Source organism: Aythya ferina, assembly GCF_964211825.1.
Source record: "Aythya ferina genome assembly, chromosome: 3".
In the NCBI taxonomy this organism is placed as follows: domain Eukaryota; kingdom Metazoa; phylum Chordata; class Aves; order Anseriformes; family Anatidae; genus Aythya; species Aythya ferina.
The window spans coordinates 76,508,803-76,652,981 of NC_140298.1; the positions used below are offsets into that span (position 1 = coordinate 76,508,803).

General features: G+C 37.1%; 2 long non-coding RNA genes across 3 annotated transcripts; both read left to right on the forward strand.

The window, feature by feature from the left end:
* Window positions 1-12,510: 12,510 nt before the first annotated feature.
* On the forward strand, window positions 12,511-68,463 carry LOC311433349. 2 transcript variants are annotated; one of them, XR_014690696.1, is made up of 5 exons: window positions 12,511-13,143; window positions 49,445-49,538; window positions 66,402-66,539; window positions 66,735-66,917; window positions 68,390-68,463. It is a non-coding gene; the product is annotated as an uncharacterized lncRNA (long non-coding RNA). The 2 variants fall into 2 exon arrangements; XR_014690697.1 differs by lacking the exon at window positions 12,511-13,143 and adding an exon at window positions 34,114-35,117.
* A 982-nt stretch (window positions 68,464-69,445) lies between these two features.
* On the forward strand, window positions 69,446-86,557 carry LOC311433350. Its single transcript, XR_014690698.1, has 3 exons — window positions 69,446-69,513; window positions 78,952-79,038; window positions 86,538-86,557. It is a non-coding gene; the product is annotated as an uncharacterized lncRNA (long non-coding RNA).
* The last annotated feature ends 57,622 nt before the right edge of the window (window positions 86,558-144,179 follow it).

The window sequence follows — 144,179 nt, forward strand, 5'->3', positions numbered from 1 at the left end:
TTCTTTCTGAGACCATTTTCTTTTGGAGTCAGCTCTTCCTTCTTGGCTCCCAAACCTACTATTTTCTGAGTCTAAACAGTCTATTTGCAGAGGCACAATATGTGATCAGCCTTTTAATTGGTGGCTCTGCTTCATTTTTTCTTATTACTTGGAAGATTCAGGATGTCCAGCCTTCACCAAAATTTATAACCAGCCCACACCAGCTGCAATCAGCAAGTTCCAGTCTTCTGCCTGAGAGTCCAAAAGCTGAATTATCAACCACCTGCTAGCATTCAAAAGTTAAACTGTTTTTCCACCTACAAAAGTATATTTGGAAAGTCCATTCCCAACTCCTGTCTTCGATTGTCCTTACCCTGGTGGGGGCTCTAATCTCTGGGCTCTATCTGGATGATGGGAAATCTGGAAACATTGTAGAGCATCTGATGCTTGTTGGATACAAAATGAGAGCAAAAGCATGAAATCTTGAATCCCATTGCAAAATAGATTTTTGATATTTTTTTTTCATTAGTTTATTTAGAGATCTTTGAAAGAAGACCTGCTTCCTGGAACAAATCCTGAAAAATTAAAACGCTTGATATTTCAGGAAAATATAAAAAGTAGGCATCCAGTGGGCATCATCGGATGGAATTGCAGAGAGCAGTAAGTGCGGACTGATGATCACCCAAAGCAAGCTAAATAAATCTTAAGGATGCTGAATGGGTACTGTAACTTGTTATCTTCCGATTGAGGAAGACTGCCTGGATACATTATGGATATGAGAAGAAATTGCAAAATGGTTCTATGGGTTACCTGGCTGTCATCTTTTGACAGATTAACATTAGATCAGATTATTATTAATCAAATTATTATTCAACAAATTGTAGACAATACATGTAGATCCTTGGTACAGTGATTGTTTCTGTCTTTTCTAGATTCTGTCTGAATATTATTATTATTTCACATTAGCTTTAGAGAAATGTCCAGAAACTCTGACTGGGAAGTCATAAATTGGTAGTCTCTGTCTGAGACATAGAATCATAGAATCATAGAATATCCTGAATTGGAAGGGACCCTTAAGGATCATCAAGTCCAACTCTTGACACCGCACAGGTCTACCCAAAAGTTCAGACCATGTGCCTAAGTGCACAGTCCAATCTCTTCTTAAGACATCTTGCACTACAAAAGGAAAGAGAGGCAATGGTTGACTATGGTGCGAGAGAGGAGAACAAATATGAGAGAGAATGAAGATGAGCTCATGTACTGTTATCAGAGAGCTGTGGCTTTCTACTGGTTTCTGCTGCACAGATGTATTTCTGAAATAATTCTGCTGGAGTCTCCTAACTACAGTAGAGTGAAATTGATGTGGGGTCAAAATCAGAATTCTGTTGTTTCAGGTGTGATACATAGGTCAGTAATCCAGTCCTCTTAATGGTGCAGTGGGCAGGAATTTATAATGTGACAGAGAATTTTGCAAATTCTGAGACATTTCCAAATCTCAGTGATGTACTGCTTATCCTCCCAGGTCACTGATAATCTAAGACTTCCTGGGTTCCTAAGACTGATTAAAAGTCTTTTATATATATGTATATATATATATATATGTATATATAAAGTATATTTACATATGTGTATATATATATTTATGTATATAAATTATATATATTTTTATATGTGTATATATATGTATGTATATATTTATTTATATATATATATACATGTTAATGCATTTAAAGCTCTTTACTGATGGAAAAATAAGATTTTTTTTCACTTTTTTAATAAAATAAAACATTTTTATTCATATTTTCTGATAGGAAAACCACATAAATGTAGCCTTGCTATAGCGTTAGCTAGACTAAGTCCGAAAGTATGTTCCTCAACTAATGTGCTCACACACAGTATGGAACTGTTTTCACATCTCATTTCCTTAGCAGATGAGATGGAAAATTAATTTAGAAACAAAATCAAGTTAAAATATAGAATTGTTTCCCCTTTAATAATAATAAAAAAAAATAAGTAAAAAAAAAAAGAAAAAAGAAAGTGCCAGTAGAATAATGGTTTCATGGCCTAACTTATAACCCCAATCAACCTTCCTGACCCAGGTAGCATAAGAGAAGGCAAAAGGTAATTTAATGTTCATCTTAGACTGTATTACTAAATTCTTTTACAGTTGTAATTAGAATACAGCTAGTAACAGGTCTGTTTCTTATTTGTCATGAAGAAAGTGTTTGTGAGTAATATAATTACTCCGAGTAATTTATTTTTAATTCAATTTCTTTTGCACCAGGAAATATGATACAGAATAATACATCTTAATGAACAGGGACACCATGTTTTGAAAACCATTAAAAAACAGTTGGGAACAAAACTGGCTTTTAATACATGTAAATGTACCACTGGGCACAAACTAAGAATCTGCTAGAACACATTTTTGTCTTTTTGTTTTTTTTTTAAAAACATATTTTGGCCTGGATCACAGATTCCTAAACTGTAGCATATGTGCCACAGTTGGCTTGTATGCCACCTCCAAGTGATCAGCACAAAGACAAGAGCGGCCTCCACCAGCAACATTATCTGCTACTGCCACTGCTCATCTTCAAGGTCCTGTAGGGTTTTGTCTAGATCTTTTATGTCATGGATTCCTGTGACAGATGATAAAAGTCAAATCTTGGTTTTGGTAGCTTCCTTGGCCTGTTAAGGTGTATTAGCAGCTGCCTTAATGTAAAAGGCAGTTGAACCGTAGCATGGTGTAATTTTTTATGGGGTTTCTCGTCTCCAAGCGGTGATTGGTGAAATAGAATGTGACCTGTCTTCCCCTCTCAAACCAAGAGCCTCTGCTTTTCCCCTTCTAAAACCCTTTCTCCTCTTGGAAATTCAAAAGGTCTGCTTTCCTCTTCTAACTTCTGTGCATTTGAAAAGATCCCCACTTTCTCTCTGTGCAATGACACCAGCTCCTGAACTCTGAAAAATCAATTTCTTATGTAGGCACATGACACACTTTCCACTCCATGCTGAGATGTTAATTAAACTGGAGAACATGTAACTTTAAAATAAATTATTTATATGAAGGCCTTCAATTATCCATACAAGTTTGTCAACTGAGGAAGCTTTGGTAGATTTCATGAAAATACGCACGCACGCGCGCGCACACACACACACACACAAACTACTCTCCACCCCTCACAAAAAACAAAAACAAAAGCCAATGACAAGAAACAAACCACAGCCACACGCGCACACACACACACATACATACACATACCAAAACAAACCAACCAGCAAAAAAAAAAACAAACACAGAAATAATATAAATTGCTGATTAAATTTCGAAAATAAAAAATCAAACTTTTAAATAAAATCAAACACTGCTAACCTGAGCTTCAAGTATACAAAATACACCTTCTCATGACGGAACTTTTGTCATAGACAAAACATTTATCTTCCATATGGAAGCCTAAAGTAGGTCACTAATTTCCTAAAAGAGAAGAGTAAGAAACCAGACAAATAGTTGGATCTTTCCAGGACTGAACCTCTAATATTCTGGGTCCAGCCCATTACTTCTCCTGGAGCTGGTGTGACCAAATGCAGCTTGTACATAGCTGGTCTTAGAAACTGGAAGAGGCAGATCGTGCTCCCCTGGTTTCCCAAGAGCTTGTTCTAAAAATATGCCTAAATAAAATGGCAAATGCAAAGCTGAAAACAGCTGGAATTTGGAAGAGGAAGCTGTTAAAATCAATTCATCTGGATGCAGTCTGTGACTCATGAAATCCCTAGGTTGTTGATTGTTTCTTGGAAGCCAGCAGGATACACCAAGGGAAATATCACTGTGTGCCTTTCCTGCTCTTTAAATGCTTTCCTTAGGCATATTCAATTTGTCATTGCCACAGACAGGCAATTGGGCTGGCTGAATCCAATGACTACATCGCTTCTGGTTAAAAACAACAAACAGAGCAGGGACAGTTTATTGTTGCCAGCTGGCATGATACAACCTCTGTCCATACCATTAACTCTCTTACCCACTAAAAAAGTGTGGCCATTTTCAGACAGTTTGTTGATTCCTGGCCTCATACTAACTGCTAAATCATGCCCAGGCTTTGTCTGAGAGATTGCTTGCTAGATCACACAGGGACCTTGCTAATGGTTTAATTGTTAGTGTGATGGTGTGTTACTGATCGAGCAGGAGATCTCATGTTTTATATTTTCCTGCTTTAGAGGTTGCAAATGGCCACTGAATCAAAAGCAAAAACAATGGAAAAATGCTATTCTTCTTCTCTGTTGGCTTTCACTCTTACACTTCTATTTATTCTAATAGGTTCAGCAAGAAGAAAAGAACAGAGAAGACTTCTCATGCTTCTTAAAGAAAAAAAAGCTACTTTACACAACAGAGAAAATGTTCCCATCTCCTGTTTGAGACCACTCATGTGTCCCATGTCTCATTCACCCTGCTACCCCACCAAGACACTGGAAAATCCTGTGGTTGTTCAAAGCCCTATCCATTATGTTACCGTTTCCCTCTTAGGTGGCTGTTCTCTCTTAGGTTACTGTTTCCCTCTTGGTGGAAAAGGTGGCCCAGGGAAGTGGTGAAGTCACCACCCTGGAGGTATTTAAGAAGATGTGTGGATGTGGTACTTAGGGTTTAGTGATGGACTTCATAGTGGATTATGGTTGGACTTGATGATCTTAAGGGTCTTTAAGAATCTAAACGATTCTGTGATTCTATTATCCAGCTGCCCATATAATAATAATAATAATAATAATAATAATAATAATAATAATATTTTGGTCCTGGACTGACCTTAGAAATATCCCAAAAGCATTCTTAACAGAGCTTTAAATTGGAAATATCCCAAAGCTTTGGCAGCTCAGTCTAGGATGTTTACTGCAGGAATGGACTGTCTTGCCTGGACGTGTTTCTACTCTGAGAAGTCAGAATAAATGAAAATATGGCACAGCGTGAAGTGGGACAGTCAACAAACATCTCCATACCATGTCAATATATTATAATTCCCTTGCAGACAGTAGTTTATACATTGACACATATAAGACATGTTGGCCTGATCTCATTTGCATTTTTAGCTCCCAATATATTTTCCTTCTGCTCTTTTTCTATTACTTATATGGTCCTTTTTCTCTCCTTTTCCTTGCAGTACTTTTGGATAATACTTCTACTACATCCAGTTTTGCAATACAAGTTCATTAAAACCCAGAATAAACTGAGGACTAGCAATACCTGGTGGCTCAAAATTTAGTGGGAAAACATTGCCTGTTTTACTCTGTATTAAAAAAAAAAAAAAAAAAGTTATTATACAGAAGGATTAATGTGATCAGGTGTCTTGTAACCTTTCCAAGAGAGATGGCAATCTCCATACATTAGATGGGACTTGCCGAGAAATGCAATTTCTTTTTGCTAACTGATCTATTTCAGTAAAGATCAAGGAATGATTCAAAAGTCACTCACACCAGGTGCAGCCTTAAAAATAATTCATATCGGTATATAAAAACATCAGTATACTCAATCCTGTTGACCTTTAAAATGGCTATAGACATTCGTTTTGAATACTTGTAAAGGTGAACTCTAAATAAACATATAAATTGGTGCCAGACATATTCCATTATACACGGATTGTGATTCTTACATAAACCTTGGCTCATTAGTTTTTCATGTTTTTAACTCATTGATTGATTAATTATTTAGTCTTCTACTTTTGCAAATGCCTGATTATCTAATGAAAAATGATGTAGAGAATCTGGGCTGAATCATTCTTTAGAGGAGAAGAGGTGTTAATTTAATCTTCCTTTGCATGATCATGCAATTAAATCAGGCAAAGGTGAAGCACAACTAAATTGTCAATTGGAAGACATCTCTGCAGTTATATTATTGTTTAGTGAAACTTTGAGAATGGATGATTCTCAATGTGAAAATATGTTGATTTAAACTACAGAATACAGAATAAGAGTGTTTTTTTTTTTTGTTGGTGTTTTGTTTTTAGTTTAGGCTGAAATGTTTTTTTCTTTTTCATTTCATGTATAGGAGTCTGAAAAGCAGATGTATCTTGGTATCTATCATTTATGTGAATTTCCTTTTTCTGAATGCCATTGGTTTCACTCTTCTTTGGACTTGTATAACAAAACACTCTGTGTTTAACACCCTAATGTTTAACAGCAGTAAAGGGAAATTCAAAGCTTGTGTATTCACTTGCCTCTTCTCAGGTGAGAGAAAGTATGGGGCATTGTGTGTATGGGAAAGTAAATTTATTTCATATTTCTCTCTCCCCATAAATTAGATTGTATCCTTTTTTTTTTTTTTTTTTTTTTTTTTTTTTTTTTTTTTTTCCCTCACAGCTAGTGATGTAACTTGTTATATTACAAAATCACAGAATGGTTTAATTCTTTGGTAATATTCTGTACAACCATTAATTTTTGGAATTGCTGCGTAATGAAGAGTAATAGATTTACCTAAAAAAATTATCTTAACTATTTCATATGTATTTGAGAGTGCAATGAATTGCTCTTTGGAAGTGCACCATGTTCCACATAAAGGTGGTGTTTATGGTGGCATCTTTTTTGCTAACCACTATTACCTTTTGTTTGTTAAGTGGCACAGCCTACATATCATTGCTTCTCTCCATTGCATTGCTTTGTATCATATATTGTTTGTCAGTCTATCATGCCTTTCTTACAATTTTTAATTTGATATGAAACATGGGAAAAGAATAGTGTCTGAAAAGAATCAATTTTGGCAACAAGTACACTGTTATCAGGCATGTTTTCTAGTATCTGATTTATTAATGGGGATGTTAATTCCAGTTATTTTTTCAAAATTATTTGAAGTGAAAATTCTTTAATGTACAATTCTTTAAATGTACAATATTTGTATACATTTATTCTAGATAATATTTTTGATAACATTGGTTGTTCAGTAAAATTACCATGAAATCTAACATTTCACAGTGTTGAATTTCGTTTAGAATTTCAGCAAAGGATCAAGAAAGTTAAAAACAAGAAAAAGTATGTCAACTACATATGTGTGCCTTTTCACTTCTTTTTCTCCTAATAATAGTATTACTTTTTATTCTTATCTGTGCAATTAGCAAATAATTCTGATACTGTAGATAATAATGGAAGAAAAGTTAAAGAAAAGTCCGAAATTTTGGAAACAAAAGATATTAGCCTTAGGCTGTAACTGAATTGTAGAAACTGTACACATGTGATATAAATGGACTTATCTAGTCCATTATCTAGCTGGAAAAGCTATCTTGGGCTCCACACATATCATAAAGGTGAATTATTTAAGGGCACTGTACTCACTGGTATACTGAATGAAGCATTGGCCACAAGGAAAAGCCTTGTAGGATCACATATTGAAAACGTAGGTGAGTCGCCTTGGCAATAGCCTCAGAGATAGTAAGAGGTCCATTGCCACCAGAACTTTAAAGGTTTTTATTAAGACCTTTCTGAGTCATTTACCTCCTATGTTAAATACATGCAAACAGAGCACATGCTGGCAGAGAGCTCAGCACACCAGGTTACATCGTTCTTGGGTAATAACTCTCTGTGGAGATTTACTACCCCAAAACTGCAGATAAGGGTATGCAGCAGCATGGACTGAGCATGGAAAGTGTGACATAAAGTAGAATTAGAGGATCCCAACATCCTGACTGTCCTGGAATTGCATTCATAAGGTAAGAAGTAAGCATTGTTTGAATACTTTGATCCCTTTCTCTATGATGAAACAGAATTGAAGGACTGTGAAGATTCTCAACTTCTGAAAAGCATCAGAACTGACAAACGTCATGATGTATATGTATTAACAAAGACAATGGAACTGCAATCTTAATCCTAGAATTTTTCAGTACTTGATTTTGCAACCTTAACATTTTTAAATACCTTTTTGTGTATATACATATAAATTAAAAATGCTTATATATTCCAACAGAAGAAAAAGTTGAATGTGCATAGTAAATTCTGCTTGCTTGTTCACTTTTATTTTGGCCTTGTAGAATCTCGAGAGGCTTATTTTTTTTAATTATTTTTTTTTCAAATTGATGAAATTGTGGCATTTTAATCTAACATTTTTAACGGTAATACTTTGCACTTATTGAATTTCCAAATGTAATCTGTGTAATCTGTGTTGTATTTTCTTTTTTTTTTTTTTTTTTCCAGTGTTTCTGAAAAACTTCATTGATATATCCTGGAGAGGTTGCTTAAGTATTATGTTGTGTTTAGATACAGAATATTTTCTATAAATAAATCAGTATTACCTGGATCTTGTAACAAGAGTGTTTTCATCCTTGACATTTTCTACGAAATGATATGTATTTTTTGATTTGGGTTAACACCTACATTTGGGAAAAGTGTGAAAATAAGAGATAATTCTATCTGACAGATATTTGACATAGTCTGAGATAATCAAGTTCAATAAACTAGGTATCAGAAAAAAAAAAAAAAAAAAAAAAACACATGGCTGAGGAAGATTCTAAGAATAATGACAATGTTTTCTATTTGAAGAGGGAAACAGATTATCAGTTTAACCAGGTAAGGGGGATATAATATCTGTGAGTTTAGGAGAGGAAAATGTGAAGGAGTTAAACCTCAGAATATGTTCTGTGCCTATTCTAAGGAGAATGATATCATTTACTAAACTCTACATTGTAAAACTTGTGGGCTGTTAATCTTCTAGGATAGTTAGGATTTGCTGCATACTGAAGATAATGGTGATTCCAGTGTTAACTGTTTTCTGTATGGAAATATTCCAAGCAAAGGAATTGAACTCTTCACCTTCATTTGCTCTGGAAGACAATGCTTTGCTTTTCCTGAACTGTTTGAAAGTACATGTCATAATAAAAACTGCAATTACATTTTTCTAACACTAGAATGATACAGTGTTCCTGAAAGACATAGAAAGAAACTCTGAACCCCACTTTTGTTTGTTTGTTTGTTTGTTTGTTTGTTTTTGTTTTCCTTGATCATGTAACATCAAGCAAAGAAAAGATTGTTGAATGGATTTCTGGTGAATGAATAAAGTAAGTAGATAGTAGATTTTGGAATTGTATTTAAAACTGGCACAGTAAATCATAGCAAAGACTGAAATGATTTGAAATAAATGATTAAATATTTAAAATGGATTAATAATATTATTTTTAATTTCCAATGGCTAGAAACAGTACACATAACAAATGCTTCTGTAACATTAGTATTGGAGCACTGTATGTTGTCTACTGCATGGAAATTATCTGAGGACATTGTCTTAGATAACACCTATTTGTTTCTGATCCTTGGTTTCTCAAAATTAATTGAGCATTAAAGACTTAATCCCACATCTGTTGAAGTCAAATTGTAAGAAGAACATAGTTGGAAATAAAACCATCTTTTGATAACTCTTAAAAGGTTACCCAAATGTCTTTTGAAAATACTTAAAAAGGCAACAAGAAAATATGACAGCAGTATTTTGAAACAGTGTAATGTAAATTCCATGTTGTGCTGAAAGCTCCAGTAGCCTGATTTCTAAAGTGTTTGTTACAATCTAGATTTGATTTGCTAGATCAAATTACTAGATTCAGAAAAAAAGCACTGGATGGGGAAAAATGCAGAGAAAAGAATAACAGCAATAATAATAAATTCCCCTGGGGCTTTATGTTTAGAACAGAGAGTTTGTATATAAAATTACAAATGAAGCAATACTTGAAGGAGAAAAGTATTAAGAATATGCTGGGAGGAAATATTAAGTGAATTAACAAAAGGACCTTTTGACTGATTAACTATTAGCCAGTTAGAAGAAAAAACTTTCAAATCTGAAATGAAGGTAATGTGATTAATGAAAAAGAAAATGATCACACTTCTTATCAGCCTAAAGGCAATGTAAATGTAACAGTGTGCTTGGTGCTGTGATGATATTGTAAATTGTTTATCTTGGCTTGCAGTGAGAAACCATGCACGGAGAGATTTTATGCAAAAATTGTGCAATGAAATGGAAAAAGAAGAACAATAGCTGTAGGGTTAATACAATGTTACTTTTACTAATCAAGTTCCTTGTTCAATGTTTGAAGAACACAAATGTTTCAGCAACTCTCTCCTAGTGCCATGTGGCAGATGGCAAATCTAGAGGTGAAAATGAGAAAGAATATGTGCCAGTTGCCTCTTCTGATAGACATGTTTGGCCTCAATATTGTGGTATAAACTCTCCCAAAGCCTAAAACCATCCAACAATGAATTAAAGAAAAAAAAAATAATAATATGTTAAGCAAGAGAAATGGAATGGAAATGCCTGACTGAGAGTGACATTTGATTGTGTGTAGGCAGTCCTTTAGTTGAAAAGGTGTTGGTTTCTTCTGGCTTCAGGGACAGCAGTGTGGTGACTGCCATTTTAAGAAGCAAAGTGTTCCAAGTTTCTGAGCATGTGAATAAAGTATGTTCTTATTTCAGAAGTAATTTAATTTCAGCAAAGATTGAATTTATCAGTAAAGATGCAGGATACACAGAGCAGGTACCAAAAACTCTATTATAACAAAAAATTAACAGAGTGCCTGAGTTCTTGGTGTGATCGAGTTTGAATGTGTGGGCTCATGAGTGGGCTGGTGGGTGAAGTTTAGCTTTCTTATTCTTAATTAAATTATTGCATATTTTAAGGCTGAGTCAAATTTCTTCAATATATTTTCAGCTATTTCCTCTTTGCTGTATTTATGGTCTTGAAACTCACCTAAAACTGTCATAGAGTTAAGGACTTCTGCATTGTTCTGAAAACACAAATGACACCAATCAGTAAAGCTAAGAGAATAACTTCAGTAAACAAATTATTTCTTCAATAATATATATATATATTTTTTTTTTTTTCCTGTAATTTGCAGATCACTATCTATAGTCTTGATAAGATATCACATTTTTTAAAATGTATTGTTTTAAACCAAAGCTGTAACAAGCTTTCACTACAACAAATACTTTACATGTACAGAATGAAATGGCCTTTGGTCTCTCAGTTATTCTCTGTTGGCCCCATGTTTTATCCATAGTTTTGAATGTATGACTCGCATCATCAACATGTGGCAGGGACTGATAAATAGGAGCACTACTAGTTCAGTGCATTCATGAGATATTGAGACATGCAAACAGGTCTAGTTTCCACATTAGCAGTACTTGCTTCACCCGCTGCTTGACTGAGATTCTTGTGCCACGTTGGAAAACAGCCTCTAAGAAATGGTCCTATCGCTCACCATAACCAAACACTTCTGCATTCACCTGACAGACGAGGGGTCAGTCTTGTGCAATCTCCTTTTCCTTTATCTCTTTACAATAAACGAGTAGCTCATAAGACTTGTGAAAGAGATCTTTCTCTGGCAATGCCATTTTCAGAATGGCTGAATTTTCTCAAATGATTGTCACACTATGTTTTATGTTTGCCTAACAGAGGTAGTTGTAGTTCCTAACCTACGTGTATATATAATCCCCAGGTGACTCACATATGCACATGAGTTGGCATCTCTTGAGTACACCAGATTTACTGTAAATTTACAGGCCATCAGCACAGATCTGTTTGTCTAATTTGTGTCTAACTTATCTAGGAAATGGCAACCCTATTTCACCCTTTTTGCATCTGACTTGACTCTGTTGCATCCACACCACCAGCACGGCCTATGGAGATTTATGTCAGCTATAAAGTATACTGGGTATGTCACTAATGACCATGCTTGGACATCACTAATAAAAGTGATGACATTTCGTATTCCATCTAGGAAAAATTTCTGGTCAGGAAAAAAAGATGAGTCCAGAAAACATGTCTGGCAACCTCAGCTATATCTGGAGTTGTCAATTTCTGTGAGGAAAATTGGGACAGCATGTACTGTGCATGGTTTCCAGTATGGGTCAGTACTTAATGAGCACGAATAAAACTTACTGACGTTTTGTGTGTGAGTCCAAGGAAGCCTGAATTATTTATCATGTGCCAGTGTAATTAATTTCATAAACATGAGTTAAACAGTGGCACACTGAGAGGGACAATCCCCAGCCACCAGCCAATGTCATAGTGAATTAGTAGTATTGACTCACAAGCTCAGTAATGGGCATGGGGTTGGCTAGTTAGAGAAGATTCACTAATTACACATATATGGATCCTGTAGATCTGAGTTCAGCTCTCCAGGATGTAAAATGTGCAATGGCACATTTCTAGGGAATATTTTCCCATGGAACAGAAGTAGTTCCCATAATTTCCCATGGAACAGAAGATCTCAATGCGCATCTCTCTCAATCTGTCCAGTATCTGTGTCCCAAGCATATTCCAGAAATTGGATTTCTCATACCCTAACATGTTACCCACTCTGGAGAATCAGGGCCTGAAATTATATATGAATATATATATATTTTTTTTCCAATTTGTTTTAGAAGTCTTTTTCTGCATCTTCTTTGTTGGGTAGTCTAGAAAGATGTCCACCAGGGTATCCCTCCTCAGCACAGGGACCAGGGTGTGCACCTTCTGGAGGAGGATCTGCCAGCCCCTGCTGCAGGGAGAGCTCCCTCCTGGCACTTGCTGAATCCGAGGGCCTGAGCTGCTCCTCTCTCAGGAGCTCCATCTGGGCTGAGGTTTCTGAGGGGACAGAGACAGCTGCTCCTGTTAGTGCCATTTCCTGAGACACAAGTCTGTAGTGATGAGGCAGGTCTGAGATCCAGCCAGGAAGTCAAAATCAGCAATGAAAAGTCAGGGTCAGCAGAAAACAAAGCAAGCCACCACCGTAGCTAAAATGCAGCTGCAGCAAAGAACTGAGATAAAATACAGCTCCTAAGCAAAGGCACAGTGCCCCCAATCAGGGCTTTTCACAGCTTTTTCTACCAGGTTAGATGTTTTCACAGCAATCTGATCTGAGGCTATACAGCTGTGCCACATCAGACCTGACACTGCAATCAGGCAGCTGAAGCCTTTGTAGAGGCAGTGAATAAGAGGCTGCAGAGTTGGGTGGTGTGTGCTGGGTTAGTGATAGAGAAAATGAGTCTCTGTGTGATCTGCTTAATAAGCAACTTCTCACAGTGTTGTTTGGATTCTTGTAATGGTTTACTTACCCTGTGAATGTGAGGTCTACAACACGCTTCTTCCTCTTGCACTGTGCTCCAAACAGAATGTACTTTTAAACCTTGAATAGCTGAAATTGAAGGTCTAATGTTATGGTATTTAACCCAAAGCTTGTAAGTATTTTTTTTTTTTCTACTTTTTTTTTTTTTTTTTTTTTTCTGGAAAATGGTCCAATGTTGCTTATAGGCATGGGAACTTGATACTGTTATGGTTAACAGGAAAATAACATGTTGTTGCCTGTGGCATTTTATAAATATCCTTATCTGTAGGCTAATGGCTTAATGTTAGTTAACATCTATACAAAATCACCTTATTTTCATAGATTCAATGTGGAATATTTGTTCAGTTATTTTATTTATTTATTTATTTATTTTTAAAATAACACCCAGATTTTAACTGTTTTCCCCAAGTATAAAATAGCAGAACAGTTTATAATACTTCACAATAAATCAATAGGAAAGCACTCAGCTAAGTGTCTCTTTCAGACTTTCATCTTCTAGTCAATGGTAAAGATGAAATTGGAGAAAACATCTTTTAAACTATGATAAATTGTCAGAAGTGGAATGCACTGGCCAGGGTGCTATAATTAACAGGGTAAAACAATGCATATAATCCTGCCATTAAAATATGTGAATTATGTAAAGTAATGTGGTCTTTTGCAGATTCATAATCAAGAAGCAAATGTTGCTGACAGTGCAGCTTTGTTTCAATCACTTTTGTTCTTCATCCCTTTGTGGATGACAAGTTCTGGCTTCAGAAGCATAAAACCTGATTCCCAGTGCTCTGATTGTGAGAGGAAAAGATAACCATCCCAAGTCTGTAAAGCTAAGTCAGTGCATCAGGTTAAAGGAGGACTACTATACTGTCCGATTAAAACAATTAATTTATCTGATGTCACGGGAAGTAAACACCCTCCAGTTGGTGAGTACTTGCATTGTTATAACACAAAAGAAAAAGGCTGGAATTATTTTTCCTGACTCTTGAGTTTCTCTGTTGGTTGACATTCATGTAGGTTGAATTTTGCTGATATAATGTACTGATCAGATAGCCACCAGGCAGCAGTCTGGCATGAAATTCAAATAAAGATATTCAACGTCAGCATCCTGATGTTGACCCAAACAGGGGAAAGTGGTCATTAGGATTTGAAAGAAGGAGGGAGTGATAGGGCCTGATGATAGCTGTCTACTGGGGGTGCAAACCAGCCAAAGAGTAGATCTTTATGGAAATCAGGGGGACGGAGGGGAGAAAAGTGCAGAAGAGGGGAAAGACGGTTCTTGATGCAAGTTCAGTCCTAAGAATGAAGACATTCAGATTTGAGAAAAACCTCTGGCTTAAAACAGATGTCAGGACAAATGGTGCTAATTGCATCAAAACACAACTTATTTTTACAATTATCAATACTATATTTCAAAAATAGTCCTCTAACTTTGTTGGTATAGGGTGTGGTTCTGGTATAGGGTGTTGGTATGGTGTGGTTCTTTCCCCTAGAGAAGCCCACTCTAACAGAAAGGGAACTAAATGGCAGAGAGTAAACAGGCTGCAAAGGAAGGCTTCCTTGACATGGGCAGCCTCCCTGCAGTACCCAGCACAGCTGCATCTGTAAAGAGAATCTCACAAACATCTTTTCCTCTAAGGTTTTTCCACATGGTGACAAGAGCTAGAGCTATTCATTTAAGCATAATTCTGCCAAACTACTTCATAGTTAATGCTACAAAATGGAGAAAACAGAGCAAATCCTTTCAAAGAATATCTCAGATTTATTAAAAAACATGCAAGCCTTTATTTCCTCTCATCTCCTGCAAAGAACATGAGTGTTTCAATGATCATTCTTGAATAAATCCTAAAATATGTTCACTGCACATGCCATTTCATGTACTTAGCCAAGAGCAGTTAAACATTATAACTGATTCATCATCTGTTCCACAGTGAATTGCTTGTTATAGTAAACCATTATAGACGCTGCAACATATGTTTGAGAGTGAGATACACAGGGTAGAACAGGGACCTGATTCCCGTTTATCTCATGGTCTTTTTTTACTGCACTGCCAGTGAAAATCTTACAGCAGGTGTCGAAGAAAAGTATGCAACCTTTGTAACAGTCAAGTCATATAGATGATCTTTGTGTAAATGAGAACTTGGGTTGAGATCATCACCACTAGACTTAAAAGAACAAGTGCAGATAATGCCAGACAGTAGAGACATCATAAACACTGTGTACATGGCTCCAGTGATGTCACGTCAACTTTGGACTGTGAGCATAACTCACAGATGACAATTTTATGTGTTTCTCCACAGCTCTTGCCTCTCTGTGTGGCTGTCTGCCACCTAACACTGAATCTGATGCTCTGGCTTAGAAGTCCTGTGTTTTAATTGCCAGGTTAGTCAAAATATAGCCACCTCACAAACTTGTCACAACAGCAGACTGAATTATACTCCTGACTTTCTCTTTTCACCAAAGGATGACCTAATAAGACATCTAATGAATTATCAACCACCCAACAAGCTGTTATCCATGTATACTGTTTATAGCAATAAAGGGAATTTAGTTGACAAATCCATTTCCACTCCTAACATCTACTGTGTTCTTAGTTAGCATCTATTATGAAGGCTGGCTGTGCTTTTGGGAATAGGCTTGGTGAGGTTGATTGCTGTTTTATCCCTGGGTGACTTCAGATAAATCATATTGCTCCATCTGTGTCTCAGTAAAACAGCACAGTGGAAAGCTTACATTTCTTGCATGAGCCTGAATACCTGTGATCATCTGGGCCACAAGTAATAATATTTAAAGTCCCCTGAAGCAATAACTGAATGTTGCAGGAACAAACTGCTCTCAGCAGAATAACACTCAGCGTGCCTATAACATCCATTAAGTACGTGTTCCCAAGACAGATTTCCTCACTACTCCACATTATAAATCCTCCAATCTGCATGTATTGCTCATCTGAACCCAAGCTTGGAGTTCTCTGCAAACAGAGAACTTGCGCAAGACTGCCGCTAATTGCATATGTAAGCTTTCACTGAAGTGTCCTGGATAGGCTGAGGTGGGATGAGACAGTCTGTTACAACTCAGCTTTTCCAAGTTAAGCAGATTTTTTTGATTTGGGGCTACAACTGGCAAAGTAGACTGACAGCACTTATGTGCTTTTCTTGAGCTTTCACTTCTCCATTAAGTGCTGACAGAGAACAGGACATCCAATAATCTGGGTTTAGCTGCTGTAAACTTGCTGTTTTAGAGTGGAAAATGGAAGATAAAAAATGTAATGTCAATGCAATGCAGTCCTGGAGGTACAGTTGTGCACAGATTTGGGGGTTAGCTGTACTATGTGCCTCACTAGAGTCCAGGGATTCTGGGACCTGCTTTTAATATCAAATATTTGTGACTGCTTTTGTGTATATAATCTGTAGCTATTTGAAAGAAGTAGGCCTGAAAAAGAAGTTCCTAGGGTGTGGCCTAGCACTTTTGAAGTACCCATCAGCAAGACAGGTCAGGGACAACTGCCACATTTCCTCTCCTGATGTGCTCTAGAGTGGGAAAGTGATTTAGCTTGAAGAAGAAGGGAAAAAAAATACATGGGATTATTTCCAGCTGGATCAGTTCCTGGTCTGGTTCACAGGAAAGCCTATCAGCCAGCTGTGCCAGTACAACTGAGGAGGTAATGTGCAATGACAGGAATCACCAGCACTGCAGGCTTTATTTTATGAAATCAGTCTCAGTTTGAGTAAGGCTGGACTCTAAAAACTATTGCTCTGTTAAATGACCAGTGAATGGAATCACAATTTGGAGCTAGCAGAGTCTCAAAAGAAAAGGGGGGACTGGTAGGGAAGGATTTATTTGTTCAACGTGTAGCGCTTGTTTGATTAGCTCTTACTAGCTTGATGATCTGTGAAGTTTTGGCTAACCGGTGATCAATTTTACATTTGCAACTGGTTCCTGTCAACACCCAGTCATGTTTCCAGCTTCACTTAGAAGTAGTATAGTTTTACCAGCTATGTAGCATGTTTAGTTGGAAGTTCATTAAAAGCTATCATTTAACGTTGTAACGATACTGAGGGTTTATAATTGCATCCCATGTTGGCTTACAGTGTAGCTTTTGAGTTAGAATGGCAATTTGAACATTTTTAAATTGAATGATGACAACTCAGGTATTTAAAAGGTAAGAAAAAATCAAAATAGACAGGCAAAATAAAAGGCATATGTTTATTATGTAAGCTCCTACCTGCAGACCTCATTACTGCTGAACCAAAGCCTTTGCTTTTTTTTTTTTTTTTTTTTTTTTTTTTTTTTTTTTTCCTACCAGCCATCTTGTGAATGATACCTAAAAATTATGCAATTTAGCTAAGAACAAACAGACTATAACACTCATCCTCTGCCCTGCAGAGCTGTAGCACAAGGATTCCTGCTGCTGGATGATAGAGTGCTTTTTGTGGGAGTGAATGCTCAGCTTTGCTCTCAGCCATTGGCTGGTAAAGTTACAGCAAGTGGTTGTGCTTGCAGAAGCAGCTGCCAAAAATCAGCCTGCAGACACCACTACTCAAATGTGTGATGAACCTGTTCTGTCTGTCACTTGTGCTTTTGTGTCTGTACTCTCATCTAATGCTTTAATCCCACCTTGCTGCTCTTTTTCAGACAGCAAGTAAGCTGTCTTTTTCTTTCTCTTTCCTTCTTTCCTTGTTTCTCTCTTGCTTCCTTCCCAAATCACAGAGTTTCAGGAGAGTGTTTTTAGGTACTTCACTGTGTGAAACGTTAACAGTGGTTGGTAGTCTTTTCAAAGAGACTTTTAAAAGTGGAGTTACTTTTTAAAAAAAGAAGGGAAGCAAAAAGCTTTTCTTTTCAGTGATGGCTCCAAAGAGACTGAGCCAAGGGTTTAAAGGGACCTTAGAATAGACAGATTTCTAGGTCAGACTCCCAGGTACTTAGTACCATCTGTATGTATGTACAGCAGTGTAAAGACCTTATGAGCACTTGGACTGTATTTTACTTACATTGCAGGGCAATAGTTGAGTCAGAGAGCTGAAGCTTCAAGAGGAAATTTAAAGACTGTATGAGTACTCTTTTCTGCATTGGGTCACCTGCATGTTTCTGGACCTAGAAACCATTCAGGAACAGAGGAGGTCAATATCTGGTCTACTCAAGAAAGATTTTATGTGCAACCTCATTTTACACCTTAGAAATAAATTTTGCCATGGACTACCTGGAGAATGAGAATTGTCATATAAGCATTATCTCATGACTTCTAATTCAGACCTTTGATACAAGCTAGGGCAATGAGGTATGCATGATACAGGAGTGTGACATGATGACCTGTAGTTTATTGTGTTGCTAATGTCTCCTTTGTGTATACTAAATGGTGAAGCTTCCCTACAGCTTCCAAGCTAATCTCTCTCTTTTAATAAGTACCCTCTAAAAATGCCTACCCGAACATGAAACTTTTACTAAACAGAAGCCTGTGAGTGCAATAAGAGAAAATCAGTGGGCCTTTGCCATCATTGCATTCTTGTGGAACTATGTGATTTATTTATTTATTTTATTTTTTAAAACAGCAAATTTAAGTTCTGGAGTGAAAAATCAAGTCAAAATCTGATGAGAATGTAAAGTGGGAGGCAGAAAGAAAGGGAAAATAAAATGAGTATTGTGGAGAAATAATTGTAAGAACTTGTCTGTACATTTTGAATCCAAGGCCTGAATAGTTTACTTTAGGGCACTTTTTTTTTTTTTTTTTTTTTTTTTTTTTTTGAATTCACTAAAAGCTTGTATAAGTGTTTTTGTTGTGATTTTTGCAATATATCAGAGCACTTATGGTTTGGTTATTCAGCTCCATAACATCCATGCAACAACTATCTGTTCCTAAATTTTGTTCTCTTTCAATTATTGAGTAGTGAAACACTATGTTTGGGCTTCTGTAAACTACTAAAATTGGTAAAAGTATTTACCTTGTAGTCTTTCCTTTAGTTCTTCCTTCCAATGGTTTTGTAGCCTGCTTTAATTATTCTGTAGAACATAACATTTAGACCAAGTCTTATTTTTTTTCAGTCCAGCAGGCTTTTTCTCAAAGTCAAGTGGATCCAATCATAGAAGCATAGAGTGGTTTGGGTTGGGAGGGACCTTAAAGGTCATCTATTTCCAACCTCCCTGCCATGGGCAGGGATACCCCTAATCTACCAACACTGATACAGTCTGAGCATTTTTGTAATGTATTTTTGAATTCTCACAATTTTAACATTTCCTCCAGATGTTGGTTTCTGATCTTGTAGGTCATGTTCTCACTATTCTTGGTAACCATTCAGGTAGGACCCACGTACCCACCCAAATTAATCTGTGACCTCTGTTGTTTTCAACCACACTTTATACCTGGGTCTGAGCAGAGCTCTTGTGCCAGCATGTGGATAATCAGAGCATGTGAGCTGGATTTGGGCATGGACCTTTCAGACATAGCTCTAAACACTGAAGTCCTTTCAGAGTGTTGTTGTGCCAAAAGGTCTCATTTGTCCTTGCTGGCTATAACTCTCTTCAGCAAGAATGAGCTACCTATTGCATAAAAGTTTTGTTTGTTTGTTTGTTTTTACTATGTGTGAGAATCTTAACTCAGCTCGTCCTGTACTATTTGCACACCACAGGCCTAGTTTTTTCATTTTTCTTAACTTTTTTTGGCTGTATAAAAGCACTATTAAGTCAGCAGACCTCCACAATGGGAAGTATTCCTGGCATGAGGCTCTGATCTTTATATAGGTCAAAGAGACTGTAAGTCCCAGAATTTGGCAATTTGGCCCAGCAAAGTTATAGCCCCATCTCTCTCTCTCTCTCTCTCTCTCTCTCTCTCTTTTTTTTTTTTTTTTTTTTTTGTCTCTATTCTTGTGGTGAATGTTATTTTGTTGAGGAGAATTGGTGCTTTTTTTCCTTTCAATTCCATTCTTTATTTTGGATGCCACTCAGAAGAGGAGGAGGCCCTGAAGTAATGTGTGCTCTTCCCTTCCCTTCCCTTCCCTTCCCTTCCCTTCCCTTCCCTTCCCTTCCCTTCCCTTCCCTTCCCTTCCCTTCCCGGGAAACTCATGTCCAGTGGAACTTTTGCTCTCTTCTTCTTCTCTTTCATCACAAGCCTTTCTGATTAATTTCTGAGTTAACCAGAGCATTCCCAATTAGAGGTTCCGGGTTTACACTATTACAAAATTTAGGATGTGCAGCTGACTAGGCTATAGCAGTGATAACACAGGGAACAAGAAGGCCCAGAGATGCCTTTCTTTTTAAGTTTTTTTAATTGCATTGGCTTTGTTCTCTGCTACTCCTCTATGCCATTAACATGAAAATTTAACCATGAGTAATTTGTGTAGAACAGAGCAATGGCTGTTTATGAATGTAAGATGTTATTTCATAAGCACATTTACCCTGCAAAAATGAAAAAAAAGGCAAAAAAAGTGCAAAGCTGTAAGCTGTTTACTTGTACTGCGTTTGTCATGGATGTATGCACTCAAGAAAATGCAGGATGGCCTCAGAGATGTTTATTCATTAAAAAAAATAATTCTTTGGATGAATAGTATTAATCTAGACTAATATTCTTCATCTGATGAGTGACAGCTCCTTAGAGAGCTTGTGAAGAGCTACCAGAAATACCATCGATTGAAAATTTCATTACAAATCTAAACCAAAAAGTATTTAATTCTCTTCTCCTGTGCACACTTTTAGCATTTACAGGCAAATGTTATCTGTTCTCTGTTAACTCCTTGATTTGGTGATACCAAATTAATATTGGTGACAATATTGGTGATATTGTCTCTGATATAACTTCACCTTTATTTCTACAGAAAAATGTGATTTTTTTGGGAACTACAATAAAGGATAGGGATGTTTAGTCTACTCATTTGCTAGAAGGATTTTTGTTTCTAAGTATTTTTTTTCTCAAGGTGCTAAGGGATAGATGGGATCATATTTTTTCCCCACAGCATTACCTAGAGAAAATAGAACAATGACAATATCTACAGGACCAACAAGTGGACTCTGTGGGTGGTTCATAGGTGTCCTTCCTCTTGTCCTGGAGCACCCTTTTTTGGGATAGTGACTAATTACTCCAAATAGCATAGCTTCATCAATGAGGAATGAGAAATACCTCCTGTAAATTGTCCTGGGTGTTACTGGATTACTGGAGTCAGCCAAGATGTTGTGGTTTAACCCAGTAGGCACTTAAGCACCACACAGCCCTTCACTCACTCACTCCCCTCCCCCTCCTCAATTCCCCAGTGGGATGGGAGAGAGAATGCGAAAAAAAAATGTAAAAATGTAAAACTTGTGAGTAGAGATAAAGACAGCTTAATAGGACAGAAAATGAAGGGAAAATAATAATAAATATATCCAAAGCAAGTGATGCATTATACAATTGCTTACCACTTGCTGACTGATAGTCTGTCCCTAAGCAGAAGCCAACCCCCACACCAACTCCCTCTGTTTTTATTGATGAAATTTATTTATATGACACAATATGGTATGAGATATCCTTTTGGCCCGTTTAGGTTAGCTGTCCTGGTTCTGTCCCCTCCCAGCTTTTTGTGCATGCCCAACCTCCGCACTGACAGACCAGCATGAAAAGCTGCAAAGTTCTTGGATCTGTATGAACACTGTTCTGCAACAACTAAAATTTCAGTGTGTTATCAGCCTTATTCTCATCTTAAGTCCAAAATATAGCACTGTACCAGCTAATAGGAAGAAAAAACGGGAACGGGGTTAAGCTGAGGCAGGGGAAATTTAGGCTTGACATCAGGAGGGGGTTCTTCACAGAGAGGGTGGTTGCACACTGGAACAGGCTCCCCAGGGAAGTGGTCACTGCACCGAGCCTGTCTGAATTTAAGAAGAGATTGGACTGTGCACTTAGTCACGTGGTCTGAACTTTTGGGTAGACCTGTGCGGTGTCAAGAGTTGGACTTGATGATCCTTAAGGGTCCCTTCCAACTCAGGATATTCTATGATTCTATGATTCTATGAAATTAACTCTATCCCAGCCAAAATCAGGATAGAGGTGGATGTTTAGACCCACTCTTTGACTAGTTTATATCACGAGCTTAAATAAAATTCTCTACTTCAAATTTTGATAATGAAATCTAGACCCAGATCTCCAGAAAGAAATGAATCTGGATTTCCAGACAGGAGCCAGCATGCTAATTCCATCACTTCATCAGTTCTGTGAACCTATTTCTTCCTCCTCTGCGCCCTGCAAATAAAATTTCAACCAAAACTTTTGAAACGACATGATTTTTCAAATAAACTGAAAATGGTTGAAACTGTCCTCTTCTCAATTAGGTAGATATTTATTGACAGAAGTTAAGAAAATGAAAGAAAACTTAGTGTATTGTAGTTGCTAAACTTACAAGCAACAAACCTTAAGCCATTTGTTTTCTAAAACTGCTCCATAAGATGTATTATTTTGAATGTTAAGTCTGGCAGATAATCTTAAATCAAATCCATACTGTGGTAATGATCTTGTCAACTGACTGAAATACTTAGGCATGCTCAAAGAGCCCCATTTATTTCAAAGAATTGAATGTACAACAATGTGGCAGTAAAGAAAGGCAACTTTTACCCCTTTCCTTCTTTTGAATGAAGGAGCAGAAGGCAGGCTTTAAGTTGGTTGCAAATAGGTTGTTACTTTCCTCTAATTCAGAAATCAGACTTTTGTAGAACAGATGGGAAAGAACAAAACTGATTGCAATTAATAAACAACTTGCTTAAATGCAGCTGACTTTTTTTGGTCATATAAGATAATGTTGTTGTGTTTTAGATTGGTAACTCAATACTGCGGGCACAATTGGGAGAATTAATTAATTTTCTTATTTCTCACATGCATTCCATGGTTAAATTCACATGTAAATTGAAATAGACATGAGTTAGAGCAACAAGATTAACCCCTAAAAGAGGAGAGTTTGGTTGTGTGTTCGGTACTTCTGTGTAACTTTTCAGCATTTACTGTGATGTTGCATCTCACGACACAGAAAAATGCACTAGATTAGCTGAACTACCGAGGAACACAAGCTGCAGTGGTGATAGCTTAGCCTAACTATAGCCTTTCCAGATCTAACTATCTCATACAAAATATGGAGGTATTACAAATTTTCTTGCAGCTAAAACACATGGTTTTCAGCCTGCTGATATCAGTCCTACTTCTGGCTGTGTTTCTAATGTGGTTTTATTAAGAAACTTAATCTTTTGATCCTTGAATTTTTCAGCTCAGGCAGTTATGTCTCCTTATATCATTATCATGATATAAGCTTTTATTAGCTAAAGTTTCTGAAAAGAAGGCATCCTACCACTACCAAAACATTTCAGCGGAAATTTTAAGGAAACACTAAGATAGGAAGCATAAGCTTAATTATTGCTTATCCAGAGAAAAGACAAGAGCAAACACAAGAAAGATGTAAAGTATAATTGTTCACTTCTAGGTTCTCAGGCATCTAAGCAGTTCCTTAAAGAAGAGGCAGAAGCTATCTAGTCCCATATTTCATCACTAATCATTAAGTATTTCATCACTAATCATTAAGTTGCATAGACTGTTTAAAAATTCATAGGTATTTCTCTTGCATTTCCAAGAGTTCCCCTTGGAACTCTTGGGGAAAAAAAAAAAAAAAAAAAAAAAGGCTGTGCTTTTCATAAATTAAATGTGAGATTTTGACTTACTTTTAACTCTTTAGTTTAGGAATTGGATACTGGATAAGAGATCAAGCTGAAAAATATCTTGTTCTAGTGTAGCCTTATATTCTTCAGCAAGAAATAAGATTCCATTTATTACATTTATTATAAGTTTATTAGCTTTTTATGAAGATATGTTATTGTTACTATTATAAGCTGTTGCTTGATGAAGTGCCAGACTGAGAATTTTAGCAACCGAAGATGTCATCATGCTTAGGAGAGCCAAGGACAGACATTCAGATGCATACAGCTTCTATCCTGACACATGAAAAATCAGTCCTAGGAAGTATCAGGACATGCTAATTGATAGCAGCCAGCAGTCCAATTTCTGTAAGCAGGGAAATGAGAACAAGCTGTCATTACAGACTTAAAAAGTTTACATAACTTTAATGACTGAAGTGACTCACTTTCTTCCAGGGTTTGGATGTGCATATTTACATCTGCGGGTAGTTATTACAGCTTGTCCTCACTGTACATCTACCCCTGCCCCAAGCTGCTACAGAAAGACAAGTGAAATAAAAAATGTGAGCAACATACTGGTCATTGAATGTGGTTATCACCCATATATTAGCTGTATAAAAGAGATACTATGACGATATACAGATGGAAAGTTTATGGTAAAAAAGGTATTTTTAAAAGTAAATTTTAGCCTGTCTGCAGCAGAGTTTGTCAAAATGATCACTGTGATGAAAGAGAGAGAGGAACATTTAAAAGGGGGTCAAAGTATTATTAGTTACTGAACAAGAAACGATACATGTTAAATCAAAACTAAATTCTGTTGATTTATTACTAGTAGCAGCTCAGTTTCCCCTGTGTAATGGAGTACAAAGCAGTTGCAACTGCTAGTTACTACTGTTTATACCATTCAGGGAACAGCTAACAACCTCTAATTGCAAGCATCAGCTTAGCTCCTGTGTGATGGGGGGAAAATGAACAAAGTTGTTCCCAATAATTACATCTGCTTTTGCCTTCCTTACTCCCTAGGAAGGGAGCTGCTGCTGTCAAAGGTAGTAGCTTTTCCCCTCTTTGGGGATGGGGATATTACAAAGGTTTATGAAAACCAGAAAAGGTCAGGCTTGCAGGGAGCTTAAGAAAAGCTGACTTAAAATCAACAGACTCCTTTAGTGGGCAAGTCAGATCACCTGTGTTTCAGAACCTGCACTCAATTGCCCTTCAGAGAAACCATTTTCCCTCTACAGGAGGTTCCTCTGGGAGATTTGCTTTCCTGGCTTAAAGAAAGACTTTTAAAATATATTTTAAAATATATTTAAAACAAAATTTTTTTTTGGTCTTGATATAAAAACAGATGTCTTTCTGTAAACAGGTGTTTGATTCTTTCCCAGGAAAAGGCAGCTTTGAAAGCATAATGCTGATACAAATGGCTCAGTAGGCTGAAAAGAAGCAAGTGTCTGGGCTCTGCTTCTTCAACAAGCCATGTCGTGCTGTGGGGGATGAGTTGACACAGAGATGACTGAACTACTGCAAGGGTTTCTTTCACACTAATGATGGAGTAAGCAGCCTTGGCTGGTGGCTCGTTAGTCAAATACTCCATGCTCAGTTATTGATCCCTTGTGTGCTGTGTTGCATCTTGTATGTGAAGTGCTGTAGTAGTATTTTGTACTTACTTCATAATTGAGTGGCAATTACAGTAATACTGTTACTTGTGTTAGAAAATATGTAGACCTAGAGATTCAGTGGTAGTTGGTTTCCCAAAGGTGCAGAAAGGGGGCAGTAAGGTCTTCAAAACTCTCTCTGCAGGTTGCAGGCATTCTTTTGAAAGTCAAAGAGAAGCAGCTTGCTGTTTTAGTAAATGGCATTATTTCCCTCTTTGCTTTGCTAGACACCAACCCTTCAGTAAATCTTGCTGTATTTCCACAATCAAAATATTAAGGATAAATCTACAAATTCTTCGTTGCAGAACTCCAATTCTAAAAAGCTAAATGTGTTTTTAATAAGTGTGGTCTCTTCTTGATCTGTTAAAACAACACAAGTAAGAAATTCATTTTTTAAAGATTTGAAGACTGTGATCCAAAAGAATGTCTACTAAGAATAAAATATCAACTGTCTTTTAATATCAAATATTTATATGTAAAAAGCTTATTTTTTCAAATGCATCATTTACTCATTACAAGAAAGCTATTCTTGCTTTTATATCTTTAAGAAGTTAGGGTAAGTGTGAGATATTTTATTTTATTTATTATTTTTATTTTTTTTTTCCAAAAAAAAAAAAAGCCATAATTTAAGAAAGTCTTTGGAAGAAATCTAGTTTGAAGCTAATGAAAACCTGCATTGTTTTCATTAAGGTTGCAGCCTGCCTGAAGACGGTGTGAATGGTTATGTAGCTTTTAAGAGTGAGGACTTAGAGAGGTAGGGTATAAGAAATGAGGATGGTTGTGCCAGAGAGATTGAGGTGGTTGATAGTATCTGTGCAAGAAGTGTTTGATAACTTGGTGTTTTGTCAGTTACTTAAACCTTGCAGCTGTTTTCAATGGTATTTCTTGTGAAGGACTGTGGCTTATTGGTATGCTCTGATCAGAGCAAGATGAAGCTGGTTTTTTCAGTGCCTTCCTTCTTCCTCTTAGACAGGTTTCAGCAGATAAGTATGGGTGACTTTTTCTCCCCAAAACTCTTCTCTAGTGTGGATGTTGCTGGACACTGGTATTTCTTTTCACTCTTTTAACTTCTGTTCAAGCAGAAAAGGAGATATTCAGAAGTTAGATTGGGATATAACTGGGGTCAAAAAAACTGTGGTCCAAAGTCTGAACTAGAAACTTTGGTTCTCCTCACAATCAGAAGAGAGAAACAGGCACTGAAAACAGGATAAGTTTACACTAAATCAAATAGCTTGCCTTCTTGTTCTGCTTATTACTCCTTTTTGACTTTGTAGGGAGTTAAGAAAGAGTGGACTGGATTTCAGGTGGCTAAAAGTTAACATGAAGGAAACCCACCCTTACAAAAGAAAAGATCTGATTATTTTTGTTTTGTTGACAAAGAACACATGTATTAATCTATATCTTCCACCCACGATGGATGACACACCACCTCAATTTGCAACGAAGACCACAGCAGAGATATGAATTAGTTGGCCGAGTCTCAACTCAGATTAACTGAGATTGTGATGACATGTTGGGAAAGTAGCCAGAGAAGAAAGAGGAAGTAATCTTAGCTCCTCTATAGGAAGAAATATATCTGCCATAAGCAGTACCCACAGCTTAGATATGATTATAAACTCTCAGCTGCTGTTTGACAATTATGTCACAGTAGCATCCCAAATAGTATTGAATTACTGGTGTTTGGCTAAGGAGCTGTGACCTTTCTTTGTGCATACAGGAATTGGTAGTGGCATCCAAGTCTTATTCCCTTTAAAATTAAAATATTGCTAAACATTTGACATTTTTAGAGAGAAACTAATGGGAATTACAGCAATTTGATTATGGGGAGTGGAGTTTGATGGGAATGTGGTTGCTGTTAGGTCTCTACAGACTTCCTGTGGATCTCAGAGTGAATGTGAAGAACAGTTGAGGAATAACCCAGATTTTTTTATTTTTTTTTCTCCCTCCATTATAGCTGCAGTTGGTATTTCTTTGCAGTATTAACTAAAAAGGTGTCAGAATTCCAGAATTTGGTCTGCATTGCATCAAATCTGTTGGTCCTTATTTGGTGAAAAATTATTTTGGGTAATCTTGAGCATGTTGCAAGGAAGATAAAGTAGACAGGAAATATGGGGAGCAAGACAACTTTGTGGGTTTGTTATTCTAAGTCTGAATGAAGTAGGTAAGCAATATTCCCCATAGTGGACAGCAGCCATTCATAGATGAAAAGTGAAAACTTCCATTTACCCTCATACATTGCTGTCAGATTCCTGGCGAAACATTCTTCGTATATCGGCAAGATATAAACTGCTACTGACACAGTTTCTCAGGTATCCTGCTGAATATTATTATGCAGATCTCACAGAAGTCCAGAAAGTTTGACCTGTATCATGTGGATGCTCCCTGCCAGTTAGTAGCTGCATGCATAATCTGTCCATTTACATGTAGACTGAAACTAGTACACTTGCCATAGGACACCCCTGGGTTGAGAGCCAAGAGCTGTGCCAGCAAAACACTAACACATCATGGTAATAGTCAGCATTAAGCAGTTGTGTTAGAAGAAGGTTAGGAATTTTCCTGAGAAGAAACTGGAGAGAAGCAAAAGAAAGTCTTATTACTTTGTCTTTCTCTTTCACTCCCAGGAAAGGAAAGCAGTTCAGATATCGTGGGTTTGCAGTTCCCTCCTCCCTTCCTCTCTCCTATCCTATTTCATGTTATCATTGAGACTAAAAGAAGATTGAAAAAATGAATGGAAGGTGAAGATGAAAAGGTGAAGATGCATAATGATATTTGGGGTATCATGCTTTACCTCACCGCTGTAAGCATGGTAAAACCTTAGAACAGCATGGAACTTTGTTAGCTCTGGGAATACCAGTAGTAGACTTCGGCGAGCTTTGTTGTGCAGTTATTTTGACAAGATATATCTTTATGTCTACAGCACCCTCAAATTTAAACAGCTGGTAATATGAAAAGTTTGGCAACGTCGTCTGAATTGTATATGAAGCGTTGCCTCTGGTTAACAGCAGTAAAATGTTAATGTAGTCTTTGATGGAACATATTAGCATGATAACTCAAAACAGTTTTGGTATGCTAATTCTGAAAGAAAAATGTGTTCTGATTAATGCCTGAATCAATATTAAAACTACCGGATGCCTGAAATGACAAAGCTGATCAAAGCTGCCAAAATTGTGTGGCAAGTACATTATCAGCAACTGAGGCTATTTCTTTTTCTTCCTGTCAGAAATAGTGTGAAATTTAATTATAAGTGGAACCCATTTAAATACGTGAGTCTGGAGGATTAAACCTGTGTGTTCTGTTCTTACCTTAATACACATATTATTGAGTTTCCTGGCATTGATTTCATAGCTAATATTTCTAATGAGTTGTCGCAAATGTTAAGCTCCTCTGAACTGACAGTAAGGATTTTCTTAAGAACTTTGCTAGAAGTAATTTCAAAAAGTATTAGTTTGTTTTGTTGCTTGATATATTAAATTACTAGAGGAAAACATTATTGCCCCTTAAGGGCATGGATGATTCACTGTACTTGCAAGGTGAAAAAAAACACACCACAATTGTCTGGAGTGTGCAGCCGGAGAGAGCCCCATGCGGCAGTGTGTCAGGCATCCCATTCTGGAGTTTCCCTGTTTTGTTTTCAACACTTCAATTCTTCCTGACCCAATACTTTACTACGTACCAGAATCATGCCTGGTAATCTACAGAATGCACAAAGAAAAGCAGTGTCTATCATCAAAATCTTGGTTTCTGATAGAAGAAATTAGAGTAAGGCACAGCATAAAAACTGTCTGAGGTACATATTAAAGTGCTATAGGAAGATCACAGCATCACAGAATTTCTAGGTTGGAAGAGACCTTAAGATCATTGAGTCCAATGAAATATTCTAGGTTTATTCTCTTAATTTCAGCAACCAATGTGAGGTTGTTGTTTTTTTTTTTTCAAATATTTCTAGAACTGTAGATATTTTATATTGTTCCAGATTAAGACTTCCAGCATGCCTAAGGTATAAAATATATTACACTTTCTTGTAGACGGACATGCACAACATTGAAAGCTTAAGGCCTGGTGAAGAAAATATTCTGCCTTAAGGCAGCACTTGAGAACACACTTTTTTCAGTGATGTCTGTGCATTTTGGCTAAGCTATTATAGTTGTGCGTGTGCTCTTCTGAATCAACTCAGAGTATTGCTGTAGGTGGCATAACAATGATTGTAACAATACAAAAACCCTAACACTCTATTCAGGTGTTCCAAAAATATGTCATGTTGCATCCTTACCATGTTATGATAATTTCTTGTAATTTACCTGAAGAATGCTTGTAAAATCGTATTAAATACGTGCTAGCATATTTGCATGCAATTAATTCTATACTGTGTAATTACAGTATAGAATATAAAATTTTAACAGTATAAAGTACAGTAATATAATTACACTGGAGCTTATTCAAGCCTCAAGTCAGTAGAAATTCTTGCATTAATTTCAGTGTTGAGTGGGAAGTAAATGAGAATATTTCTGTATTCTCATGGTGCAGTGCTCTCAGGAGGTAGGACCTACTAATTAAAACACACATATCTCTCCTCCCATGCTCTAAAGAAGGGGGTCTTTCTGTTTTAATGAGTGTTTAGGAAGTCTGTAAAAATGAAGCTGATGAGCACCATGCAGATCAGAAGTGCCTATTGTGCTGACATTATGTACTCCTTGAGGAGATAGATTCGGATGTTCTTAGCTGGAAGCTGGGGATGAGAGTGCCCACACAGTGGTCTTGTGTGTGCCCAGACGGTGGTCTTGATCATTGGTGTTAGTAGAACTGCTGCATCATAGCTCTGTTGTAGCTATGCCTGAAAGTGAAGTGTGGCAGAAAAGTGTGGGTGCTATTTTAAAACCGTTATTTTATTTTGTTCACCGCTGAGGCAGTTTGACAATTTCACCCAGCTAAAAAATAGGGCTCATTCATAATGCAACTCACCTTTCTGAGAAACTTTAAAAGTGAGGACTCAGCAGTAGGATAGTTTGAAGCTGTCAACACTATTCATGAAAGGAATTTCTGGGACTCCTGACATGATTGGAAACATGGGAAAAACAGCATTTGAGACTATGTGTTCTGGTTTGCAGGCAAATGTTTTTCGTTTGCCTCCTGGGGCAACAAAATCAGTTTCATTTCTACCAAAAGGAAGGGGTGATGTCAGTGGTTCTTCCCCCCCTTCCTTCCCCAGGAGGAGATGGATGATAAAGCCTTCTGCCCTTTGAAAAAGGCAGTGCTTGGATTAGTACTGCTGTTTGAGGGCCAGAAGAAGGGAGAGACAGACAGGTCTCATACAGGGTATGACTTTTCTTTATCTTACCATTTCTTCCGCACATAGTGATTGTATAGATGGGGATGATGAAGGGCATGAGGAGGAAAAGAAGAAATAATGAAGGTAGAAAATATGTGGAAAAGTGATGAGAAGTTCACTTCTAGGAAGACAAAAATTAAAAATGGAGAAAGAAGGGAATGGAGCTGGAAACGGTGCTTAAGTATGGAGGGAGGGAGTTAAGGAAATGTAAGGAAAATAAGATGACAAAAGGAAAAAAAAAAAAAGTACAAAAGTACCAGGAGGAAAGGAAAAAACCACCTGTGCTAAAATGTGTCACTCCCCTAGACACGGGGCTGGGACTAATAGTAATGCGGAGAAATGGAATAGGAAGAGATGAAGATAACAAAAGAAGGGAGAGTTTAAGTAGAAACTGCAGAACTGTTCCGTTTGTGGAACAAAATCACAGAGTGAGGGAAATTAATTATATCTTTTTGTATCTTAGCCATACATTAAAAACAAACAAACAAAAAACTTCCTTTTCTTTTAAAGATATGACGTTTTTCCTTTTGTTTGTTTTAAATTCAAGTGTCCCAAACAGATAAGCCAATATTATAATTCTTCCTGGCATAATCATTAGCACACACAAAAAAGCAAGCAAACAAACAAAAATGTTACTAGTGTTCCTGATTGACCTGTTTGTTTTCTCTTCCTTCCCTCCTTTCTCTAAATTTCTCTCATTCTGTCATTTATAGTGTTGACATGACAACTGTTATTCAAAAAAGCCTCCTGGTCTGGTTTGCTCAATCTTGACTTGGGGAAATGTCCCTTCTGTGTCAGATGTAGTCTGTAGTTTCAGTTCTGTTTTTCATTTATTCTCTTTCTTGAATTTTCAGTGTGGATTCATGTTAAGAAAAGTTGTACTGGCATCCAAACTTTCGTCTTCGCCCCTGATCCCACTTCATTTTACCTGTCACTTCTTGTAGTATATTCAGTTGAGCTAAGTACCTGATGAGTAAGTTGTTTTTGTTTGTCTGTTTGTTTGTTTTTCTGTAGCCTACTTAAGGAGAAGTTCTCAGTCCATTTTACAAGCCATAAGATAATAAAATGTTGTTTTTACCACTGTTTAGATCTAAGCCCTATCAGCCCTGATTAGGACTGTTGTCATAGGCACTGCTGGAGCAGGGCTGTCAGAGCAGAGGTGGGGATAGGAGGAGGGTCAGAGTATATCCTGTCCCAGGGGAGACTGCACCGTGGAGCTGGCTCAGGGTGTCAGGAGGATATAGCCTCCCTTTACACTCAGAAGCAGCAATTTCTGTGTAGGACTCTGGGAAATGGGATCCTGGGCTATGGACATGGTGGAGGAGGCACTAGGCAGGGACAACCAGGCCTGTGAGCACACAGGCTAGAGACTTGACTGGTAATTCAGTTGAGTTTTACTGAACTTTTAGCATTGCCTGAGTTTTACTCATTTATGGTATGCTCCAGGAACAGGAGAAAGGAGAAAAAAGAAGAAAATAATTAATTGATAATGTTTGTAGCAGCAGTCTTACAGTAAATGGGGTAGTAAAAGGAAATTCCTTATATCCTGATGTCTTACGGTTACGGATTTAGCTAGTTGCTGTATTTAATATCTGCGATGGGTCTATTTAAGTTGGAAGGTGCTGCAGGAAAACAAACAAACAAGCAAACAAAAAAACAGTCAATGGGGAAAGCAGTTCAGTTTCAGCTTCCAGGCTGGCAAAATTCCATGTATCTGCACCAAGCATTCTCATCCTGCTTTGGGCTTTTCTTGGTGACAATGAAGTTTGCCTTAATCTGTCAGCTAAGATTTGGAGTTAATTTTAAGACTCAGGATGATTTTTTTTTCTTCTCATTGACTTAGTAGTGTGTGCATATATTATGGAGAAGACTCTGCAGCTGTAAATTAACACAAGTGGTAATCATGCGTTCTTATTTCAATTTCTGTCACACCAAATTTCATTTCCTTTCTGCATCATGTGGTGGTTGGAAGTCCATCTAGATTCTCAGACGTAGAAGACAGGAAAAAAAACTTTTGTCCATGTTGTTTACTAGAATTTTAGTTGATGCAAGTAATATTTTATTTTCATTTATTTTTTATTTTATTTTTTTTGGTTTTATTCACTTTTTTAACGTATGTGTATAGCCAAGGATGTGTTTATTAACTGAAAAATGGATGGATATAAACAGAATTAGGCTGATTTAGATCATTTGTGATAAATGGTTTCAATAAAATTCAAGGAAATTCATATTTTCCCTTGGACATTTTGTACAAATTTTAGACAGTTTACCAGACTCTCATTACTGCTATTAATGTTGTTAGAGCTGCTGCATGAAGCTGAATGGTACTCCAAATTGCAAAACCAGATACATCACCTACAAACAATGGCTGCACGTGCTTACCTCCATCCTAAAACTGTTTGTTTGCTTTAAGTTACTGATCTAAGAACTAAATTGTTGTACCAAACAAAATATCCATGATAACATATTTTAAATTAATGGGTTCTTGCCAGTGGTATCCAAACTTTTGAGTATGGCTGGGTTGTTAGCTGTATTTTTTTTGTGCTTAAAGTATTAATTCCTAGTGACCAATATCAAATATTTTATTAATATTGGCACATCCAAATAATTTAAACATTAAGATTAAAGCAGGATTCCTTTATTTTTCCTTCAAAGAGTCTGAACTGATGAATTGGTCTACTTGAAATTGATGGCAAATATAGTAGAAGATTTAACTGTCTTTATAATTTAGAATGTATTTCTCCTGGCAGCTGAACTCATTACTTTTTCCCAGAATTAACTGTGTGTGGATAGTAAGGAATCACTGTGCTCTTCTTAGTTCTTAATTTTCTACTAGTCTTTTGGATTGCCTCTTAAACTTCTAAAGAATGTACTAGCTTCATACCATCTGTGTCCCTGTTGAGTTTCAGATATTTCCTATGACATGAAGAATAAGCAGATGATCACCTTCCAAATGTTGCAATATTCTGATATTCAAATAACTTGTGGAACGGTTTATGCAGGAAGGCTCCTGCTCCTCTGTACAAGTGGTCAACCTCTTTGATCCTACTAGTCCAGGAAAGGAGGAGACAGTGTACCCCATCCTACCTTTGCAGGCATAGTAACATTACTCAGACTCTAGAAGCTGTTCCTAGTGACAGCTGTTTTATTGGAGACTTGGAAGGACAACCCTCTCTTTGTGTTCATTTACTCACATATGAAAAACTTATTTATTTACTCATGCCATTCTTACAGGGTGATATTCTGTTCACTTTTCTCATGGGACTTTTGTAGAATCCAGTTCCACTTCTCGTAGTGAGACAGAAGGATGTGTCTTCGGGGGGCATATTTGGCAAGATATATTTTTTTTTGCTAAAATTTTTAAACAGGTACAAAGTTTGCACCCGTCAAAACTAGAAATTTGTCTTAAGTTTTATATTACATGTTCTGTATTCATACAGTATTGCCTCCTCTTCAAGTTGGGATTTTGCTTCCCCAGGTGACTACAACTATCATCAATAGCTGATTTGTGGGAGAGATGAAGGTAAAAGAAGGCCTGAAAAGAAGGGAAGAAGAAGGCCAAGCCTTTATAAACACGTGTCTTAATATAAAGTTAAATGGAGAAAGAGATAAAGGGCACAAGAAAGCTCCAGTGTCTAATTTTCACAGAATCACAGAATTGTCTAGGTTGGAAGAGACCTCAAGATCATTGAGTCCAACCTCTGACCTGACACTAACAGTCCTTCACTAAACCATATCGCTAAGCTTTACATCTAAACGTCTTTTAAAGACCTCCAGGGATGGTGACTCCACCACTTCCCTGGGCAGCCTGTTTTCCAATGTCTAACAACCCTTTCAGTAAAGAAGTTCCTTCTAACATCCAACCTAAAACTCCCCTGGCGCAACTTTATCCCATTTCCCCCTCATCCTGTCACAAGGCACATGGGAGAACAGACCAACCCCCACCTCGCTACAGCCTCCTTTAAGGTACCTAAAGAGAGCAATAAGATCGCCCCTGAGCCTCCTCTTCTCCAGCCTGAACAAGCCCAGCTCCCTCAGCCACTCCTCGTAGGACTTGTTCTCCAGACCCTTCACCAGCTTTGTCACCCTTCTCTAGACTTGCTCAAGTACCTTCATGTCCTTCTTGTAGCGAGGGGCCCAAAACTGAACACAGTACTCGAGGTGCGGCCTCACCAGAGCCGAGTACAGGGGGACAATCACTTCCCTAGCCCTGCTGGCCACACTGCTTCTTACACACTGCTTCTTGGCCACCTGAGCACACTGCTGGCTCATATTAAGCCAACTATCCACCAATTCTCCCAGGTCCTTCTCCGCCTGGCAGCTTTCCAACCACTCGTATCCCAGCCTGTAACTCTGCTTGGGGTTATTGCACCCCAGGTGCAGGACCCAGCACTTGGCCTTGTTGAACTTCATGCAGTTGACCTCAGCCCATCTGTCCAGCCTATCCAGATCCTCCTGCAGAGCCTTCCTACCCTCGAGCAGGTAAGGCATTTTGCTCATACTCATCCTATATTTTCTTCTGGGCAAGACAAACAGGCTGTCATGTACCTTCTTGTGGGAACTGGAATTCATGAAAGGCTAGTAGTGATGCACTGAGAGCTGTGAAAATCTTCTTGCAAGGTGATGAGCATATTTACTGCTCACAAGGAAATGTTCTGAGCAGAGAGAGTCCTACAGGTGAAGCAGAGCAGCTACTCAGCACAGCAACAGAAAGGTACAGGGTTTTGGACTTGTGTAGAAAAAAACTCACAATTGAGTGGGAGAGGATCCATCTATCTTTTTCAAGTGATAGTCATGTAACTTTCCTGCTCTTTTCAAGTCCCTTAAAAAGATAAAATTGAAGCAGAGTTCAAGTTGCTATTTAAATAAATAAATAAATATCAGTAAATAGATTGCCTCCAAAGAACCCCTCTAATGTTATTTATCTGCTTGCTTTGCAACTGTTTTATCTTCCTAAGACCGCAAAAACAATAATGTAAAACAGGCTTTACTGGGTTTCTATTAAGCTTCATCAATGTGAGATGGAAGAAAGGAATGATGCAAGCCTACTCTCAGATCAGAAATTATTATATCAGTAGTATTATATTTGCAGCATCAGGTAGGGCACAAATGCTGAAGTGGCTAAATGTTGTTTTTATTCTCCTGGATATTTGTAAATAACGGTTTATTTTGTTGTCGATCTATTCTCAGTGGACTCTGACAGAACAAGATTTATTTATTTATTCCTTTGTGCCCTCTACACAAAACCTCACAAGAAAAAGGAACTATAAAACTAGATCCTGAGTGGGATGAGTTGCCTTCGTAGTATCTGAATGAACAGAAGTTTTTCAAGACTTGTTGCAAAATCTCTCTCTATCTCTCTCTCTCTCTATATATATATTTTGTCTAAAAGCAGCTGACAGATTAAAAGATGAAAGTTTCCAACTGCAGATGTATTTTATAGTAAGCAACTACGATCATTCCATTATCTGCTTTGTTAAGAAATTATAAGGGAGGAAGAAAAGGAAAAATGTGGTAGATTCTACTGCATGTGAAATGAAACGAGACATAATAGTAGACTAAAACTAAATTTAATGGTTTTATGTTCATTCTTGTGGAGTGGCCAGTGAAAATATTTGATGTGGTATCACTGGAGGAAAGACTTTCAGCACAGAAGTCAAAATCGGCTGATATAAGCTGGGGACAAAAAATCTCTTGCAGCACTTACCTTAGAGTTATGTAACTCAGCCCACTGGCTGCAGGTCAAGTTATATCCTCATCTCACAAAATTGGGATCATGGGATTTCACCTCATGGTACTGATCCCTATAGCTAACACTACTGCATGAAAAAGAAAATGAATCATGGCTTTGTTGGGAAGAAAGAGTTAAATGGCTAATACTGTGTTGCAACATACTGTTCTCTGTTTCTAGTTGTCTAAACTTCATTTCAAGCATCTGCTCCCTGGCATTCACTCAGTTCCAAACACTATGATGATGATAGCTGTTTGTCAAAGCAAAAAGGGAGAGATTATAATAAACAGTTTAAAAAATAAAATAATGAAAATTATGAATAAACAAATCATACATAAGACTGGAACATCCAGACATTCCTTGGGATGTGGGAGAGGAAGAAATGAAAGTAGTTCTAATTTTCTCCAGAGTTATAAATTTGTTGTGCATATGTCTTTATTAAGAAAGATTTTTCCACTTCAGTTAATTTTTGATACTTTAGTCCCATTTCCTGCCCAATTATACTTTTAAAAGATAAATATTCATTGATGCTGTTCAATGATACCATAAAAATGTGCATTCTGCTTTGCATAAATGCTATTTTTGCCCAGCTAATCAAATATGAACAAAGTAATTGTCTGATCGGCATTTTGGTTCTATCCTCTTTCTCTGAAATGGTGGCTTATTTGAGATTAATTCTAGATGAAGGAAAAATTACACCACAGTTCTGACTGTTGACAATGAACTTTTCTAAAGTGACTGTGTGAACTTTCTGGTTGAATTAATGGAATGATCTTATGTGCATCCTCAGTACATTCTTTCAGTCCAACATCCCCATTTTTTCCTTTGTTTCCCAGAAAATGGAGGCCAGAGAAGTACTGTCTTTTGTATTTCTAAGGCATAGGACAAGCAAGCAAAATGTGTTTTGGTGAATCAGTGTAGAAACTTTCTTAATATTTTTCCTTTGAGTTCACCTTTCCTATGATGTTGATGGAGAAGAGTGAGGTTGTAGCCTTTATTATTTTATTTTATTTTATATTATTTGATATTTTATTTTATTTTATTTTATTTTACTAAGGTGTTTAAGAGATATGATGAATTTATTTTCATGATTTATTTTGCAAAGCTTCTTAACTAAGCTGGTATTTCAGTGACCACCAGAAAACCAAAGAATCATGCAGTTTCCAATCTCTAGGAGATTTAAATGAGGTGTTCTGTTTCTTAAAACAGGTTTGCTGCACTGGAGTTGGGCAAGGACAATCTTTTCACAGGACAAAAACAAACAGCTCATGATACTGGGTTCGAAGATTCTAGCTGATGCACAGTATTGGGTAGCACAGCTTTTAATATTAGTAGATTTGCGGTCAAGTGCACACATTTTAAAAACTCATCTTGACATTTTAGGGTACAGGATGTAGAAAGACACAATCAGATAAACATCCCATTTCTTCTGCCCAGAACTAACACTTCATTTTCTTTTGTGTACACTGTGATGGGTTTTGTTGTCATTGTTGAATGTTTGTTTTCCTTTTTTGTTTTCTCTTAAGAAACAGTTAAGGCACACACTAGAAGTAAGTGTAGAATTGGCTCTCATTCAAACCTCCAAGAAAGGAAAAACGTGTAAAGATATACAAGGGGAAATTTTCCTTTGATGTCAGCTTCAACTTTCAGTCAGGTGGAATGGCATTTTTTTTTTCACCTTTCTTTACTAGAAAGTGGTGATTTATGCGATAAGATTGAATCAGTACTGAAAAATAAACAGTATGCACTGGAATATACTGTGATATTAGCTTTGTTCCAATTACTACAGATTCGTTTTAAGATGAGATGTCAGTAACTATAGTTTTTTTGAATGGATTGGAGAAATGCTTGATTTTGATATTAAAGAAGTGTAAAGTTGGAATAGCCTTTGAAGAGTTCATTTAGTCCATGTGCATACTTCGAGGAATCAGTTTGTAGTTGTATGTCTCTTGGCAGATGTTGACCAATAGTTTGTAAATCTCTGGCATGAAACCATTCTGAAGAACTTGTTCTGATATTTTACCGTTGTTATACCTGGACAGTTTCTCCCATGTCTATCCTGAGTTTCCTGTCCTCTAGATTAGACCCATGAGTTGTTTCCTAAGTCAATGCATGTAATAAATGAAGACATTTTTGTTCTCTTTAGAGTAGCCTTTTACATATTGTTACCTCTTTCCTAGTCTTTCCTCCAAACAAAACAAGTTTTTGTTTGTTTGTTTGTTTTAACTTTCCCACATGGACCACATTTTCTAAGGCTGTTTATACTTCTCTCAATTTTTTCTGGATACGGTCTTTCATTAGAAATCTTAGCAGGGTTGAGTGAAAAAAAGTATAATTCCTTTCCTTTTGTCATGTATACAAAACTCTAAGTAATGTTTCTTAAAATGATGTTTGTTTTATCTTCAATGACACATTATTGACTTGTGATGTGTGCAATCTACTTCAAGTGTCAGAACTTTTTCTAGTGTCAAGAATACCTATATTTTCTGACATTTTAAAATTAGACTTTTTTTCCTTCTTTAATATAGTGCTTTGCTCTTGCAATTTTGGAATTTTATTGTATTTCTAATAATTTCATATAATTATAATTTGAATTCTTATTATGTATATAAAATCTTTGTTTTCTAGTTTGATGACATACCAAATCTGAAACGCATGATTTTCTGTTTCACTGTTTATATCACTGTCATAAATAATAATCAGATAATAAATACAGGATAGGGGAGACCATTGTTTTAGCTGAAATACTCTCTCTGTTTTGACACTGAGCTCAATAACTTTTTAAAGTATTTGTTTGTCCAGTCATACATTTTCCTTCCAGTAAGTTTTCCAGTCTGCTTTTGAGATTGCTATACCAAATTAGATTATTAAGTGAAAATAAAAAGTAACCTCCTTTTTCTCTGTGTCTTCTAGGAAATTTGTCCTATTAAGAGGAAGGAAGATTATTTAATTAAAAATTGGTTTTGACTAACAAATGTTGGCAGTTCATTATTATTTGATTATACTTGAGGTGCTTACAAGTTGATTGGTTTGTCATCACCTAATGTTTTTCCAGGCATCTGTATGTACTGTTGGCTCTACACCTTCTTTAATCTTTCTCCCTTCCTCTCTCTCTCCCCACTAATGGGTACTACTTGTTTCCTTGTTTTCAGTCCACTGAGTCCTCATGAGTCTTCCAAGAAAACTGCCTAAACTAGATTCCTGAAGTGATTCTCAACAGGGACAGTTAACTTTAAAGATCTAATTCATCTTAATATTGTTAGGCTGTTCTTTCCCTAATATCCCCAGCATTCTTTATCCGTTGTTATCAATTATAACCATGTTAAGTGTCTGATCTCAATTAACCTCTTCATATAGAATAAAGCACCCAAAGTGAAACAAGAAAACTTCAACTTTCTCTGTCATGTGCAATAGCTCACTTTCCTCCTTTAAATAACAAGCTTTTCTTCCATCTCGTTATTGTATCTAATGCATTTCAAAGCAGTTCCTGATTGCCTTTTATGTGTTGTTTTTTTTTTTTTTTTTTCCAGCTGTATATCATTTTGTGCCATAGTCTTCTATGTTAATCCCTCCATCATGTGCTATTCTTCTAAGTTGGTTTTTAGCAATACATCCTTGTTTCCATTGTGCACATTTCCCTCCCCCCACCCCTGTTTCCTGATCACTGAAGAGCTCCTGATGGAGTTGGTGGCTACATCCATCAGCTCTTCTCTGTAATGGGGTTGTCTGTCATCAGACTTTGCAGCCTCATTATAATCAGCTACTCTCCTGCACTGTGGCAAAGGTACTAAATCTATTATTAAAAGAAATGGGAGGAAAGATTGCAGGAACTATAAGCCAGTATTTCCTCAAGCAGCATCAAAGAATTATTTAAAATGATCATTCATGGTTATATAAAAAAAGCATCTGGAATATATACTAGGTACATACCCATATAGCTTCTGTAAAATAAAGTGGTACTTTGCTATCTATAAACAGTGGTTGATATTAATTTGTATGTATGGAAGTAACCATGTCCATGGCTCAAGCCTTGCAGTGTGCATAGTTAAAATAAGGAAAATAGCTAAGAACTCAAAAGATAAGAGATAACACTGCTTTGCACATTAAAAACAGTCAGTGAACATCATTTTTCACAAAGAGTATGAGACAGGGCACTGGCCCAGCCTGTAAAGTGAGCAAAAAGCAGTCTGGCTGCCATTTAACTAAAGATAAAGCTGATCGTACTTCCAGATCAGAAAGGATATACTAAATCATATGTATTTTAATTTATAAATGCCAATATTGCCTTACTTGATCAGAAAGATTGATATTATTGCTTGATGCAGTGTCATAGGAAAACATGTGGCAAGATAAGGTGACTGAGCCTTTTTTAGTACAACATAAAGAATTACATGAACTTGATCTTACACTTCTTATGCATTTTTACCACCCAGACTTTTCAACAGATTTTTCTTGAGGAATTATAAAGTATGGATGGTTAAATAGCATTTATATTTGTGATCATTTGTGCAGAGCTTGGCTTTGGTGTGAAGTATGTTGGACTAATAAACCTTACCTTATGACAGCATTACCTTGTGTGCATCAAATATCCAGTTTTAGTTCAGTAACTTCAAACTCATGTTGGAACTCATATTAGAAACTTCTAACTCATTCTGGCTCCCACTTATGTGGGAACAGCGTTGTTCGTACTAATATACCAAAATATGCTTATCTATGTAAGACTGACCACTTCCTTCCAAAGGAGGATGAAATCTCTGAAGTGGATAAAAGACTGAAGACATTAAGCAAGGGTTAATGGTTTTAGATTAAATGTTTTAGTTTCTTGGGTCAGTTGCCAACCAGCGCTCTAGAGGAGATCTAGGAATTGTAAAAACTCCTTTGTGTGTTTAAAAACAAAACCAAAACTAAAACCTAAAAACAACAACAACAAAAAACACCTCTTTTTCCTAACTTTACTATCACACAGATGTTGCAGGATCCAAACAGGCAACACAAAAGATCTCAGACTTTGTCTCAGACACAAAAGATCTTAGAGTACATATAAAAAGTCCTACCTTGCCTCAGTCAACAGTGCAGTCCTGGCTGTTAAATAAGTACAGAAATTAACAATTCTTATTCAAATTCTGAACAAACCAAGAAAAAATTGAGTAAGCAAGATTCTAAGGCAAAAGGAAAAAAAAAAAAAAATAAATCAGTCTGACCACAATGCAAAGAGCTGATGCCAAATGTGGGGTTACGTTCTGCTCCTGCTAGTCCTGAGTAGAACTGGATGCTACCCTACGTAGGACTACCAGAGGTTTTATTTTCTATATTGGAAATTTCTGCTGGGTTTTCTGATTACTGGATTTGAATTACTATGAACTTTGAGGCCCAGGGGCACCACTCCACACTCTGTGGTTGGCCAGTGAATCACCTGACAATTCTCATTTTATATCACATCAGCCCCCTTCTCACAGTTGTCTCATTTTCCTGGCTCAGTGGCCAGCCACTGCAATAATTGCTGAAGTCCTGCCAAAGCAAGAGAAGCAGGACTTCTATTTCTTTTTATAATTGAAAGAATTACCTCAACTCTTCATCATCTGTGCTTGTAGCAATGTGTAACTCCAGCAGATGGACTAGTAAATAGAAACTGAAAGCTGCCAAAAAAAAAAAAAAAAAATTGTAGGAATGGAAGATTCCTCTTGAAATGTAAAATCTTGACTGATATCTTTCATAATGCAATGAACTGCAGGAACATTTAACAAAGAATCAGCAGTTCAATGCTGTTCCAGTGTGGGAAGGTATGGTAGAGTGCATCTTCTGTGACAGAACTCAGAGCTCTTTGTATACACATAGCACATCAGCCAAGGATGTTTATAACTTTGTCATGTCAACTGCCATCTGTTTCTGATACATCAGCAACTGACAAAACTTCGAAGGATAGGCATGTGTTTTTTTTAATCTCCTCCCTCTTTCCGCAACCGATGGATGAATATTTTCAATTAAAGCAGCAAATGGAAGTGTCCCCCCCCCCCCTTTTGTTCATTATCATAAGTCAGTGCTAGCAACAGTCATTCTTAAAGCAACCCTACAAAGAAAGCATCTGCTTAAAATGTTTTAAAAAAATGCAACAAGGAGAGGGACATGAATGTGAGTAAAGAGGGGCTCCAGTCAGGGTAAAGAGTCCAAGAACTACTCTACCAAACCAGGTTCTTACACTCAGTATTGTAAGTAAATATGATGGGAATCTGGTCTCAAAAACTCACGTAGGAGCATAGAGGAACAGTGACCATTGAGGGAATCCCAATAACCCAGTTAGAGACACAAGCCCTCCTGAGTCCTGTCCCCCTCCAGGGTATCCTGGGAGGGCATCAAGATGACACCCACCACCTGGTGTCATAAGGAGACCTTGTCCTGAGATCACCACAGACTGAGGGGGAGCTGCTGGGGGTGGGTGGCTCATTATGGGGTAGCAGAGAAGCAGTTTGTAAACAGGTGGCTGGCCAGTGCAGTTGTCTAATCCCCCAAATATGATAAATCCCTTTCGTAATTCTTTTCCTGGATGAGGGGCTCCCTTGAGTGCAAGTGTATGTACAGGTGCCCAAGTACAGGCACTGGGGAGGGGATTACAGGGCACAGAAGCCAGAGCACCTGGAGCAGGTGAGGGTGTATGTGTGTGTCAGTGTGTGATTGCTGGTGAATATTGATCTTGGTGGTTTGGGAGCCAGATCTTGGGAACCAGAAGGCCCAGGCCAAATCCTGGAGAGGTTATAGGGTCTGGGGGTCAGCTTAGACCCACTTGGTTAAGTGTGTGTCTCACAGGGGGAGAGCAAGGATCCGGGGCTGATACTGGGTTGTCTCTATGTCTATGGGCAGTTAGTCCAGGGATCTACAGTGTGTGTGTGTAGGTCTGAATACCAGCAGCTGGAGTGCAGCTGAGTCTTTGGGGTCTCCAATGTCCCGGTGCTGGCAGCTGTGGGATAAGCTGAATGTCTAAGCCAGAAAGCAGAGGGAACTATGTTGTATGCATGTTTTTTATGAGAACGAATAATGTAGCAAACATTTGTGAGATTTCCTAAATGCTTTAGTTTACAGCTAAGGGACTCAAGGGTAAACCAGAAAATATAGCTGAGAAAAAATCTATTTGCTCTGAAAGAAGGGGGGAAAAAAAAAAACAAAAACAACAACAACAACAAATTTTCAAATTCTTGTATAACAGAGAAAAAAATCAAATTTACATTTTAGGTCAACCTGAGGCAAAAATTTGTTCTTAATATCATAGGCTTTTTATTTTATTTTTTTTTCTTAAAATCAAGTTTTGAAATGAAAACTACTATATTTAAAAGAAAACAGATTTTTTTTTATTTTCTTACAAAAAGTCTTAAAAGGGCTGGAAATATCTGTTTTAATCTTAACATTTTAATAAAATCCATTCTATTTTTCTTCAGCCAGCCCAAATATTTGAGTTTTCTAAAACTTTTGGAAGCAGTATTGTTCCAATGAAATGTAAATCTTTTTTCTGTGAAGTTGCAGTTATCTAAAATTTTACTTCTACTCCCAGACATATTCAAAATTCACATAGTCCCAAAGGTAATATTTTAAATCCCAGAAATCATATCTTCATAAAGAAGAAAATAAAACTCAATAACTCAATGGGTTTCTAAATCCTCAAAACACTTTTTACGATGCAGGGCAAATGTGGACACAGGGTGGTAAAGACAGAAGTGAGCAGAGATTGTGCTCAACTGCCACAGTTCAAGAAGTCAAGGAAAAATTTTATTTTTAGTTCAGATAAGTTCATACCATCTTGTCAGCCTTCAGTAGCTGAAAACACCAGAGATTACTGTCTTGGTTAGATTCACAACCAAAGGAAACCAGCCTAACATTTTCTGAGCAGTAGAGTAGTTACTGTTACAATTGATTTTATTACACTGTAGTAAATTTATCATACTTCTTATTGCTCACACAATGATGTGTTGATCCCTGTTTGAAGCAAAGGCTGGTGCTTGATGATGTGGGAGGAATGCTGTGCTCTTATTTTTCTCTCTGTTGTTTCCTCTTTTCATGAGTCTTGCCCTCTTGAGAAACCAACTCATACCATGCCCTGAGGCTTGACTTATGTGGGAATCTATGTCTAAAGAAATGTACTGAAGGGGGGTTATTTTCTCTTCTTAGAAGTCTTACAAAATGTTCAGTTTCACTGTGAAGTGATACAAAAGTCAGCTCCTTTATACAGAGGAATGTAGAGTCTGATAGGGCATTTAAAAGTCTGGATGGGGTCATTTCTGGAGCTGCCTCACCTTTTAGTGGCACTGGGAAGTTGGGAGGGAAAAGTCATGATCCTCTTTCCTATACCTTGATGATATGACATTTGCCGTATGACCTTATTGTATACAAGGAAACTATTTCAATTTAACTAGAGTTTCCTTAAATGACAGAACTGTCAATGAAATCCAATGAAATCTTCTGTTGTGTACTCTTATTTCAGTGTAGTGGAAGGTTTTTGGTTTCATTGAAGATGATTTGTTTTAAAAGAATACATTTTGAATCATGCCTTTCATTTATGTAGGCCAGGCCTTAGACAGATATAATGCAGCAATTTCCCAAGGAGTAGGATATGCAATGTGAAGTAGTCTGTCTTTCACCTGCTTATTTGGTTGGGTGCCAATTGCACTGAGACTAATCACTTTGAGACTTTAAATCCTCCCCCAAGTATAAATATATTTTGTTTGTTTAAAATGCCAGTAGGAAAAATACTACTGCTTTCTTCCTAGGAGCCTAACCCAGTCCAATAAATACCATCGTTGGCTCAGTATTTTCTTGTCACAACAAAATGAGGAACTGCTGTAGACCATCACATAAATAGCAAAAGTCAGCTGGGTGCTGAAATCTTAACTTTAGTTTGTTCAGAAGTGTGGGGCAAAGATCATGCTTCACCAACAGGAGCAGAATTCCTGTGGCAGTATCACGTCATAGTGGAGTCAGTGTCCCATCACAGTGGAGGCAGGGTACACCAAGGAGGCAGGTGATGCCAGAAAGAAAGAAATGGCCTTGGTTTCAACAATTGCATCGGCATAATTGGGCCAGGGTTTTCCAGCAGCATCCTAGCTTAAGAGAAATATCTTCCTCATTGCTGTTACCATGCAACATATCAAATAGCATGAAAATCTGTAAGCTCAGTTACTCAGATGAAAAATTCAGATCTTCTGCCTAATGTTTCTGATGATGATACACATGTGTTTTTGTTCTAAAAGCTCTACTTAAAAATCTGTTATTTTGGCATTTGGAGGGTTCTGCATAGCTTTCTTATTAAAGCAGGGGGATTGCAGATAATAAAAGGAGAAATGAAATGGAAGGGATGGCACTTGACTCTTCTTTCCAAAAGCTAACTGAAGAAGGTGAAACTTTTGAAATTAAAAAATAAATAAATAAATAAACAATAAAAATAAGAAAATAAAAATAAATAAAGGACCCCAAGTCAGACAAAAGCTTAGAAATCTTCTCTGGTTATAACCAGGTATTATAAAAACTGTAGCAGAGGGAGGAAGTCTCTTGAGGTGTGGGACAAAAGTTTTCCACTGCCCATGTAGGTCCCAACTACACCAAGCACTCTGACTCAGTGTGTCATCCTGTAAAATCAGTAAAACTAGGGACATACTTCATGTCATATTTTTGAATTTTGTCATTCCCAGCGAGGTGAGTGCCAGCTGCACTAAAGTAATACATGTATAGAGCAAATGGCAGCTTTGCCCTACACCAGAGAACAGCCTAAAAACAAGAACAAAACAACAACAACAACAAAAAGTTTCAGAAGGTCTCTTCTAGAGTGGGATTGCAAACCATTTTAGACAGAGTTTAATTTTTTCACAAAGGAAAACCTATTCTATCTTTGGGAAAGACCATACTAGCCAGTGGTCTTGGCAAGCTCCAAAACAAAAAATAGAAGAATGAAATTATTTCAGAGTTCATTTAGTATGGATGTTGTCTGGGAGTTAGATCACATAAAATAAAGACGTTGGACTCTTCTTGCTGGCTTCCTCTCTGATCAGCTCTTTTAAGTGGATGCCTACACGTTAAAACATGCTTCAAGATCTGTGGCATTTAAACACCTTCATTGTGGGTTTCACAACATAATAATCTATCCTTAACTGATCTGTTCTTGAAAACAACAACAATAACAACAACAAAATTTAGTTTGATACAAAAAGTATTATTGCACTTAAATTTTTTGTCTTCTTCCAGCAAACATGATACAATTGCATTTTTTCAACCAACTTTTGTTTTTCAATAAACTTTAACTAGCCTCAGGACATAGATGGAACTGAACAAACTCAGTTCCCACTGATACTATTAGGAGCTGAAGACAAGCTATGACTTTCCTGGGATCAGACCACTTTTCAGACTGAAGTATAACAAATGACATTGTTTGAAGCTCTTTCTGGATATGACCTCCCATGGATTTCTCTCCTGAATTTCCTTGGTGTGTAAAGTGACCCCGAGTTCATTACTGCTTTAGCTTTGGAGAGCGCAACTGGGATGATGTTGACTAAAACAACATGAAGTAGCTGCAGTGTCACCCTGGTCAAGCAACCAAAGAAAAATGTTGTTTAACCACAATAGTGAGTGACAGATTGTCCCTCCCTCCTCCTCCCCTTTCTCCTCCTCCTCCTGCCTACTTCTTTTTGGAACAAACTATTCAGAAATTACTAGAGCTATTGTAAAAGTAAGTATTGCAGTTTCAACAGCACTCTACTGCATCATTATTTATTATTTTAATTTAGTGAAATTAAAACCAAGTCTATCCAAAGTGCATGAAATAAAACACAAGTCAAAATCAATGCCATAAGATAAAAGTAGTCTGAAAGTACTGAAAATGAGGTCTTGCTCACCATCCAACACAACCCACTCATCCTGCTTTCCCAGAAAGAACCTAGTAGAAAAAGGTATCCTTTATAGCATGACCTAAAGGTCAACTAATTCAAGCCTTATGGAAGGATAGGAAAAACAAGTTCTGGAGTTCAAGACCTTTTGTCAGAACACTCTGTATCATCCCCTCTCAATTATATTAGGGCTCTGTTACAACCACGGGCAATAAAAAAAAAAAAAAAAGAAAAAAAAAAAAAAACTGTGATAAAGAGAACCTTCCAGCATTACTAGATTAAACACTTTCAGGTACAAGCAATATGAACCTATGGTTCATATTCGCCTAGCACCCCACTACTGTTTGTCATAGAAAATGATGCTTAGTAATTAAATAGTATAGACTCTTTGTGCTTGGAAAATGGCTGCTTATCCCAAAATAGAAATTTTGTTTATTCTTTGTATTATGGTAACACCTAGAGGCCAGAGTCCTACTGTGCAAGGCAAAGGGGTTGGCTCTTGCTCTAAGGACTATATTGCCAAATGCAAGATGTAAGCAGTGAATGGATAATGGAGGAAAGTGCAGTACATGAACATGCAAGATGGTGGTGGTCAATGTGAAAAAAAAAAAAAAAAAAAAAGTGACTGCATTTACTCATCTGCTGAACTGCAGTTGGGTTTTGAGAAGGACTGTGTCAGAGAAGACTTCCCAGGAGTGATTTATCAGAGGCTCATGGGACCATACACAGACTCTGAAAAATGCCATTGAACATATGCTGTGATATATGCATGTGCTAGTGTCCTTCACTAGTTTCACTTCCAAAGTATTTTGGTAAGATTGTCCTTGTGCTCAACAGTAACTAATAGATTATAATGAAATAATGTGCCTGAAGATGATAGTCCCTCATGGGAGCAGTCAATACAGGATTTACATATGTCCTGGAGACTGAGGACATTGGGTTTTCAGTTTTCCTTTTCAATGTTACCTAATATGTCTAAAGAAAAGCTACTGATGGTGTTGAATAATCCCAGAATGGAACTGGCCTCTTTACCTGCCTCTAGATATACTGAGTGAGTTGGTAACAGAAAACTTTTATGGTTTATACAGATGCAACAAACTTATGGAGAATGTTACTGCTGTTGTGTGTTTAAATTTCACAGAAAAAGTCCTGTTACTCTCTGCTGGAGAATGTTATCAAAACTGACAATGACTTAAGACATGGGGTCAGATTTGGGGTCTGATTGTTAGCATTGGCTCTGTTTCAAATACTGAGCCTATTACAGAGGGAGTTTATTAGTCTCATTGAGAGTCTTTTTATTTTTATAAAACAGCTGTGAGAGTCTCCTTGGATTCGGTTGGCATTTGGTTGGTGAGCTAGCAATGAAAAAGTTGCAAGTTTTGTGGTATTTATTGCATGCCAACGTTTTGCTCTGGCAGTAAGTCTTCTGTAGAGCATTATTCTTCTTGTTATCAATGGCACTGGACAGCTTTCTAACGCCTCCACTGAATGTTTTCCAAAACTATCTCGTTGGCTGGGAGTACACAAACATCACGTGTGCCAGCTGCTGACCCATCTGTGGTGCCTGGCATATGTTGTTTCCTTTACTTGGACAGGCATGAGATGGAAACTGCAGCCCTCAGCTTGGCAGGACAAGTCACAGCCATATCATGAACAGCTTTGTGACAGCACTGTCTTGTCATATATCGTCTTTAAGTCACATGTCACTTTGCTATAATTATTATAATGAAGTGACAAAAGATCAGAAGAATTAAAAACTCGATTTTAAAATATAAAGACTGTCACACAGTTTTGCACTGTACTTTCAGTCTAGTAATGCTTTTCAGTCTAGTCCTCCACAGTCTAGTAATGCTGCCTAATTTCACTCATCTCTTATCTCTGAATGACATTTTTCCATTTCTATACTTTTACATTTCTACCACACACAGTTGTGAGAATCTTCTAAATCCTCACTTTTTTTTTTTTCAATAGGGAAGTCACTATGAAACATACAGTCTTAGATCATGAGAGATCAACTGATTCCTGGTAGCCATTAGCAGAAGTATCTTTCCTGCTTCAGTACTTCAGTCTTAGCCTATCTCTAACAGCACGTTTTTGATTATTTTTAAGCAATACTTCCATGGGAAGAAACTACCATACGAAGAGACAAAACTTAGCTTAATAAGGGTTAATTTTCAAATGAAAGACTACCAATGACACAAGTTGCATTTTTATCACAGGTAATTGAAGGTTACTGACTGAATTGAGTGTTTCTGGAATGAAACCTGGAAAAGGTTGGAGAACACCAATACAATAATGCATACTGAAATTCAGGTAACAAAACAGTAGTGTTCACTGTGAAGGCAGCTGGGTTATCATCTTCAAAGATGTTTTGTTGCTGGTAGAAAGTTAAAATTTTCTTCTGCTATTGGCTTTCCTGTAAATATGAAAACAGTGTCAGAATACATTTGACAACAAAGACTCTGTAGCTGGATTTTGTTTGTTTGTTTGTTTGTTTGTTTTTAATTCTATTTATTTATTTATTTATTTCCCCACTTCTCTGTTCTTTCATAGTTTTTAAACTCTCTTCCAGCATTACCAGGCAGAGACAGCAATTTAGTGAGAAGGGCAGCATTGCTACCCTGTAGGTCCTTAGTGAAGATGCCAGCCTCCTCCAACCTTGTGCTTTTCTGTACTCATTCCAGATGCACATTTATAGTGTTTGCAGATTAACATCCAAACTAACTCCAAGACTGAATACTCTAGGTTTATGGAGGAAAGTGGGTACCTTTTCGTATCATATTGGAAGGCTCGAAGCTTCTATGTTCAGACTGGGAAATCCATTATGGATACCGTAAACAACAGTGCTGCTTTTTGATTTCTTTTTCTGGGCCTTCTTTAATCTTATGCACTGCAAAACAAATTTCATTGCCCAAATCTCACTTTCTTTCAAGCATTAGTTGACACATCATGATTTGTGTTCATCTAGGGCAGAGAGACCGTTCTTTCAAAAGCTGTAAAATGTCTTTTACTAGCAGGTGCTGGGAACAAGATCTTTCCTTTGAAGACAATAGTTCTGATTCCTTCTTCCTTCTGCTTAGGAAAATTAAATCAGGATATTACCACAATGCCACAGGGGAAGAAGTGGAGAACCAGGCTCACAAAATATCATCCTATGGTGCTTTCTGCTCTCCCAGACTCAGAAGCAAAGGACTAGGGAAAGAAAACAGAGGCTTTTTAAAGTAGGGTAGCAGACTCTATCACCGAGCTATTACTAAAGTGACTAAGAGAGGCAATTTAATCAAATATGGGCAAAAAAGCCACACATAAGTTTTCAATTACTGTTTCATGACCCAGTGTCTGAGTACATAATGTGCACAAATGTGATTTGGATCCAGCCACTTTTGTATTCCTTCAGTGGTGGTTTAAGTTTGCATCCTCATCTCACAGCCACATTTAGTGCACACATTTGCAGTGATTTGTACAGAAGCTCAAATAAGCTTTTTTTTTTTTTTTTTTTTTTTTTTTTTTTTTTTTTTCTGAGAGTCTGCCTAATGCTGGAGCCTTTCTATTATTGCCATGAGTACTGTTCAGATCTTGAATGCAACAGGAAAGATTTTATTTGTACTGGCTGATAACTTACATACCAAATTATGCTTTTATAGCATGCAAGTGAAACCATTTTCAGTGCCTACACAAACCCAAGTGGTAAATTATCTTAAATGAATATAGCCGTTTTTTTCATTAAGTATCTATTTTATAATTCTCATTCTTCACTATTGCTCTTGTAACCTACAAAGCTCTTCTCAGTAAAAGGTAATGTCAGCAGTCACTAATCTGTAACCATTTAATTAAGTAGTAATTCATGTAGTTTTACCAATAGTCTGTGAAATTTTGTTTCATTTTCTATTTAGCAAATGTCTGATAGAAGCCATTTCCTGATATGCAGAGATCTAAGCCAGTACTGCTTCCAAACACAGACTCTTACCATTTAAAACATATTATTCTGTTGTTAAATCAAAACTGTTTTGCTTTGGACTTTACCAGAAATGTGGAGCATAATGCAAATCTGACAGTCACAAAAGAAGCATTTTGGTTATTCATTGCCAAAAGTGCAATAGTTTTTTCCCTAAGGTGAAGCATAAAACCCTGGTGGTTAGCACACTAATGAAACACATGGACTCCTTATTCCCTGCTGAGAGGGGACACAGACACAGCAAGATCCTCTGTGCCAGCCCCTCTGAGGTTTAGCTGCTCGGGGAGACTTCAGATTGTGGCATAATATTTGTCATGACACAACAAGTAAATAAATACCTTGGCAAAGAGCCTGGAGCCTGTCAGCACTGCCCCTGCTGCAACCTCCTGTTCAAAATGCAGAGCTCTATTTATCATCTTTTCATATAAAGCATGTTCAGAGGAAATCACCTAGGACATGTTTAATTTCCTTCTTTGGCTTCTTGATGATGTCACCTAGATAAACCCTGTATCCAGAGACCATCACGGAGAGCATTAGGCCAAAGTAGCTGTGAGGGTTGTCACTTGTCAAAGTCATTTAATTTATAAAGATGTGTTTCATAGTTTGTCTGTGCAAAGTCAGCTTAAGCAAAACAGTTCTGTGATATTTCTCCTAAATGTTAAATACAGAATAATTACAGCAGATCATAGAATCACAGAACTGTCTAGGTTGGAAGAGACCTCCAAGATCACTGAGTCCAACCACTGACCTAACATTAACACATCCTCCACTAAACCATATCACTAAGCTCTAAATCTGAACATCTAAAAGATGTTTAAAGAAACATTTCACAGTCACAAGAATTTTCACACTAAATAGGAGTCCCATTGCTGACTTGTTTTATCTCTTCAGTTCTGTAAATATTTCCAGCATTCTTGCTGAAAAGTGGTAAAACACTACCATATATGTGCTGGGAACAGGCTAGTGGTTTTTATTTTTATTTTACCTTTAGCAATAATTATTGAGTTCAGGTAATATGGGAGTAGAACTAGGTGTATTTTCTGCAAGGGGAGGAATATGGGAAATAATGATGGAGATGACAACAAGGATATCATTATGGATGATGTGCTGAAACTGAAGACCACAAAGAGAAGAAAGAATGATGTCCAAGGAGAAGCAGCCATGAGAGTGTGCAAATCAAGTGTTACCCATGAGTGCAGGGGGAAAAAGAAGCTGAAAAGACTGTGTTTTAAGAGATACAGAACAGAAGACATCTTGGGAAAGCAGTATGTGTTTTGGAAATCTGTGGTCCTGGAGATCCTTCTTCCTGAGTCCTTGTTGGATTTGACCACTCTGAGACAAGGCTTTCAAGACAGAGGATTTTGCATGGCTTCTTTGTGTTGTAGATGACCAGGAGAGCATGGTCATATGCCTCAGCAGCCATTTGCTGCTTAGTCTAGGCAGCCAGTTTTCTGGGGGTATGCAGCATGTATTGAGGAATCTAATGTGGAAGAAGAAAACAGCTAGTACATGAACAGGGAGACATCTTTGGATTGTCCTTCTGGACTCAGTATCTGAATACCTCTCTGAAGAAAAATTGTGCTCTGGTACCACATTTAAAAGAAATGTGGTACCATTTCTTTTTAGTGGTAAATTTCTTTTTAGAAAGCATTTAATTTTTTAAAGATGTGGAATAGGGGTTTTTCTTCTTTTCTTCATATTACTAACCTTTCAAAATCAACAGGAAGCACAACATAACCCAGTACTTCAAACCTATTTCACCTCTGATGGCTATTTATAATTACTACTCAAATGGGAAATCTGCTTTTGACCTTTGATGCTGGAATATACTTGAAATTCATGCCTCACTGTGCTCTGTCAGCTCCTTTTCATGCATGGTTTTATATGTGGACTAATAAATACGATTTTGAGAGCAAAAGCTCTGGCAGTGAAATCCAGCTTGTGATTTTGCTCTGAGGCATGCTTGCAAAAAGCTCATCTAGAAACTGGAGAACAATTTTTCACCTATAGCAGTCTTGAATATGACATCAGTGTTTCTGACTGACAATATCAAATACTTTTAATGTTAGAGTACCACATATGACAGGATCACTAAAGCTTAAGTAAGCCAGAGAGGTACATTTTAATTAAAGCTCTTCATTTTGCCATAATCTGATACAAGATAATAGTTTAGACTAGTATTATCCAAGCTACAATTCTGTTATTACAATACACTGCATTTAACCCTGTGAGAATCAAGAAAAAATAATGGCCTGTATATTTTAAACTATACAGCACTTATCTTTGTGTTACATATAGGAATTAAATCTCAGGCCACATGTTCTTGCTCTACATCCCCAAAATATTATGGCAATCAAACAGAAAGCATTTTCACAGATGATGCTAGGAAGACTTTGAGGAGTAATCGGATGAATTGAATCCTCTCACAGCCCAGGCTGGGGCTGAGCTAAGGACTGAGTCTTAGATGATCGAAAGCAGACTGGAACAGTAATTTCTGCCAAGGCACAATCTAAGAAGTTGCTGGCAGTATATATCAACCTTATATCTTCTGTGTACTATAGATCACAGAATCACAGAACTGTAGGGGTTGGAAGGGACTTCGAAAGATCATTGGGTCCAACCCCCCTGCCAAAGCAGGTTCCTCAGATCAGGCTGCCCAGGTAGGCATCCAGACAGGCCTTGAATATCTCCAGAGAAGGAGACTCCACAACCTCCCTAGGCAGCCTGTTCCAATGCTCTGTCACTCTCACCATGAAGTTCTTTCGCATGTCAGTGCGGAGCTTCCTGTGCTCTAACTTGCAGCCATTGCCCCTTGTCCTATCCCCACAAACCACTGAGAAGAGGTTGGCTACATCCTTCTGTACCCCACCCCTCAGATATTTATATACACTGAGGAGATCCCCTCTCAGTCTTCTCTTCTCCAGGCTGCACAGACCCAGGTCTCTCAGCCTTTCTTCATAGGGAAGATGCTCCAGGCCCCGTATCATCTTTGTGGCCCTCTGCTGGACTCTTCCCAGGAGATCTCTGTCTTCCTTATACCGGGGATCTCAGAACTGGACACAGTACTCCAGGTGAGGCCTGACCAGGGCAGAGTAGAGGGGGAGGATCACCTCCCTTAACCTGCTGGCCACACTCCTTTTAATGCATGCCAGGATCCCATTAGCCCTCTTGGCCACCAGGGCACAGTGCTGGCTCGTGGTCAACCTGTCGTCCACCAGGACCCCCAGGTCCTTTTCATCAGAGCTCCTCTCCAGCAGGTCATCCCCCAGCCTGTACTGATACTTTGGGTTGTTCCTTCCCAGGTGCAGGACTCTACACTTGCTCTTATTAAATCTCATTTGGTTTCTTCCTGCCCATCTCTCCAGCTGGTCCAGGTCTTGCTGAATGGCAGCACAGCCTTCTGGCGTGTCAGCCACTCCTCCCAGCTTTGTGTCATTGGCGTACTTGCTGACGGCAGACACTATTCCCTCATCAAGGTTGTCGATGAAGATGTTGAACAAGACCAGACCCAGCACTGACCCCTGGGGAACACCGCTAGTCACAGGCCTCCAGCCAGACTCTGCTCCTCCAATCACCGCCCTCTGAGCTCAGCCAGTCAGCTAGTTCTCTACCTACCTTGCCGTCCACTCATCTATCCCACACTTTCTCAGCTTTGCTAGTAGGATGTCATGGGAGACATTATTGAAAGCCTTGCTAAAGTCAAGGTAGATGACATCCACCGCCCTCTACCCATCTACCCAGCTGGTGATGCCATCATAGAAGGCAACGAGGTTGGTCGAGCATGACTTCCCCTTGGTGAATCCATGCTGACTACTAGTCATAACCTTCTTCTCTTCCAATTGTTTGGAGACAGCATCCAGAACAAGCTGCTCCAATATCTTTCTAGGGTATTTCCAGATAAATAGCTGCTGTAAAAAAAATATATAATAATAATAATAATAATAATAATAATAATAATAAAATCTATAATATGCTAACTGAAATTATTAGGTTGAAATAAATACAGAAAATAATGGAAATCAAAATAGGATAATAAACTAACTGTTGATTTTCTGTGTTATGTTCCTAAGTTTTTGAGATATAGAAAAGATAATTTGATGATGAAAGCTGTATGAACAAGTAAGAGTTTGAGAAGAGAATATTCTAACTCTTATTTGGAAGCTGTTAGTGTATTTGCTGCAGAAGTTTATCCATCATGACAAAAAGCAATCTTTTGGCACTGACGACACAGATAGAGCTTTAGGCACATAAAAGCAAAGATATTCATGGTTCTAGTCTGAACGTACAACTGGAGGAGTAGGGATGTTTTTATTTTCATTTTCCTATAGTTTCCTCATACAACATTGAAATGAAAGTCAGTTTCTTCTTCAAGCTCTGATGTGCTTTTGTAAAAATGCTTCAGTGCTTCTGAAGTCATGTGGAGTGTAGCACCAAGTAGTTCTAATTTCATTTTTTCAAAGATTTTTTTTTTTTAAAGAATATACTTATATATTTTTTCTTGTAACAACTTGTAGTTGAAGCAGCTGTAATACAAATACCATTGCAATTGCTGCATTTAAAAAAGTATCTGAGAGTCCACATATATGGTTTGGTATAAGGATGATGAAGGTGACTGAATTGTTACTACATCTTTAACCTGCAAAGAACTCTGAGTACAAGAGTTAGAAAGAAACTTGTCATTTGGAAATATTTTCTGTTTGCATCAGTTCAGTATAATGCTTCAAAACCAATATGTTTCATTCTGAAGTATTTAAGGTTTGTGTTTTAGTTATTTAGCTTTGGAAAGTTTTTTTTTTATTATTATTATTTATATATATATTTTTTTTTTTCCTAATTGTCATCTTATTTGGATCTGAGTGACAGATTTTTTTTGCATTGAATTCAGTAGCCTTTGGATTAAATGCTGTTTTTTCTAGGGTGATATCAGCTGTCTGGGCCTGGTTCTGTGGCCTGCGCCAACTGTTTATAGTCTTAAGTTCAGCTGCAACCATATGAGGGTGCAGACCAAGGACCTGACACAGCCAGCCCTATGTGGCACTTAGGGAAAGCAGTGTCACCAGGAACTGGTGCTGAAGCGAGAGCTACTCTCTTACCCCTAGACATGGGTGTGCAGGTGACAGCTCAGGCAGAAATTATTGGCTAGTTTGGGAAAGACAATATCTGCTTTATCTGGAGACCAAACCCACAGTGCTGTTGGTTGTATCAGCCTAGAGTTTTTATATTCCCTCTAATTCACTTTCTGTGCCTCAGGGGAGGGATGGTTTGATTGAAGTGCCCTCAGTCTCCCTTTGATCTTATTCCAGTGTGTATAAAGTACTGACACTCTCACACAAAACTGACTGAAATGAATATCAATGACTCCCTAAGCTGGCAGCTAGGACATCTGTGTAAGAGAGGCCAGCTCAGATTTACTCTAGGCTGATTCTGAGCAGGGAAAGAAGATCCCCAAGCCCCTAGGAGAGGTCCACAGTAATGTATTTCTGGGGTCAAAAGTGCAGGTCTTCCTTGATCTCACTTACTGGAGGTATTTGATTTTGAATAAGTTTTTTATAGTATTAATCAGGTCAGAGAGTCCCTGGGAATGGTGCTTCATCGTGGCAGCTAGGGTACTTGCTAGAGAGGTGGAATATCTGTGTGCAATGAATCTTTAATAATTTCATGTGAGGTTGAAGAGCTTCAGTGAGAGAGTTTGAGAAGCCATCACTCTGCCCTAGAGTGTTAACAGGCAGGTCTCTGGGACGGCTTTTCCCAGGCAGGTGGCAACCATCCTGACCCTTGTCCTGGCTGCTGTGCATGATCTGCTGCTTAATTAGGTAAAACAAGCTGACAAATTTCTTCTCTTGTTATCCTGAGAGAATCTGCTGCAAGCATGGCACATCTGGTGAATTAGAATCAAACATTTCAGCTGTTTTTTCTAGTACTCATTAAACTCTTTTATTAACAAAACTATATAAATAAATCTCTCTATGTACTGGAGAATGAAAGAGGACAGACATGATCCTAAGTCACTCCTGTGGGCTGATAAACCTTTGCTCAGAATATTTTTCACTTCATCCCTTATATTTTTTCTGAAAAATGTTCATCCATGATAACATTGTCAAAACCATGCCGTATATTTTGGTTCAGGTTGGAATCTTGACAGAAAATACTTGATTTTGAAGGGCAAGGATGTGTGGCTAAAGGTGAACAAAAGTTCACTGATTTAAAATTGCAATGTATTTCTGAGTCTGGTGGAACCATTTGATTGCCTTTTAAGACCTCTTATCCTTGATGTCCTCTGGCCAAAAACCATTATACCCTATGGAATTTTTCATTCCTTTCTCGTGTCATTTTACCTATATTATTGCAAAATTCACTATCTTACTTATGTTCATCTTTGATTTATCAGTCTTTCACTCTGTCTTGAGCATTTTATTTTTCTTCTGTCCTTAATTCTTTGGCTATCTTCATTGAGACCCTTAGACCTGGATTCTGGATTCTAAATGATGAGACACGACCGGTTTCTAACGGCACCCTATAATTCTCATCTTGCATTTAGTCCTTTCTGTGTTATTCTACCACCTTAACTTTTGTGACAAGCATTGCGTATTGAGCCAAGACTTATACTGAAATGTCTGTAGAGGTGCTTCTTCATTGGAATCAAAAAGGTAACAGGTTCTTCTACTGTCTTTGAATAATACCATGTGATATAATATACATATGTTTGTGTACTTCTGCACAAGAAAAATGTTTGCAAAATACAGCAGCTGGCCATATAGAAAGATGCCAATCACTCTTGAAAACTTTCAGTTTGGCTGATTTGGAACTAACAAGCCTGTGATGGCTGATGAGAAACAAACATTTAAAGGGGGGAAAGGTAGGTTAAATGTCAGTCTGCTTGTCAGTCTATAAGTACCTAAACACTTGTATAAGCTTGTTTTTATATTATGTCTGTCTCCTTAGCACTTCATATTTGCCAAGTCACTTGTCTTGAGAGACTGCAAGCTGGCAAGGTAGAAGCAATAATTTATAAAACATTTATACTAGAAACATGGTTCAAAGAGACCTCAGTCCTGATGTGAGTTTCTAGAGACTAGAATAATGCAAGTAAAAGCAATCTGGATGCCAAAGAGGGAGGCAATTTCTCTAATGTAGCCCATGAAGTTGTATTGAGATGAAACTGGACAAAAACTATTTGAGCCTGGCTGCTGATGCACTTTCTAACAGTGACATCTATCAGAGTGATACTGTCTCTAGAGGGAAGCAGTAGAAACTCCAGCAGTGAACCATTTAAAAATTAGTCTGATAAAACACTTGAGAAAGTAGTAAAGGGAAGAGGTCTGTGTTGGTGAAGGACAGCTGAAAAAAAGAAACTTGTCATTTCCAGATCTCAATTCCACAAGTCTAGGACAGCTGTAACACACTTACTTTTTGCTTATACAGTATGTCTAGTAAAACTGGGCTCACTTTGTAACACCTGAGAGAGGGAGAGATATAATGTACTAAACGTTTCTACTTACAAGATGCATATATGCCATTAATTTTATGGCAGCTCTTTTCTTCCTAGTGGAGGGATTTCTGCTTACAGCTTTTTCCATCAAAACAAATAATTCAATCAGATTCAGATGCCAAAAGAAATTGTGAAAAGGCACAGTTCTCCAGAATGATCAAATCCAAATGCATATGGTAATATACTTCAACATCTTTAAACTATTTTTCCAAGATCAAGTCTGGAATGTAGTTAATAGTGGGGCAAATTTATTCAGCTTCTAGATAATTTTACCTTTATTTTTCTAGCAACAACATTTGAGCCACAATGAGACCAAAAAAAAAAAAAAAAAAAAAATCTCATTAATTCTCACATACTGTGTTAAGTTATGTTATATACTGTTCTTAAGTTATATACTGTTCTTTTGTATCAGAGCAGTATTTTCATTTTATCTAAATTGGAATATCTTCCAAGTAAAATGGAAGGAAGTACTATAGGAGACAGTTTAGGGATTTTGAAAATAGCTAAACAGCTTTAATTCTTGTAGCAAGAAAATCTCAAATGCTTGCAGCAACTGCCCTCCTAGCAGAGTAGAAATAAAAACTTGTTTGGACTGAAATGAGTATGGAGTTTGTGTTGTCACCAGGGAAGCATCATCAAAGAAATACACCGTAAGTAAGATCCATTCTGACACCAATGCAAGGATAAGCTCTTGCCATCTGTACTGTGAAAAGACTGGTAGTTTTTTAACACTATGGATTTACCTGTAGCACCAACCACATAAAGTAAATGCCAACACTCCACAGCTTTGGTTAAAGAAACAGTGCAAGCAGTGATTGTGTTATATATTTCATTTTTCTTACTTCAGTTGTACTTGCCTGAGTTTAAAAGGTATAGCCACTGTGGACGACTACCCCCACCTAACTCCAACACTGCACAGGGGTTGAAGACATCACGGATCACTGAATCCAGTTAGGACATGTTTGCAAGAGCCCACAGGGGGTGCCACACTCCTGCCTCTGTACTGATTGCTTGTTACATTAGATAGTCTGGGTGCCCTGGGACCTCCCTGCTGTTGGACAAACTGCACACACACACACACTCTTCTAATTGTTTAGGAGCTTGCATTCTTCTTAGAAGTTGACGTGCAGGTATAATGAAAATTGAGATGATCAAGAAGCAGTGTCAGGGAAACTATAGAAGTTTAGAAGTATAGAAGTGGCTTATCTCATGTGTGCAGAACTTGGGAGGCCTGATGGACTTTAACTTTTTAAGTAGGTTTAATGAAATACTTCAGACTTACTGCCCTTGTGCTTTAGCTCTTCTCTTCCTTATATAAGGTTCTCATCCCTTAGCTTTCTTTTACCTTCAACTATCATTTCCTTTACCTCAAATAACTTATCTTTACATTTTTCCCAGCTGCTGGCTGCTTTCTGGTGAAGTGACACAGAAGACAGACGTTTCATGGTGGAGCTGCAGGGAGGACAGATGTTTCTGGCAGGGCTGCTGAGGGTTAATTATAGCCCCAGGTTGGCTGGAGGCTGCAGAAGCAGTGGTGGAGGCTTGATCACTACCTGGGTTGCTTGCTAGTCCATAGTGGCTCCGGTCTCAGCTCAGTTGAGATAGCAGTGCTGTGGTGCTGGAGCAGAGGGAAAAGCTCAGTAGTTCCTGAGGAACATTGGTGTGACCTGAACCAAACATTGTTGTACTGTGCCGGTGGGTTTATAGCAGGGTGTCCTGATCACAAAAGCGCTACAGTACTTTCACCTAACTTCTGCAAAGGCCTTACATTTTGCTGGACTAGAATCACTGCAGCATGATGTCTGTACGTGTAAACAATATACAAGTGAATAGAAAAATGGTTTATGCTTTCTGATGGTTTTCCTAGAGTGTGTATTCCCCAAAGCAAGAGGAAGACTGGTCTGTCACATTGTTTAATTAAAAAAGACAAAAGAAAAAAAAAAAGAAATAAAAAGATGAAAACTTAATGAGTTTTCTGCTGTGAGCTTTCCAAAAGCTGTCCACTGATAACAACTCCTGAGAGTTCAGACACACTATAGGGCAGTCAGTTAGGGAGGTCTCTGGTATTAATTGTTCTTGGAAGAAGGAAATGGGGAAGAAAAATGTATTGACTGAAATAACAAGTGCTTTGGAGCAAACTGTTTTAGAAAACATAGAGGATCTGTTGGTAGTGCAGTTTTGCAGAATCTGGAGATTGGGTATGTTGTGTAACTATGCATACATCTTTCATTCAGAAAGAACCAGGATCCCCATAAAAAATCTTCCCATTGCCTCAAGAGTGAGGAAGGGAACCCTGTATCATTTTGAAAAATTTTTGCAGAAAAGCACATTAGATCTAATGACTGCACACTGGGTGATGGAAGGCACTTCACTTATCAGGGAAAAAATGCTTTTTAGTGACTTCATTTATTCACTTTTAGAAAACGGTAAAATTGTCATGTTATAATCTCCCACAGATACTCCCGTGTGAGCTGTTGAAAGGTAATTTCAGCACACCTAGGGCTTCACACTGTAATATAACCTGTTGTGCCTTACTGCTTAATCACACTGTGGCATTTAGAAATCATTCATTGTAGCTAGCAAAAATGTCTTACAATAACACCATTACTGCAACTTACATTTTTACAGCAATTTTTACTTCTTAGGCAAACACACTGAAAAACTCTACAAAACATTTTAAGTACATTGCAGGCATTGAATCACTGAGCATTGTGAGTCCCTTATGAACTTACAGTGTCTCTTATATAATAAAAATATATCACTTTTTCATAAGAAGTTATCACTGTTATAAAACATGCATATGTTTTTAACTTACATAAAACTTCCTTTTCCAACAGACCATACTGAGTCATGGACTCAGATACCAAAGTTTAAAAGACAAGGCAAAGCCTTATATCCACTTGGAGTATAGCAACTTCATACCAAACAATCAAACATTTTAAGGAAAATTTTAACTCAAGCTGTGGTAAAAGTGCTTTTAACAGACTGTTAATCTCAGCTGGGGTTTACTAAACTCCAGAGTGTAAAACATCCAGCATGTAATATTCTTAGAGCTCAAGGAATAAGCTGTCATCCACATCAGAGAAGAAATCAGATATTGATATGTGATGGTGGAATATCTAAATGAGTGGAAGGTTATGTTCCTTCACAGGTAAAAAGCATGTTTCATTTCCTAACATTTTGGTTGTTGTTTATAAAGCTTTTAATATTTTGGGTGCGGCAAATCACAGAATGACTGAGGTTGGAAGGCACCTCTGGAGATCCTCTAATCCAACTCTGCCTGCCAAGCAGGCCCACCTAGAGCACGCTGCACAGGATCTTTCCCAGTCAGGTTTTGAATATCTCCAGAGAAGGAGACCTCATAGCCTCTCTGGGAAACTGTTTCAGGGCTCTGTCACACTCACAGTAAAGTTTTTCCTCATATTCAACTAGAACTTCCCATGTTTCAGATTGTACCTGTTGCTTCTTGTCCTGTTGCTGGGTACCACTGAAGTGTCCAGCCCCATCATCCTGACACCCTCCCTTCAGGTATTTATATACATTGATAAGATTCCCTCTCAGACTTCTCTTCTCCAGGCTAAACAGGCCCAGCTCTCTCAGCCTCTCCTCGTAAGAGAGTCCAGTCCCCTTATCATCTTCATAGCCCTCCACTGGGCTCTCTAGAGTAGCTCTATGTCCTTCTTGTAATGGAGACTCTAGAACTGGACACAAAACTTCAGGTGTGGCCTCACTAGGCTGAGTAGAGGGGGAGGATTGTTGACCTGTTGGCAACAATTTTCCTAATGCACCCCAGGATACCATTGGCTTTCTTGGCCATGAGGGCACATTGCTGGCTTATGGTTAACACTGCAGAACGGCTTTCCAGAAGGTCAGCCAGGAACCTGTACTGGTGCAGGGTTACTGGGGTTATTCTTACCTAGGTGCAGAACCCTGCACTTGCCTTTTTTGAACTTCATGAGGTTCCTCTCTGCTCAACTCTCTGGCCTGTCCAGGTCTCTCTGAATGGCAGCACAGACCTCTAGTGTCTCAGCCACCCCTCCCAGCTTCGTGTCATGAGCAAACTTGCTATGGGTTTCTTCATCCAGGTCAGTGATGAATAAATTGAACAAGACTGGACCCAGTACAGACCCCTGGGGGACACCACTAGCTAGAGATCTCCAGCTGGACTCTGTACCGTTGAGCACAATGCTCTACCATCCATGCAGTCCCCCTCACTGTCCACTCATCTAACCCATACTTCCTGAGGTTACCTATGAGAATCTTATGGGAGACTGTGTCAAAAACTTTGCAAAAGGCTACCTTGAGGTAGATAACATCCACTCCTCTCCTCTCATCCACCCAGACAGTTATTCCATCATAGAAGGATGAGCTGTTCCATCACCTTTTCAGGGATGGAGGTGATACTGATTGGCCTGTAGTTTTCTGGGTCCTCCTTCTTGCTCTTTATGAAGATGGGACTGATACAGTGGCTTTCTTCCAGTCCTCAGGCACCTACCCTGTTCTCCAAGACCTATCAAGGATGATGGAGAGTGGCATAGCAATAACATCCACCAGCTCCATCAGCACTAGTGGGTGCATCCCATCTGGGCCCATGGATCTGTTGGATCTGTGGGTATCAAGTTTGCCTAATTGATCCCTAACTTGATCCACTTTGACCAAGAGAAAGTCTTCCTTCCTCCAGACTTTTCCTCTTATCTCCAGGGTCTGGGATTCCTGAGGGTAGGTCTTCGCAATGAAGACTGAAGCAAAGAAGGCATTCAGTAACTCTACCTTCTGTGTATCCTTCATCACCAGGGCACCTACCTCATTCAGCAGTGGGCCTAGACTTCCTTTTGCTACTGATGTATTGGAAGAAGCTTTTCTTGTAGTCCTTGAAAATCATGAAAATTTACCTCGGTCCATTCATCTATGCAGTAATTTCAGTAGGCTTCTGCACTATCAGATGCACCCCATCTAAGCTGGTTGCATTGGTTTTTGATTCTTGCAGCTCATGTCCCCACATGGCCAAGTGAGCCCCCAGGGCACACTACCCTGAGGCACAGTGATCTATCCTTTGTAAAGGAAAAAATTGTAATAATACTTAAAAATAAATAAATAAAGATGACAGAGCGGGTTAGTCAGGAAATATATTCCTTGTTTGTTGACTGCATGCACTTCATATATGGTTTCTCATTGCTGTCTGTACAATAGACATGTTAGGATTTTTATAAATGCAAAGAAATTCATTATGGAATTTAATCATTTTACATTTTTGGATAATAAATGGACTGTAAAAGAGATGGAAATCAACCTATTTTGTATTACAGTAAGCATGAAGATATTTCATATATGTGGCATATCTGTGATGTACTTGAAAAACTGTAGAGTATATTGTTCTTCACTGAGTGAACTAAATCCATTTATCTTTGCTAAATGAGAACGTGTCCAGAAAATGAAAAGTAATGACATCTAGTACAGCTATTAATATATTTAAAACAGCAATCAGAATGCTTTATGAGATATTGTAAGATAAGAAATAACATGCTCATTCTGTTCAGATTGTTTTTACAAACAACAAAACCTAACCATAGTACTTTACATTTTGGATAGAAGAAAAAATCGACTAAACTATAACTCTCCTGCCAAGTGACCTTTAGTGCTGGCCTAAAAACCATTATAGCATGAGCCCTGTTATCAGGGATCCTCAAATGTGAATGACATTGTTAGATATCCAGTATTTGGGGCCTGAGAATACAGAGATCTGACCTGAAATTCAGAATTTAAGGCTAGATTCGCATTTTCAGCACTTAGGAATGGTAGGGAAATTGAGATACTGTTTGTTTCTTTTGGCTTAATTTGCAAACTAGTAAGCCATATTCAGGAGCAATGCAGGATGCTAGCTTTCTGACCAAACAACCTATATACAGGCAACACATACTGTACATGAAGAAGGTGGTAAATCATTCTTCACAGTACATGCCTCAAGTTAAAATTCACAGACTTGGTGGCTGCAAGTCTCAGAGGTTACCATAGACAGCAAGACTCAAAGCTAGCACCTTCATCACTGCTATATTGCTTTGATAGGCTCCAAATTGAGTCAATCTTAAATAAATTTTGCTTAGGAGATGTTTTTAGAGTTATAGGAAATATGAAATAGACTTTAAAATAGAAACTTTCCAAGTATAATCTGATCATGATAAGAGAAAGCCAGTGATCCGACAACCAAATGGAATTATATTAGGTAAACATGAGGAGGTTCTAGCAAGGACAGTGAGACAGATAAATAAATATCACTGTTCATCTCACACACAGCAGAGGTGTCTGTGTGAAATTTTGTTTTATATGTGATTGCATACACTTGGAATTGTCTGAAGTCAAACTAATTTTAAAGTAAACACCGTGGCTATTTATCTACAAAGCAAAATATGCCCAGACCTTGGGCTGATGTCATTTCTACATTCCTCAGCTACTGTTTTACTGTTTTTATACTTTTCGTCCATTGTTTCCCATATAAGCATTTTCCATCACGGAAAAAGAAAACAAAAACAAAATGACATGGAAACAAGATTTGCAAGCAGAAGAGGAATGAAAAGAAGAATGCTTACCCTCCTTTGGCTCTGGCAAAAGGCTGAGTAATGCAGTAGTAGTAATGCATAGTCTAAATTTGACATTAGTGTATCTTGAATGCCCAGCTGAAGCTTCCGTACTTCAAACCCTGGTGGTGGTTGAGGGTTTAATGTTAGCTTATTGTAAAATGTTTAATACTTCAGACTGAGTTGATCCTCATTTAATTTGTCACCTAACTGACATTTAAATCGCACATTTACTGCACATTGCTGTCTATAGGAAAACTAACATCCTTCATTATTATGGATATTAAAATCTTTTTATTTATTTATTTTTTTAATATTTTAATTATTATTTATTAAAACTGCCATGCATTTAGAACATAAACTATTCTTAGGTCTGAGAATATATCTTGAAGCTTCATTTCTGATCATCAGATATCTGCAGACACCATTGAAGTCTACACTGATCCACAAAAGTAAATGGGTCTAATCCTGCATCTGCCATTACCTCTTCATACCTGCAAGCACCAAGCTCAGTTACAGAGGGATCCTGACCCAGATGTACTCAGTGCTGCCATGTCAGTGATCAGGCAAAAGCTTAGCAGTGTGGATGAAACCACATTCTCCAAATGAAGGAAAAGCACTTTTACAGGGAGGAGAAAATTCTGTAATAATTTAGGAAGATGACATGTACAAGGGGCTGTATTGTGTCCTGGGGTCTGGGATGAACATGTATGTAAAAGACATCTGAATATCTTTGACATTCTCACTAAATACCAATTTTTCAGGCTGTTAAAAGTTTGGAAATAACAGATGTTTGTTAATAAGGAACTAATTGCTTTAATGATTTTTAAATGCTTTAGCAATTAACAAAAACAGATTTAATGTAACAGCAAGAGAGGAAAGAGTGGAATAACTCTTAAATCATCATTTCATTAATGCTGTACTTTAGAAGAACAAAAAAGAAAGCTTAAATAATACAAAGTAAGACTTCCATGTAAATTAATACTTAGAAGTGGGTTATTTTTTGCAGTATAGTAACTTTGGTTAATTTGTACCAAGGTGTTGTGACAGAACTTTTGGGATGTACTTTTTCAGAAGGTGAAACCAGCCACTTTGGATAGGAGGGAAGAAGACCTATGGGAGAGTGGGAATTTGCAGCACTGTTGTAATGCGTTTTCTAGATTTCTTCTAGGTACTGCATAGCAGAAAAAAAAAAAAAAAAAAAAAAGAGGTTGGATCCAAAAGAAGCGTAGTTGCCTAAAGGGTCATTTAAAGTACCCATGTACAAAACTGTGAGCCACAAACTCCTTGCATACCCAGTAAGTATTTAAACATAGAATGAGTCTCGGGGTTATTTTTTTTTATTATTTATTATTTTTTTTATGGGGATATTCTTTGTGTAGCTACCACTACACATGTCAAAAATCATCAGATTTTTATATTACTGCACAGTTTTGTGTCTAGCTCACAATTAAGGTATCAAGCAAAACATTCTTCTGCCTTTCTTTCCAAAGTGATCCCAATTGAATAAGAACCAAGAGCAACAAATGCACCAGGATCCATGCCAAATGCACCAGCAACAGTTATTTTCCTAAAGGCTGGCTGAAAGTGTCAGGACCACACTCCTGAGAAGGGCGAGAGCCAGGCTTGCTTATGTACTACTTCTCTCCACATCTCTCACCTGTCAGAATAATGCAGTAAGTAATAGGATTACAGGTAGTCCACAGTCAGAGAATACCCATAAACGCAGTTTTGCTTCCTATAAACTGTCTGAGATTCATTGCATCAGAGAAAGGAACCATAGTCTATACAGGACACACGATACATGGGACCTAAGCCATAATGGAAATTCACATGATAGCAATGAAATCTAAATGGGTCTCTGCTCCACAAACATTTACTCCTGGAAACCCAGGGGATTACTTATATGATTGAGCATCAGTCAGAACTGAGTCTTAAATATGTCACACATCCAACCTGATTGTGGGTGTGAATATATAGTGAGGCAAAAATATAAACACATAAATATGCTATCCTCCATGTAGCTGTCAGTGACTGATAAAATCAACTGCTTATCAAAAATGAATTATTAATTAAAATAGATTCTTCTTAATGTTTTTTTTCTTAATGGTTGGAAACTAATTAGATCTCTAATTAAGCAATTTCACCTGACATAGTTATCTGAATATTAACTCATCATTAGTGCAATGAGGGATTTTACATATTCAGGGAAATCTGCTCATATTCTTTCAAATCCCTTGAGTTTTGTGCCTATCAGTTTCATGTGGCCTCCCTAGGCTTTTGACTGGGATTGTATAGATTTTGTTGCACTTTATATTTCTGGTGTACATTAGAATAAGATGTCACTGGATTTATTTTATTTTATTTTATTTTATTTTATTTTATTTTATTTTATTTTATTTTATTTTATTTTATTTTATTTTATTTTATTTTATTATTTTATTTTATTTTATTATTTTATTTTATTTTATTTTATTTTATTTTATTTTATTTTATTTTATTTTATTTTATTTTATTTTATTTTTATTTATTTATATTTTTTTCTGGTAACATCCTCATATGAGGAAAGCATTAATCATCTGCAGTGGAAAGGGACAAGATTTGATGAGTCAGATAGCTCTTCCGAGGTCTTCATTCCCAAATCATACTGGTGGCGCTGCCATATGCTATGATGAACTTGGCCTCTGCCTCATGCTTGCTTCCTGTATTGGCTGAAAAACAAAACAAAACAAAACAAAACAAAACAAAACAAAACAAAACAAAACAAAGCAAAACAAAACAAAACAACACATTTTTGTGTTTTAGCCATATTTGTTTCTTGGGCTGTTGCTCAGGACAAATGTTCAGAATTGTTCTGCCAGGTTAAGTTATACCTATCTGGCTGTGCACTAGTGAGACCACAGTCCTGCACCGCATTGTCATTTTAACATTAAAATATACACATAACAAATAATATGCCTCCTGCTATATAAAGGAAAATGAATACTAAGGCACTTGGGAATCTTACTATTTAAACACAGATTACAGCTTTTCCCATAGCCATTTGAAACCATTAATCCTTTTAGGAGCTTTCTCTTCTCAGGGTGGAGGGAGAAGACACAGCTGCCTTTTCAACATGTTTTTTTTATGTTGTTTGGTTATCTTTTAGAAACTGATGGATCTGCTCCTGTTTCTCTGAAAGAAAAGAAGAGGAAGAGGAAGAGGAAGAGGAAGAGGAAGAGGAAGAGGAAGAGGAAGAGGAAGAGGAAGAGGAAGAGGAAGAGGAAGAGGAGGAAGAAAGAAGAAGGAGGAGGAGGAAGAGGAGGAGACCTTAAGACTTTTAACTGCATAACTAGAAAAGATTGATTATTTCTAGCATGTATCTCTGCATTGAACAAGATTTTGAACTTATCTAAGTATAGTCTGGGAAACACTGCAGCTTTTCTAGTAACTTACAGTTACTATAAGGTCAGTGTTTACTGGGTAGTCTACAGTTAAAGAGACTTTTGAGCCTATTCCCCATTTAGTCTTCTGAGGCTCACTGCTACCTGTGGGCTGCTTGAAGCCAATTCATCCTAGAAGATTAATTTGGCTTAAGCAGAATTCTGTCTGTTTAAAGTTATATTCAAAGAAATAATGGGGTCAGCAATTATCTCTACTGTATTTACCAGATACCTATTTTCAGCCAAGATAAATGGGAGCAGGTCTTTCTGTCAGTCCTCAAGGATTATTGAACTCAAGCAGACAGATCTGAAGTAAACCACTTCAACTATTCTGCTGCCATATTCTTGTGTTAATGAACTAAGTTATGATGCATATGACAGTCAAGTTTGTTTAGGGTTTCCTGTATCTCAAATGATTAATTTAAGGGCCATTCAATTAACACTGAAATAACTACTGCTGAGTTCCATCTTTTCTTGGAGTGTCCTGTTAAACAAGAAGTAAGGTGTGAAATAAGAATTCATGATGAAGCTTCTGGATAGTGTTTCCCTGACAGAAACCCATCCTGCTGCTGAATAGAAGCCTCTTTCCCCAGGAATTCAACGGTTTTTGTGGTGGCAGATTCTCCACTTTTTGCACTAAAATAAATATGCAGGATGTTTAAGGCAGGCCAAAGTCAGCCCAGTCTAGGAGACTTGGAAAGTCAGTCAAATCCACACGGTCTTCTGCCTTTCCCAAGAATCTTCACTTTCTTCAGATAAAGGTGATGATTTTTATGTTACTTAAACAGGAAGCAGGTCAACTTGATGTACTCTGATGAGGCAAGAGGAGCAACGGAATATCTCAACAGAGGTACTGAACACTACCCTGAAGGCATTTTAAACTCATGTGCTTTGTTTTTCCTTAGGGTATGTGTGCTGCACTGTGGAGCATAAAAGATGTAAGAACCCTGGGCTGCAATTTCACCAGTAGCAAATGCAACTGGGAATGTATGTAGTGCTAGGCAGAATACTAAAATACCAGTGGCAGTTAATAATTTTTATTTTTTATTTCAACCACATAAAATTAAAATAATATATCTAGTAGAAGAGCCAGGAGAATGAAACACTCAAAATGAAAAGGGAAACCTCACCGAGAACAGATTAGAAAGCAGGGACACCTCTTGAAATATTTTATTTAAAAACCTCAGAAAACTAGGAAAAGCTTTGGATCCTTGATCTGAGTTTCTGTTTGGTGAGAAGATTCCCTGTGAATGACTTTCTGTTCTTGTAGCGTCATGAGGACTGGCACATGACCTTTAGATCTGGCCAGTTTAGACCATGTTAATTATCTAATCTGACCTTTTGCATAAAACAAATGAACAAACTTCCATTCCTGAGATTGCTTGAACAAGCTCTCCTTTACCACCTAGAAATGTTATCTGATTATGAACAGGCTTCCTGACCATCTGGTTTTCCTAAAAGATCAGAAAGCTTAGCTGTTGTTACTGCTTACCCACAGTTCTGGAACTTGACCCCAGCATGCCCATAAAGGCAAACATCAACATGTTCAGAAGCCAACAAATTGTGCCTGATCTTTCAGAGGACAGGCAGCTGTGACTTACAGGTCCTATCTGATGGTGACTGTGCCCTTGAAAACATCTTCTGGAATGTGATATTTACTTTCTGCCACAATTTTGGACTTTTGGACAGTTACATAGAAGGCAGGATTAAAACACCCAAGACATGCTGTTACTGAATCCTCTCCCCTACTTTTCCTTTCCGCTGCAAAGAAGGAAAAGGTGTAGCTGTAATGTTATGATATTCTTCCCAGCTGTCTACCAGCCTGAAGAGCTATTGTTACTAGCTCCAGTTCACAGCCATTGAAATGTAACCCTTAGCAATATAAAGAATAAATGACAGTCTCCCTGAATGAAAGACCTAACAAATGAGGGGAACACTTGATAACTAACAAGCACCAAATTCTTTCCTTTTATGAGATGGAGGTTTCTCATTTCCTGCTTCTTGTTACCTCTTACAATAATACTTGGTGCTTATTCCATGCTTTTGATCTTCAAAGTACTGTATAAACATTAACTAATTAATCCTCCAAACACCCCATGAATTACGTGAGAGAGCAGTATCTCCATATACTTTATGTTAGTGCTGTAAGGAAAATATTAGAAAAGACTTTAAAATGAGCCTTCTGTGCATTTTTATGTATTAACCTTTTGTGTTACATATGTTTGAAAAACAGGGTTTCTTTTAAAGGGACACAGCAAAACAGTAACACTTCTCAGTATTTGTCTAATATATATATATATGTTAATTATCTGGCTGAGAAATAAGTATATATTTCCCTTCTGAAATTTGAATTGCTTTGTGACTCCATCTCAGTGTTGTATCCTTCACTTATCCCTGAAGTAAAAATTAGCACATGAATTTAATTTGATTAATCCTATTTTAGACAGGGAGGGTCTTGTAGTGCTGCATGTATGATCTAATTATACCTCACCCATCCTTACTTTTCTAGCATCCTTACCTAGCACAAACATCTGTGTTTGTATTATTATTTATTTATTTATTTATTTATTTATTTTTCTGCCTCAAAAGACAAGTTCTGTTGTAAAATTAGATGCAAGGCTCTACAATACTTGCAATTGCAGTACTTAACTTCTGGGACTCTGGTATTAAGTTCATTTGTTTTGACAGTATAATGTGTTGGGAATTACCCATATGTCTGCAACTTTTATCTTTGCACACAAATTTGAGCACACTTTTCTCTTATTTTCTTCTTGCTGCTGAAAGTGCAGTAGCCTGTTCCTCCTCAGGATGTGTCTAAGGGAGATAACAACTTCATGAGGCTGTGAGCAAGCCTTTGGACAACCATTATTGCCTGCAGTCACAATACTTGATGGAAATATGCATTTCATCATTTACCTGAAGTCATCACTGCTTCCAGGACCTAACTCTTCTTTCTGTGTTTTATTTTTCTTCTTTACATTTCTGCATATGCTGAATTCTTCTTTCCCAAATTATTAATGTCAAAGATCTTCGTCTTCCTCATGTTATGTTAGATGAGTGTCAGAAGGTGGCAACCAGTACTTCACTTTATCTGTCGTGCAGCCTGCCCCTGAAAAATGCAATAAATCAAATCTTTCTCTGTAACAATTTTTACTCTTTAATTTACTAATCCATCAGATCAGGGGTTCTGAGGTTAATGCAAATTGGGAAATTTCCTTTCCATGAAATAACTAAATAAATGTTACTGCAGATTGTTTAAGTTAATGCTCACTAAATCATCAGATTGTTGCTGTTACATCAGGTATACTACGCCTAACAATAAACCATCTTTGACAGGCTCAGTCACTCTGTCTTTCAGAAGAAACTATTTCACAGAAAGGTGAATAATAGTCATGAAAACATTTTTCCACATATCCTGTATATGTACCAATACTTACTGTGGTTTGACACCACCAGCATGCACCATTCTGCTTGTCCTGGCCTCTGCTTTATGTTTCAGCATGTAAAATGTGTCTTGATAGGTTTCCAGTATGGCTATTCAGTAGAGGACTGAGTAAAACATCAATTATGTGTTACGTTTTAATTGTCTTTTTATTTATTTATTTTCCCCCAAGAAACTTCATAAGATTTGCTTTCCTAGGACAACTTGCTAGTTTCTTTTGTTAGTAGTGGTAATCTGTTTTCATTGTGTTTCAGATAACTGCAGTCACCCAAAGAAACAAATATGGAAGTTTTTACACCAACCCACTCCTCGATAGATTTGATTCCTTCTGTCACAAGACAGTGGTCTTACCCATTTTATATTAGTGCTGAAAGCAAACTCTGCAACACCCTGCTTGGAGGGCATCTGTTGTCTCCAGGATTTTCACTCTTCTGTCCCAGTTCCTCAGGACTGGTACTTCTTTAAAATCACTTCATTTAGCTTCCCAGACTCTTCCTAGACTCATAGCTATGTGAAATCACCACTTGTACCACAGGGAATATTCATGGTGTTAGCATGGTTGGCATAATTTTAAAGTAGGAAAAATATTTTTGATGAAATGCAGTTACATATTTTATCATATATATATATGTATAAAAGTAATATATATTTTCTTGCACTGTTCAGAGCAAACACTAGAATCACTAGTGTTTAACTTTTAGAATCACTAAACATCATATAGCAACACGATGATTTATATGCCAATACCTAACTTGGGAGTAATATTGTTCCACTTCTTCTTCGGTGGGCTGTCAACTCAAGTATTGCAGGAACATTGTCTATAGCTCTGTGAGGAATTCTTATGTGCTAGCAGGGTTGTCATAACTCTCTGTGTCTGTGCACTACAAGTACTCAGAAATTTTGAGAAATAATGCAGTTCCTTTTATTCAATTGCATGTTTCCTATTTTCTAGGCAGACAGTGTCTAAGACAGTGCTCTGTCAGAAAAAAAATACCATGTTATATATTATTTTCTTCATCTTGAACACAGAGTTTTGTGGCCCTTCTGCCATAGGTTCTTGTTTGTTTCTTTATGCATGTGTAGAGTATCACTCACAGTTGGAAGATCCAAGTCTGCCCAGAAACATGTAACTGCCATTGTATAACAAAAGGCAGAGGATGAAATCTTGATATCCACATAGTCTTACTCTGATTTATTTTATTCTAAATCCAATTGGGAACTTCGTTTCTGAAGTTGTAAAGTGGACTTTTCAGCCTCAGATCACTCTTAAAGTCTCCTGTTCTCTCATATTTCCTTAGTTTCTTCTGATAAAAATCAGATGTATCTGAAATATATTTTTAGAATGAAGAAGGGTACTACCTAAGTTCCTGTACAAGTTGTTAGGCACATCAGATGCTGTGGAACCAGCCAACCATGAAAAAAATCTGATGTCTTCCATTTACTTGTCCAAATCACCACTCCAAGGTAAAATAGCTAAAAATTGATATAATAGACAAATGACAAGTGGCTCAAAGATACCTTATTTGTCATTAATGTAACAGAATTTTGAAAATATAAATGAGGAATCCATTAAACTTTAGATTAAAAAACAAAACAAAACATACACACACACACACAAAAAAACACACACACAAAAACAAAAAACAAACAAAAAAAACTATTCAGAGGGGTATCAGTCATATCTGGAGAATAGGGCTTATTCTTTAAGAAAGGGGATAATTGGGCTGTAATATAAGATTTCTGTAAAAACTATCCTCTTATTAGGAAAAATATGTGCCTTTCCCTGCTGTTTGTCGAAGTGCTGTGACAGGTTTGTCAGTCACTCAAGCAGTGGTGTTGCAAGGACAGCACAGCACTTCTATTTCAAGTGAGTCTGATGGAGTGCTGCTATAACAAGCCAGCCTCCACTTCTTCAATACAAACACCACTCCTTGGCATTTCAATCAGATCAGACATTTTGGGGGGAAAACATTTCAGAGCTATTGTTTAAAAATAAAACAAAAACAAAAACAAACAAAAAAAAAAAAAAAAAAAAAAAAACAGAGATGTCCCCAGTTTCCCTTCTTTTATCACCCAACAAACATACCAAAAACCCCTGGCAAGAAGAGAAACTTATTTCAAAGTAATATTTTCTAAGAATATAAGAAATCAGAGCAACAGGACAAAAGCTTCAGTGAGAACTGATGCTTTTTCAAAGACAATTAAAGAAATAACTGTATGGGTTGCACAGCAGTGGGATGTAGAAGTAGCTAGTCTGAAGGCCGTCTTTTTTAATGGACTTTTCTGGTAAGCTGTCAAGACACTTTTCCCACATGAATTTTCAATCATCCCACTGACTCTTCCCTCTCACTTGCTGTTTATTCTGTTATGATGGTTTCTAAAATTGTTCCTGTTTCCCCTAGATCAGTAATTCCCAAGCTGCTCACTAAACACTGATAGTTACAAGGCTATAATAAGCAACCCACAGATCCATTTTAAACATTGTGGGGTTTGTAGACTGTTTCGCAGGTGTTATTTTGACCACTACTGCAAATGTTCCCAAGTTTAAGATGGAGCAAAGATATATAAAAGGATTTCTGTTTTTCCAAGAGGTTGATATTTTGTTTGTTTTGCTAGGCAGTAGCAATGATGCTAACTTCAGGAAGGGAGAGAGTGAAATTGTTTACACTGCTGGCTACTGTATTGGCTATTTACAGATGCAAAGCTGATAAAGGAGTTTCCTATAGGTTGCTTCTGGACTGAGCTGGTACATCCACCACTATTCAGCTTCATAGAAGGGAGAAAGAAAGAAAGAAGGAAAGATGTCTAGAACTTCCCTCTCCCCAAAGAAGTGAACAAAGTTTATAATTCCCTGTTGTGTTCACAGAGCTTAAATTTCTGGATGCATGAGATATACACAGTGGAAGTTTTTTAGGTGGAAGTAGGGAAAATTTGGGGGATGTTTTTTGTTTTTTGATGTTTCTCACCAACCTCTGCTGAGTGGGTTTGTAAATGCCAGCTGACCAAGGAGAGTTTAAATCTCTCTTGTCTGACCCTGTTCAGTCACTGTATTTTCCCCCTTCTGGGTTCTTCCCACTCTCATTTCTTTGCCCATATTGTTTTAATCACTCTTCTGCAGATGTGTCACTGCAGTCTGACTGGCCAATCCACTCTTGACTCTTCTGATGTCCACCTCCTTTCCTGTTGGTGCCAATCCTAGTCTTTCTAAATTTTTAATCAATCTCAGATTACCTCCATGCTACCTGTTTGGCTCTTTTAGCAATCTCACGCCCTCTCTTTGTCCATTTGTCATATTTCTGAACACCAGCATGTCTCACACAGTTCTTCCCATTATTTTTCCATTTCCTACCCAGTTTCAAATTGCTTAAGCTCTAAAAACAAATTTCTCCACATTTTTCAGCTGTTTGTCCACGCTAACCAAGCAAATCTGTCCTTTACTAGCTCCTAATCCCAGTCTCTTTCAACTTTTTTTTTGCTTACTCAAAAAAGTCCTCTTTGCCCTTGATCCTTCTGAGCTCTTGGTTGCTATTCCCTCCTAACATTTCAGGCAAAACAGTTTGTAGAAATGGTAAAGGACTTAAGAATGTGAAGCACTAGAAAATTTGAACAGGGGGTGGTATTAGCTGACACATAACATAGATTGCAATCTCATTAGAGTAACACGCTTGTCTTTGTTTTGCTGCACACCCATTAAATGCCATTAGAAACATTTCTTTTTATTTGATTTTCAAACAATAGTATAAGTAACTGCCTATTACTTAGATCTCTCTGGTTTTAAAGGAAATTAAAACATCATAAAGTAATAGAAAAATGGTAATAGAAACAATAAGCCAGGTGCTAAGATGGTGTATATCAGTGTGACTGTACTGAAGACTATAGAGCAATTCCAGTTTGTACTAGCTGAAGATCTGCTATCTTTTGAATACATATTTGTTAGTGAGAGGAATACTAATAGAAAAAAAAATTAACTGTCTTATAATAACAGCAACTTGATCAATCTCTTTTCTCTCTTAGGATTAATTTGTATGCAAAAAATAGTTTGGTTATTTTTATTTTCTACGTAAATGCTCTAATAAAAAAAAAAAAAAAAAAACAAAGATTAATGAGACAAGTGTGCGATGTAAAGAGCTCAGTTCACCTACACTGATTAGAAACAGATTGTACATTTAGACCCCCCCCAATTAAAACTATGGATTTAATAATTTTCAATTTATGTAAATTACATTACATTTTATGGGTTGCTGTCTTTCATTTCAGTTTTTATTAGTCCTTTTTTTAAATTTTATTTTATTTTCTGTCCATTTTATTTTATTTTATTTTATTTTATTTTATTTTATTTTATTTTATTTTATTTTATTTTATTTTATTTTCTGTCCATTTTATTTTATTTTATTTTATTTTATTTTATTTTATTTTATTTTATTTTATTTTATTTTATTTTATTTTATTTTAATTACCCTGAATTTTTGTAGTACTAAGTCTTTTCTTCTCTTCCTTCAGACCTATTTGGATATTGTCATTTAATTTTTCTCTTCTTTCTCCCAGGACTCTTCACTTCTATATATTTTTTGTAGTCCTCAGGATTATTGAATGATGAGTGGTAATTAAACTGTTTCAATTTATGAAATGAATCAGTTTTAAAAGAACCAATTTCTTACTATACTTATTTTTACTTAGACCTCACTTGTGTAAAATTACAGTATGGTGTATTACAGTGTGATGCACTCTACTGTTTTATTTCTAACTCCTGGGACCAACTTTCTGAAGTATAACACAGGGAGATAAGTTTAATTTGGGGACTAATTTAACTGGCTAAATTTTGCCAGTACTTTTGCACAGTTAGTAGAGTATTTCCCACACATCAGTGTGGCTTAGCACAGGGAAGACAGCTAAGAAGTTTTCACATTTCAAAACTTCTGTATATTTGGCCTACACAAAATATTGCATGGACCACAGTATTATAGGTAGGAATTTCTACCCATTTAAAAGTTATACACTAACACTAAAAACAACTTGGATCTACACAGGTGCCTTGTAGAGCTGGTAAAAATATCTAACTAAATCTAACTAAATCCTTCCTTTTAATAAAATGATTTTTTTTTTTTTCATAGATACATTTTATTTCATTTTTTTACACAAGAAATATTTTCTCTCCCTAGTCATTGATTACAAATATAAATATGAAAAAAAATAGTCACAAGACCTTTTTTCTACTAAAAATTTAGTTTTTAATTAAAAAATGAAAATTTCTTCAAGTATCAATGTTTCAAACACCAAAATCTTCACAATGAAACTTTGATGAAAAAAACAACAACCAACCAACCAACCAATTAAAAAAAAATCAATTCCCAGTTTGCTGTATTCCCCGCAATAGCATCCAAACACCAAACATTTTACCTACTACACTGAGCCTGAGTCTCAAAGATGACATGAGTGCTGTATAGCTACTGATTGAGATAACGAGGCACATCCTCAATTACAGAGATATGAGATTTTTCTATTAGCTCTGCCGTAGTGATTTCATTGAGGCTTTTTGCAGCCATCTAAACCCACTCAGCTGCTTTGGTGGGGTCTGGCAGAAGCACTGTGCTTTAGATATGAAAAACTATACTGTAATTAGAGACCAAATGTCCATAACTAAAGTAATTTGTTCTATTCTAGGTGATGATGTTTCCCAGCTTGAATGTGCCTAACATTATGTATTTGTTTGTTTGTTTATTTGAGTGTTAGAGGACATATTTCATGTCCTCTATATGAAATATTTAATATTTCATTTTAAGGGGATTGAATATTTCAACATATATATGCAACAGTTAGACACTACGGAAAAAAAAAAAAAAAAAAAAAAAAAAAAGATATATACAGAAAAGAAAGTCCCAGTCCCACAACTAGACACAAAGGGTTAGGAGGTAAGCAACATGTGTATAAATGAAGCTTTAAAACATTGCAAGTTCACTTAAAGGTCTAACTTTTAGTTTTTCAGTTTTGTTTTAAAATCTGATCAAACATTTATAAGTATTCAATATTTTTAATATAGTTTTTCACAACATTTGAAATCTCTCATTCCCTTCTTCCCAAATAACTGATTTGCTTTTGTCTACTCTTAAATGTAGAGAAAGTGAAATCTGGAAAATTTACATCAAACTGAAAATTTTGAGCAAGTTGTGCCATAAGCAAATAAAGGTGTGAATGGAATGCAGACAAATATGAGACTACAGTGGTATTGCAATATGAGGACTACAGTGGTGCTGCACATCTGATACCAGCTATCTAATACAGCATGTGTAGCCAAAAAAGATGGAGCACTTCTGGTTGTCTCTTGTTTAACAGAATAATGCAACAAAATTGCTGCCAGGTTTCATTCCTGCTCTATAAGTGACATAAATATTTTAGTACCTCTTCTATTTTCCTTGGTGGCTGCTATTATTCCTACAATATGCAGGAGAAAGTCACCAGAGGGTAAATCTAGCATTTAACTATATTTCTCTGGCATATTTTCCACATACTGTGAGAGGCAGAATCCATGTTTGCAGAAGTAATGGCATCCCTAGAGAAAAGGAGCTCCATTTTAACTGCCTCGCAAGTACTCCTTGTTTCACAATTTACGGTAGGTATTAAGTAAATGTTTGCACAAATTAGAGCTGGTTTAAATGCAACAAAGTCAAAATTTTGAAAATGAAATGCAAACACCAGACTTCCTGGTGCATCAGATGACTGATGAAAAACTAAGCTAGATACATACTTAACCTTAAGCCATTCAGTATCTTATTTACCTGCACTGTATACTTTTCCTTTAGGTGTTTTTCTTGCTCAACCTTGTTTGGTATTGTTTTTTCTGCCTGACAGGGGCATCTTAAAAATTCATCTACTCACTGAATCATACACAGTCACAAACAGGATTCACACCTTCAAAGGTCTTCACATCACATTTTGGTGAGTAGGTCTGTTGACAAGGCAGTGTTGTACTTGGACTTGTGTGTTTATATCACAGTCTTTCAAAAGCATTTCCATGCTTTTTGCTCATTCCTGCTCTTTCAGCTTGGCACTATAAATGCTTCATTATTTTTCCATTTTCTCTCTATTGTCTTTCCTTATGGTTTGAAATCTTTTGAACCTGGTCTGTACTGAATTGAAACATTTTGTATCCCCTGTAGGCTGGCGTACAGGGGATAACATCCTAAAAGACCAAGAAACCTTCAGCTTTGGCCATGATTACAGTTTCAGAGGTTAGACAAGACTGTGTTTGACAGACATATAGAGGAAAGAGAACCAATCTGTTAGCACTGTCTGCTCATCTGGAAACTGGGAAGTGTGTGAAGGCTTAGCACCTTTCTGAACATATGAGCATCACTGGGGAGATTAGTGCTTGTTAGGTGTTTTGCATCTACACTTTTCCTTTTCCTTTTCCTTTTCCTTTTCCTTTTCCTTTTCCTTTTCCTTTTCCTTTTCCTTTTCCTTTTCCTTTTCCTTTTCCTTTTCCTTTTCCTTTTCCTTTTCCTTTTCCTTTTCCTTTTCCTTTTCCTTTTCCTTTTTTTTTCTTTTTCTCCTTCTCCTTCTCCTTCTCCTTCTCCTTCTCCTTCTCCTTCTCCTTCTCCTTCTCCTTCTCCTTCTCCTTCTCCTTCTCCTTCTCCTTCTCCTTCTCCTTCTCCTTCTCCTTCTCCTTCTCCTTCTCCTTCTCCTTCTCCTTCTCCTTCTCCTTCTCCCCCTCCCCCTTCCCCTCCCCCTCCCCCTCCCTCTCCTTCTCCTTTCTCTTTCTTTCTCCTTTCTTCTCTTTTCTCTTCTTTTTTTTTTTTTTTTTTCTCTTTATTTTTGCCCAGTGAGGAGCTTCACAACATCCACCACACTCATCCACCCCTTCCTCTGCTTTCCCTCCTACATGCTGTGCTTTTTGAAATTGCCTCGGTCTAGCTTGTCATGTCACTAAATGAGATTCAATATGAGTAAAACACTCTCTGTTATAAGGTCAGCTTCTTGTCAGTTCCTTACTGCCATCTTATTTGGTTGGATGGTCTTGGAGTCAAAATCGCTATCCGAATATCAATGCCTCTTCTTCATTCTGTAGAGACATGCTTGTAACTTATGATGTACTTCAAAAATTCAAGTATGTTCAGCTCAGTGTCATTCCATTGTATCTTTAATTTGCAGTGTAGATATATCTGACTTGAACATTAATTCTAGTTTACATCATGTCTAACACAATAGTGTATGATTGCTAGAGGCCTATACCTATTATAAAATCATTATCATCCTTACTAATGTAAACGATCATTCTAATTGTAAATATTCATCTTCTTAAATGCTTTATTTGTTATAGTCTGGAAACCTGTTCTCCATATCTCATAACTCAGTGATTCCCCTCAAATTCAGTGGAAGAATTGTCAATATAATTCTTTTCTGTATTCCTGAATATTTCTGATATTTCTACAAATCCTTCCTACTTGAAATGTAGATTTTGGACACACAAAATCCAATTTAAAATGTCAGGACCCAGTAAGGACAGAGAAACATATTGCTTGGACAATTTTACATGGTAGTGTAAGGATGTTGCTTCAAGATCTGCTTTAAATATGCTCAGATAGTATGTACTGAAATCAATAGTGTAAGACAATATGAGGCATTTTAAGGTGAATATGAATTTAATGGAATAATAGAATGGCTGAGGTTGGAAGGGACCTCCAGAGATCATCTAGTCCAACCTCCCTGCTCAATCAGGGTCACCTAGAGCATGATACAGAGTTACATCCAGACAGGTTTTAAATATCTCCAAAGAAGGAGACTTCACAACCTCTCTGGGAAGCCTGTTCCAGTTCTCTGTCACCCAAAACATGAAGGATTTCTTCCTCATATGACTATGAAATCTTCTGTGGTTCATTTTATATCCATTACCCCTTGTCCTATCACTGACCACCACTGAGAAGGGTTTGGCCCCATCCTCTTTACATTGTCTCCTCAGGTATTTGTAGAGGTGGGTAAGATCTCCTCTCAATCTTCTCTTCTCTAGTCTAAACAGGCCCAGCTCACTTAGTCTTTCCTCATAAGACAGATGCTCCAATCCCTTACTCATCTTCGTGGCTCTATGCTGGACCTTCCATAGAATTCTATATCTCTCTTGTACTGGGAAGCCCAGAACTGCACAAAATTTGTAGAAAATACCTTAAGATCAAAGCTCTTATTCTCTATTGGCACTAAATAAAAACACAGAAAATATGTTGCTATATAGCCTAAAAAGTTTGCTATATAGCCTAAAAAGTTTGCTGTCTCTGAGTTCTGATTACCTGAAGTAAAATGCCCAATTGCTCTCAGTTCTGCAACACTTTCAAACAAGTCAGATCCTTTCTGAAATACACAGTATGAAATAATAGAGTTGATGTATGAATAACACTGTTAAGGATTAAAGAGAATGCTAGCTAAATAAGTTTGCAGAAAAAAACTTATAACTTTTGGTATCTGTATAATATAGACTTGAGAGACAACCTTAAGAGCCTGGGTAAAACGTGATAAGTAATGGCTTGAAGCTGTGGCAGAGGAAGTTCAGACAGGATATCAGGAAAACATTCTTCACCAAGAGGCTGTTCAAGCACTGGAACAGGCTCCCCAGGGAAGTGGTCATGGCACTGAGCCTTCTGGAGTTAAGAAAAGTTTGGACAATGCTCTCAGACACATGGTGTGAACATGATGATCCTTGTAGGTCCCTTCCAACTCATATTCTATGATAACCATTTGTGATGTTAGCACCAGATAACGGCTTGAAGCAGTTGTCCCAGGCTACCTTTGTGTAGCACCAGAATGGCTTCAGGCAAGGGTCAATGACTCCTTTAGCAGACCTCCTCAGGCACAAATGAGGTTCTGAGGTTCACTGTAAAAATTTTCAAGAAATTACTGGGCCATTGATGACATCATCTTCTGTGGGAATATCTCTGCTCATGTCCAGGCTTTAATTCTGTTTCACATGGCAGAATCTAGTGCTCAGTTGTCTGGGAATCCAAAAGAGGCCTTGCTTCCTGAAGCATGTGCAGCTCAGGAGCTGTAACCTGCTTTAATCAAAGTTGGCAAGGCACAGGTGACATCGGGCCCAGTAAAGTCTTCATCACAGGTGGCCGAACCCTAGTGTGAGCAGAACCGTGTTAGAACAGGAGCAAGGCTAAATGGTTTGGGGGTCTTACACAGCTGATAGGGGCCATTCTGGCATTGAAATAGCCAGTTGTTGATGACATTGTCTTTATGCCAGCTAGCACAGACTGTAGACCGGTCTCTCAGCTATATCCGTCATTCTGGGGTACAAGGGTGATTCTGAAACAGTTAAGAAGAGAGTTATCATTGGTTTGTCAGGTAACATCAGGATTGTATCACAAGGCACTTTTTTCAAGAACTGAAAATCTGTAATTCACAAAAACCAGCCTTTGCAAAAAGTGTGTTGAGAGAAAAGGCTAACATTTTTTGTCCTGTGTTGTTACCTAGACATGTATTTACAAGGTGTGCATTTGCCAAAGGTTATAGTCAATATGCCTCATAGGTCGCAGCTTTGGTTTTCCCCTAGAGAGAAAAAATACAAAACAATGATACAGCAGTGTTACACATATAGACTCTATATGTAAAGACTCTATAAACATATATTTGATTTTAAATTGTGTGGCATAGACAGAGGCAGAAAGATGGGAGGTATGGGGTAAATATTTGCAATACCATAAACTCTTGTATGGGTGCATCACTGACTACCAGTAACCATGCAGTACATATTGCAGTCCTGTAGGATCTTTTATGTCTCTTGAGAAAAAAAAAAAAAAATAGAGACATTGTAAAAGTCATAGGTAATGAATTACTTCCTTATCTCCTCATGGAAGGTAATGAAGGTGTTGTTCCACCTTTGCAGAAGACAAAATTGTGTTCCTTGCCCAGTGTGGTAGCATAGTGGTAGGATGTGGTAATAAGTGGTAGGATGGTGAAGGGCCTGGAACATAAGTCATATGAGGAGCAGATGAGGGAACTGGTGTTGTTTAGTCTGGAGAAGAGGAGGCTCAGGGGAGACCTTATGGCTCTCTACAACTACCTGAAAGGAAGTTGTGGTCAGCTGGGGGTCAGCTTCTTCTCACAGGTAACTAGTGATAGGACTCACGTTGCACCAGGGGAGGCTTAGGTTGGAAATAGGAGACATTTCTTTTCAGAAAGAGTAGTCAGGCATTGGAACAGGTGATGTTGGACCAGGGAGGTGATGGAGTCACTGTCCCTGGGGTTGTTTAAGGAGAGGTTGGACGTAATGCTTAAGGACATGTTTTAGTGTCCCTAGTATATAGTGTATATACATATTTTGCATATACATGGAAGATAAATGCATCTGTGGTATCTCTTTAGAATGATTTACCACATGGCCATCTTGAAAGTATACATTTTCAGTGGTGATACTAAAGATAATGATACTAGTAATCAAGTACATAAAAAGTTACTTGGTTCAGCTCTCTAAAGGGAAGCAAGGAGGGTTTTAACTTACAGAATGCAAGTGGAAATACAGAAGTAAAAAAGATTGGCAGTCTCCAAAAATATAAGTTGCAATATGTCATGACACAGGGATGTTTATTGTTATGTCAGAGATTATGGGCTCAGTTTTGCAGTGTGCAACTAACCTTGTCCCAATCCTTAAGTGTGAATACTTCATTATAATGTAAATGAAATGTATTTTTTTTTTCAAATAATGGCAGCATAGTAGCATTTCACATAAAGCTTTAAATAAATTCTTCTAATTCAAAAAGAAACTATCATTTGGCAACAATTAATTTTAAGACAGTCACCTCTATGTTCCCAGAACAGAATATACATATCTGTTTTGTTTTATTAGAAAACCACTGCCATTAAGAAACTTTTTCTTGTTCCCATGAGTAGTGGCATAATGTCAATCTAACTATGAAAAAATTAGCATATATGCAGTACAGTGTACAATTTCCCCCCTCCCCCCCACACACATAGCGATATGTGCATTACAAGATTTCATAGGTGCACTCCTCTGAAATTTTGTGATCCATATGTGGTGCTGTAACCATGACTCCCACCATCAAGTTCAAAAGCAGTAATTTAGAATTAGTGACTCTCTACAGCAGTCAGACCTGCAAGTGTCTATATCCCAATTAGCAGGGACTGACCTTTGACTTGTTCATTTATTAAAGCTGTAGGACTGTAACAGGAAATGAGTAAAAAAAAAAAAAAAAAAAAAAAGAAAAACACAAAGAAAAGCAAAGAAAATAAAGAAAGAAAAAAAAGGTAGAGTGTCTTGGTATATATGTTTTAACTGAGTTTCTCTCATCGTTATTCCTGTCTGACAAAGTGTTAATTTTCAGAGACCAGCTTGCATTCCCTCATGCTGACTGGATATAAATTACTCCAGGGATTGCTTTTGATTTGCATTCTCCTATTAATGCTACTATTAGCCTTGATAGCTTTGTTGAGAAGGTTACAGAATGTAATAAATATATTCATCTGAGACCCAGTGCCTTCTTGTTTGGCTTATTTTGAACAGATTTTTCACTGTTGAGTAGAATTAACTGAAATACTGCCTCAGCCTTTAGTCGGAAGGGAATGTTTGCTCCCCTGCTGTAAAAGCTCCGTGTCCTCCTGTCTTCTTTGCCCTATCACCAATTATCTTTTAGCATTTGCAAGTTATCTTCCCTCTGGTTCATTACAAAAAAAAAAAAAAAAAAAAAAAAAAAAAAAAAAAAGCAGCTTAAAAAAGATACACTACAAGTGCAAGTGTATTTATGCCAATTCATTAATTGGCTTTATCTTTGTCTCCAGTTTGGCTTAGACAAAACTTGTGAATGGAGACTTAGAAACAATACATAACAAAGATGTAAACTGCAGTAAGAAATCACAGAATCACAGAATCACAGAACTGTAGGGGTTGGAAGGGATCTTGAAAGGTCATCGGGTCCAACCCCCAAAAATGTTTTAATTAAACAGTCGGATTCCCCTGGTCTGCACCAGTTCTAAGCCAGCTACTAGCACCAGTTACTAAGTCAGCCGAGGCGGGGTGCTGCCAGCCCCCCAAAGGTAGGCACTTCAGGGTTGTAGTGGTAATTATCATCATTATTTCTGAACAACTCAAGAGACACCTGCTTCAAGATGTGGAAACTGTACAGTAAATAATAACTACAGATTCCTACAAGAAGCAGAAACTAAACCTTCTGAGTAAGTGATGGTTATGAGAAAATTAAAATATATCTATCAATAGTGTGGGCAGAGAAACTACAGAACAGGAGGAAGAAGGAGTGAATGGTGGTGAATAAAACGAGTTGTTTCTACTTTATATGGCAACGTTGGCATGGGGAGGATGAAAGTGTGCATTGAAGAAGGAAAGAAGAAAGGGATTAGCTAAGGGACAGGTGAGAAAACAGTTCAAATAGTGATTTTTTTCTGTCCGAGGAGACTCCCCACAGAGGCTGTCAGTAGGGATACTCTTACCAGGCAAAAGAGAAGAGAGGAGGTGTGCAGACGTAGGTGGTGTCATTTGAATCTACCCAACTCTCCCCACTTGTCAGGTGTTGCCATACTAGAAGGAGCACGGTATGCAATATAAATTAGTGCTGTACATCAACAGAAAGGAAAATAGAAAGAGGGAAGGATCCAAACAAAATAGATATAGCTATTTATGGTGCTCTAAAAATGCTGCATGATACTCCTTATTTTAAAATGAGTGCTGGCTTTATTTGCTTGTGTCTTGAGTCTTTGTTAAAATGGTCTTGCTTAATCTGTCACCTATCTCGTTCAGGACTTTCACCTGTGTGATGGGTTTCCACAGCAGAGAATGCTAGAGCTGCGATCTCATTGTGGAACCTGTCTGTTAATGTGGCCCATGTGCTTTTTCTCTAAATATATACACACAGTACGTAGCCTATCACAAAGTAGTCTGTTGGCTCTGAGGAGAGTGATAATAATAGATGTAATGTCGATAATTATAATAATAGTAAATGATTCAGAGATAGATCTCTAGGTTAGATATAATTGATTTTGAAAGTGAATGACAACTATATTTACTTGGTAAATACATGGTTTTAATGCAGTTGCTGGAACAAGATACCTGCATCACAGAAAATAGGAAAGCTAATGGTTTCTCCCCCAGGTCCCAACAGAGGAACACAGAGGGCACATTTAGCTGGTCAAGGCTGCACAGTTTCTGCCTCTGCTGTGCTGTGCTGATTTTAGGAAGGAGCATATTGGACTTAATTTTCAATTGCTATCAGCCCAACTCTCACAAGTATTACATTCAATTAGAAAGAACACCAAAACCAATTTAAAAAAATGACAAAAGGAAGAATCCACTATGAATAAAGTTGCTTGCTTACCACTGTAATGGCTGTCCTACTTCATCAGCTGGGTTTATCTCAAGAGAATAATGCTAACTACTGCTAACTACTTTTTTTTTTTTTTTTTTTTTTTTTTTTTTTCAGCTTATCTCAGGTCTCCATGGTGAGTATCAGTTTTCTAAGTACGTATATTTTAAAACAACTTTCCTTGTAAATGCAAATGATATAGGAATGGCCTCTTAATACCAGACATAAAAATAAACCATTAACTTAAGTGAGTCTCATTTACTCAGCCTTCTGCTGCGTATAGTAGAGGAATAAAATAGTTATTAATATTATCATATTGCCCCATCAGATTATTCAATGTGTTCATCTTGATTCTCCCAGCGTATGCAAGCTTTTTATGCCTGCTGTGTGCTGAGTTAATTATGTGCATTTTTAATTGATTTAGTTTATTTTACAAGTGCATTTCAGCATAAATATCATAGTTTAGATTTGTTTTTATAACAGGTATGCTCAGATGTCCAAAAATGACCTCAACATATAATTCTTGTAAACTGTGCTGGAAATGGACTTGCTCTGGGATCATGTTGAGGACAGATGTCTCCTATCAGCCAGAGGAGCCCTTTTGAAGTTAGTGTAAAATAAATATCAAGACTTTTATATTTAATGTTACATTATTAACATCTACCACTGGGTTCATACCTTTATCTACTGCTGCATAGTCAAAGTACTCCATTTATTATTTCCTGCCACAGCTGATCCCATATCCTCTCCATCTATGTATTATCAGTGCCTCACATCTTCTAGCAGGTGCTGAAATTTGTTCTGTAAATGTTAACAGAAACGGCAGAAGAAATTTGAACATTCACTAACAAATGTCCTCGGAAAGCCAGCAGTTGAAAGAACCCAACAAAAAGCTCCTGCCAGAAACTATTTGATCATAAACCTCTCAAGCAGAAAATTGGCAATCACTGCAGAAACAATTCCTCAGGAAAGTATTCAACTTTCAAATAACCCTGAAACATAACTCGATAGCTTTTGGTTTCCAGTAAGGGTGTCTCACGATCCATCCCTGCACTGGAACCCAGTGAAAGGCAAAGACCTGCCTACTGTCCCCATGAACCCTGGAAATATCATCCTTTAGGAAGAAGAGTGAACACCAACATTCATTTGAATTACAGGGGCAATGATTTTCTACATGTTGCTTCTGCACACAGAAGTGAAGAAAATCCAGAAATTCTTGGATGACTTTTTGTAAAAGTCCTGAAGTTTTCTTTATGTGTGTGTGAATGTGTGTGTTTAAATCCCTGGATGGATTTACAGTAAGCAAAATAAGTAAAACAGACACAATTAAGTTTTGATGATTTCGTGTTCTTCCTTGTATACTCCCCAGTGGTGTGTGGGAGACAGTAAACACCAGAAGTGACTGTGTGTGCGCACTGGATTTGAAGTACAAAATAGATGTGGTGTTAGCTGGCACATACACGCAGCAGAAAATGAAAGGGGAAAATGGCTGGTTTGGGACCAGCCTCTTCCAATTGCTTTCCTGAGAAGCTGAAATAAGCAAGGAGTGAAGCAGAAGGCTTTGCAGATGCCTGCAGGTTGTTAATTATTGTTCCACTTCTCTCAGGGGCAGCATACAAGGAAACAGAAACAGAAGTAGTTTCCTGCACTCTGGTATGTCTTCATCCACAAATGTGACAAAGTCTGCTGCAACCTGAAGCAATAAAGACTACTTTTCATGCAAGTCCAAGAGTTTGGACAGGAAGCTCTGCAAACAAAGAGAATGAATTTTAAGGGTATAGTTAACATAGGAAACACCTTGTGCTGCTCAGTAGAGAAAAAATTTTACTTGGCTGAAAATACAACATGCAGAAGGTTTTGCTTTGTGAACATAAGCAAAGAAAGTGGGAAGGTGAGATACTTATCCATAAGCTGAAATTTTATAAAGTGAATATATCAATTTCTGCTGTGTCACCTCATCTCCTTCAACATTATTTTTTCTCTGTTTTCTACATTAATATCAACATTTTAAATGGAGGCATTGGGGGATAAATTAAGTTCCATAATTATAGACCATGATTACCAGTTGTATATATGCTTAAGTCAAATACGTGACTTGTTAGGAGAGAATGCTTTTAAAAGGCTTAGTTTACATTGTATAATGGTAGTCATAAATAAAAAAAAAAAAATCATTCTCAGTCTACCACATTGATTTTCATGATACTGGGTCCTGATTTTGACCAATATGGGAAGCCTTACACAGCCACATTGAGTAAACTCATCTCATAAATATACAATTATTTTTTTTTCTATGGAAGAAATGTAGTTGATACGTGGATTGTTGCAGGTCCAGTTCTCTCTGCAAATGTACTTAAGCAAGGCAGATTTTTCAAGTTATGAGTCAATAAGGTTCTGTGTATTAGATGTCAGGATGTATGCGTGTGTATGTATTTGTATGGAAGGGGAATGAAGTGTGATAAATGCTGGTGACAAGATTCAGGTAGTCTTTCACATGTGTACTTTTCTGCCTCAAGAAATAGCAGTAGCAGAAATGAAAAATGAAAAAATCGACATGTGAGTGGGATGAAGCGTTTTAATTTTGCAGTGCATAATATACAGCCAGGGGTAGCAATAAGGGAAATACTAAGGGAATTAAATATCTTCTGAAAATCTGAAAAACAGACCATAAAGAAAAGATTTAATAATTATTCATTCACTTCTAAAGCACATAAATGTAGAAGATTTCAGTAAACTTTCTGGTTTCCAACTTCCTTAAATATAGAAATGTTACACTGTGTATAAATAACTTTATATGGGGGTATTGTTGAAATGATACACTGATTGGAGTATACAGTTTATAGACTGAAAAAGCCATAGGAGCTTTCAAATCTGTTAGTTGTTTTTGTTTTATTTATTTATTTTTTTATTATTTTTATATTATGGGAAAGTATAAAGTGTTTGTGTCTGATGCTGGAATATAGGAAGGTGGGAGTTTATGATCTATTCTTGCCTAACCTAAGGTCAGACCTATTCATAAATCACTTGACAGGAGAAATATATCTTTATTTCACTCTTGGTGAGAAAATGTTATGTTATAGAATTTATAATACTTTTTATATTGATCATATAAGGCACATGCTTACCTTTACCGATATTTAATAAAATGCAGTGTATTATCCCAAGCTTTTATGCCTAAAGAAACTGAGGCAGGAAGGCTAACTAGCTTATTTTGAGGACAGTTATTTTATTTGTTCTTTTCTTTAACTGTCAGTTTAATTTTAAAACAATAAAAATTTTATTGCCTGATCAAGTATATTTTCAGCTTCTCTCTTCTGATTTTTCAGAGTTGTCTGGTGTCCACTGTAGTATTATCTTAAGTTTTTGAATTATTCTTGCATGTAATATATTAATTTCACAATAAGTATTGTAAGAGAGTGGGGAGGGATTCTCTGACTGGTCTTGGAAACAAGCGTTCCCAGGCACTTGTCTTGCCATGACCTTTTAACTCCATAAATGTCAAGTAAACATTTAAAAGAAAATGAAATTACAGCAGATTATGATGAAAATTGAGATTATTGCCTGGGCACTGACATATTAATTATAGTGCAACAGTCCAAAGTTTACTTTTTTGTAGCTGCAGGATTAAATGCTTAAGAGATCTCTAAACTCTAATGAATTATGATGGGGCAGTGCATTTTTTTTTTTTTTTTTTCCTGTACTGATTATAAAGAGACTTGAAGGTGATTAATTTAGAGTCAGAGACCTAATTTCTTGATGTTTTGAGCTATGAAAGATGAATCCTGGCATCTGCTGTTGTTAGCAGTGGTGACATTTTGTACAGTTCCTTTTAAATACCCCAAATAAAATCACAGAAGACTTCCTTTTCTTCTATATTTTTAATTAGATAGGTTGGCAGTGTGTGAATATTAATTTCTACTATGACTAAGGAACTTTGCAGTCCTGAGAACAGTAATTATTAGCAGTGACTCCAAAAGTCAGCCTCTGGAAATCAACTATTATTTTGTTCAAAGCCAAATAAACTGTTTTCTTATATCTCATTATTTATAAGAGTATTTTTTATCTTTTAAGGGGTTGGTCACTCCATTCTGGAATGAGGACAGTACTACACTGGCAGTGGATCATTTGGTGATGATCAGACTATTGTTCTATTGTGAACTATTGTTCTTTACTACAGGTGGTTTCACATGTCTTGGGTCAGGACTGTTCCCAGTTTACTTATTGCTCAGTGAACACAAGCTTAAAGGTCCAAGAATCAAAGAGCATTTTATTAAATTGGCAATGTATTAAGTTAAAGGTCTCTTGGCCTGATTTTCTTTCCTGAAGTGATCAACTTTGCCAAATTGCCATGGCATGATACAACCATTGGGACAACCATTGCCTACATGTGATTTTTCAGTCCCATCAACTAACTTTTCTTTCACTGGAAAGCCAAGCACCACTTACTAACATATGCCTGGTGGCTTATTTCTATTATTACTTTATTACTTTATTTATTTTTATTTTATTTTATTTTATTTTATTTTATTTTATTTTATTTTATTTTATTTTATTTTATTTTATTTTATTTTTCACGTGCCTGTATATTGCATATTTAAATTTTGGCCTCAACTTCAAATTCTGAAAAAGTGTTTATGAGCCCATGCCATGCTGTTGTTCATTCCTTTTTTCTGGTTTTGGTTGTGGCTTGAGATTAGGTTAAGGGTGACATATGGGAAGGTCAAGTACTCTATTTATCTAATCTTTATTTTAGGGGAATTAAAGAATGAAATAAAAATAAATAATTAAAGAAATAAAATTTAAATAAATATGAAATAAAAATAAATGAAAATTTTGGTTTCTTTGAGAAATCTTCCTCCGTATCATAATTATGTTCTATGAACAATTCTCCTACCATCAGTGGCCAAACGTAGAGAAAAGTAAAGCTCTTCCAATTAAACTAAAGGGCACTCACAGTTTCTGGCCAAAACTCCAGATGAATGTAATACTTTTCTTACTGATTTTTGTTTCATAATAAAATCATAACATTCTCTTTTCATATAAGCCTAGAAACAAAACCTCTGCAGGAGGCAATAATACACCTTGGTGAAATAGGAGCTGGTAGTCTGTGTTGTGCATCTGAGAGCCTGTAGCCCAAGATACAGTGGTGTAAGGTGATTTTGAACTGTATGTTCTTCCAGTGGTGGTGTGTCTTGTGGCAGTCCTTTCTCTGTTAGAAACATTCAATTACAGCAGCTATAACAACATCTGGAATATCTGAAGCAGTGTCTATTGCAAACTTAATCTTGCCTTTTAAAAACACTTTTATGCTGTTTCAGCATTGTTTCTTCAGTAGCAAGAGGTCCAGCCAGAGCAAGGGTGTAGGAATTCAAACAAGATACTGTTGCAGTACAGTTCACAAAGATGTATGTTCAGTGCTTTATAGATGCTTTGTTTACACAGTCTGAACCCAGTCTGTTTGTGGTGTAGTGCCCCTCACAGTATGTGTGCATTGATTGTATAGCACTTTTATATTCTGCATTTTTTCCATATTTAATCATTAAAAATTATTACTGAGATTGTAAAAACATATTCTTGATAGTTATTTTTTATTTTTTAGTTCAGCCTTAGGAAGACCAGCTTTTACTTGGGCTTCAATTCTCTTTGCCTCTGTCAATTGAAAAAAATAAATAAATCAAATGTTCCTTTTGAAGAGACAGTTAACATACTTCAGGGGTAACTATAATTATATTTATCTTTTGCCCGTGTTCTTGCTTTTGTACCTTCTTATATCTGTCCATATGACAAGCACAAATAATGTGTTTATTTATTTGAGTACTATGAATATTTTTCTGTTTGTCTTTGGTCTGCTTTGAATGCAAAAAAAAATAAAATCTGTTTTCTGCTTGTTCTGATTGCATCAAAACCAGAGACTACTGCAGTAGTTTGGGGTATTGTATATACATGCTAACGATGTACATATGAACCCAAACCTTATTTTTCTTTCTCTCTCAGAAAGCATCTTTTGTGATTTCTCCCTCAATACGGGTCTTTCAGTAAGGTGAAAGTCAACTGCCTTGTTTTGAAAGAAGTTCCCTGTGGGATGATGTTTTTTTACTTGTGGTATCTTGCTGTGAGAGGAGTTATAGGAAAAACAAAACAAACAAACAAACAAAAGAAACAAACAAACCAAACAAACAAACAAACAAAAACAGATAACCTGTTCAGGCAGGCAAACCATTGAGATCTGTCCTGAAATCTTCTTTATCAAACCAGAATATGCTGGAAAGTGTGAATGGAAGCAATTTAAGTATTAGTTCATAGAAAGCTGTCTGTTTAATTTGTGCAGACTTTGAAGGGGGTGAGAATGAATGACCTTATGAGACCTGATATGGTAACGCTGGCAGACTCCAAGGAGTACAAAAAATATGCAGGAAGATACAGGAAAGGACAAGCATCCACTTGAGCAAGGTGCCAAAGAACTCAGGAGGAGTAAGAAACGAAAAAGAAAAAAAAAAAAAAAAAAAAAAGAAAAGAGAGAGAGAAAGAAAGAACAATGTTTAGGAAGCATAGGAAGTGAGTAATAAGAGAAATCTTCAATTTCTAATGTTAGCAGTGGAATCAAAAGACAGAAAAACTAACCATGGGTAATATTTCCAAAATAGATATATCTGCAACACCAGAATCATTCCACATATGTGGAATCCACAAGTGACAGTGGATGATAATTTAAAATTTCTTCTTTTCACTGTATTCATTAGATGTCTTTTAGGAAGCAAACTGCAAATATGGCCATGTTCCTGAGATACTTTGCTGCACTGTATTATTGAAGAAAAGCTTCCTCACTGTTGCTAGAAAGTTTCCTCATTGTTGCTAGAATGTGGATAAGGACTAGGAGCTCTGAATCTGGAGAGCCATGCAGTGAAAGTAGCACTGTTTTTCAAAGGACACAGGGAAATGAGTTAAGTGCAGAGATGCATGAAGACAATTGAATCCCTACAATTAACGTACTTTTTCCATGTTCTGTATAAAGACAAGTTCTAGTGCTATCTAAATTTGAGTTGCAAATGCTTCCTCAGAAGTTTCACAGCTTTCTGATATTCCTGTACAAACTCAAATGGATGATTAATATTGAAGTATTAAATTTAAAGCTGAAATATTTAGGAATGAGTAATCTCTTTCTTTCCTGAGGTGCAGGACTATTTACTTTAGGGCACTGCTGTGTACAGGGACACAGCATGGACAGGGAATAAGAAGAGGGTGGTGAGAGCCTGTGGCCAAGCTACAGTGGTGCTAGAGGACTCTTTCTCCAGTTTAGTACAACTGGCTGTTAAAAATGCTTCTCTGCCTCCATGCCATGTCCTCAGGAGCTCTACCTCCTGTGTTTGCTTTGTCAGAGATCTTTCTTCCCTCACCTGTATAGTCATGGACCTGAAAGTCCCATTCCATACTTCACTCATTGCCATTGGTTTACCAGAAACTCTACTTCATGCTACTTGCCTGTGACTCTGCAGCTAGGTGGCATTCACTGAGTCCTCTTGGGGACAGCTACTGATCATAGATATCTGCTTGCACTGCTGGGTCAGTTCTGTACTGAATGCCATCGTGGAAATCAAATGTGTCCCTGGAAATTTTCTGGGTATGACCTTTCTTGTTGTCAGGACTAAACTTTCTGCCTTAATGCAATGTCAGGAGAGTTGCTGCTCTTGCAAGTGACAGATGTCAGGCAGTCAGAGGGACCATTGAAATGGTGAGCTGCCTAGCATTCTGTAAGTGGTTCTTGTAAGCATGGCAAATGTCCCTCAGCCACGGATTCAGTATGCTTCAATATAGAATCATACGGTCATTAAGGCTGAAAAAGACCTCCAAGATCATCTGATCCAACCATTACCCTACCAACAATATCACCCACTAACCCTAGACAACAGTTTCAACCTTTCCTTAAACACCCCCAGGGACAGTGACTCTACCCTGGGCAACCTGTTCCAATGCCTAACTGCAGTTTCTGAGTATAATTCCTAATTTCCAACTTGAACCTCCCCTGGTGCAACTTGAGACCATTCCCTCTTAGTCTATCGATAGTTACCGATATAGATATCGATAGTTATCGATAGATAGAAAAAGCTAACACCCAGCCGACCACACCTTCCGTTCAGGTAGTTATAGAGAGCAATAAGGTCTCCCCCAAGCCTCCTTTTCTCCAGACTAAATCCTCTTCTCAAGACTAAAACCTATCTTCACCCTCAGATTAAATTCAATTCCCTGATTCTGATGTTGAACTCAAGGGACATAAGGAAAACAAGACTTCTCCAAAACTGTGTAGCATTATCGGTGACATTCACCTGATGGGCCAGCAATGACTGTGTTCCCAAGAGGAAATGAATAGTTGTTTTCCAGACAGAGGTGCTGTCTCCACCTCTTTGCAGATGCCCTCACATAGCAATAAGCGGTATTTCAATCACTTCAAAAATATATTTACAAAATATTTTTTATCTCTGTTATAGAACTACGATTTCTGAAACCACTGAGACAGGCAGATCTCCTAAAACAATCCCCTGCAATTCCACCTCATGCTGACAACACTGTCTGAAATAAACAAAAATGGAATTAAATTAGTATTCCATTTTTCCTTGCTGTTCCTGGATAATTTTTGTCTGTGCTCTCCATTCTTTGGAGCTAGTGTACCCAGGAAATCTCAGTCATAGTGGCTGAGGGCAGGAGGGCTTTTTTTTTCAGCCCATACTCTGTAGAGATGACCATTTCAGATTTGTGAGTGTAAGGGAAGATGAGTTACATCATTTTCTCTGAGCTTTCATCTCCTTGTAAAAAATTATAAACATGTATGTGAGCTTTCAAAACTGTTACTTCCTGAAAAATTTCCAAAGCAATGAGATATAATGAAGTAATTTACATATCCTGAGCCACTCATCAACAAGGTGAAATAAAAGTCCATGATATTCATTAATATTTTGGCTAGGATGATTTTTTTTTTTTTTTTTTTTTTTTTTTCCCAACAAGTATTGACTAAATTAGAATGGTTCCATTTAAGACTTGAATACCAAATTTAATTTTGTTTTTGGATTAGGGTTGTTCATCTCACTCAAATCTCCTTAACAATGAACTTTGTTTTTCTTAATTCAGGGAATGTGTAATGTTGAGATGTTAGGTCTTTGATGTTTTCTGACACACTCTCTGGATTTTAATGTGAATCAAAGATTTGAACAATTTCTGTGTAACAGGAAATCATTATCTATTGTCAGCTCATTGATGTGGCTGAGTTTAGGGGGCTCAGCTTTTCTTCTGCTATGATTGAACAGTATATGAAAACTAATTTATGACTCTTTGGGGCTCAATGAGAAATGTCTCCACGGTCCTGAGACTTATAATAATGGCTTTATACTTCTCAGAAGTACATATATTAACACTCTAAGAATTTAATCAAAAGAAAGGAAAAAGACCAGGAACTGAAAAAAATAAAAATGTGTTATCAATGAAGGTTTTTATTCATGTCTCAAATTAATGTCTCAATTTAGTGTTTTGTTTGTTTGTTTGTTTTAAACCTGTTGACTGCCAGCTCTATTTAACTGGAGAGTGCATTTCAGAAGCAAAATTTTGCTACAGCAACTGCTCCATCTGAACAGATCTGAACAAATCTGCACATTTCTCATGTACAGAAAACCTGCTGCAGGAAAGGAGATCAATAATTAGATGGTTTTCATTCACTACTTCATTTCTATTCTAATTTTAAAAATCTTATCAGTGTTGGTTTATTCTTTGTCTAACACATCTCATGAATTGTTACTAGCATGCATAAGTTACAGAATATCTTATTCAGAACAATGGAAAAATTCTACTCAACATATAAAATCAACAAAGATTTTAATATATGCTGTTACAGAAGGAAAATGGCTTTCTCTCTTAGACTTTACTTAAAGTTTCATGCCTGAACTTGTTTATTCTGCTAGAAAGAGAATATCCAAGACTTCACGTTTTTGTTGCTTGTGGTGGCAATACTTAACCCAGAAAGTGTCAGTTGTTTATGACCACAGCACATTTTTATTTGCACATATATCTTTGAAGAACAGTGTGTGAACAGAATAGGGTGTTCATAACAAGTGATCAGCTGCAAGAAAACACCAAGGGGTCAGGAAATTTTAATTGGTTTAAATAAATATAAGAGAATCAAAAGATTTTTTGGGTATCTTGACTAAGCTGTCTGCTTTTAGCCAAGACAAAATATAACAGAGAAGTGAAAATGAAAGTTACTGAGTGAAATATTACTACTAAATTTTATTTAACTTTTACCTTTTATTATTATTATTATTGGTAGAAAAAAAAATAAATTAGGCTCTTTTAAATTAAGACCCTGCATTTTTGCAAATTCTCTGAAAACATTTTCTGTCATTAGTGGAGAGCTGTTAATCTTGGAAAAATGGATTGGCTTCCTTTGTTTTCCTCTGTACTTCTGACCTACCTCTGAGCATAGAAGATATTTATGATAGATTTGTTTAACTTTTTGATCTGTTAAAATGTTCCTGGAGTTTGTGAACAATGTAATATCTGTTTATATCATCAGGAAAACATCACATCTATCGTAGTTTCTCTCAAGGGTAATGACATTTTCTATTATCTCTGTCAAAATATTACTTTGAAATATCTGAACATTTTTTTTTTTTTTTTTTTTTTTTTTTTTTTTCCTTCCTTGTTCTGAGGAAGATCTAGAATTCTATAGAAAGAATTATCACTTGCAAGCATTTGCCAAACAGGAAAACAATTTTATCTTTTGATTATTTAAAAATTGTTCATCTGAATTTTTTGTGATATGACTGATCACTTACCTGGCACTACTTCTACTTACTGCCTGCAGGGAAGTATATTAAGTATCTTTTAAAAGTATCTTATCTATTTATTTATTTATTTATTTATTTTTATTTTTTATTCAAGACTTTTCCAGTCTTTTTGAGATTCCTTATGTGAAATTGCTAGGAACATTAAAGTGAATTCCAGGAGTTGAGACTTGTGGTTATAAGGCAAATGAAATGATCTGTAAAGCTATCAATAACAAATTGGCTACTTCTCTGAGGTCATAACACATATTGCACCACTGTGTCTTTAATAGACCACCAATACAATCATCTGTATTGATTTACGGTAGGCAACAGAGCACCCTAATACAGGGTGTTTCTCCACATTGCATGAGTTAATAATGTCAAGACATATAAATAGGCACGTACACACAATTTTACACTTTTTTTTTTTTTTTTTCTGGTGAATGGAAGAGTGAAAAGAGGCCATTACATGAACCCAGAGGCTACAAAAAGCACATGTTTTGTAAACAAGAAAAGCAGAATGACAAGTTCAAACCACCCTAAGAGATTTGTCTGTGGGTCACAAAAACAGAAAACACTAATTTGTGCAATAGTATGAAGACCACATGCAGGGTCAGCCTAATTAAGTGAGTCTGAAAAAATACTTAAGGTAGTTTTAGTAGGGTCAGATTTATGCCACTTACAGCTCACATTGAGAAAATTCACTGAGCATTAAGAGGCAGGGAACCTTATATTTTCTCTCTGTGCTCAATATCCATGCTTCTCAGTTTATGTTAATTCTGTACACAGAAATCCTTTCCATAACCTGCCAGACAAAAATTTATCCTTTGCCTCCCTACAAGAGGATTGCTAAAAATACTCAAAATCAAATATCAGATAATGGATCAAGGGTGCCAAGATTCTCTCAGTCCTTTTCACTTCTCCACAGAGGGTCCAGCAGTAAGTTTACCCTAAAATTTCATGTGCAGACCCTCTGCTCTTCATTTGCATTGTTGAGATGGCAAGGTATGCCATTCTGAGAATTTGGTGTCATTCTACAAAATCTGCCCTTAGAAGAAGAGCTCCTGGATTAATTCCAGCAAGACACAAGAATAGTAATTAGAAACAAAAAACTCCTTCCCCACCTTGTTTTTCACTTTTAAAACTTAAAGCCTTTACTCCAGCTGTGCTAAGTACCATGGACAAAAGCATAAAAAGGAACAATAAATACCTTATAAGGAAATTTTTTTTTTAAACAGACAGTCTAACTAGACATGACTAGGCAGTGAAGAGGCTTACAATAATGCCTGACTATTCTGTGGTTCAAAGGGATTTGGTTAATTAGCCAAGGCTGTGCCAGAAGCCTGGGGACAAAGAGGGAGCTGAACTAGGTTCTTTTGAGTTCTTCTGAGAGTACTGTAATTACAAGGTCATGTCTCCATGAGGATGAACACCAAACATTTTATTAGGCATTTCTTCCTCTCCAGTTCCTTCTCTGGGTGATTTCCATCACTTTTGCCATCCAAATCTCTCTTAGTCCAAATGTCACTGGTCTTTTATTGATCTTGGGACTATTCTGCATGTTTAGAAAGTTTTATTTTGATACACGGGAATAGCTTGTTTAAAACTTTAATATTTATTTTTAAAGCTTATTGCTATTTTGATTCAGTCTGGCTGAAGAGATACGTAGTATTTAGACAATAGAATATATTCTATACCATATATTAAAATGTTAAGAAAGATGACATTTAAATAACTTGTTCAAATTTGTGCATCATTTACAGCACAGCTAACAGGTAGTTTACAGTTCCGATGTTTCTAATGATAAGTAATGGTATTTCATTTATTCTGTTTGGAAGCCTGACTTGGCTTTGATCAAAAGTCTCTTGAAGGACTCCCAGACATATGATCACATTTGGACCTTCTATTAATAAGTTATTTGGTTTCATATGTGGAAACATTCTTTCCATCAGCAGTGATGGGCACCATAATGTTCAGATGCTCCAAAGCTGAAAATTTCTTCTTGCTTTCCCAGTATCATTCATCCCTTAATGCTATAGTCTTGTGCAGTTTCTAGCAACTCCAGTTAGCATTCTCCCTCTTCAGAGCTATAACATCTGCCTGCTCCGAAAGGAGAACAGTGACAACCTGGAAGACAATACTGTAAGGAAAGAGCTGATTGTGAAATGTCTTGGATATTTGCCCCCTCCACCACTGAGAAAATCCATCAAAAGTCCTCTTGGTGTTCTTCAGAAAGGACAACTGCCAGAGTGGATTGCAAGAGAATTAACTCACCGTGATTCTGCTGGAATCCTGTCTGAGTCTCTTAATTTATTCAAGGATAAACAAACTGCTCTTTATTGCCTCACATACAGTTTTGACAGATGGTTCTTAGTATTCAGCCCAGGTGTAAGAAGACAGAGATAAATGGATCTGTTCTTTTTAATTCACACACACACTTGTGACTTTCATCTCCACCTGAAAAGCTCCTCAGGCTGTCTATCTGTTTCTTGTTCCATCTATTGAGCAGATCTTGTTCTATCCAGATATTCACTTTATTGTGCCTTTTAACAGAAGTCCCTTCCCCTGGAATATGCAATTTGCAGAGCATAAATCATATATATCACTAATATCTGATTTAAAAGCAAAATAACATTTAATTATGAATGTTCAAGCATGCTTGGCTCAGTAGAAAGTTTTATGAAAAGAAAAAGAAAAAATACCCCCCCCTCCATGCACATACATATGTAAAAAGAGCTTGATTCATTTCCTGTTTTGAGAAGTAATGAGTAGATAAGTTATGTGAAGTTAAACAGTGAAAATAGAGAGCAGGATGGGAATGAAAGGGGGCCTCTTTTAATACAGAACTTTTCTTATCCTAATAATCATCTTGATGGATTCCTTGCTCAAAAGTGTAGATAATGTGCAGTACAGCACTTGGGAGAAAATTTGTGCTGTACCCATCTTTTGCAAAATTACTTTTGCCACAGGGAATAGTCTTCCTTGGTCCTTAAGCTGTGTCATGTTGTTGGTAAATACAGAAGCTGGAAAGCAAATAAAAAGTCGGAGTACTAAAAGAGGTGTCTGGTACTTCAGCATTAACTTATATCTTAAGGAGCTAAAAATCTAGAAGGGCAAAACACCTTTTTCCATTAAAAAGGTGGGTTCCAGAAACAAAACAGTAAGTAGTGCACACAGACTCTTTGAAATAAATGCAATGTGTTTTTAATAATATATTTAATAAATGCAGTGTTAGAAAAAAATCATCAGCTCGTCTCTGTTTTGGATAAGGTCTTGGAGACATCAGTATTGCATACCTGTTTGCTTTATATTGCTATTTAAATTTATGTTATAGGCAAACCAGCAATGAGTTTATGTCATGATGCCCTTGATCTCTATCAGCATTAGAGATTATTTTAGTCAGGGGTACTGAACCTGAACTTCAAATCAGAAATCATATTCACAGAGCAGAAGTTATGTTACTGCCTGTCTTGTTTCAGCTTCTATCATGTTTTCTATCATGGCATGTTGCTATCTTTGCTGAAGAGTTGAAAGTATCTCTTTGTCTTACCCAAAAAACACACTCGTGGTTTGGTCAGGGACACATGCACCTGGCTGTGTCTCATACTAATGTAGCCTGGTCTGGCCAACTTGCCTCTCTCTTTTAATTTGGCTTAAATGCGTTGTGGAATGTCCCACAAACAGAACTGATTTCAATCCGTCTATCACCAGGGTGTTGCACAATGCACTTTCTCTCGTCCTTTTAGGAAGTTTGGTAACTCAATGCAAATTTTTTTTTTTGAATTTTGAAACAGTTTCATCATGTACTTCTTCATGTAATTTGCTAGCACTTGACTGCCTTCCACAAGATTCTACTACTGTAACAAATGGTAGGACAACAGAGCCTTTGTTGGGCTCTGTTGGGGCAAATTTGCTGAGATTATTGAAAGATGGTGGAACATAAGTGGAGAAGTAGGCTCTGATGCTTGGGATATTTTCTTTTTTCCCTGCTTCCTTAGAATATCTGCTTCTGATGATGGTGTTAAATAAGCCTTCACAGGCTCTATATGTTGCCTTTGGCTAAGTTATAAGGCAGGAAAGAGGGAGAATTGGTTGTGTGTGAATGAAATAAGCCTATGTAGTAAAAATTTTCTGTGCATGTATCTTACAGTTCCTGCTCCAAAAACATATTTGAACTGCATTTCTGAGAAGTTCTAAGGACAGCATTTAATCAAATATTATCATTAGAATTTGGAATTCAGAGGGATTTTTATTTTTTTTTCTTTCAGGATAAGTTATTTAGTGGATTCTTCTGTTCACTCTGCCAGAATGCCAGTGTTTGATAATATAAAGCACAAATAAAAACTTTAAATTTTCACACTTAAAATGGAGTTTGCTTTTTTGCTAAGACCTGTCAAGAACAAGTGAGAAGTTCAAAGGAAAGAGCTCCCACAGGTGAAAATGAAACCTTTCAAATAACCACTGATTTCTTGGCTGGAGAAGAGATCTTACAGACTCTGCTTCAGCTACCTTCATGTGTACTGCATTTCTCCCTGCAGGAAAAAGATGAGTAGAGTCAGAGGAAAACAGAATCCAACAGAAGAAGATGAAAAGGCCAATCTCAAAAGTTGCTACTTGGCATGAGGCTGCTTTAATGCTGCAGTTGGCTCAAGGAATGCCAGATTCTTGAGATGGAGAAGGCTTGATATTAAAGTTAAAAGATGATAATAAAGTGCAACCTTATGTTAAAAATATCATTTGTGGTGTTGTGATTCTTTGTCCATGTACAAGACTAGATGTCTTTGGTCTGATGTAAGTGTAAAGCTTGGAAGTAATTGATCATTTCTGATGTTCATTAAACCTGTAAAAAAGCACTGAAATCTGGTATACTGTAAACAGATATCATTTGAAGGTACTTTCTGATACAAATATTTGATTCAAATATTTGACAAACCAGCAAAATTACCCTTGCAAATATCCTAACTGGAATGATTATTTTCAGGAAATATTGCAAAGATTGTCCTCTCAGGCTCATCTTCCCATCTTTGCCTGTTACATGAAGTCAGAGTTCAAATGTATATCCCCTGCTTTGAAATACTCTCCTGAGCTGTGATGCAAAATCCAACAGAAGAAAAGTTTTGATACTCTATGAGCTGATCCAATTCTGCTTAAAGTTATCTGGTATTTTACTGAAGCATCTCTATTATTAATGAAGTATCTGAAAACCTTTCAGTGAAGGAGAATGGGGTGACAAGAGATCCTGATTATTCCTCCACCCTCTCTCTCTCAAGGTGTTTCACTGGGATGACATTTCCTAGGGTTGAAATATAAGCCTGAGGCTTATATTTCAGCTAGAATGAGAATGCACTGGAACATTTTACTTGTGCGTTACATAAGTGCCTCAGAGAAACGTTAGTTCAAACACAGGGCCATACTGCTATGCAAATATATCTACATTACATCCAGATCATAGCTGGATTCTATCCAACAACTTTGGAGCGTGGGCAGAGCAACTTTTTGTCTGCCTACAAGCCACAGTGTAGGCATACCCATTCTTCTAGATTTGTGCTCGCTGTCTTTGGCACAGGAAGGTGTTTTCAAGCCCCCATACAAGCTGTGAAAGGCAGTAGCTGAAAGTACTGTAGTGACCTTTTCAGAGTTCTTCCACAGCTCAATTGATTTCATAAAGCTCGTGGCTTCAGCTTTTGGGCTGTGAACTGGGGCAAATTGCCAGCTAGGCAAAATTATAGGATAATGAAAAGGTTAAAGTATAGTGTTTTTATAACTATCTTTAACAGATGTTGTTAGGCACAATAGTTCTGATTTCTTGAACTATTGCAATAGACAGATTATATATATCAGCTAATATATATATTCATGAATATGCATGATTTTACTAAGAACAGAAAATGATGCATACATTTAACCTTTTTTTTTTTTATTATAATTTGAAGACTGTACTCTTGTGACCATTCTGATGTGACAAACCTGAGCTGCAAAGAAGGATTTGCATAGCTTTCGCTCTTACAGAAGACTTCTACTATTATGAGTCTGATATGATTTGATGCTTCAGTGGTTTTGACTTATAAATGGTAGTTCCAAATCCTTTTAATTCTTTTGGAATGGAATTCAAAACATAATTTTTAGAGAAAGATAATAAGTAGATGACACCTTTGTAAGTGGAAAGAAATGGTCTATCTGCTGAGTAGGGAGTAGAAAGCAGACTTTCTTGAGGTAGTGGAGAAAGTTGGGGTTTGTTTCATTTTAAGGGAAAAGTGTGAACACTTTTAAGACAGGCTTAGATAGCCACCAAAGGTTTCCCTAAAAAGATATGTGTTGTTTTGTTTTGTTTTTTTTTATTTGTTTGTTTGTTTCCTGCCATGTCTTGATGAGTCACCAGAGGCCTAACTGCTCTTGGCAAATATCTGTGGTGATTTTGTTATCTTTAAAGATTAATCACCTATTGGTAGTATTGTTTGATGTAAGGTAGCTCAATATATAACGGTACTTTTTTTTTTTTTTTTTTTTTTTTTTTCCCTAAGAAAATAACTTGACAAAACTGTATAGAGAGTAATAGAGTACATTTAGAGATAAACTCCTTTCAGCATTCCAACATCTGAAAAGCAGACATGCTTTCATGAAAACCATTCAGCATGGTTTTCAGTTTCAGGGCTGAAGCAAATTCTACATCCTGGGAGGAATTTGTTACAAAATTCTCCTAAGAAATAATTTGTAAGAATTCACAAGATTTAGTGAAGATTTGTACTGCAGTAAGGCATAAGTGCACTGAGTACTTGAGAAAAGAACTACAGCTTGTGAACCAAACCAGTCAAACCAGGAAGGAGGTTGAATCAAGCACTGTAAAGCACTGTTTTACTGTGAATTAGTTCTGATACTCTTAATAAAGATAACATTCATACTTTTGCTAAAAGAACAAAATAGGAACTAAATGTTGATGTAAGCTAATTTTGAAGTTCAGGAGTGAACCTACCTTGGGGTTATTAGGACCTTGATGAAAACTTAAACATAGAGCTGGGGGGGAAACTTTAGACATCTAAGTTTGAAAAGCTAGCCGGTGTGCTACCGAGAGGCTAGTCCTGAATATGATAGGGTATATGTTTGGATCCAGATGGAGGTAATGATAAAACTGGCAGGTGAAATTACACATACAACCCAGAAATGAAATATAAACATACTTAACCAACACCTATCAAAACTGGGTATTGCAGCTCTGTTCTAGCTTGGGAGTGGTTTCAACAACAGAACAACACTGACAGCGCAGTGTTCGAAAGGCTACAGATGTGAAGCCAATCTGCCTAGCTTTGTAATTGAGCAGCCAACTGCTCACTGGAAGATGAATTTCAGAATATACCTGTCTGAGATGTTGTAATTCAGCTTCAGTTCACTGAAGAATTATTGTTGCAATTCTGTGTTAATGAAGGGGAAATCATTTGTGCCAGAATTTTGTAAGAGTGGCAAAAAAGATGTGTTCAGAGGAGAGGTACAGAACTTAGGCAAAGGTGAGGAATCTATTTAAAACTTTGTTTGTAAGACTTTATTTTGTAAGACTTTATTTTTCTGAGCGTAGAGATATATAGTATAGGGTGCCTGCTAGCAATAATCCATACTGACTGAAAAAGCTTGTGTTAGTGCAGTCTGGCCTATGGTGCATGGACCTACACACTATGAGCTGATCATTGACAGTAACTCAGCACCTTATGAGTTCAAAACCTCAATGAAAAACAGAAATTGGAAAAACCTTTGTTCAACCTCTAAGTAGGTGATACCCGAAGCTTGTGGTGCTAAGTCAGAAGCTGGCCAGGGCTTAGTTGGACTGACGGCTCAAAAGACAGGACCTACAGCTGAGGGGAACCTACCACAGAGAAAATGTGAGTTTTTCCCAGGTGGGAAATCCTCCTTCCTCACTGTCCCGGAATCCTTACAGAAATATTTTTTATAGCAATTAGCTAGCTCATATGCCTTGCATTTTACTTGCTAGTAAAGAAAAACCTTTTGTAATGAGAGTGGATAATGCTACCAGCATTCAAGAGCTTTTAAATTGTTTCCACTCACCAAACTGGAGCAGGCACTTTTATCTAGAAACAGCACTGCTCTGGCTTCTAATAATCTGGGAGTATGAAATGGGTCTCAAAGTGTCACATACCCTTTCGTAGAGCAGCTGTCACTGCTGCCAGAGCTGCAGACTGATTCATGTAAAGAGCAAATACATTAAAACACAAGTGCTCCTTTCCCTAGATGGAGTGAAAAAAGTGTTTCATGTAATCCACAGAAGTGTTTACAATGCATAGGAAAGGTGTTTATGTGCAGCATTGAAAGGATATCTGAGGTTAACAGAGACTAGAATATGGATCTTAATCACTTAATGACTCCCCTTTGTTGGTAATGATGATTGTATTCTTTCTGTTAAAATTAAACATTTAAAAATCACAGAATCATAGAATGGTTTGCATTGGAAAGGACCTTACCTCTGCCATGGGCAGGGACATCTCCCACTAGACCAGGTTGCCTGTGAAATGTGTTCATCTGATTCATGTCAATATGGAACAATGCTAGGGTTGCATGATATGATGAAATGTGACTTTCTGTCTTAAATACCCTTGTATAACCACAAGACTAAGAAAAGCAGAGTGGTTAATGTATATAGTTCTTGTATCTTGCAAAGGAAGCAAAGGAATGGTCCAGCAATTCGTGTCAATAGGGGTTTGAAGGGTTAACATTGAGGCCCGGGGCTAGGGGATAAGAGAACAAAGGGGTTTCAGAATAATTTCTAACTATTGCAAGGGACACTATACAAGTCTCTGATATCTGGCCACAAGATTAAGGAGAAAAAAAAAAGCTGAAAGACAACTAAAAGACAAAGCTTGCATGGGACGCCGCACAAGTGTCTGACATCTGGCCAAGATGGACAAAGGACAAGGAAATGCCTTGGAAGGAAGACTACAAGCCTTCAGCATGAGAGACCCCCAGAGGGACCACCAGAGACTGATACGCGTGTGCCAGTAGGAGGGTTCAGATTCCAGGAACTAATTATAATAACCCTGCCTTTTCTAGAAGTAGTAATGAATATGTATTAGCCTAGGAGCATAGAAACCAGCCGCCTGATGTAACTTGTGTGCGTCTTGGTGGAGCAGAGACTCCCAGCGCACCCAGTGCTGTTTGCTTACCTCTATTTGTTTAATAAATTGTAAAATTTGATTGGAATCCTTTTTGTGACTCAGTCATTTATTACAGCCCAAAGCAGTACTGCAAGTGAAGTCTCACTCTTGATGCAGTTCAGGATACAGTTGGCTTTCTAGGCTGCACACTGCTGGCTCTTGTTGAGCTTCTCATCAATGAACACCCCAGGTTCTTCTCCTCAGGGCTGCTCTCAATTCATTCTCTACCCAGCCTGTATCTGTGCTAGGGATTGTCCTGGCCCAGGTGCAGCACCTTGCACTTGACCTTGTTGAACCTCACAAGGTTCACACAGACCCACCTCTCAGGCCTGTCCAGGCCCCTCTGGATGACATCCCTTCCCTCCTGTGCGTCAACCGCACCACACACCTTGGGGTCATTGACAAACTTGTGAAGGGTGCCCTCAATCCCACTGTCCATGTTGCTGACAAAGATGTTAATCAGTGCTGGCTCTAATACTGATCCCTGAGGAAAACCACTCATTACTGATCTCCATTTGGACAATGAGATACTGACTGCAACTCTTTGAGTGTGACCATCCAGCCAGTAAAAATGTGACACTGTAATGCTAAAGTGAGAACTCTACTTTTTGATCCCATTTACAGTGTTGGCCTCCTTGGTTTCCTGTGGTAGACACTACTGTAGTTTAAGTATGTTCACCTTAAGCTTGCAATTTGATAATTTCATTTGATACTCTTTTGTTCTGATGTTAAGTGCATCAGGATAATATTTCTTCTTCACTCATTATTTTATATACCTCTGCCATATTCCCACCTGTGGTCCTTTCTTTTATCAGTTTAACAATTTCAGTTAATTAGATCTAGTCATGTTGAAGTCATTCCATACCTTTGATCAACCTTTTCACTTTTCTTTGTATCTTTCCTAGCTGTATCTCATCCCTTTTAAAACAGGTGACCATAATTACTTATAGGAATCAAGATACAGATATGTCACAGATATATACAGTGCCATATAATTTATTTATCTTCTATCTCTGTCCTGTTAATTTATCTAGTTCCATTTATTTTTTGACATCACTGTTAGGAAAGTGATATTTTCAGAAAACTGTCTTCAGTGACTCCAAAATCTCTTTGTTAGTGTTATGAGGCAATATCAGGCCTAACGTTGTGTTCAGGTAGTTAAGCTGGTTTATTTCTCACTGGGGTTCCTTTTATCAACATCAAATGTCATTTTATCTAGACTATTTTGAATAGAATTTCATCACTGCTGCTTAATATCATGAGTTCCTCTGCAACTTGTTTTCTCAGTAAGTTTCTGCTTTACTCCCCTGAATTATATCCATATCTTTTCTAGCTCACTGAACAGCCCAGACTCCAGTTCCTAGTAGAGCTCACTTGACTTTTAATAAGTTATTCACTTGCAAGAGGTAACTGAGGGTTCAGTGAGAAACTGGTTTTATAGACAATAAATTGTTACTCAAAAGTTTGCAGAGTGCCACCATGATTTCAAATTCATACTTTTCATTCTTTTTTTTTGTTTGTTTATTATTATTTTAAATTAGGTATTTTCTGAGCACATGCAGTAAGCAAGGCTGGTTGCTATTGAGGGAATTTAGTAGTGGTTTTCTGTATTGTGAACACCCTTGGAAAGGAAATTGGTACACAGTTGACAAACAATATGTCTAATGCCACAGCCTTGGGTATCTAGCAGAGTGTTGTCCTGAAACCTGAGGCACTTGGGCTTTGTCAGGAGTGTAAGCAGCTTCACCTGCACAGTCCTTCTGGCAATATGTGATTGTCAAATGCCTAACATAATCTGACCCTTTTTTTCCCTGCACCTTTTGGTCAGTATGGTTTGCCTTTAATAAGCTTATAATTCATGGCTTCATATTTTGAATGTGTGCCAGAGTTCTCCCTTTAGAAAGAGAAGTAAACTTGGCTATATCCAATGCCTTCTCACCTGTGTAAATAAATTCAAGAGTGTTTTGTTGATGTTTTTTTATTTGTTTGTTTGGTTGGTTGGTTTGTTTTGTTTTCTTCTTTTTTTTTTTTTTTTTTTTTCTTCCCCCCCCGAGAAACTATAACCTACAAACCACAAAGGTAGGGGGTAATGTGACAGCAAGCCACATTCCTTAAGAGTGCAAGGAAGAGAGTGCAGTTAGAGAGCTACTTGCTATGAAACAGCCATTCTTGCTAATATATGCCTAGATATGTAAAATTTTAGAGCCTTGAGATGTCATATTATAAATTCCATATCTTACCACCTTAATTTCTGATTTCATGGCTTACTGCAGAAGATCAGTCTAAATTAGAAAAAATTAGATAAAATAAAATGCCAACCCAGTTGCCAAATGACAAAAAGATAAATAATAGAAGGGATAGGGATCTCCTGGCTGCATTTTTGCTTCGTCTGGGAATCAAATGAACCTGACTGAACAACTGAAAGAAAAAACAAGCAAGCAAACAAACAACAACGAAACCAAACCAAAACAAAAAGCAAATTAAAATGAATAAACTATGCACCTTTCAAAATTGCTTCTATTGTGCAGAGTTTGACAGTGATACAATAATTATTTCTTGATGTTTAGGTGCTACTTTGAATTTTGAAATATATTTATTTTATTGCTTGCTAAAAACATTACCCAAAATAAAGTATTTTTTAATGTTTATTTTGATTTTTTCAGTTGAAAAATGTTTGCCAATTCTTGTTGAAATGCACTAGATTATGACAAGGAAAAAAAAAAAAAAGAAAGAAAAAAGAAATCTCTCAGAACAATTTTCTACTGTCATTGGGAGTAATTCATATTATGGACATAGTATTAAATGAAAGACTGTGGTTTTTGACTTTCTGTTGTTTTTGCACTAGTTTTTCTATATAATATAAACAGAAAAGTATGTCATTGTTGCTCCTGACAAAGCTAAGTAGCTATGAAGGATCCAGTTTTTGAAGGTATTTAGGCAGCAATACACATGGATAGGTATATAAATTTTTTTTAACCTTTGGCAGTTAGCTTCCACTGAAGTGACACTGGAATGTTTTTGCAATTCTGTCATGAAGTCGTTATGGAATGGCCTTGGAACAGCATTATAAGGGAGAAAGAAATTTAAATTGCTATTTTTTTTCTGTTAACAGAAGCAAGGAATAGATGATAAACTCCCCCCATTACATTTTTCTGTGATAACGCCAACTCTGAGGATCTGGCGTGATCTTGGGCCCACCACAGCTCAGTTCCTGCAGTATGTACTTGCAGAATGTAGCTGAGCATGGGCTGGTTCCCCCTACCCATATGTGGTAGCCACACTGTCTTCTTTGGCCATCAACTTCAGCTGAGGGTCCTTAAATCTCCATGAAGGCCTGCGCTGAGGCCTTCCTATGCACCACAGCAATTCTTTCTTCCTCAGTCATACAAACTACTGAATTTATTTTTCCAGCACAGAAATTTTTATTTACCTAATGATACTATAGAAAGATTTATCTGGGCAGTGTATTCTCATGTATTCTCATAACAGCTAATCTTGACTTTCCTAACAGCTTCAGTTTTATTTTATTTTATTTTATTTTATTTTATTTTATTTTATTTTATTTTATTTTATTTTATTTTATTTTATTTTATTTTATTTTATTTTATTTTAAACCAAAGCAAATTCTGAAACTATTCACTTTAATTACAAAATACAATAAAATAGATCTGGCTATTTTATTTGTTTTCTGGCAATATTTGTGTAATTCGGATTTAATCAAAAGATAACAGGTTGGAAGAGACCTTCTTATGAATGAAGGAAGATTGTCATGTCCATTATATATTTTCAATGTGTGGAAAAATATTATGCCACTGTATTCCTTGCAGCTCTGAACATATCCAAACACAGAAAGTAATAACTGTCTTTAGTGCTCGTTAGAGGGGGTGTTTTGGTAGGTATGGAATTTGCATGACTTCCAGAGAAGGCTTAATTTAGGAAAATACATGCAGACAATAAATATATGAAACAATATTACCCTGTGGAGTTCAGATGGAGAAAGAAATATCATTTTCTAATATGATATATTTTTATTTCTCTAAATATACTTCAAAAATTGAAAGTTCGCATATTTCTTCCTGTCCTCATTCCATTGTGTTTAGCAGAAGGGAGATACAAAGCAAGTCATCTGCCATGTTTTACTAACACCACATGGAATGGCAAATACCACAACCCAGTACAACCTTGTATAAGTTGTTAAAAAAAATATGCTGGCAATGTAGAGATCATTAATATTAAAATAATAATAATAATTAAAAACTATCTGTGGATCAGCATGTTCATAACTGTTTCTAGGTTTACTCTAGGACCCTACTTTTCTCTTGGTATAAATGGATCTGAGAAGAGGATCCCAGAAATGTAATGAGGTTTTAAAATAAATCAGATTCAGCTTATTTGTAAGCAGAATAATATAAAGGCTGGTTTGTCTCTTCAGCTCTGAAATATATGAAAACTGGAGTAAGAAATACCTTTGGGGAACTTTGCTTCAGGAAAATCTCCATTCAGTGTAGAGCAACAATATTGTGCCTTTTTTTTTTTTTTTTTTGATGTTATGAATCATCAAATCATCTCGACTTATGGCTTTCATGTTGTATATTGAAGGTCTCATTCAAAACCTAGTCAAGGTGAGTGTTTCATGAGATATCAATGAAGTTTGAGACTTAGTGTGTGAGTCAACTGCAGAAAAACATCATACTGTGTGCAATAATATTTCAAAGAAGAATATTTTAAGACAAGTACTTGCAAAAATGTTCCTTTCCCTTACTAATTGTTTTAGAGTAAATCATCAACAGGATGTGTTAACCCTGCAAACATGCTCTTAACAAGTATTTTAAACATTAGGTTTCTTTTACAAGTGAATGCTAATTAAAGGGAGAAAAAAAAAAAAAAAAAACACACACAAAAAATAAACAAACAAACAACAAATTTAGAAAATTTAGAGGGAACCTTAATGACTAGCTAATTGCTATTGTACACTGTCTACCCTTCTTCATTCGCCTGCTCAGTCCGAGATTTTTCAAAGGGAACAAGGCTATGTGCACAGTTTCCATTTACAAGAATAAAAATGTGAGGGCACTTCTTGCAGCTCACTGTGATGACTGTCCTTAGATGAAAAACTCAGAGGTCATTTGATCCTAAACTTTTTTTTTTTTTAAAAAAAAAAGGAAGGCACAATAGCATCCCAAGTGGATAATCATCATTTGCTACTAGTGGCAACAGAATAGCGTGAGAAATACCTCAATAATTTTCTCTTTGAAGCTAATTTATTTGCAGTTGAAATGATGGGCATCCTATAAGCAGGATCACACAGACAAAGTAAATCATAACCTTATATTTTCTATTACCTGATGCTTAATTCCTCTCCTGTTTCCTAGCTGGCTGAGTACTACAGGTTCACAAACTACTTGACACTTATTACTCTACCATATATGTACAGTTCTGTTTGAACAACATTTAATTTCTCCTTTTTCTTTTTTTCCCCCTTCTTCTCTCATGACTAGAAGGCCTATGATTTTTTTGTTTTTACTGATATTGCACTACTTGTTTTTCTTAGCCATCCTCTTTGTTTTGGAGCAGTGGGACTTTCCACTATCACCTTATCTGCTTGACATTCCCCACTGTTATGACTGCACAATCATTTTTGAATATACAAGCTTAGTGGAATTTCCTGCTGCAAAAACACAACTTTGATTCTTACAACAGGAGAACGGCAATGATCAGGGTGTGCACAGGGTGGGAACATGGCTCTACCAGGTGGTCTTGGGGACCTGATTCAACAGTGCCACAACAGATGGAGAGAATGAGGGACACAGAACATGGTCAAATTATCAAGGGAAAGGAAACAGCCATGAAACTCTACATTCTTTCTCTCCCCTCCCATGATAGGCAACACAGATGTACTCTTGCCACAGCCGCAACAGCTACATTTCATGACAAAAATATCACAGCTCTGAAAAGGAAGTTCTGTGTTTTTATTAAAGTAAGCAATGTTTTTTTGAGATGGGAAATAAACTTCTGAAAGATTTCTATATGCTTACTTGCAGCCTGAAGAATTTGTTTGTGTATGTAAATGATACATAATAATAACTTAAGAATAACTTATTTTCTCTATATTTAAAAGATATATTTGAAGAGAAAAAAAAAATGGTTCCTGGGGAAAAAAATAAAAAAGCTTTTTAATGCCCAGTGTACTGTATTTCATAACATACTGGTACTGCTTAATTTTAACAGCAATTCTGTTTGACAGAATCATTTTAATGTAAAGCCCTAAACTGGACACTCTCATTTTTTTTGTTTGTTTTTGTTTTTGTTTGTTTGTTTGTTTGTTTTGTTTTCCACTGAGGTTTGGTTTAAACACGGTGGTTCAATAAGAATGAACTTGTCCTCAGACTCTTCTTGTTTAACATTTGTATGCTGACTAACTCTGAAAATATATTTTAGGACTTTGGAAAATGTGAAGACCTTACTTCAGCTGTATCTGCTTGTGATGTGTGAAAACTTGTTTTCAATTTACAGGTAGGATGGAAAACTGAATAACAGCTTAGTCATCCCACAAGAGAAAAAAAAATAATAAAATGGCTGTGACTGGAGAGGGCCCAGACTGCTTGAGAAGTGATTTGATTAGAAGAGACACTTCTCTTGAGTTGTAATTGAGGTTTATAAGTTTCATGGCCAAAGCAATAATCAAACATATGTTCAGAAACAACAACTAGCCCCTCTGTGTCTGTCACTGTGAGCTCTGTACAGGGTTTTTATTTCCTTGGATGGGTCCTAGTGGGAGCTGTGTGAATTACGGTGTCATAGCCTGGAGAGGTTCAAAGTTCCAAGTTTGACTGACTCTAGCTTTCAGCAGATTCTCATGAGCTCACAAAACCTGCAAATGTGAGCATTTCTTTCCTCAATTGACAAGAATTAAAATGGAAATCTGTGCTCAGCATTATCCATTCAATACCTATCAGGGAAAATAATCCATGTATTCCTAATTAACTTGTGAGTGTACTTCAGTCAAGGGAAACCAGCAAGAATGTTATTTAGCTCTCATTTGGGAGAAAATTTCTTCCTGACCCCACATCTTTTATGTAGTGTAACACTTCATGCAAGCAAGCCAAATGACTTCTTTAATTACCTGTCTTTCTTTATCTTTGTGGGTGAGCACTCCTTGCTGACAAATTGTATAGGGTATGATTGGGTATATGACAAAGCTTGTCACTTGTCAGTTAACTTATTTTATTTTATTTTATTTTATTTTATTTTATTTTATTTTATTTTATTTTATTTTATTTTATTTTATTTTATTTTATTTTATTTTTAATTTAATGACATTTGAGCAGGTTGCTGAGCCTGAAAGAAAAGACCATGAAGGTATTTTATAACAGATATCTGTCATCTTCTTGACAGGCAGATTTTTTATGCTCCTTTTTTGCATATGACATATCAACATTTTTCATGAATGTCATAATCAATATCCACTATTTCATTTTCTGCCACAGCTTTTTTTGGGCAAACAACTGCCTGATATTCTTCAGTAAGAGTCATCTAGATATGAAATGTATGGGATATCCTTTCCCAAAAGCCAGGTCAGTATTACATCAGGTTATTTTTCCAGCAGATTAAAAAAAAAAAAAAAAAAAAAAAAAACAGGTAAAGAGGAGAAAACTTAATGTGCTTAATGTGGTAGAAATATCTTAGAAGCACCCAGTGACCTTCGTAGTTAGCTAAAACTGAATATTATGTATAGCTGCATTCTTGTGAGAGCATAAATTACAAAAATTGTCAAGAGGTTGTTTTTTTTTTTTTGTAAAGGTGCTGAAAGATCTTTGTACATCTATTCATATTTATTTCCTCTTTTGTTCAGATAAATTATTCCTCTTCAGCTCTTCTCTCTCTCTGTTTAAAGCATCTTTTTTTCATTTTTATTGCAGTCAGAATAAACATCTCTGTTTTCAGGTTGCTGTATATATGTGGTGTTTTTACCGTGCTGGGCAGCTAAACCCAACAACCGCTCTCTCACTCCCCCTCCTTTAGATGAGGAGGGGGAGAAGTAAATCAAAGAACAACTCACGGGTTGAGATAAGGATAATTTAATTAAAGGGAAATAATTATAATAATTAAATAAAGACTACCATGAACTAAACAATTTAACTAAGGGGAAATAAAAGGGAAAGGGGAAAAAGGGAGGAAAACAAACAAACAAAATAAATGAAAGCTATATGGAAGTGCAGAGGAAAGAAATTACTCTCTACTTCCCACAAATGAGCGATGATTGACCACGTCCTTGAAGCAAGGCCTCAACGCACGCAGCCGGTGTTCGAGAGGAGGACCGACGTCTTCTCAACGAGAGCCCACCCCTCCCCTCTTCTTCCTGTTTCCACCTTTTATTGCTGAGTGTGACACCACATGGTATGGAATATCCCTTTGATTGGTTTAGGTCAGCTGCCCTAGTGATGTTTCTCTCCTCACTTTTTTGCCCACCCCCTAGGAGGGTTAGAGAAAGGCCCAATGCTGTTCCACTGCTGCTCAGCAGTAGACACAACACTGGTGTGATACCACTGCTGTTCCAGCTACAAGTACAGAGTATTGCACTGTATGGGCTGCTGCCGGGAAAGTTAACATTCCAGCCAGACCCAGTACAATATATTAATGACCTTTAATTTATTTTACTCTATATCTTGCTGCATATAGCTAGCAGCATTCAAGTTCTGTTTTTTGATATATTTACCTTCATCTACACCCAGATTTTCACCTCTACCATTCTTTATTGCAGTCTTTATTTAGATTTTTAAATATCAACGTTTATTTCCAAATATCTCCAGTCTGTTTGGAATTTATTCCTAATTATTATTATCATTTTTAATAAGGAGCATGGATAATGGTCTTGAGGTAGTAAAAACAGGCTAATACTCTGTCTATGAGTATTCTTAAATACTGGCAAGTAGATGCACAAGGATGTCATGAGCCATCACTGAAAGGTTGTGGCAAGCAAGCTGGGGCAACACGGGTAAATCCAGGAGAGCACAACTGAATACATTGCATGTGATGTTCTTCCTGAACTGAACCATAATTGGAGACCTTTAAGTGGCAGTTAATTTTTAATGTTAAAAATCAATGAGCATATTGAACTTGATCCTTTTTTTTGTTTGTTTTCGGAGTTTGTATCAGGAGTAGCTCTAAGGCACTTTGCTGATGTGAAATGATAGCCAGTAAAAGGCTATCCCCGAGTTACAAAGCATAATGAATTTTTTTGCTCCTCATTGCAACTTTAAGCAGAGAGAATTCACTGAAAATTTGGGATGAAAAATAGTGTAGACATGACAGATACCTTTATATGTTCTTGTGGGATTCACAAGTATGAATACTTTATCTGCGTTATGTTCCTGTAAAGGATCTGTACTAATTAGACATGGATAATTGCAAACAGGACAATATTCATAAAGTCTTTTTGCCCATTTTGTACTTATGGATCAAAGGCAGAAATGAAAGACGTGTAGATAAAGAGAATTCCCATGTAGAATTGTCGGTGACACAAACTGCTGACAGGAGATAAAATCAGGTACATTTAAATATATTACAATGCACTTTGTAGCACAGATTTTCTTTATGGGATATTGCAATAAACTAACATAGCTATCAAAATAATTTTGATGAACAGATTGGCATGTTACAAATGAATAATTCCTCTATACAAAATACTGATGTGATAACATCAAATTATTTCTTAGGAAAATATACATTTTGTCAACATTTTCTACAAGTTATCATTGAGACATTTCATTTTTACTTTATTGAAATATTTTGTTACAACTTTGATTTACTATGTTAGATACGTTTTGAAAATAGGAAAGGGAATGAATTTGATTCCCCATTCTGAGTGGAACAAAACATATGTTTCAAAACCACAAAAGAGAAATTCAATTTTTCAAACAGTTGTACAATGAAGTTGTAATCTAGGGTGCATGCTTACTCAGCAGAAAAGTGCAGTTTCCTACAGTAGAAAGCTAAGATGCTCAATGTTCCTGTAACACAATGTTCCTGTTCATACATTTCAAATGTGTTAACCCATGAAACGGAGTGAAATGATGCCCCAGCCAACAGCTGAAGCAATATTTCAAAACTGCTGAAACCATCAGTTGCAAAAATATAGCCTTTTACAGAGGAGGAAAGGGCATTTCATATTTTAAGGGGCTTCTGAAGAGCCCTACTAAAATTTTTCATGTTTAGTTCTAATTGTGTCTGTTTCTGGGAGCTTTTGGAAATACTTTGGAACTTCATTTGGGTGACTCATGCCTTTCACTACACTGACATAATTTACAAGCATTAAACTGTTAGTTCAACAGTGGATTTATATGTTAATGTTTGAAAAGGTACGTACCTCTTGATTTTCACATATAAAAAAAAAAACTCTGGTTAAATCTGGAATGAGCCCAATCCCTTTCACTGTAAGAAATGGAGATAGCAATGGAGAAGTATGTGCTTTATGGTCTGGGGAACTGCAGAGGGGACTTGGAGTGGCAATGAAACATCCACAGGGACTGGAAGTGATAAGCATCCACATAGTTTACAAAGTACATGTGAAGAAAAGAAGATGCCTTCTAGTGAGAGATCCTGGGAGAAAGAGCAAGGTTGGGTCTCACAGCTTGAAATGACATTCTGTCCTTGTCTTTGGGGGATGTTGAGGGGGGACAAAAAAAAAAATAAATAAAAGGAGGGGGGGGACTGGACAAAAAAAATAAAAATAAAAAAAAAATGAGGAGATCATTAAGGTGCTCCCCTGAAGCTAGAAGTGCAGATAATCAAGTACAATCTAAACACTTGATAGAAAGAGAACAGGTGACCTTCAGAATGGTAGCTGAAGCAGTCCTATGTTAGTGATACAATATCTTTGTGTTTTACTGAATATCTGAAGAAATATCTTACTGAAACAATAGGAGTTGTCAGTGGGAATATATGGATTGTTATTAATATTGGTAAAAAGGAAGGGAGACCCTGAATGTACCCTAAAGGTGCCAGTATATTCCCTCAACAGGTAATGTTCTAGAGCTTCTTAGGATGCTGAACTTCAGAAGCCCTTAGGGTGTGCTGATCCTGTTGCAAGAGATGGAACCAGAACTCGTGATGAGCTAGTGTAACGTCTTCAAGCTCTTGTAAAGTGAGGTAGCTGGAAAGTAACCACAGGAGGTTTATGGAATTGCTTTCTAAAGCCACATTGACTTAGCATCTAATGGTGATCTTGATGGCTATTTGGAATCAGTGTAGCTGGAAGAAAATTTAAAAATAAAAGGAAACCAATTTATTTTGTCATTAAGTTTGATGTTGACAGATGGTTTCCAAATGCTGTGGTAGAATTTCAGACTGTAAAATGTGAAATATATATTTTTGATTCATGAACTAATCAGTAAGGGATTTTTTTGCTAGTCTCTATCCCAGAATTTTTCCTCAAGGCTATGTCTACATCTACCAGAAAGCACACAGTCATAATCCATTGTTTTTTAAATGTGGAAAAATGCTGACGTTGTCAGATAAAATTCAGATATGAAATTGTATATCTTTATTAAATTGACATTCAAATCACTGTTGAATACAATTTTCAACCTCCTACTTTCATTAGGTTCTTGTTTTGAATAGTATTTCATATTGCATTTGCTGCTTTTCTTGGACATGTGAGCAAAATTTATATTGGCTCAAGCACAAAACAGCTGGCTGATCCATAAAAAAATAAAACCGTGTATGAATTATTCTGCTTGTCCTGAACATATAAAATAAACCCATCCACTACAGCAAACAACCCAGGATTTTTGTTTATCTTGCACATTTTAGAAAAGCTACTTTACAGAGTAAAAGCAAGACTTTTAAGAAAGTTTTGTTGGTGTTGACTCTATCTGTTCCTTTCACATGGCAGGGTCTTTACTTGCTAAGAGCTATAGTCATTTAGGTAAAGCAAATGCATCTATCAGTTCCTTTCACCTGGCTGAGCTTTGGTTCACCAGTAGCCACAGTAATTTAGGTAAAGCTAAGTCTCAATGTAGTGAAAAGTGAGTATCACTTTACAGTGTACTTTCTGCTGTGGATCCTGGCTTTCATGCTCTCACTAGTCACTGCAAAGCAATATTCTCAGACATACTTCTACAACCTCTTTGTACTGTAACATAGCAGCACCAAAAATCACATTTTTTTTTGTGGGTCAGAGTATAGGTACCTGCAACCTTACTGTCACTGTTTACCACAATAAATGTACTTTGTGGATGATTTTCCCTCTCTGTCAGTGTTTTCCTGGTATGTTTTCTTTCCAGTGTTATCAAATGATGACTACCTCCTCTATAGATAAGGTGATCATACTGTTTCTGTAGTTAGGCTATTATTCCTTTCCCAGCATAACCACTGCTAGTGATGTCCTGAGCAATCTGGCACACCTGCAGTAGGCAGCTCAGGTGGCATTTCTGCATGGGAGATTTTCTCCCACAGAGTCCCCATCTGTCCAGATGTAGGGCAGGTATGCACTTTGCATGTCTATGACAGTTGTTCTGTTGCATGCTGGATGGTGTACAATGGGATACTTATTTTGTGATGAAGGGTTTCTTTAAAATTAGACTTCCTGATACCATAGACATACTTTGTGTACATAATGTCCTTGAGATACTAGCTTACACATGAGCTCACATTTTGAAGCTGGTGTGCCTTTGGCTTCTTTTTTATCTTTGTGCAGAAGCCAAAAGCCATTTCATTAAACTGCCACAGACTGTCTTGCTATGTCCTGCCAAAGCACAGTTTAAGATCCAGCATGGAAAATCAGATGACAATTGTCACACAGCACCTACAGTATACTCTATTTGAGGTAATTTGCAAAAATCCTTCCAAGTGACCATTCAGATCCACACAAAATGTAGTGCTGCTAACTAACTGCCTTTGTTTGTTTGTTTGTTTTGGTTTGTTTGTTTTGGTTTGGTTTTCCTACCAGAATCATTGGCAAGGTCCAAGAAATTGTTGAACAGTCAACTTGTGCTTCCCTGACATGGCTCCTCTGTGGCTCTCCCTTTCTCAGTTATAAGCATAAAGATGGCCATTCATGGGGTCTGCTCTTCTTAAACAGTCTTGTATCTCTGTGGGATGAAATTCCATTACGATGGAATTCCTAATAGCAATTAAGAAAGTCTCTAAAACAAATTTGTTACCAATGTTCTTTAAAGTGCCATTGTATGTGAAAGGAGATCAGAAGAGAGTAGATCCCACCCATGCTTCCTTCCCTGTTTTCTCTGCCCTAGTATTACCTAAATATCTCATCCTGTTTTCCAGTTGCTATGTTTTTACCCTGGAGGAGCCAGTAGTGGCCAGGGGAGCAAGTGGCCACATACTATCTGTTTATTTTTGCTGCTTTAAATGTCAATGACATCAGCAAGAACTTGGTCTTACACCAGACCCATTAGAGTTTTAAGAGATGTTTTGCCAATGCTACTTGTTCTCAAAATGAGTGTGAACTGTCACCCTTTCACAGAAAGGTAAAGCAATATTAGTTTTAATGAGGGACTCCTTCAATTTTGATGTTACTTATATGATAATCCATGTCTGTTGGTGTGGGACCTGCTAATTTTTTAGTTTTCTTTAAGTAAGTCCCAGATACCCTTTGATTAGTCTGTATATTCTCTGGGGTTAAGAATAGAGTTGTTCAGAAGCTGTGGGTGTGTATGTTTTAACTGTCCTACCTCTGTGCAGTCTTTGAAAGAGACTGAATCTGAAGGAAAAATATTAAAAGAAAATGAAAGAAAACAAACTGTAGCAATTAGAAACTGGAGGAAAATATGATAAATCAGATTTTTTTTTTTAATTTAATTTTATTTATTTATTTATTTATTTATTTATTTGTAAGTATTGCTATACTTTCAGAAGGAGAGCCAAGAAACAATGATTGTTTAGACAATTTATTCTTTCCAGAATATGAGTTCAAAAGAGACTCTGGCCCCCCACACACTTATGTCTTACAAATCTTTCCGTCCTTCAGTAGAAAGAACACTGTATTGTCTGAAGCACTGGCTAAGTACTGCAAGCAAGAAAAATCTGACTCCTCTGTAAATTTTCATGATTTAAGATGACAAAGTAATTTTCTCATCTATAGTTCAGTTTGATTACCTGCTCTGAATATCCACTGGTTTGATGATTTGGACATATTTATCACGTCTTACTTATGACCTTGCTTTCTATTATGGAAAAAGAGCCCTTTCTTTAATTAGCTTCCAGAACATTTGTAGCAGCTTGACTTATGCTAATTTGTGTATTTGTTCATCTTTTTAATAAAATCTTTATTTATTCTAATCTGTTTGAGATTTGCTTGGCAAATTACAAGGGTACATGTAATCTCCTACAAATGGTGTGTTGTTTGTATCTGCTTCCTAAAATAGTACCATACTTTTCTCAGGTTGTCTCAATGACACAGAAGTGTCCTTTTAGTGCTGTGTTCTAACACTGTAGCAATCCTTCAACAAATTCCAAAAAGGCAAAACTTTCCTGATGTCCCTTATTTAATGGGGAATCTTCTGAAAGTGATTTTAGGGCTCAGTCTATTTTGCCATTGCAGACTGAGACAACAGTGGTCCTCCCCAGTGGTCCTTGGAGTATGTTTTGAATGGCCTCCTTTTTTTCTTCAGCTTTCCACCCTCACCTTTTTATTTCTTCCATCCAGAGCATCCAGAGTCAGAGGAATATTTGCTTAAATATTTGCTTATTTGCTTTTTCCTCTCTGAAAGCTGAATCACACTCCTATTACCAAAAAAATCTTTTTTTACATAAGCAGGATTTTCAGAATTCGCAAATATCTTTTTTTTTTTTTTCCTTACTGGCCTGCTTGCATTTTCCATATTCTTAGAGGAATCAACTGTTAGAAATACAGCGTTAATTTTGTCTATAAAACAGAGGTATATTAATTGGTAACTGTGGCAACCAGTGTTTTGTTTGCAAAAATGCTGTAGCAGAACAATAAATCATAACAAAAGTACAACAAAACCTTTTAATGACCTCCACTTTTTTTTTTTTTATTGTAAAAATTTGCAAGTCAATAAATATGGAGCATACATTTTATCAGTGGAGAGAGGCATACTAGGTTTTCAACTCTCTTTTCAGCTCTCTCTACCTCTTAAAACTGTAAACAGCTTAAAGCTGTCAAAGTGAGGTAGACACTTATAAAGAAGGATTTAGTTAAGTGGTACTTAAAGGGTAATGAATTTTACCCAGAGACTGAGTAATCTTTTGGACTATCACTGAATGGTTTATGTGTCTCAGTAACTCACTGCATGGTTAGATTATCAGAATACCTATATTACAGCTACCTAAAAGCTACCTAAATCTTCTCCCTGCCTTTTCTCTCTACATTTCCATTAAAATAAACAAATAAATAAGTAATTATAGCAGGAAATATGTATTAAAATGACCTTTTCATGTTATGTTTTGTAACTAAAGCACACTGAAGTTAATATTAATTTTTCCTTTTTCTGCAGAGAACCTTGAAATTAGCCCTAGAGATGTTTTCCAGAATTGCCTTGTACCTCGTGGTTTCTTCTGCTGAAATGATTGCCTGACTGTGAAATTGTAAGTTTGAGGGGAAAAAAATAATAATAAAAAAATCCTTGTCATAATGGGATATAGCAAACCAGCATTTCTCAGACTGTACATAGCCCTTCTTTCAAAACCATGATATTTCACCTGAAGTCCTGGCTCCACGGGTAAATTTCACACTGTTATTAGAGTTTTCAGAAAACAGAAATTCTTCTCCTTGATAAATGTTACATTATCAAAAGCATTTTGTAATTTTGCTGATACTTATCCTCCAACTAGCCAGTGCAGCAAAGTCTTTGCCTTTATCAGTTTTTTCCAGCTGACAAACTCAGACTTTGTACCAAAGCCCATGACTTTCATTTTGCATTAGTGCATTTTTGGTACTTCATTTTGGTCTCAAATGTTACTCAGTTCTTCCTGTTTAACAAACTAATCCTCTACATTGACTGGGTCTGTTAGTTTTCCATTACCAGCAACATCTTTCTATATTTTACCCCTACTCATGAAATTGAAAATGGAATTGTTTCCATCAGTGACCTCTGATGAATTCCATGACTTACATCTCTCCTTCATTTTGATTATTTTAATATTTAAGAAGAGCTATCTTCCCATCTATCAGTTTATTACCAAACTTACAACGTCTTTTCATATTCCACAGCTCTTCAGTCCAAATAGTCTAATTAAATCTAGTTTATACAGTGTTTCTGAATTTGCTCTGCTCAGGAAAAAAAATATATATATATATACAATTATATATAAGATATATAAGATATATGATAATTTTAATAATATATGTACGTATATATATATACAAAGTTATCAGGCTGATCTGGCATGCTCCAACTTAAGTGAACAAATATTTCATTATACTTTACTTCCTTCTTGTTCTGTGTTTACATTTCAATTTCTAAATAAGTTATGACATTAATAAGGTTAATAAGGTTAGATGAATACCTACTTCCCATCTCCTCCCCTTCTTGTATTAATAGATTAGGTATTTTTCAATTGTACAACACAAATTCAGGTCTGTAATTTCATGTGTCAGCTCACTCAGAATTTGAGATAGAAGTTCCCAATTTGAAATGAAAATTTCAAATTTCCCAATATGAAATGAAAGCAAACCTTCTGCGAAATGAAGTCCTCTGTATAGACAAGTGTAGAAATCATATATAAAAGACTAGCTGACAAGACAAACAAACAAACAAACAAACAAACAAAACAACACAGGTAATGAAGTGCTGGAGAGAGCCATTTTCCCATAAGCCTTAGTGTCTGCTGTAACTACTCTAATTCTGCCAGTTCAGGTATCGCTTCATTTTTGACAAACTGTTATTTTTCACCTGTTTTAGAATAACTGAAGTGTAATAAATTAGATACTTCTCAGGCATTCATAGCAAATGTTGTGTATAGTGGTTGGTGAGGCTTTTGAAGCAGGAATCTAAATATGAACTAACATACAGGAAGGTGTTTGTTTGTTTGATTTTGTCAACCTACGCAGGAATTGGAAAAGATGAAAAGTAGGATCTCCAGTGAGAAGAAATATGTGAAATGTGATAAGATATAATTATGGAAGAAACAAACTTTCACTCTTCTGGTGAAAATAAATATATATATATATATATATATATATATATATATGTTTTCCTTCTATTATAATTATGTTACATTCTAGATGTCAGGATTTGAACAATTTCTACCTCTGTCGTTCTGAATGCCTCTCATATGAGCTGCTTGTAGTGTTAACCATGCACATATGCGTTGCCTTAATATTGGTTAACCCGTTTACAATGAAATCTCATCCAAAAGAAAGACTGAATTTCTTAAATAGGGATTCATAAAATAGGGATTAAGGAGAAAAATCAACATGTTGTAGACAAGCATGAGGAAAAACTTCTCAAAAGTTTCCCAATTAAAGCTTCTCCAACGTGCTTGAGTGGAATTAATTAACTCTATCCTTTATCTCATCTGGTTTCAAAATAAATTGATTGATTCGCATCCTTTTCAAGGGAAAGGGAATTCTTTTCTTTACTTCTTTACTGCAGTGGCAGTGATTTTCCTCTTTATTTTCAGCAGAATATGGTATCCACATTCATTAATCCAGCAGTGACTGTTCATAACACTGAGTGAGAACTGTGGAACTACAAAAGTCCTCCCTCCTACTCTTTTGCCAAACTTCTACTTACAGCTGCAGTATAAACAGAAATCTTTCAGTCAAAAAAAGAAAAAAAAAAAAAAAAAAAAAAAGTTGCTTATCTAATTTATCTAATTTTGAAAAGATAGAAGAATTTTATGGAGGTGTCAAATTAGGCCAATCCAGAGTTGCAAAAGTACATCAGCTGATAGTTATGCATCCAGCCTTGAATTCTATTCCATCATGCATTTAGCTTGAATTAGATAGTGATTCTGTGAAGAAAAATAGGATACAATCACATAATTAAAGACTATGGCTTAATGCATAGGCACAAGGGGACAAAGTAAAGTTTCTTGATCTAGGTTTGCTTTTCATTTCAAATAATATCAATTTAAAATAGTTGTGTGCCACTTCCAAAATGTTTTTGACAAAGTGTCGTGGTTTAACCCGGCTGGCAGCTAAACACCACGCAGCCGTTCGCTCACCCTCCCCCCTCCCTCTCTGGGACGGGGGAGAGAAATGGAAAGTGAAGCCCGTGAGTTGAGATAAAGACAGTTTAATAAGACAGGAAAATAATAATAACAAAATAATAATAACAATAATAACAATAATGTTACAATGGTGATAATAGGAAAGTAATAATAATATGTACAAACAAGTGATGCACAATGCAATTGCTCACCACCCGCTGACCGATGCCCAGCTTAACCCCGAGCAGTCCGGTCCCCTCCCCCCGGCTAGCCACCCCTATATATTGTTTAGCATGACGTCAGATGGTATGGAATACCCCTTTGGCTAGTTTGGGTCACCTGTCCTGGGTCTGTCCCCTCCCAGCTCTTACTGCACCCCCAGCCTGCCTGTTGGCAGGACAGAGCAAAAGGCTGAGATGTCCTTGGCTTGGTATAAGCACTGCTCTGCAACAATTAAAACATCGGGGTGTTATCAGCACTCTTCTCATCCTAAGCCAAAACACAGCATTCCACCAGCTACTAGGAAGAAAATTAATTCTGTTCTAACTGAAACCAGGACATCTATCCACCCCTTATTCCATACCATTTATGTCATGCTCAGGTTACACTCTCTTCCATACATTCTAATTAGTCACCTACAGTAGTCATAGTAGTGATAACATACAGTATTATATAGTAATTAACATGGTACAATTCAGTTCATGGGCTATTCTCACCCAGTATTAAATCTCCTTGAGGTACACACCGGACCTCTCCGTTCTTTTGCATCACCCACCAAGTGTATCCAGGTCCCTGAGCGAAAACAATTCCACGAATGGGTTTGCCTTTTCCTGAGGCAGGAGTAGCCCAGACTGTTTTACCCAGCATATTTCTTACATGCACTACAGGAACTTTATCCCCATCTACAGTACGTAACAGGTTTGATTGGGCAGGTCCAGCTCGGTTGGCAGATCCCCTAGTATTGACTAACCAGGTGGCCTTTGCCAAATGCGTATCCCAATTTTTGAATGTTCCAGCGCCCATTGCTTTCAATGTAGTCTTTAACAGTCCGTTGTATCGTTCAACTTTCCCGGAGGCTGGTGCATGATAGGGGATGTGATACACCCACTCAATACCATGTTCTTTGGCCCAAGTGTCTATAAGGTTGTTTCGGAAATGAGTTCCATTGTCTGACTCTATTCTTTCTGGGGTACCATGTCGCCATAGTACTTGTTTTTCAAGGCCCAGGATAGTGTTCCGGGCGGTGGCATGAGGCACAGGATATGTTTCCAGCCATCCGGTGGTTGCTTCCACCATTGTAAGTACGTGGCGCTTGCCATTGCGAGTTTGAGGGAGTGTGATGTAATCAATCTGCCAGGCCTCTCCATATTTATATTTCAGCCATCGTCCTCCATACCAAAGAGGCTTTGACCGTTTGGCTTGCTTGATTGCAGCACATGTTTCACAGTCATGAATAACCTGTGCTATAGCGTCCATGGTCAGGTCCACCCCTCGATCACGAGCCCATCTGTATGTTGCATCTCTACCTTGATGGCCTGAGGTGTCATGGGCCCATCGGGCTATAAATAATTCACCTTTATGCTGCCAATCCAGGTCCACCTGAGCTACTTCAATCTTAGCAGCCTGATCCACCTGCTGGTTGTTTTGATGTTCTTCAGTAGCCCGATTCTTGGGCACATGAGCATCTACGTGACGTACTTTCACAGCCAGGTTCTCTACCCGAGCAGCAATGTCTTGCCACAAAGCAGCAGCCCAGATGGGTTTGCCCCTACGCTGCCAGTTGTTTTGCTTCCATTGCTGTAACCATCCCCACAGGGCATTTGCTACCATCCATGAATCGGTGTAGAGATAGAGAACTGGCCATTTTTCTCGTTCAGCAATGTCTAAAGCCAGCTGAATGACTTTCACTTCTGCAAACTGACTCGATTCACCTTCTCCCTCAGCAGCTTCTGCAACTCGTCGTGTAGGGCTCCATACAGCAGCCTTCCATCTCCGATGCTTCCCCACAATACGACAGGACCCATCAGTGAACAGGGCATATTTCTTTTCATTCTCTGGTAACTGGTTGTACAGTGGGGCTTCTTCAGCACGACCCACCTCCTCCTCTGGTGATATCCCAAAGTATTTGCCTTCTGGCCAGTCCATAATCACTTCCAATATTCCTGGGCGACTGGGGTTTCCTATTCGAGCCCGCTGAGTAATCAGTGCAACCCACTTGCTCCACGTAGCATCAGTTGCATGATGCGTAGAAGAGATCCTTCCCTTGAACATCCAGCCTAGTACCGGCAATCGGGGTGCTAGGAGGAGCTGCGCTTCAGTACCGACCACCTCTGAAGCAGATCGAACTCCTTCATATGCTGCCAATATCTCCTTTTCAGTTGGAGTATAGCGGGCCTCAGATCCTCTGTATCCCCGACTCCAAAACCCCAGGGGCCGACCTCGAGTTTCCCCAGATTCTTTCTGCCAGAGACTCCAGGTGGGGCCGTTCTCCCCGGCTGCAGTGTAGAGCACATTCTTTACATCTGGTCCTGTTCGAACTGGCCCAAGGGCTACTGCATGGACTATTTCCTGCTTGATTTGTTCAAACGCTTGTCGTTGTTCAGGGCCCTATTCAAACTCATTTTTCTTACGGGTTACTTGGTAGAGCGGGTTTACAATCAGACTGTAATTTGGGATGTGCATTCTCCAAAACCCCACAACACCTAGGAAAGTCTGTGTTTCTTTTTTGTTAGTTGGTGGAGACATAGCTGTTATTTTGTTGATCACATCCATTGGGATTTGACGACGTCCATCTTGCCATTTTATTCCTAAAAATTGGATCTCTCGTGCAGGTCCTTTGACTTTATTTTGTTTTATGGCAAAACCGGCTTTCAGAAGGATTTGGACTATTTTCTTCCCTTTCTCAAAAACTTCCTCTGCTGTGTCACCCCACACAATAATGTCATCGATGTACTGCAGGTGTTCAGGAGCTTCCCCCTGCTCTAGTGCAGACTGGATCAGCCCATGGCAAATGGTAGGGCTGTGTTTCCACCCCTGGGGCAGCCGATTCCAAGTATATTGGACTCCCCTCCAAGTGAAGGCAAATTGTGGCCTGCACTCTGCTGCTAGAGGGATGGAGAAAAATGCATTAGCGATATCAATTGTGGCGTACCACTTGGCTGCCTTCGATTCAAGTTCGTACTGAAGTTCCAGCATGTCCGGCACTGCAGCACTCAGTGGTGGCGTCACTTCGTTCAGGCCACGATAGTCCACTGTTAGTCTCCACTCGCCATTAGACTTTCGCACTGGCCATATGGGACTATTGAAAGGTGAATGAGTCTTGCTGATCACTCCTTGGCTCTCCAATTGACGAATTAGCTTATGGATGGGAACAAATGCATGCAGCAGTAACATACCATGTTCAGTGAGATTTGAACATTTACCCTTATGTAAATCAACTTACACTGGTTATATTTGAACTGAAGGATAAAATTACATGACTGGTAGCCAGAACAGATAATTTTGGTGGTTGTTTGACTGAAAGGTTCTCACTCTGATGTGACAACACAATAAATCTTATCTAGAGATGGTTAAGCTCATATGGCGGATCAGTTTTCCTGTATCTTATTGCTACCTGCTGCCATGCACCCCTAATGAATGGCAATTCATGCTGTCGTGGTGCTTTGGGTACAGCCCTAGAACATCTGTGTGACTGCTGTTGACATAGGAACAGGAGTGACTTTCATATACAAATTTCAGAAAAGAAATAAACAGAAATAATTGGAAAGCTTATGAACTGTTCTGTAGCTTATGATCACTCTTCCCTATTAAAAGCTTCATGTGGTCACAAATCCACTCAAGTGGCAAATGGTAGGAAAAAGGAGTCATTACCAGTTGATACATCAAGAGGGCAAATGTAAACAGATCCCTGCTAAAAATGTTTACAAGCAAGAAATCATTTTGATTTGTGACAGAATTAACATCCATTGAAGGAAATCCCAAAGCTCATTTGGTAGAGAACTGTATCAATACAAGACAAAGCCTGCTGCTTCTTCCTTTTTTTTTTTATTTTTTTATTTTTTTTCTTTCCCCATGACTACATGACTACAAGTCTGTGTGGCAGAACCAGTGCATATTTACTGTATTTACTGACCAAATTAGAAACCTTTTTTTTTTTTTTTTTTTTTGCTACCCAAATCAAAAGTTTTGAGACTCTTAAAATTAAATCAGATCTGTCAAAGTTCAGCTACTGTAAAAACTTGTGTGTTATGTGTAAAGAAAGCAGAATGTATGTCCTAACTTCTTAGCCACAATACCAACTTTTAGCTGCCTCCAGAGCTGCTTCTTCCACTTAATGTTTCCAGTATCCAGACTGTCTTGGACATGAATAAGGGAGACTTCTGTTACTGTGTATTCCTTTGTGTCCATTCTCATTTCACTACTGTAAATCTTTAATATCCACATACAAGAAAAAGATCTTAAGTCATCAAAGTCATTGAATCATAGAATCATTCAGGTTGGAAAAGACCTTTAAGATCATCATATCCATTACTTTTTTACTGAACCTAAACATTACATCATTTTCCACGTTGCCAAACACAGTACTGCATGTGAAGAAAAACTGCTAGCAATTACTTGTTTCTTAAGCAACAGGTGAAGTAAAACCTTCCCATATTGGTATATAGTTTGAAATACTCTAATAAAAGTAAGTAAAATTTATTAATTTCTAAGGAGAATGGGAAAAAAAAAAAAGAAAAAAAAAGAAAGAAAAAAAAAAAGAAAAAAAAAAAGGAGGGAGGGGTCACCCAAGCACAACCGAACTATTATATTACCCATCATTTCTCAATAAGGGATTGTAAAAATGTTACTAGGCACATTTTGAAAACTCTCAACATTTTGTTCATCAGCTGCCTACTCAAGCATTTTCAATGATTTAACCTACAAGATTAGGTGGATGAAAACTGAAGACATACAAAGAACACAATTTTTGAATATATTTTTATATATATGCTGTTGTTGCTGTTATTATTATTTTACAGGATGGCTGGACAAAATTTACTCTATCATACCTTTGAAAAAAGTATTTGTGTACAGCCTGATGAACAAAACCAAGCAAGTGCATAATTTATCAGTCTTGTTTCCAAAAAGGGAAATAAAGTTTGTGAAATCTGTTGGTTGAGGTATAGTCCACAGTGCTACTTTTGAAAGGTATATTGAGACTTTTTGCAATGTGACTAGTTACATGCTCTCAAGTTCATACCTAAGTACAGGGTGCTTGCTTTTGGGCTTAAAATATGTATACGTCTGGGTATACATAAAATATGTATACATCTCATCGATGGCCCTCCCTGTCATGTATTCCAGCTATGCCTTGCCTTTAGTAACTCCTGCAATATTTCTGTATTTCTCAGGAACAACAGTCAAATTCAGAGTTGACATCTTTTTCCAGCCTTATAGCATAGACATTTTTATGGAATGTACTAGTCTGTTTTTGGTTTATATTGACAAAGATTTACTGAGGAAGGTGAGTAAATACAAACATACTGCACTAAAAAGAACAGGTCTTGGGCAGTGATGCTTTCATGCTGGTTGCTTTACTTATGAGCTTCTGCCTCTTGTGCAACAGTACCTCTTCATCAAGAGAAGGTAAGAAGAAAGCTTAATGAAGAAATACATTAAAATCACTGATGGCTGTCCATTACCACCTGCTTACAGGTAGAGGAAGAATAAAATGAAAATACATTTAAAAAATGCATTTGAACAGAGCTTTATAAAATTAAGCTATATTTTTTTTCTCATCTAATCATGCTTCTCTTTGATATTTTGAATTATTTTTTTTTTTTAATATTTATTTATTTTTTGGACTCCCTTTTACTCTCTTCTCTCCACCTTCTTTCACATGTTCCTTTTAAGTGTAAGTTCCTTTTAGGCAATACTAAACAACTGCAGAAAGAGATATTGCTATCTATAAAATTGAATAAGGAACATTAGTAGTTTAAGAAAGACAATATCTCTGGCCTCCTCCCTGCTTTATCATGTCAAAATGTTCCCAATAAGAGTCCATTCAGTTTAAAGGTAATTAAACAGTCTATCAAACTTCTTTCACAAGATCTGTTATTTCTTCTAGTTTCCACCTATTTCTCGCAACACCATTGCTTTAATTCCAATAGTTCTTTATTGGTCTCTTCATGAGATTAAGAAATTACATATTTATGTCTTGTCATCAGCCTAGATATGTGCCTCTCATCTGGCCAAAGTAAAGGCTTATCCCAAGAACACAGCTGGGAAGAAGTGACTTGACTATGCATGCACTCTCATCTGACTGGTGGCAGTGAACTATATTCCAGTCAGAGGCCACAGTAGCAAATAGGCACACATCTGATCAGAGGATGGGATATCAGGAAATGAGGTCATGGACTAAATACATTATTGTAGCAGCCAGGTTCTTCCTGTGTGGCACTGTTCAAGATAGATTTTTTTTTTTTTTTTTTTTTTTTAATTAGGAACACAAAATCAGTGAAACTATGTAGAAGAGCTTAATGCTTCTACTGGTGGTAGCACATTAATTGCAGTGATGACTGAAAGCTAGTAACTACTGTCAGGAATCCTTTTCTTTTTTTTTTTTTTTTCTTTTTGTTTGATGGATGGAGAATGTTTATGAATATTCTTATTATAGGGTAGAGTGGGGATGGAAAAGATATAGTATTTCAGGAAAATTCAGCCAGGTGAGAAGACTTGGAAGACAAGAGATGTTCAGATAAGAATAAGAATAAGATTAAAAAAAAAAAAAAAAAAAAAAAAAAAAAAAAAAAAGGAAGGCATATAAGAAAGGAGTAGAGTGTGATTATATTGTTTTTTGTGGATTTTTTAATTTGTTTTGTGGCTTTGTTGTTGCTGTTGTTATCCTTTGTTAAAGAATCAGTGAGATCCTGTAATAACAGAGAAAAGGTAAGAAAAGCTTGAAAAGGAAGTCAAAACTAGCATTTCTATCTCCAGTGGTAAATGGCATTTATGAAAGCCAATGAAGCTAATTTACATCAGATTATGATCTGAGCCATGATTTAGCTCAAATTGCATCTGATAACTGAAAGAAATTATGAAGGACTCAGGATTAGTGTTTATGGAGTTAAATAAGATTTTCTGGTTTTACAGGGGTCTCCCATTTGGTGCTAAATATAGCATACAGGGAATTGGAAACTCATAGGTATGCATCTATCTATGAATATTTTAGACTGTTTTATTACTTCTATGGCAATTGTTCCTAGAAATCAAGTCCAGGACCTGCTCTTTATTGTTAAGCTCTGTACTTTCCCTAAATAATATATATGTGCGTGTATAATATATATATATATATATTTATATATTTTAGGTAGGTCATGCAAAAGTAGGCAAACGAAATATGGGGTTCTTCAAGGGATGAGGAATAAAATGAGAGGGAAATTTGAAGTAAAAGAAAAAGTTCTTGCTTGTCTCTTGTCTAGTGAGTTCTGGAAGGCAGCTCTCTAGGATGACAAGGCACTCAAATGGTGTACACCAGGCTGCTTAAGAGAATAAAGTGACAGTTTTCTGAGTTTTGTCAGGTTGCTAGTACTTTGCACAGAGGTAGCATAGGAGAGACAGCACTCATCTGAATCAAGTTGCTCATTGCATCCATGGCCATATAAAACTCATGATGGAAACTATTTGTATTGTTTTCAGATGTTAACTTTTATGACCTGAAATCCCATAAAATCAGAAGTCTCTTTTGTAGTCTAATCATTTGTTAAAAAGTGAAAAATGTTTATCACCTTTCACCTTATCTATCCTCCACATCTGTAAATGTTTTAGATGGTAACACTGTTGAGACATAAATCATACATGCTTTGCACAAGTTTTTGAAGTTCCTTCTCCAAACATATCAGCCCAATTTTGACTAAATGAGAAGCAGTGATAAGTAAGCACTGTGTAATTGAAAGAGATTACAGAAGACTAGTTACAGGTCACTTGTTCACCTCCAAAAATGCTGCTGGTGTCTGGGGTGGTCCTGCTTTGCACTTTGGACAAAATGTAGCTGTGAGTTGCTTCCAGGCAGGTCAAGCTGGGGTCCAAAACCACCTGTTAACCACCTCAGAAAACTGGTGAACTTTCACAGGATTGCTGCCATACTGCCAGAGATCCTTTTGCAGAGCCACATCATTGTTATATCTAAGAGGCTACAAATAATAAGTGCCCTTTTCTGTTCGTTTCTCTTTCAGCAAGGATCCACTGTGGTGTTACAGCTTTGATGATTACACTAGGCACATGACCTAGTTGCTACAGAAACCTCTCTGGAATAAAATGAAAAGCAAGGGAAGGGAACACTGATGAGTGCTAATTTCCAGAAATAAGAATATTAAGTATCCTTGATCTGTGGCAATTGATACCACCTCCCTGTTTTATTTATTAGCAAAATGGTTGAAAGGAGATATCTCTTAATTTGCCCCCTGGAAAAAAATACATACACAATTGCTATTTTGCAGTTATGCTCCATTAGTCATATTAGCTTCCTGAGAAGGATTATTATTGTACCATGCCCCCATCTGCAGCAGGCATAACACAGTGTAGTCACTCTCAGTACAGATGTTATTGTTGTGATCCCTCAAAAGCCATATAAAATTGTTAACTTGCTGGTATCTTTTTGCAACGTGGATCGTCTAGCTTGGATGTTTTCTCTAAGCATCCTTAGAGAAATGGCCTATAATCCTTGGCCTATAATCCAACTTTCAACTACTTTATAAGTGTTTCCTCCCAGCCCCTAACAGGCTTACATAGAGCAAGAATGGGATACTTCCTCAGTCCTGGCTGCAGATCAAAACTTGTGTCTATGAAGCTGCAAAGTACAGCGTGGTTGGCTAACCAAAAATTAAATCTTTCTATAAAATCTTGCTACAAAAGTTCTGCAGAAAGCTAAATCCTGGGAATTGAAAACCTCTTCTCTCGGTGAACAAGGCACTTGAGCCCTTCTGAATCTGCTTTCTGTCCAATCTGTCACTATCACCAGTTCCCATAAACACATATGATTTTTCCTCTCGTGTGGCGATTCTTGCTGCATTGTGTCTAACACAGTCCACCTACTTCTTGTCTGCTGTGGTTTTCATCTAACAGCAGGAGTTGGAACATGAAAGTAGGCACGGTGAGGATAAAAATGTTTTATCTATCAAATGGAAAGGACCAGAGCAGGAGATGGGTAGTGAGTGCATGTATATTGCATGTTTTGAGAAGTGTTATCTTCTCCTGACATTCTTTTTATCTCTTGAAAACAGATTTAATGATACATCTTCATGGACAATCAGATTTTTATTTTTTTTCTTACTTCACTGTGACAGCATCATGTAATCGGCATAGGTAGTCTGTCATTATGAGTGTAAAATAGGTCAAAATCTTATCTTCATTGTTTTAAATTCTTGTTTACAACCATGTAGGTGCAATACAAACTAATACATCATCAATGCATTCGTGTACTGCGTATGACACATACACATGAGGTAGACTACTTCCCAGTGGTTATACCCAGTGGTTTCAGTTCACCACATTTTAATAAATTACTAAACCATAGCCCTTCCTTCTATCTAGGCACTGCCTAAAAAATATAATGTTTCATAACTGGAGCTACTGTTGACATTAAAAGTCCTAAGATGTATGTATGTATTTATTTATTTATTTATTTATTGTTGCTTTGTTTATTTTACCCTCTCTGATAGGATTTTCTTTCTTTTTTTTGTTGTATTGTTGTTCTCCTTTGTTTGCATGAATGGAGAACATATATACACTGTTTCTAAAGGGGAAGGAGGAATAAAAAAAACCTGCAAAATCCAGTACAGCTTGTTCTTACTTGTGAAATTGCTAATCAGTAAAGTACAGAGTACAGTGGTTTCTCTCCTACTTGTAAAAGTAAGATCCTCTGTAGGTCAGTGTAACCTGAAAAAGTTTATTTTCTTGAGTCAACTTTACCATCTGTTAGGAACAGTAACTGGGTCAAGTGGTAGAGGGTCATGAATGACAAATTTTGTTATCGGTGCTATCCTTTTAACTCTCTGTGTTTAGAAATCTCTTGACATTGTACAGTTCTTTTTATATGATGAGTTTTTTTTCCCCATAAATAATTTTTATACAATATATGACATTGTGTGTAATGATTTTATATCTTACACCTTGGATTTTTTATTTATGGTCTTTAACCACCTCTTCCCCCCACCCATTTATATATATATATATACATAATTGTAAATATATACTTAGATTTACATACACTTGTACATCTCCTAATGCTTGCATTAAACCTCTGAGTTTGCTGGAGTGTAGCATCTCTCATCTTTTGGGGATAGAAGGCCTGAATAATTGGGGGATTTTTGACACATTTGCCAGAATGCAAGTTTTTATTACTTAAGAAGCTCATGAAAATGCAGCTAATTGACAGTTGACTGCTTCTTTCCATCTTAATTATTAAACTTCAGAAAATTATGAATAAGAGTGTTGAGATTTGTTTCCCTCTAAGTAATACTGTGTGTGCACAACATCAAAAGTCACAGTAAAATATTTCCCTAATAATGTCAAGAACTAGTCACGGGCATTCTGCCTTCAGGAAGCAATTAAGAAAATTTTCCAGAGGGGATATCTGCTAAAACTGCTTTGCAAAACAAGTTAATCAGAGTGAGTAGGAATTAATTCCTTTACCTCACCTTCAGAGACCTAAGGACGTTTTTCACCTACTTTATTTACAAAGCAGGAAGTGTGCAGAGACTTCTCAACAGAAAACTAATGTGAAAATTAAAAAATGGTGTGTCCATTTGAAGGAATGACCTCCACAAAAATGTGTCTTAATTTAAAACAAACAAACAGAAATATTAAGTAGTCTATTAAAAACACCCCATCAGTGAAGAGAGCTGTTTGAACATGTCTGTGTGGGGAAGGGAGAGCAGAAGGTCAGAGCCAGAGGGTCAACTTGCTACTGGCAAACTGGTTACAGGGAAGGACATTAAAATATGTGCCTGGATTCACCAGGGAATAAGGGGATCAGCAGGTCATGTGTAAAATAACAACTAACCAAAGTTATGAAACATGCATTCACTGTGGGTCCTTGGGACTGGAGTTTCTGCACTGAGAATTAGAAGGCATCAGATTTTTATCAGACTGGTGTATTTTCTATTAGATTCGTTCTCCTCTCCTACTTGTCCCTCCTATGATGTATTGGCAGGTCCAGGCTTCCCATTTCCTAGTCAGCCCAGGATGGCAGATTAATAATGGCAACCTCTGGGCTGAAATTCTTGACAACAAAGCTGAAGCAGTTGCAGAAAACCTTGGGACTTTGCCTCAGTCTCTCATCTTTAGAGGAGAGTCACAGCACTTTCAACATTGCAGAGATATTGTTAACAGTTCTGTGATGCTGAGATGTACCCTCTGTCATACAGGAGACTGTATGCACATCAGTTTGGGAGGTTAATGGTAAACAGGGAAATGAGTTATTTATCTGATAAAATGGGTTTACTTTCAGACATTCATGGAGAAAATTGATATTTTCTGGTGCCTGAACAGTATGTATAAAAGGAGGTACATTCACATGTGAAGCAATGAATAGCTTCATCTTCCAGAGAGGCACTAGAAATGTTCTGTAGTTTTGTGATAAAATGTCTGAGGGAGTGATTAGAGTTAGCAGATGAGTAGCTGTTTCACATGACTGAGTGCATGAAGTAAGGCCACACCTGTGTTTCCTAATATTATAAAACTTACATTTGAGTCAGCCTTACTAGGAAAGAAAGAAAGAGAAAAATAAATAAATAAATAAAAATGTTTGCTTCCCTCCTGTCCAGTACCAGCCTCAAAACTGTTAAGGTTTTATGAGAGTATCTCTGTATTCTGCAGAAGAATACTACAAGTGAGCCAGCAAGAAGTCCTGTTATTGCAGGACTGTAGTTCTTACTGATGCTGCTTGTCTTCTACTGCCCACTTAGGGATATCAAAGTATGTGCGATAGTAAGATAGCTGATTGTCCATGAAGATTAAATCTGGTTTGAAGAGATTAAAAAAATGTCAGGAGAAGATAATAATTCTCAACACATGCAATATACATGCACTCACTACCCCTCTCCTGCTCTGGTCCTTTCCATTTTATAGATAAAACATTTTTATCTTCACCATGCCTACTTTCATATCTTAACTCAGATAAATAAGCGAACTTAAGATAAATTTTTAATTACAGTTGAAAACAAACAAATTAAAAAATCATAGTTTGCTTCAGTCAGCCCCTGATCTGCTAATTACTGGCTGGATAGTGTATACACCTGCTTTTTCTCCATTACACTCTTTAAAAGTACAACCTTCTTGGCAAGAGATTATTTTAGTTGATGTTTGCTTGTTCTGCTTGTTTTTAGTGCCCGCTGTAATCTCTTGTACTCTTATTTAATGCATGAAGAATATATTCTCCTGTCTATAGTCTGTTACGCAACTTTGTGATGTTGCAGCTCTTTGAGAAGAGAGAGATATTTGGAAAGATAACCAAACTCTAGAAAACTCTAATTTACCATACGTTTTCAGAGTTGTAGTGAAAGCTATCAAAATAGCATTGTGAACTATGCACTGTCAGCTACACATACCATATGCACAGTTGTCCTGGTTTTGACTGGGATAGAATTAATGGTCTTTATAGTAGCTGGTATGGTACTGTATTTTGGATTTAGGATGAGAACAATGCTGATACCAGAGGGATGTTTCAGTTGGTGCAGAGCAGCACTTGCACAGAACCAAGGCCTTTCCTGCTCCTGGTGCTGCCCGGCCAGCAAGGAGGCTGGGGGTGCCCCAGGAGCTGGGAGGGGACATGGCCAGGACAGCTGGCCCAGGCTGCCCAAAGGGATGTCCCACACCGTGTGGCACCATGCTCAGTGGTAGCAGCTGGGGGAAATGAGGAGAAAGGTGTTACATTGGGGTGATGATGTTTGTCTTCCCAAGGAACCCTTACACGCTTTTGCCCTGCTGTCCTGGAAACAGCTGAACACTTGCCTGCCAATGGGAAGTAGTGAATGAATTCCTTGTTTTGTTTTGCTTGTGTGTACAGCTTTTTCTTTACCTGATAAACTGTTTTTATCTCAACCCACTAGTTCAAGCCCTTTTACATTTCCAATTCTCTTGCCTATCCCACTGTGGTGAAATGAGGAGGTGACCGTATGGGACTGAGCTGCCTGCAGGCATTAAAGAAGAATAATAGTCTACATAAGAGACAGAGTGGGCTGTGATCTCAGCTATAGAAGAAAAAGGAGGCAATAAGCAAGAGCATATTTATTTCAATAACTTACTAGTGTAATCTAGGCAGGTGGTGCGAAGGTAAGGTCCTGGAAATTCAGTCCTGTATATCAGTAGTGGAGTGCTTCAAGTGAGATGACAACACATCTTGTGTCTGAGAGCAAACCTTCCTAGGTCTTGGATGGGATTGCTACAGAATGGCTATTACTGAACTGGTTCCAAAAGTCACCCAGTCTACACAGCAAAATGTTCAGTGCATTAGGAGCGGATCTGTGGAGTCCAATCAAAACCCATTCTGCACAGTGTTTCATCAGGTTTTATATTAACTCTAGCCTAGTCCCAGAATAGTGGGTACACTTCTGAAACATATATTTCAGTTTAGTTTCATCCAAATGATATGAAGTTCATGCACTCCAAGACTGTTTTGTGAAGCATGTAAAGTGGGGGTGGCTGGGAGAATGATTTTAAAAGCTCACTTCTTATTCAGGATACATAGTTAATGTAGATTCACCCAGTAGAAATATAAAGTATATGGACCAGGTCTTTCTTTCTCTAAATCTCTTTGTGAACTTACCTTTCTTCTGCAGTACAAGCATACCAGAAAAGCTGGCTTCACAACTAACATCTTCAGGCAGAACATAAAAGTTCATGCTGTTTTCTTTTCTGGAACATTTACATCTCAGTCTCATTCCAAAGAAGAACTTTAAAAAAAAAAAAATAAATAAATAAATAAATCTTTTCCTGGAGAACTGGCAATGAGGTTAAAACTCAGTAATTGTAAGGAGAATTTCCATTGTGAGTTTCCAGAGTCTTGCACATTTTAAGGCCAGAGAGGACCAGCCTTACTTCCTCTGTAACACAGGCCATAGATTTTACAGTTGGATTTTGGCTTGAAGCTCCTTAACTACTGTTCATGCTACAAGCATTCTCTTCTTAGTTTTAAGACTCCCAGTGAAAGAAAGGATATTGTTGTCTTGTGACTAATTAGGCACATCTTGCCTTCTGTGTGCTGTTTCTATTGAAAAGAAATCCAACACGGAGATAGTAGTAATGGAATACTAAAGAATTCAAGTATTCCTAGAGTATGTTTTCTATGTAATGTGTGGAGGAACATTCATAAAAATTAATTCTGGGAAGGATTTTATTTCAAAGTGCAAGGAAACTCATAATTGCATTTAACTAAGCAAACAGTTGTTTTTATCTATGCTAGTCTATGCAATGAATATAGAAGTGAAGGGAAAGTAATTTTTATGAAAGTCCCTCTTTAGACTCTTCTTAAAAATACATGTGGGCCAGGTAGCAGGAAAGTCACTTCAAAGAAATATTTGATGGATGGCGGAAAGTCCAAGCTGTTGGTGTCATCTGCATTGAAAAATACCAGAGTTCAGGAGCAGAAATGCCTGGAACATTTCTGTTCCTTCAGAGTGAAGAGCAAACTTCCTCATAGTCATTTTCAGATAGTTTCAGTTCAAGGATCTGATTCATAATCTATTGGATGCAAGAGGACTGCTCTGAGAAATTTCAAGTGGGTACTAGGAGAGCAGCCTTGCTGGGAAATGTAGAGCCACTTTACAACCACTATATCTGCCAACAATTGCTGGCAAATAGAATTAAATATAAATAATCTGCCAGCAGAGGCAGAATATACTCATTGCTTTTTCTAAGATACATGTATCAGAAAAGTCATGGTGTCTTTGGATAATGGTTTCATAGCAGAAGACATTGAGTCTATCCTTTTATGCTATGGCTCAAGTTGGCTCTCCCTGGATAAATGTGAACAGACTTCCTGAGCAAGGAGATTTGGGGATATTGTCCAGAGGCTCCAAGGTTACTCCTTGGTTATTTTTGTTTGACCTGCAGTTCTTGGATGTCTCCAAACCTGAACAGTCACTTTGATTTGAATGCTGAAAGTCAAGCAATCTGGGTTCACAGATTAGAGCATGATTGAAAGTGGTTGACCTGAATCTGTGTTTTAGAGAAATCCCCAGAATATCTAGTTACTCATTTTAGCTGTCTTCCCTCTCATTTCCTGGTTGCAAATGCTGGGTTCAGCTATATGTTTTGCAGTTTAGTTTCACACTTTCAATATCTCATGTTACTGTTAATATATGTCTGCACCAACCATTTAGTAATAAAGGAAAAATATTCAGACATTATAGTATAAACATTTGCATGTAGTTGGACTTGGAAAGTATTTTGGTATAATATGTTCTACTCGACTAACTCAAGCTGAAATTGTGGCTAGTTAACTTACAACCAAACAATATTGCAAGTAATTCTTTTCCTATGCCCAACTATCAATCTGCTTTCTCACACCACTGATGCTGGAGAGGGAAGATTTGCTCCAAATTTATTTATAAGAATTTAAACTGGAAATCTTTAGATCTCCAAATGTTCATTCTGAAGATACAGATTGTGGTCCTGCTGAGTGTGGTCCTTAGTGGCGGTGAACTTCATAAAAATGGATATTAAAAGGATAACAAAATTATCTCCAAATTCAAAGTATGTTCTCTCTGATTACTATAACCTACTTATCCCTACATTGTGTCCTAACACAAGAAAAGTGCTGTATGTTTAAATTAACACCATTAAGTCAGCTTGAGACAAATAATACATTCTTTAGCATTTCATTTAACCTGATTTCCTAAAATGTCTGGGGAAAAAAAAAAAAAAAAAAAAAAAAAAGTAGTGAAAAGTATTGATTTTATTTTCCTTTTCCTCATTTTCGCATTTTTGTCTTTTAAATCCATGTTGGGAGTAGTTTCAACCACATCTATTTCTACCTTGGAGTATTTCTAACTTGGATTAATTTTTCTTTTCTTCTAGACTGTTATATTTTTAGTTGTATCTTTTGATGTATCAGACAGATAGAATTTTGTTTGTTTGTTTAAAGGCATTTGCATTGAAGACTTTCTTTGTGAACCTACATTAATAGCAGCAACTGATCTGAGCAGAGGAAAAGTAGAAGGAAAAGAGACACACTGAAAAACACACCGTGGGAGAACTCTGAAAAAGATGTAACTTGCTTGTTGAAGTGTAAAATTGGCCTAGGATGGCATGTGGCAGTCTATCTTCAGTTGACAAATACATACAGTTTGACTGACAATGCAATAAGATTGAGTAGATGTCCTTCATGAATATATAATAGTATTGAAGATTCAGAGGTGAGATGTAGCAGAGAAGAAGAAAGCTCTTTGGCTACATCAAAACCTCCTGCTCTTCTCCTAGCTCCAATGTGCTGAGATGATATGACAGTATGTCGGTGTATTTTCATTATTCAAATAATCATTTTTTGTGGTTACACTGGTTTTGGGTGTATGTGGATGTTATTATATGCCCTAAAATTCAGAGATATTTTCTAGTTAATGCAGCTTTGACAGTGTATTTGGTATGGTTACTGTTGACCTCCAGACCTCTGCATAAATACAAGAAAATCAGACTTGTACTTTTACAGAGTATGCTAAAGTGCTGCTATGCTAAATAATTCAAAATATTGGAGAATTCACCAAGTACTGCAAGTTCTATTTGTGTTGTACACGGATCTATTTACATTATGCAAATGAAGCTATAATTTTCAAATACACTAATCACTGAGTTTATCCAGATGTGATCATCGTAATCTTATCTTAAAACTAATCTTATTCTCTGAGGAACACTACAGGATGCACTTCAAAAGTAACTTGTAGGTGGAAGAAAAAGAAACTGGTGCTTACATGTATATGTACAGGACCAGTATGGAAGATTTTTCTTCTTGTGAGAGATGAGAGAAGTGCCACTGTCAGCAACGGTTCAGCTGTGCTGCTGTATGTAGGAGCTGAGAAGAAGTATTAAGTCAGTTTGCAACATTTGCATACTGAAAAAAAAAAAAATCACTGTTCATTTATTTATGCATTTATGTCTCTTAGCCTGTTTGGAAAACTTTAGAAAGGCATGAGGTTTAAACAATTCAATTTCAAAACAAGCTTTCAAAGATAAACAAATATCTTGCACTTCTTAGTCTGCTTTTATTTGGTGAAAATATTTTGATTTGTCAGCAATGTCTGAAAAAGTAGATGAGCTCCAGCATGCAGCCCATAAGTTATACTGAGCATGATTTAGCTATACTTTCTTTTTCCTTTCAGGTTCCTTTACTTCAGATACCACAGAAATAATGTCACAAACTGCATAATGTGATTTCCCCACTTTGTGTGACAAGGATCATTCAGATTTAATAGGACCAAATATATAAATGAGTTTAATTTTAAGCTATGTTATATTATTGCAATCTATCACACTTCCACATATAAGGTAAGGTTTTTCATTCATCTCTGATGATCTCTGTTAATCAAATATGTATCTTTTACTTCTCATATTTATTGACTGCTGGAATGAAAATGCTGTAGTGTCTTGTTTACTTTTGAGATTACAAGCTCCATTTTCTTTTTTATGGTACTATGTTTGTTTAGGCATATAGTACAATAACTGATCATATAAATTGTAAAGGCGTTTCTAATGAATACTTCAACAGAATCAATATAAATAAAGAAACTGCAAAGACACATCCCATCAGCTTTGTTTGCTTTAAAGGTGTTTTTTGTTTGTTTGTTTTGATTTGTTTTCAGTTTAACTCACATAAGATCTCCCATAAGGTTCAGTAAATTAGGGGTGACTCACAACACATCAATGAGATCTGAATGTTTCATCTAGACTTCACCTATTTGATTACCTGTGTCATTACTGCTCAGGGGTTACTGTTTACTAACAACTTAGGTCAGCTTTGTTAGATTTTGGTATCTATACAGTTCTGTTCAAAACACTTTTCCTCTTCAGTCCTGACAGTGATGTTCATGCTGTGTCAGAGAGGTTGGAGTCAACATGTGAAAGCACTCTCAAGATGTTTTAGTTAAGGAACCATACACATCAAGAGTACTGAAGATACAGGTGGCAGATGCTTTGCTCAATAAAAAGACACAGGGTACACTTACAAGGTCTTTATCTACACAGAAATCTGTGCCATTACACCTGGACTAGAGGTAGGTACTAACAAAAATTACATATTCAGAAATTATATGTCCGGTTTATGTGTGAACAGAGTGGAAATCTCCGTGATATTAGAATTTCCTGTGCATTCATAATAGAGATTAAGTATATTTTTTATTTTTAAATCAAAATAATCACTGCTCATATGCTACCAGAGCTGCACAAGTGTCTCTGTGAGGAGCATTCATAGTGCTGAAAGTGTTTCAGGTGGCTGCTGAATACTAGTGAGATTTTCCATTTTTCTGGAAATCAGTTGTTCTTCATTCAGTTTGTCTCATAATCTGCTTAAATATAAATTACAGTCTTCCAGTCAATTAAATATATATATATATATATTGAAAAGTTAAGATAAAAATAATTATGTTCAGGTTTGTAATTTTAAAAGAAATAACTGAACCTTTTCTTCCTTCTTTCTTGAGAGGCATTAAGTTAATGGAAAATATGGGCCTTTGTCAGAAACGCTTGTGAAAAATCCTTCAGTAAGCTATCATTAAGTTATGAAGTTTTCCCACAGAGACATCATGGGCTTAAGTTTCACTCAGTGTATGGCTGCTTTTTGCCCTGAAAACCTTTTATTGGTCTGTGACTTGCATTGCCAGGCAATTGCTCTTTTACTCCACTGATGATAATCACAGCTGCATGAGATTAAAAGGCTGCCTAATCTTCACACTGCTGTCAGTCTCAGCCAACAGAAAAAAAGTCCTGAAAGGTGATGCACAGTTTGTGAGCTGAACAGGGTTTGGGATGCACTTTTCAAGACTGAGTAACTGGCAGTAAACAAAGAAAGAAGACACTCCAAGTAACATCAAACCATGAGCTTCTGAAGGGTGCAGCCATTTTGGGGTGCTGCTCTCTCTAGCTGGTGGTGGCACTGCTGAGGATTTCTAAGCAAAAGCTGTGTTTGACATCAACCAGCCACATACTTGCCAGGGGCAGGGCAGAGATAGCTGAGTATGGAAAGGGCAGAAGCAGCTGTGACTTCTACCTGAACTGATTTGAAATCTGAGCATTGATTTCAAGTGAGACATGGGGTTAGAAACGACAATGGTCTCAGGATAGTTATTTCATCCTGTTTCAGTTGCCTGAAATTGCTGCTGGTCTCCCACTTGGATCCTGAGCCTTGCGTTATTATGCTCTTTCTGCATAGCTGACCCATGAAATCCTCACATTCACCCCTGTGGGAGCTATGGCATGAGTCTTGCAAGTTTACTGTATCCTTTGGCTGCTCTACCTCAGAGGTGGGCAGGTGTCCAGTTAACCTCATTGCTGAACGGGACAACAGAGAATCCAGAGCAGGAGCAGGAGACTGCTTTACCACCACTGAAGTCGAGGCTCTCAACTAGTCCTGCAGGATCTAAAATAAATAAATAAATAAAAATGTAAATGTTTCCATCCAATTTACTACCATCCAATGA